A 138,967-nucleotide genomic window follows, 5' to 3' on the forward strand; every position below is an offset into this window, starting at 1 on the left:
ACTACAGTAGTTCACAAAGCAATGTATCACCAGAAAGAGAAGATATTCATGCCTGATTTGTGTGACCGATGATGCCTGTGATTTTGGTAGATGTCCCAGAATTTGTAGTTCTCCTTTCCTCGTCCTTGAAGTTGATGATCTGCAGAGCGAAGCAAATTGGCAATCAAAGACAATCGTTAGGAGTGCTGGCATTTCCAATCCTGAATCCCCATCTATTCCCCTGCACTTCTGTTCATCTCTCCCGTCAATGTTAGGTGCCATGGCTTTAACTGGAGTTAACCTGTAATATTGCAGAGGCCATGATGGAAAATCCATCCAAAATTTATTCCAGAGAAAGAAGATAAGAAAAGAAAATTGTTCAGGTGGGGCACCATGATCCTGCCCTTGCCCCATCTACTGTTGCCCCTGACAATATTTTAAAAAAATATTTTCATATTAAGATATGAATATGTAATTCTAAGAGGTAAAGATGGAACTAGATGTGGCAGGGGCAGGTGCCCCCCCCCCAATTAATTTGTTTTTCGAGTAATGAAGAGAAAAAATACAAAAGGGATAAGAAGAAAAACAGAAAAATATTGAAACAATGAGAAACTGCATAAAACAGATTTGGATTGGCCATTTAACCATAAAATATACTTATTTTTTTGTATTTAAAAAGAGACACAAAATTCACCTTTGAATTTCGCCCCAATACTCTTGCTACATTGTATGAGGGTACATTGATTTTGTTTGTTAATGAGATTCCAGTAGAATAAAAAACAACATAAAAGTGTAATGTTTTTAAAAAGGTCAAGTAATGATTTCACGTTTTATTTCATGAACTTATAAAATCTACAATTCATCCACTTTGAATTTGACTTTCATGTATAGGCCTAAGTGGTAATGACTCCTGAGAAAACCTGTATCCATGTAATCCTTACTGTGTGAGATGTGGAGTTGCCTTTAAAATCTTTCAGAGAGCTTTTTTTTCAGATACAGTAGAGCTCTACATGTACTGCATAATTAGTTATTTACATTTACTGAGGCCATGTTCAGTGTAAGATGTACATGAGTACCGGAAAGTCATTATGTGAAAACCTTTTGTTTTCTTATCTACTTTTTGTTTCCTTAAAAAATTGATATTCATCAATTACTGTAATTGTAATTTTTTTTTGTTTTAAAGGTACAATGTTGTATGACATCTTTTTCTTTTGTAGAATAGCTGTGGCTCATATGCCTTCATTCATGAGCAGAAGAGAGAGAAATAAAGTTTATTTATTTTAAGAAACAATGACATGAAGAGCAGGTGCTCTTTTTGTGCCTTGAACCACAACCAAATATTTGTGTTCGTCTTTGCTCTAACATTATTAGTGTGAATAAAAACACTGTATGTGATGTGTCTTGTACCTTGTACGTTTTCCACTTCATTTCATCCGTTTTCTCTCTCCGTCACGCCACGTTTGTGTCGACCATCCTCGCTGCTTGCAATCTTTCCTAAACTCAGACCATGGAGCGAATCTCGCAAGCGTCTTCTCGCTTCAAAGAACTCTTGCGGAGGGTAAGACAGAAACGAACGCTTGATTAACACTTCTTCTTGAGCTTAAATCAGCCTTTCTTTTTTTTTGCGGTGCGCTTTTGATTTCTAATGAACTCTCCTTTGTATTGATCATTTTGTGTACCCAGGTTTTCATCCGTATTATCACCCTCTTACTAGTCTTCTTTCCAAGCAGAAGGAAATATTTTCTTATCTATTTACTCAAGAAATATTGGGCATAGTCTGGAGCTTATATACATCAGACTTTTGTGGTTGTTTTAATTGGGCAAATTTTACAGTTGCATTATTACAAGATCATATCATTCAAAAGCCATTTCTGTTATTAAATAGGATATTGCCCAAATGGAAGCAAGAGGAATTATGAGCAACAATTTTTGGATTAGCTCTCAAAGTTTAAACAATAAAATCATACTACAATTTTATATCAGCATTTTGATGAAACTATTCATTGTCAGTTTGGTACTAGTCTGTATCTCCAGACCCGATTTAATAAATTTTTCATGAGATTGAAGAAAATGCTGTAGTCTTGCTGTCACGGATGTAATTATTCACCTGGTAATGTGAATGGTACGTGGCTATGTGCTAGTAACAACAAAAATTAACAACAAAAGCAATAACCACTTTCTATGCTCTCTCAAACTGATAGCAAATGGGAGCCACAGAGCGGATATTTTCCTATCTGTCATGCATAGCTTTACGCATTTTTAGATTTTTTTTCTATTTAGAGATGTATTTTGATGACCAGAGCATTTTCACTCCAGACGTGTGTTTCCTGAAAGTTGTCAGCTCTAAAAAATTTGAGTGAAATCCATGGTTTTGATTGACTGAGGAACACTGGTATCTCACTTTTGTTAAAGTAGCTGACAACTTTCATGATTTTTTTTTGCTTGCAAGTTGTTCATAGGTATTTCAAATCTAGTGGGGATATGCAAGAAATTTGATTATAGAGGGTAATAACATATTACAGATTTGCAGCAGTTGACTTATAATTGCAACATTTCAGCTTCTTCAATTCAAATATTGAATTATGTTTCGTATATTTCATTACATTCTATGAAATAAGTGAGTTTAAAAACCGCTCTACCAATTAACAGTTACATGTATGTCAATTATACCTATTAGCAAACACAGCACTTAATTTTTAGTTTGTGTGTTTGTTTATTTGTTACTTAAGTGTGATAAAGAGAGTGCACTCTTTTTTTATTCTAGTTCTAGCTTGATATTTGATTGTGAAGTTTTATCAATTTATTGTTCCCTTTTCTCACTTGTAGTTAGATATTTTGCTGTTGTGATGAATTTGACCTTAATTGTAACCTCTCACTGCTAGATGACCTTATCACACTATTGAAAAAAAATAAACATTCTACATTTTAGTTTTACTTTGCATGAAATAATTGATGTTTGCACGTTGGAAATTCGGTTTGATGAATTTTATGTCGCAAGAAGGGAATTTTGGTTTAATTTTGAAATTATAAATGCATTGGTGTCTCTTCTTTCTACTCTGATCTGATAATTGTAAAGAATCTGGTGAGTTTCCTTTACTTACTCCACATAAATGTACACACATGATCAAGAAATGGGGGTGTTTGTATGGAAGGTTTATTTCCAATTCATCTAATGCCATTTGGTCTGTCATGAGTTTGTCTACTCACCACATGGTCTACTTTCATTTAGTCTACCCAATAGCCATTTAATCCATAAACCATTTGGTCTAATTCAACTAAAGTGTTAATTGTGCAGAATAAATGAAAAGAAAATGGGTTTTAGATCAACTGGTTATTAGACGAAATGGTAATAGATGAAAAAGGTGATTAGACGAAGTGATGATTGGAACAAATGGTTATTGGACCAAATGGTTGTTAAACGAAATGTTGATAGACGGAATAGCATTAGACTAATGAAGGTAGACCATGTGGTGAGTGGACGAATTGGCAATTTACCGAATATAGCTATGTAGCCTACGCCATTATGTTGATGCCGCTTATGAAAGCTGTTTATTTTTCCATGCATGTTTCTTTCTTAAAAAGAGAGCGAACTGCGACACACCTGTAACATGTTGAGAACAGTTTCACACAAGCCAAGGCCTCAGACTGCCTGGAGGTGTGAACATTGAAATTGGACATTTATATTCCAATTTGTCCAAATTTGCCTTGCCAGGGCAGGACATGTTCAAACTATACATATAATTTTTTGGCGAAGGAGCATGAATTTTACTCTCTCTCTCTCTCTCTCTCTCCCCATGCTACTCCCCCCTCCCTATATCTCCCTATTAACTCTTACACTTGATGTAAGTTGTGGTCGTGAATGCTTTACTATTTGATCATGCTACTTTGGTTATGATAATATTTAATTAATTTTGCTTTTAACTCATATTTTTGATGAAGATTTGCTCTTTATCTAGTCCATGCTTCCAGTTTGCATCACTGTGTGTAGTCTCTGTATATTTTGAGCTGCAGCCTACCATTAGTTGCGCTCCTGAACTTCAAATTATCTTCAATTATGCCTCCAAGGTTTAGCCACTAATTGCCCTTCTCGAGATGATGGAGGAAATTGATTTTTGTATCATGATGATCGCCAATTAGTCTCATGTACTCCATCATGAAATGTACATAATAGCTCCATGCACATAGTGTATATACAGATGATATTTCCTCTCTAATAACATGGGCCCTACTTTGTTGGTGTTATTGCATTCAATTGCAAATTTCGGTTGCAATTTCATGATAATTGATTGATCAATTTTAGCTGTGGCAATTCAGTTTACACACTTTGCTCTAAGAAGCAGATTAGCATTCAATTGCAAATGTGTAATTAAATGCTAATATAATTGCAAGATTATCATCGATTTGGAGACCCCAAATAGATGTGCAATTAATCACAAGTTTCTTGCAATCTAGCAAGGAAAACAAATTACATTAGGGCTCAGGACAATTTTGCCCCCGAAATTCTCAAAATAGCCCAGAAAAGTCCCCATTCTCTTCAGTGTTAGAGCTTATTCAATGTTGCAGATTTAGTCGCCCCCCAAAACGAAAAACTAACATTTTGCCTGAGTTTTATGGGTAGGAAAGGGGTCGCTATTATTCAGCTGTCTAGATATTTTTGTTGGTTCCAGAAATAACTTGGAAAGGTCAGCTTCATGACTATTCCATTTAGGAGAGCAATTGACACAAAACCAATATCATTCAGTCCTTTCATTGTTTTCAAAAGGAAAGAAATCTTCCACGGCTGTCGGGTCCCGATCGATTTTAAATGCAAGCTACGAGCTAAACTACAAATTGATTCAGACAGTGGGTACATATATTTCACGTCACTCCGTTTGTATACATGCTCAGCCCGCCGAGAAGGAAAGTAATACCATTATTTGTAATGCAAATTTGATATTGGATGGATTCGTAGAGGTCGGTGAAACCTGGTAACTGACCGCACTGCCAATTGCAAGCTGGTAGCGAAATCAACTCTGAATTTTCTAGTCGGTACTCCAAGTGCATTCTTCCCTTCCCAGCGGTGGCGCCGCCAGCTGCAATCTTCTGAGTTTAGTATGGGCTATAAATAGCTCATGATGTCATGTCTTAGAAACCCATGTTTCAGTACGTCACATGGAAGGAGTCGCATTGCATCTCGTGTTTTGCCTTCATCAGGTGTCCTGGCATCTGTATCGCAATCTTATAAATGGTTCCTTCGTTAAAAGCCAAGCTGAGTTTCCTACTTCTCAGCGGTCGGTAGTTATTGTGTTATAGTGTTTCTTCCCTAAAGGCTTTTGACTTTTAATGGAAAATACCAGAGCTTTTGTTGGATTCATTAAAATGATTTACAGGTTAGCTTGTGTTCATTGACATTTTAAAATATCATTGAATGCTGGCTATGCTGCCATATGTTGGGCCTTCCTTCGTCCTCCCTCTCTCTATCTCCTTTTTTCATTTATTTTCTGGTCTTTTACTTTCTTCAACTCAAGCTCAAATTAATGAATCTATACCCAAACTTAATACTATTTTGATCGCAATCAGCACAATGCTTCTAATTTTTAGTTTTCTTTTTCTGAATGATTGACAGTTTCAGTTGAAATTACTCAATTGTGTTTTCCAGATTGTAGCGAAATTGTCCCATTTATGAATTTGCGAATACATACATGTAAATTAACTCCCTGACGATATGAATAAGGCAGATCCTGTATTCCTTTGACCAAACAGAAACAAGGAACAAACAAAAACATTAGCATCTTGTGAATAAGCATTTTTGTGCACATAGATAATGATATAAATAACAGCAATTTCGAAAATACCATGATCGTCTGCTAGTGCAAATCCTTGTTCTTTAAAAATGTATTAAAAACATCTTTTGGGGGTGGAGCTTACGTGACCTTTTTAAGCACTTCCGTAGATGATAATTGTCATGCACTCATCGTAGTTTATATTTGCGATGCAGTGCTCTGATTGACAAGTCACCAAGGATACATACCGCCTTCACTCGGTAATGCGAATTCAAATCACAGTTTTCGAGTGACGTGTGAAAGGTCCGATGATTTTAAAGACAAATTGCAATCATCATTACAATGATGATTCAAGATTCACGTGTGAAAAGGCCCTACATATATTCAGGCTCTGCAGTATCACTGATTCACTGTTTTGTTTACATCACAGAGGGGCTATATTGCTCTGTTTGACATTGCTCCTTTTACAAGTGGACAATTGGAATGTTTGACCATAGCATACTTGGATGAGGTCTGGAGGTCAATTCCATTGACCAAAATCTTAGTTAATCCTTGTATATGTTTGATATGGAGATCTTAGGAATTCCACTATCCAGCTCAAGTGCATGGGTTGGTGCCCTCCCCCTCTCTCTATTTCCATTCCCCCATCACCTACCCCAAATGTAAACCCACCCTATATTGTTGCTGAGTTGGTCTGGTATGTAAATAAGTATTCAATATGAAAGGATAGTGCTTGATACAGTGTAGAAGATGTAGTTTTTGATATAATGTAGAAGATGTAGTTTTTAGTAGGCATGAAATAAACATATTTAGGCTCAAAGGAAGATTCACCCCTCCCCCCCCCCCTATATGCAGACTGATATCACTAATATTTGTAAGTTGGGAACGAGCCCTCGTTATTATTACTGGCTTCATTACTGTATGCGTAGCGTTGTGGCCTAGTGGATCAGTCTCCGGACTTTGAAACAGAGGGTCGTGGGTTGCAAATCCCAGCCATGGCGTAGTTTCCTTCAGCAAGAAATTTATCCACATTGAGCTGCACTCGACCCAGGTGAGGTGAATGGGTACCTGGCAGGAATTTATTCCTTGAAATGCACTGAGCGCTGGAAGGCTGCTTGAGCTACAGCAGGGGTAATAATATCCAAGTCCTTTGGAAGCGCATAGAGACGTTATTTATAATGTGTTATGCGCTATACAATAACTATCTATTATCATTACTTAGCATGAACCACAGTAGAAAAAATGATCCCTATTCTGAAAATACTTATTTTTACACTCTGAGAATGATGTTCTTTGTCTATTTTAGCTTGTCATTTTATTGAAGAAAAATAGTCATGCTTTTGAAATAAACCATTTTTTTTAAAGCAACTGTCATTGATCAATAAAGACCTACATTCCAAGGTAAATATCTCACTCCCGCATTTCATCCCAACCCCAAAGAACCCCAATCCCTCCTTGTAGGTCAGGGCTAATGTCGGCCCCAATGACCCCAGAGTTCAGGCTGGCATCCTCGCCTGCCTCCCGCATCACCACCGGCATCTTGTTCACATCTGCCTAATCGCTACACCCCCGTGATATGTTACCCAGCCGACTCCCAGTCAGTACGGAGCTCTGTGTAATAGGTCTTGCATACTGTTTGCCCACTGATTAGCAGGAGGGAATCCCTGCTATGCAAAATGCCTTGCATCACTGTAGCAGTCCAGTCCATATCCTGCCTTCAGGTTGATCTTGTGTTGGCGTAAGGGACTAGGAATCCTCAAAGGTTGCTTTTAACGCAAACACCAAAGTGTTTGAAGGAAGAGAGAGGGTTAGTGTGTGGTTGTGCAGGTACCCTCCAAGTAAAGCGGGAGAGCTGGATTATACCGCTTGACTGCCTCTGAGGGAAATGCTCTTTGTAATACGAGGGATGATTTATACCTAAACCCTGAAGGAGCATTGTACGCAAGTCGGCTCGGTGTAAATCTGTGTTGGATACTCCATTTGGGACTCACCCCGCAGCCTTTGTAGAGACTGGAATAAATATGCAGGGTGCACGATTATGTATTTAGGTCTTTTAGGATGAATAGATACTGTATATCTCATCAGATTTACATGTACCGTAAGATTGGTGGACGGATGCCTGCCTAGCACACATGAAAAGTGCCTCCCTGGTTTCTGGTTTGTATGTATGGAATATAGGCCTTGTCGAAGGTAAGAATATATCTATAAATCAGGTATAGTAATTAACTTACGATGCAGTATCAATTTTGTGGTTATATAGGTCCTTAAAATAACCTACGTGTAGCCTATATGAGTTGGGTATATTGCATAGCATACAGGTCATAAACTTTGCATGGGATAGCATCTACTATTTAACAGTATATGCTAGGTTGAGTGCACGGGCATTCATTATGACTCAGTTTCTTTAATGAGCCCAATTGACATAATGAGATATGTACACTTTATACTGGAGGCAAAATAATAGGTTGATGCAGAATATCATATTTGATAGTAGGCCTATATGTATATAGAATGCTCACAAAAAATGTATAGAATGGTCACAGATTAAAAATATTGGGACAGAATAATTATTTTCAAGCTCTGCAATAAATGGTTTATTTAGGAGATTCATCTTAAAGGGGTGGTCCAGGCCAGGTTTAATTTATATCTACTAGATAGACTAAAAAAACCTTCTCTTTCCTATACTATATTTTTTTTAAGAAATAAGAGGCACAGTTATTTTTTATTGAATTTTCAATTTTGCCAAAATCATATTCTGGCACGAGTCTGTACGATCCCAGAATGCAATGCGCAGCTTTTTCTGTGACGTAGCATCTCCACTTTGGCTTCGCTGGCTGCTGCTACGAGCGCGAGCGAGCTAGCTAGCTATCGCTCGCACGTATATGCGTATAGATCATCAGCGCCGCATACGTATACGTACGGTATTAGCTACATGTAGTTTTCGACTTGCATTGATTGCGGCCACCGTCGACCCTGTAATTCACAATTTGTTTGTTTCTCGCCGTTTATTTAATAATTTGAACAATTAATATGTCGGGTCCTGCGGGATATGCATTCCAACCAAGGTGGAATGCGGAAGAGTTGGAGAACCGTCGAAGAATAGAAGAAGAAGAGGCGGAGGAAGATCCGATCGTACCGCAGCCAGCGGCCGATCGAGTGGGGAGAAATGACTGGTGTCGGTGCGGGAACTGCCCGGTGATGCCGACGGCCAGAGAGAGCATTTGGTCCTCGCAAACGACTCTACTCGCGTTATATTTGTATATTTTTATGTCAAACTTGTCAGTCCCAATATTGTGAAGCCACTGGGCACATCTCTCTCGATCTCGGATCGGATTTGGTATAGAAAACGCACTTTTATGGTTATTTTCTCCCGGCCTCGCTACATGTGCGCGAAATTTAATTCTTTTTGCCCCAAATAACCGTTACAAGAAATGCTCTTAAAAATCTCTTAAGTCGAGTAAGGAGATAATACTTTTTGAAATGGCTCCTGTAATTGTTTACTACGGGCTAAATATTTTTTGGAGCTGGCCTGGACCACCCCTTTAACAATAGAGAATTGAATAGGGATGATATATTTCTATCATGAATGCAAAATTTGCAAAAAAAAGATTTGATGGTGCATTATGTCAACATCAATGCTTTAGTAATGTTGTAGTGTTTTTTTAAATGATTAATAGGATGTAATGGATTGTTTTTACATGAGCAAAATATAAACTATGGAGACCTCCAAAAGAATAACACTATTAAAGATATCTACCAAAATCCTAATTGGATCAATCTATAAAGCATCAATTGGATACTATCTAGAACTTGAAAATATGAACATACCCAGAAAACAAGATTTACAAAACGGAAATAAACTTGATCAAGGAATCACGGTTGGCAATAATTTTGAGAGGAACGTTTTAAATCTAGGTTAATTGTTACCATACTATACTACCACAGATGCAGGTCTTGATAAAAAAATTCTGATATTGAACAAACCAATAACTGTTAATAGGTAGACATAATGTTCACTGACACATATAAGCACATATGGGCACATTCATTCCAATTGCTTTAAGACCTGGGTACCTGACATGATGTGATTTATTTTGCATATTAGTCATCAATTACTAATCCCATTACCATAATTATTTGATATCTTTTCTTAAAACATACAACCATTTGGGAATCATCCTGGTTTATTTTGTTTTCCAATTTGAAGATTCTACAATGCATACATGGATATGCGAAGAAGAAAATCATTGCGGAGGTCTTTGATATTTAGAATAGGAAATACATATGCTGTACAAACATAAGACATGAAGGCCTGTTCTACGATTCTGTGGTAATTTTAAAGAGTTGGTCTTTTTACCATTCATTCCAAACAATTTTAACCAAAGTACACCATGTATGCAGTACATTTTTAGACCTGCATTTGCAAGTATAATTTTGTCTCAATCAGGATCAACATAATACATGAATATTCTCTCTAGGCTGGAAGAAACATAATTGGATGAGAGATGCTTTTGCATAATGAATCTACCATCCTAGAGTAATGGCATTATGTTTTTACCCCAGGGTCGGGGATGGGCGGGGGGGGGGGGGGTTGTGGATGGGGGTGGGGTGGGTGAACATTCTGAGTTAGCATTGTAGAGACCCTATGCGTTCCTTTATCTACCAGCATGGTTTTATACATTCGTGGTATTGAGAATGTTTTTTTAATACTGGTATGTAATTCAATTTGTCGAAATTCACTTCTCAATATCAATACAAAACATCCTTTGACTACATAGGGATCTGTATTTGCCGCTTACTACGTTGGTATGTAATTTCAACAAAAAGACATTCCTTGAATTTGCACCTTATAAGGCAACTTTCAAAATGTCCTAGTATTTGGGATGTTTACTTCTCCGTTTGATGTATTATTTGTGCAAACTTGTGATTCTCTATCATACATCCCTTTAAGTCAGTCTATTAATTTATTCACTATTTATTTAACAATGTTTTAAGAGGAATCCCTTTCAAAAAGCTGTTTTCCGTTGAGGTCATGTAATACATTTAAAGCAGATAAAATTACAAGATAGTATCCTATAAAAAAAAATTATTATGAAATGAGTCAGAACATTTTTGTAAAACTTAAAAATAGCAACTTAAATTGATGAAATATGTTGAATTGAGGGAAAATAATTGAAAATATATATTTTTTAATATTGAGGCAAAGATTGAATATATTGACTGGGAGGTTCAAAATTGTTCCGAAGTGAAAGGGCTAATTAATGGAGAGTATATTAAAAGGAGGACTCAGTATAGCATTCAGGATAATGTAACTGATTCATTTGTGTTTGATCTGTAAAGAGTTTATTATAGATGATTGCACTTCCTTCACATTGCAGTCCGTTTTGTAGTCTTCCTTGTCAATGGGCAACGCACACAGCGACGATCATCCAGAGTATGAACTCTATTACCAGATCCTCAAAGTCAGGCACCAGGTATACATGTTACATGCCATGATGCGTTCATACATAGCCTCAATATCGTTTCAGATAACATTCTTTCTTATAGTCCATATATGGTACTTAGTAAGTTATGAAGCTAATCACTGGCATATACTTGGGGGCCTTGGGGATACTACCCTCACACCCCCCCCCCAAAAAAAAAAAGTTCCATCAAAAAAGGAAAAAAGATTGACATATGATACTATTTGATTGAATATTATCTCAGAATCTATCACAAAAATAGATTTCATTTTTGAAAGGCCAAATTTTTTTTAGCTTGTTTAATACACCAATAAAGCTAGGATATAGGTGTTTGGGAATGTATAGGAATATACACAAGTTTTTTATACCCATTATTAATAAACAAAATATTTTTTAGAAAGTGTAGAGATAATATGTTTTTTCGCTCTCCAATATTCAAGCATTTTTACCCTGTATTTGTGCATCCCTGGATTCACACTGGGTGTTTTTTTGTACTGTATCTCTTCCTTTTTAATATAATGGAAACAAAATAAATTGAAATTTTAGTCTTTTCTCCCAAGGCATGTTTTTAGAAATCTAAGAAATTGTTAAAATAACTATTTTTATTCATTAGATTCTAGAATGTGATTTATTTAAATCATGTGATTTACCTTTTTCTTATAGCTGCAGTATGATATAAAGTTGTATATGACAATTCATTTAGGTTAATAAACTATAAAATATGCCAAGATTTTGAGGTTATATGTTAAACCATGGTGTGATACTCAAATTTTAATCAATGACTACTACTAACACTCATATCATCATCATCATCATCATATGTCTCTTTGCATCCAACTGTTTGTACCTGTTTGAAACTCTCCTATACATGTAGCATGCCTGGCAGAAGGGTGTATCTACTCTGCATGGATTTCTGAATTGTATCATTGCCTGAGGGTCATATGAAGTTTATGCCGCTTTTTTTTTTAAGAACTCAGGTTATTATCTACACCTAAAGCTATGAATCAACTCTTGAACTTCAAATAGTGCAATTCAGCCTGTCTGATGTTGTGAATTACCAGTGATCTCAAATGGTTACAAAAATCTGATAATTCATATTCTTTACAATGATTGGTGAAAAGCAAAACATGTGATATAGAGTAACGAAGTGTGACGTCATCAATTTTCAAATTTTGCATTTCAGCATTTTTTATACCGTATATTGGTAGAGCATGATGAAATACCACCACTACCAAAATTTGGTGTGAATACATAATTAACCCCATTGAAGTCAATGTATCATTGGCCTGGTTCCTAACTTTTAGAACTGAAATGCAAAAAAAGTTTTTTGTGACGTCATCACTTTGGTACTCTATAAAGCACTTTTCTGCCAGGGTCACTCTATGGCTAATTCAACATGGGCCTGTTTCATAAAACTTGTTATATAATATTAGCAATAATAGTTTTGGAAAAGCTACTGAAATCATTGATCTGGTATGCTGATAGTGAATTTGTTATAGAAATTTTGCATTTGTTTTATAACAAGTCTTTATGAAATGGGAGCCAGACCCAGCACTATTTTTGATGATATAGTGATACCATACAACCGTCAGTTTGAGGTTGGGATCTTGGTGTGATGGTAGCATGTCCGCCCCCCCCTCCTCCATCAGTCACCTGGGAATCAAGTTTGTGAACTTGATGATAGTAGTACAATGTACATGAACATGCATTTACTATACATGCTCCAGTGAGCTTTTCAGTTCATTGAGATGCCAACATTTTATGATATATGACATTCTAAGGAAATTCAGGACTGGTTGTGGCCCAGGTTTCACCAATAATCTACACTAATACCCTTTTTGCTCTCAACTTAAACTACTGTATATATGCAACATTGTATTCAATTTCAAATAATCTGTTTTCCTTAGTCTGTTTCGTTCATCGGCAAACGTCGTAGAGAAGCATCTGAATACAGTGTATACTATCAGGTATGAGTGAGTGGTGGATGATAGCTGATTCAATATTTTGAATTTCAGTCATTTCTTGACGGGGAAAACTCCTTGCTACCAGACTTGAGGGTATTTTTGATTAAGTTTTTTTTTCTGCTTGTTGGCACTGTTTTAGAATGATTGTTCAGCATCAATATGCATAGGGGAGCTTTTGTACTTTGATGGGAGTTGCATGTTTTTTCTTTTCCAAAATTTGCATCCCCCCCCCCCACCTGCACACTCCCCATACTTTGTACCTCATATGCCAATGTAATTGGCATGTAAATATTATGAATATAATTCTCAGAGAATAATCAAATAGTAAACTGAGAAAAAGGCATTGGGAAACAGTGTGTCAGAATTTTGGCAAGGGTAATACATACTGTGCTAATCCTAGTTCAAAATTAATTGGAGGCTAACATTTTTTTTTGGCATTCCTTTGTTTTTTCATTTCTTTAAAAACAAATTAAATGCACCCAATGTGTTCTTGTTCTTTTTCATGGATTTTTGCACCACATTTTTCTTTCTTTCTATTCCTAACTTTGTTATGGCTTAAAAATCAGAAACTTATTACAACTCCACTATTTTCATATTTCATATCTTAATTTTGTTTCTGTTGTTTATTTTCATTGGTATTTTATGGGATGTTCTGTCTTTGTTTTGTGACCACGAGCACAGCATTTGGAACTGTCTGCTTCAGATTTCATCATATTCAGGAGGCGTTTGGCCATGATTTGGCTACTGGATGGGTTTATTACCTTCAGAAAATAATGGAATATCATTCATTTTCAAATTGAAATGGATATATATTTTTACAGAGGTTTTTTATGTGAGTGAATGGATGCAACAAAGAAGAGAGCAAAATAAGGAGGGGGGGGGGGGTAACTTTGAATTATATTTTTCCAAGGTAAAAATATTCTAATTTTATAAATAATATTAACTACATGCAATCATTACCACATATATTTCATTAAGGTTGTGTTGAAGCTTTTTTGTGTGTGGACATTTCCATAAACATCCTTTAAAATGTAAGAATCTATCAAATGCTGTAAAGAATTGTTTTGAAAAGCAATTCTGCCGATAACAATGAGCGTTAAAAAAATGATGGAATGCAACCGAGTTCTCAATTACGATTCCACTATTTGCCATCCATCAGTTTATTACAACATTCAGAGTTGACCTTTACTTGCTAGGTCATACTCACGGTCTGTGATTTGTGGTGGATGGGCTTGAAAATAGATAGAAACAGTGTGGTTGAATGCTCTCCTGAAGTAACCTTGTTTGGTGTTTACTTTTTTTATTTTGGGTTCATGTTTGTACTAAAGCGGCTGTTACATCTGGTATACGTACGGAAAGCCATTTTATCATTTATCAATTTTTCTTGATGTATTAAGAATTGATTAATTGCTGTAATAATAAGTAATAATAAACAGTCATTTTTTTGATAGCCCACATCACGTTTTGATTATAACATCTCTCTGCGCTTCCAAAGGACTTGGATATTATTTGCCCGGCTTTAGCATGGTGGCCATAATTACAGCGCAAATGCATTTCAAGGAATTCATTCTTTCCAGGTACCCATATACATGTACCTCACCTGGGTCAAGCCCAGCATAATATGAGTTGGGGCATCGTGGTCATGTGGTTATGACTCTTGTCTTTCAATGGGTTCGATTCCAAGCCATGGCGTGTTTTCCTTCAAGAAATTCATCCACATTGTGCTGCACTCAACCCAAGTGAGGTGAATGCGTAAACTGGTATGAATTCATTCATTGAAACACAGATCACGTAACAGCTCTGCTAAAGCCAGGGTAATTATGCTGTATTACTGTAGAGCATTCAAGAGATTTCAGATAAAGTGAGTGTTAGGCACTATATTTAAGCAAGTATGATTATTATAATTTCTTGCTAAAGGAAACTGCACCATGGCTGAGATTTGAGGCCACAATACTCCACAATGCTATAAGTTGAAGTTGCCAATTGTTAACAACACAAAATGATTTCTTGATAAAAAGAAATTGATCCTTGATTGTTAGAATTGGATGCTATATGTGAGCACATGCTTTGCTGAAATGTCCAGGGGCCCATAACACGAAGGTTAGCAGTTATGAGATGGCCTATCAGGATCATTGTTGCATGTGCATTTTGCTCAGTAGACTGACTATGAACCAATCAGAATTGTTCTTTCAAATCAACCTTTGTGTTTAGGGGCCAGGTAAGGCATTCCCTTTTGGAAATAGAATGTACCCAGGTCTTCTGACAGTTTTGAGGAAATCACTACAAAAACTGTGGTGATGGTTGGTGTTTATTGGAGGGTTCTGGTGTTAAATATATGGTGTTAGTTCAACACCTATGTGTACTATCACAACACCTTCAGTCGTAGCTTTTTTACCCTTTGGTGTAATGTTCACTGTCTAGGGTGTAATTTTATATGGGTTTGGTTGGTTGGAAAACCAACTGGTTCTTTCCTTTGAAGGATGATAACGATAAAATACCATTATGCTTGTGAATATGACCTCAATTCCATATTTTCTCTTTTAAGTTTTAGACTGCCAGATATCATTGGATTGACATTTTTTTAATTAAAAAAAAATCTATGGTAGACATGCTTCTAAAATCAGATCCATCTATGATCATGTATATTTATCTCGCAGCATAAGTTCTTCAAAAGTTATTTCTGGTTTTTGTCTCACCTGCATAGCAGAGTGAGACTATAGGCGCCGCTTTTCCGACGGCGGCGGCGGCGGCGGCGACGGCGGCGGCGTCAACACCAAATCTTAACCTGAGGTTAAGTTTTTGAAATGACAGCATAACTTAATATGTATATGGACCTAGTTCATGAAACTTGGCCATAAGGTTAATCAAGTATTACTGAACATCCTGCATGAGTTTCACGTCACATGACCAAGGTCAATGGTCATTTAGGGTCAATGAACTTAGACCATGTTGGGGGAATCAACATCAAAATCTTAACCTAAGGTTAAGTTTTTGAAATGTCATCATAACTTAGAAAATATATGGACCTAGTTCATGAAACTTATACATAAGGTTAATCAAGTATCACTGAACATCCTGCATGAGTTTCACGTCACATGACCAAGGTCAATGGTCATTTAGGGTCAATGAACTTTGGCCGAATTGGGGGTATCTGTAGATTTACCATCATAACTTTAAAAGTTTATGGATCTGATTCATGAAACTTGGACATAATAGTAATCAAGTATTACTGAACATCCTGTGCAAGTTTCAGGTCACATGATCAAGGTCAAAGGTCATTTAGGGTCAATGAACTTTGGTCAAATTGGGGTATTTGTTGAATTACCGCCATAACTTTGAAAGTGTGTTGGTCTAGTTCATAAAACTTGGACATAAGAGTAATCAAGTATCACTGAACATCCTTTGCGCATTTTAGGTCACATGACCAAGGTCAAAGGTCAATGAACTTTGGCTTAATGGGGGTATCTGTTGAATTACCATCATAACTTGGAAAGTTGATGGATCTTTCTCTTGAAACTTGGACATAAGAGTAATCAAGTATCACTGAACATCCTGTACGAGTTTCAGGTCACATGATCAAGGTCAAAGGTCATGTAAGGTCAATGAACTTTGGCCACGTTGGGGGTATTTGTTGAATTACCATCATATCTCTATAAGTGTATGGGTCTAGTTCATAAAACGTAGAAATAAGAGTAACCAAGTATCACTGAACATCTTGTGCGAGTTATAGTAGTTTTCAAAATCAGCACTGCTGCTATATTGAATCGCGTGATGCAGGTGAGACGGCCAGAGGCATTCATCTTGTTTATGTATAAATTTCTATTTTGTTGCTTTTATTTTTGTTAAATTAAGACTAGTATGTGCTACTGTATAGATGTTATCTTTATTGCTTTGAATAATTTACATGTTTTGCTTTGTATTTTTGATTGATTGCTTGTCTTATGCATGCTTATTATTCTTCATTCCTGTTTCTTCTTAATACAGTAGCATGTATCTGCATTTCCTATATCAATATAACATCCTTATTTATTCTTTCATTTGGTGTTTTTATCACTAATAATGCATGCATTTTTATGCAAATATTCTTAATCAATTTGAATCCCTGTTGAATGTACGGTATTGGTGTCGTTCATGTTTGGTATAAATTTGTATCTTGCATATTATAATATGACCAACACATGTTTTACAATTTTACATCCATATTCCAAATATATTTTCATGCTCACATTTCATTTCAGTATAAATTCTCTATGAGTGCAGTTAAACTTTTAATTAACGATATAAGATATAAGATAACAATGCTGTTTCAAAATTTTGCTAAGAATATCGGTTAAATGCTCCCCTGTGAAAAAGTCATGCGAAAATTGGAAAAAGAAAAGATGAAATGGAGGGTAACTGAACATCAAATTTTTATCAAGTTCTAAATAAAGCAACCCAGTTTTTCTCTATGTAAATATTAGTCAATCAAGTGCACTTTATTGGTCTTAAGCATTCCATTGGTAGAGCCTTAGTAGAAATCTTGTCAAAACCAAGTGACAAAAAATGTTTGTAGAGGCTAAACAACTATCCTTTAAATGATTGTTGACTTTTCTCTGTTATTGTCCAGTCTGGAATGCTGTTTTACAGCCCAAATTATTGAACTCAAAATGCTTAAAAATTTGAAAGGAAGAAAAAAAACCTTATGAATATTTCTCTCTTATAATTATTGTTCATAGATTCTTAGACCAAAAAATTGTCAAATTTTTGTTGGGACATGGGGGAATGTAAATTAAAATATGGTTATTTACTTATTGCAATTTCCTTCAAGACTTTAATTTTTACAAAATATAAGATAATAATGTTAACATACAGAAAACAAAGTTAAATCAGTTTTTTGTTTGATACCATGTCTTTAATTAATCATTAATATGTTGGATCGCTTTAAAAAGGTTGATTATATTATGAACATGCAATGTAAATAAACCTGGGGTAAAATCATTGTTGAACCCAATAGGAGCAAATGATATAAGAGAGATTGAAACAAAGTTGTAATGATAATCCCAATCAGTTTTCGAAACTGAAGTGGCTACCCTGGGTAAATATACCTTTATTATTATTATTATTATTAATTTGAAACTGAGTTATTAACTAATTTTAAATGTTAGCCAAACATTATAATCAATCACATCTATAGCCACTTTGAAATGCATGCTATAATAATTGCTTTCATTCTTTTCAAAACCATCCATGTAAATTCTCTATTTTATGTTGGGTTTTTATCTCATCTTTTGTTCCCCTCTTACCTTTTTTTTTTACGATGACGATCAGGCTAAGAACGAACAGCCCTCTGCATTGGACAAGGAGGTGGAATCCGTGGTGATGGAACTGCAGGAAGAATTGATCTCAGTCCGATTAAAAGAAGCCGAATCGGCGGAGTCTCTCAAAAGTTTTAGCACCAAGATTGAGAGTCTGGAAAAGGTAGTCCTATAACCAACCCCCATAGAACAGAGACTGACAAGAATTCACAAGTATATGTCAATATGTAATACCCCTTTTGAAAGGGGCTCCACATAGAATGACCACTATCTACTCATCCATTCCCCTTTATTACAGAAAAGTAGAAGAGATGAATGACAAAAATGCACAATTTACAGCAATTTTTAGTGTGTGTACCCACTTGACATAGAATTACTGCTCATTATAGAACTTTGTATTAAAGGCAGTGTCAATGAAAAGATGTAAGAAAGAAAACAAGCATGTAAATTTGTCCTAAAGGGAAAAAAAAGAGTGAAAGTTTATTTAGTTATCTAGCATTTAACCCCTTGATCAAAGAAAGAAATCATGATCAGAACGAAAGCCAAACTCTCACTTTTTGAAATATATATTGTATATATTTATTTCTTAATAGCATGGAATATCACATCTGTAACAAAACAGGATAAACTGATAGGTTGCATAATAAAGGGTACCCATAACTATCGTGATTCATTTCAAAGTCCCTATTCACCTCCACCCATGTATACAATTCTGATATACCAATACATTATTTGTTTTATTTATATTATAGCCTGGAATCGTTACTTTTCTTATGTTTTCCCTTCATTCATCATATTATTTATACACTTTATTATAATTGTTCCCATCCCATCCTTCCCTTCCACTGGGGTTTATCTCACATTAATCAAGTTGTCTTTTTTCTTTGATGATTTTGAAATGATTTGCTATTAATAAGCATGTATCACGCTTAACCTTTTTTACTGATAAACAAAAAACAAATGCTACAGTTTTTAATACTAATCAACATATCCCCACAATGTGTCCCTTAATTCTTTATATTTCAATCCACTGTTACTTGATTATTATTATGTCTAAATTATATTGTTTTATTCTGTGTAAAATATTTTTTCATTTATGACTTTATCCTCAATACAATTTATTGTACATGTACATGTCTCTGTATGGTATATCCAGCGCTTTGTCGTAATGAGTAATATATATATTTACAAATTGATTGTAAATTTCTATATATGGTTCGCCATGTACTTTATTTTACAATCAACTGCGTATGTGCATCTTTCATATTACCAACCTTACGGAATATTTATGAGATATGTGTTCTGATGTATATTCAGTGTTTACTTCCCGATTGAATTTCAGAGCGAAAAACCATTGTTTACATGTATTGTCTCGTAAGAATACATTTGGTTCAGCCGTTTGGTATTAAAATCACATTGTAATTTTTTATGTGATAAATATTCCGTAAGGGTTAGCAGCTCTGTAATTGTGAGCTTCAAAAAATGATTGCTTATTCGGTTGAAATCAGTCATTCATTCGTTCGTTCATTCATCCATCCATTACCTCTCCATCTCTTTCTCTTCCATTCTCTGCTCCAGATTAATCAGAAGTTAAGGAAAGAACCTGGACATTCCATCGCCGCCCTGCAGGATGAGCTGATAGCGGTCAAACTGAGGGAGGCCGAGGCCAACCTCTCTCTTAAAGAACTCAGGGAAAAGGTCAGCGACCTGGAGTCGCACTGGCAGGTAGGTTGGGGTCATCGCACTCTACGGGGTCATTGACCTTTGAAGGTACTTTTATAGGGGGTGTTGCAAGAAATATTTGAAATCCGTTGAAAATTTCTGTTGCTAGTTTACAATTGATTTAACAAGGGAAATTATAGCAAATTGAGCTTTACTTCTTGTTGCAAGATGTGCTCCAGCAATCGATTGCAAATTTGTAATTAATTTCCAGAATTGTGATTTATTTTGGAACACAAAATTAACTTGCAATTGGTCGCAAGTTTCTTGCAACACCCCACTAGGCTTTGCATGAGCTGCTTTAGTTTGCTCGCTCATTTAATGAAGACTTGCTTGACTAAAATTGTTGAAAGATTTTATGGAGGGTAGTATTGAGAAATTCACTCAAACTCCAAGCCTAGGTGAATCAAAAGAATAAAATCAAACAAGTGAAACAGTGATAACTGGAAAATTTTGACAAACATAGATGTAAGAATTGCATGATAAAGCACATTGCCAACAATCTAAAAAGGAAATCCTACCTGAATGTAATGCTTTTTTTATTAAAAAGATTTTTTTTAGAAGCAGGGGAGTGTTTCATGAAAGGACTTGTCAGACGTTTTATCCGACAAGTCACATTTTATCCGACAGTTACCATAGTAACAATGCCTCTCAGCCAATCAAAATCAGGGAAAGATTAAGATCTGACAACTTGTTGGATGATATTGTTGATGAAACTCTCCCCAGATTGGTGAAAAGTGAACAAAGTGCAGTGTAGAAATGAGGTTTAATTCTTTCGATCCATGCCAAGTAGCTGTGATGGAAGGTTCTAGAATCTTGGTCTTTTTTATTTTGAAGAAATACACTTTACATCTAATTGCATCTAATAAATTGCATGAACATTTGCATGATTGCCATAACTAATATCTCTGCCAATTTCTTTCTTTGTCTTCAATTTCTTTATCCTGGCATCATACTCTACATTCTTTCTCCCATCCCACCATCCATCCATCTATGCATTTATCCATCTGTCCTTCCACTATCTATCCATCTATCTATCTGTCTGAATAATGTCTGTCCTTCCATCTTTCCATCTATCTTTCCATCTATCTATCCTTCTGTCTCTCCATCCACCTTTCCATCTATCTACCCATCTATCCACCTTTCTATCCATCCATCCATCTTTCCATTCATTCATCCACCCATTCATCCATCTAACCATCTATCCATCCATCTTTCTGTCCATCCATCTACATGTACATTTTTCCATCCATCCACCTATCCATCCATCCATCCATCATTACATCCATCTATCAATCCATCCATCCATCTATCTATCCATCTATGTGTCTCTCTTTCCATCTGTCCATTCATATTTTACACACCTATAGAGACACCTGGAGAAGGTGACCGGGAAGCAGAAAGGGTCAAACTCAAGACCCACAATCCAACAGATCACGGAGGAGCTAATGTCAGTCAGGTTACGAGAAGCGGACACAGCGGCTGACCTTAAGGAGACACAACAAAGAGTCATGGAACTACAAACACAAGTACTTACAAATCATCAACCATTTAGGGGCGGAGCTTTGCCATAAATTCTTCTATCCAACAAAAATTATGATTTCTTAACCAATAAGCACAACATTGCTGAGGTGTTAAATCCCCATAGTTCAAAATTTCAACAACAAAAAATTAGGGCAGCTCAGAAAAGCTGTGTTTAAAAATTATGGAAATGGAGGTAACCTCATGATATTTGAAAACTGTATCCTAACTCCTGTTGAGAATTCTTTCTAAGCAAAGAAATGGTTGCTTCTTCAAAAGACTTTTTTGAGCTTCCCTAAAGAGAGAGAAAGATTTGACATCCCAGCAATGACATACAATTTCATATGCAAGTGGCATTTTGAATTATGAATTGTTCAGAACAAGAAGAGTGTTAGTCCTGCGTTACTTCACAAAGATGTATCCATGATTTTAGGTTCAAGAGGAAAGTAGTGAACTGGTAGAAAATACTGGATGTATTTGAATCATTTGTATGAAATGAGGGCCAGGATTTTTTTCCATTCATATTCAAACTGCATGGCTATCTCATTTCTAGTCCTTACTAATAAAGTAATCCATTTTATTATGATTTTTTCTTCATTCAGTTATACATGTACATGTATCTTTTTTTAGTCATTCATTGAGAAATACTTTCTATAGATATTTTAGTAACTGTATCTCAATTTCTTGTTTAAGTTTGATATTTTCAGGAAACTTTGTGAGTTTGGTCAAACTCTGTAGAAATGCAAAGCTCTTTTCTTCCCAAGCAATGCCATTGTTCATTTCAAGTCAAATCATGATTTGAATGTTTTTTTTATGGTTGGCATCAGTCTGATTAAAAAGTCTTTAACTTGATCAGCTGGTGAATTAAATGTCTGTCAATTTTAGCACCCTTTTTACGCTCTGTTTTGCAATTAACTTCAAAGGGCATAATTCTGAAATTTGTTCAAATTGTATGTGGTCAGGAAACATTAGTCAAACACTATATAATTGCAAACATCTTTTCTTCTTAAGTAAAGCCATTGTTCATTTCACTTCATATCAAATGATAATTTAAATCTTTAATTTTGTCAGTTGGTGAATTAAATGCCAGTCAATTGTAGTCCCACTTGAACTTCTATGCTTCAATTCGCAATTAACCTCAGCATAATTTCTATTAAACTCTGAAAACTGTATGTGTTCTGCATCTGTTCCATGCTTTTCATAATGGAACAGGTTTATAGTGCTCAATCTAACACAGCTTTATAGTACTACAATACCTTTTCACTGTCTACTGTAATAATATAACTAAGATATCCAATTATTTGACTCAATTGGGATTTCATGAACTTCCCAAGGTTGTATATATGAAAATAGCTTTTCTGCTAAAATGTAGTGAGAAAACTTTTGATTGTTCTTTTTAATTGAATTTGCCATTTTTTGAGAAGCAGACAATATTTTAACATGTTTTTGTGTAGGCATATTAAATGGCATTATAATGGCAAAGTTTGCTTGCATAAATTGTGGTTGTAATATTTCTCTTCACATCATTTTTTGTTGTTGGCATATTAATTGGCATCATCATGGCAAAGTTTGCTTGCATAAATTGTGGTTGTAATATTTCTCTTCACATCATTTTACTCTCAAGAAAGGGATCTGAAGAATATCAGTCTACAGTTTACCTTTTTGCTGTGGTGTCATATGTTTTATATCCTTTCAAAACATTGGTCATTTTTTTTCTATTTCTATTTAGTCAAATCATCCTGAAATTAATTTTTTGATTTTTGTTCATATCAAGAATATTACTGTACTTCATACCTGAGTGAGTACTTGCACCTTTAACTAGTGGCTTCTACAGACTTTGTCATAGATGGCAGTATGAGGCTGATCGTTAAAGAATGGTATCATGTGCAAGTACATACTGTCATCCATAATGCATTTCAAATGAGCCACGAGTTGGAAGTGCTGTCACTAAGGTACAAAATAACTTTCTTGATTGGGCATGACGTGGTCTAGTGGTTCTGACTCTCGCCTTTCAAACAGAGGGTCATGGTTTTGGATCCTAGCCATGTAGCGTTTTTCCTTCAGCAAGAAATTTATCCACACTGTGCTGCACTTGACCCAGGTGAGGTGAATGGGTACCTGGCAGGATTAATTCCTTGAATGCACTGAGCGCTGAAAGGCAGCTCGAGCTAAAGCCAGGATGATAATAATAACAATGCCCCTCGGAATAGATCATTTTTAGATACATGTAGATGGCGCTATTTAAATGCCTATTATTGATATTATTATTATTATTATTGATTGTGAAAATGAGCCAACTCTTATGAAATTACAAATCAGATGAATATCATTCAGAATATTCTTTCTTTTTATTTTTTTTTCTTCATTTTTTAGAACCAAATGACGAGTAACCAGATGAGAAGGATAGAGGAAGAGAGGATAGAAGTCAAACAAGATCTTGAGGCTTGTGAGAAGAGAGAACAAGAACTTCAGAGGCAATTTTACGAGGCTCAGAAAGAACTATGCAAACTAGAAGCAAGGGTAAGAATCAACAATAGTAAACAAATATACCAGGTTTAAGTTCGTCCGAGGCTGGACTGGCATTACTATTTTTCCCGAGGGGTGAAGCCCCGAGGAAAAGATAGTAATTTTGCCAGTACAACCGAGGCTGAATAATTGCCTCTATACTTTTGAAATAAAGGCCTGGTATATTTGTTTTATATCCTACTTTTAATAAGTTAGAACAATAGATCTTGGTAGTTCTTGTACTTGTAGTTCATCCTTTTTAAATCTGAAGCAATATACAGATACTGCACTGCGCTGACTGACCTACTTTTCCTGAAGCCTTTCGCACAGCGAAACGCAGATAAGTTACTGCGCTGCCGTCCCTTTACAGAAACATCTTGCTGACCGGTGCATTCGAGAGATTGCATTGTATTGACATCAATGATGGAATAGTGCACTATTCCATTGACGTCACGGAATAGCAAATTTTCTTTAATGGGCGTTTTGTTTCAATGGCATAGCTAGAATATGCCAAGTCACATGATGCTGTTTCAACCAATCACTATATAAGATTTAATTAATGTAGGATATAACACTTGATAATAATAATAGCCATTTGTATATATGCTTAATCCAATTTATGTGCTGCATACTATTGACCCAACTTTATAGCATGGCTACCCTGATTGGTACTCGAGCATTCAAGGAATTCTTTCCTACCTGGTACCCATTTACAATACTACACCTTGGTGAAAGTTGCAAATGTAGATATAGGCCTTATTCTAAATTAGATAAAAATAAAAATTTTGCAGTAAAGAATCCCTTAGTAAAGATACATGTAGGAGTTATGGTGCATCTTGGGTATTTTTCAATATTTTGGACGATGATGGTAAAGATTCACAAAGAGACCTAAAGTTCAGGGGAGTTCAGGATTATGTTCATTTGCCACTCTCCACCCAGGCGTAGAAACTGGCTACCCGGTAGGAAGGAATTCCTTGAATGCTCGAGCACCTAATCAGGGTTGCTGTGCTAAAGCCGGGGTAATAGTGTGGAGAGCTTAGAAACATTGCAAAGCCCTATATACATGTATATGTTGCATATTATTATTATAATTATTATTAATGAATACAGTGATGTCACAAATCTCCACTAGAAATTTTGATTCTTGCTTCAGAGGTTCTTAAATTTGAATCCTAGCCATGGCACTATTTCCCTCAGCAATTTTATCCACATTGTGCTGCACGCGACCCAGGTGAGGTATATGGGTACCTGGCAGGGATTCTTTCCTTAATACTTGTCCTGTAAGAGACTTGCTAAGCTAAAGCCAGGGTAATAATATCCAGTCAAAGTTCTTTGGATACAACTTAAGATGCAAGATGAGAACATGATATGTGCTATTCAAGTGCAATATATTATTCTTTTTTTATAGTGTTTTATTGATTTCATGATCAGCATAATAACAAGCAAATAAACACAAATAATACTACAAAACAAAACATATCAATAACATTATAATAGTAATTTCTAATAAATACAACTGCCTCAGTCTGTTTTCAGGCCGTGAAGCAGAAGTCTAGCCATATTAAGGTTTTTCTATACCCCTTGTGTAACGATTCTACAAGGAAGTGATATATCATTTGATGGCTTATATTTTTTACATTTTTTGTTTGTTTATTAACAGATCTAGAGTTCTTTTAATGTCTGTAAATATTTGTGTCTCGCCCACCGGAGGTGAAGGCGAGACTTAGGGATCCAAATGTCGTCCGTCCGTCACAAACCTAATGACACATAACTCCACAACTGTAAGTCGATTTCCAACCAAACTTGGATGGTAGATGGACTTGGGGGACCTGCATGTTATGCTGCAGTCAGAGGTCACATGGTAAGGTCAAAGGTCATTTTCAGGTCAACGTTAAAGTTTACATGCAAGACTCTCTTATGACACCTAACTCCGCAACCGTAAGTCGCATTTCATCCAAACTTAGTTGGTAGATGGACTTGGGGGACCTGCATGTTATGCTGCAGTCAGAGGTCACATGGTTAGGTCAAAGGTCAGTTTGAGGTCAACGTTAAAGTTTACATGCAAAACTCTTATGACACCTAACTCCGCAACCGTAAGTTACTTTTCAACAAAACTTGGATGGTAGATGTACTTAGGCGACCTGCATGTTATGCTGCAGTCAGAGGTCACCTGGTAAGGTCAAAGGTCATTTTCAGGTCAACATTAAAGTTTACGTGCAAGGCTCTTATGACAAGTGTTATTCCATCCCAGTCATTTCACAATGAAGTTTCGATATAATTCTCTTGCGTGCCCTCGCAAATCACGATATTTCTGGTCATTTTCATAAGTGGGAGAGACACAAAATTGCTTTTGCCTTGTTATAAACTTGTTTCAATATGTGTCATCATTTTCATAGTTTTTTGTGTACATTAGTGTTTACACTTTCCTTCTATCTGATAAACTCTGCCAATGACATATTTATTTTGTTTGCTATAGTACATTGTGTTCTAGGTTCTTGTTGATATTAATAAAACGACATAAATTTTGAACATTTGTAGGGTTCAGAAGGAGCTATTTATATTAATACCAATAGCATTGCCAATATAAGGCTCTTTAGTAGGCAATGATTATTTTCAATGAAAGAACAAGAGCTTCCAAGATCATGCCATGAGCCAGAGAATGAACTATGTATACACAACACCTGAAAAATGGCATGTTGTGAAATGGTGTGCTCCGTACTCAATTCAGTTCTGTATTGTGAACTAGAACTACCCCCTCTTGTGCCATGACTCAGACAATGATTTCATTTTAGACATTAAGTCAGCTTTCCACTTCATGTATTGAGTACTTAGATGAAATTGTTTTCTATGTGTATTCCTGATCCTACAAGGGATTTTGGAAATCTTCTATAACATCATTTGAAAATATTTTTTCCCTTAGATAACCAACTTTTGGAAAAGATGACATAGTGGGCCTCAGAACTTTGTTGTTATGTTTTTTACCCACTAAAAATTGAAGTAATGAGAATCAGATTCACTCTCTGTTTATATATCTTCATACATTTTTATTCCATTGTACTTGTTGGTAAATGCGTTTGCTGCCCTCTTTTGGCAGAATTCAGTATAATTCTGTACCCTACCTACATCTCCTGTGACTTTGTCAAGTGAAGTGCTCAACTTGATGTTCTCTTAGTTTTCATGAAACAACACATTCACTCGAACACATAAAGGTGTGCTTATTCTTTAATGTGCATGAAATTGAAGGTTTTTTAAAAGAAAAGTACTTGTTATGCTGCTTACATAATTATTACTGTATGAATGTATTGAGTATGGGTAGTGATTTTATGGTGTATTATCATTCAACTGGGCCTGTATTATAGAACCACACTGCTCAGAACGTTGCTGTAGGGGTATTAATCTCATGCAGTGAACTGTAATAAGAGAATCATGAGAATGCAACTGATCACCACACCAACAGATATACTAACTAGTACACAAATAGTATGAAGATTATTCAGGATTCTATGAACAGAGTATAGGCCTAGCCTAAAGAAAAATAGAAAAGGAATGGTAAAATATATTTTCCAGGATTTTCTGAATATTATATCCCTGAGTAGATAAACAAAACTCACATTAATAGAGTTGTTACATGTATGCTTAAACTATTAAAAAAAATATATTTGTACAATATTGATTGTGCCTGAATATGAAGTTACAAGCAGCTATGTAATTGGCAATTTGTCAGTTTGCGAATGTGTACCTACAGTATATTCAAACACTCCAGGTTCCCTGTAATAGCCTAAAGCAAACTTTGATCTTCAAAACGTAAAGATAATAACAATTTGCCCATAATATAAATCTATCAAAGAATCATGTTTTTTCTTCATACTGTCAAAATTTGAAGTTTTAAAGTTAAATAAAGACAAGATGAAAGAGTTTCTTGGACCCCACTTTTTTTTTTATAGTTTCACTGAGATTGTAGGCCTACAGTGTGCACATCCCATGTTTGGCTGAACCTCAAACTTCAAACCTTGACTTTAATATTCTTTGAATCTCTCACTAAATTTGCTCTACAATCAGTCAAAAACTTGTGTTTCTTAGTGTTGATCAATGATGGCAATTCATATATCATTTTATAGCTTAGGATGTCTTTAGGATGACTTATTGTTGATGTTGGTGTTCGGGTGGCAGGTCACAAATCTATCTGACAGTAGAGGGTACGATTTTCATTTTATTTTATTTTAGCTTTTTTTATGATATCAACCGGCAAATTCTAACCTTATATAAATTTCTGACATCAATCTATTGGAAAACCAGTTTCTGACTGTTTGGATGCCATCAGAATCTGGAATTACGAATTTCTGACATGACTCAGATTATTCCTAAATATATATGAAGATAATTTGCTCGTCTTCCAATCGATATGTCATAAAATCCTCCCATTGCATTGCAGTTTTTCAAAAGATTTCTGGGCCCTTTTACACTATGAGCATTTAATTGTAGGGCTGATATTTGTGCATGATTTCATTGGTCATTATGTGTAGTCGATCATTAAAATCAAAATATGATCAATCGCTGGTGTTTGTGTCACAGGGCCTAAGATTGATACTTCACACACTTTTCATCTAGTTTCATCTTGCTTTCATCTGGTGACTTCTAAATTGGAAACTTTCCAAAGATGAAATAAAACCGACAGTCACGTCTATACTTGACGTCAAGTGCCGACAAGATAATGGAGCCCATGTACCTGTTTTTGTGTTTCTTTTTACTTTCAAGTCCCAACAGCCGCTGTTTACAATGTCATTAAGCATATCAGTCTTTATCTTCTTGATACCATTATCACGCCATTGTAAACATGATTCATACTTTGAAGTTGGTTTAATTGCGATATGTGCAGGTGTCAATGTCCATGGATATAATTACTTTATTGGAAATAAATGTCACTTTAAATCAAGATGAATTATCATGGGGACACTTAAAGTAGAAAACTAATTTGAATGTTAACAAAAAGTCGCAAACCACATTCAGTAAACGTTTTACAAAAATACGTATTTAATTTATTCATATGAAGCTTGATATTTAAAGATAAAAAATGAATGAGGATTTTCAAGTATTGTTTTTAAAAATATCTATTGATTTGGCAATAAATGCTTTTTTTTTGCCTGTTACAGTTAGTTGCCTATTTCTATGATTTATTTTTACATGGAACATGTTTTATTGAGCATTGCCTGTTGTACAGTATACTTGTTTCCATTATTCATTTCAAAGATATTGATTTTCAAACAGTTTTCAACAATATTACTTACTATCATGTGGAAATTTTGAATATTTGTTAATTTTTATCAAAATTCTATAAAATGACCTCCATTTTTTCATAATCCTGTAACATGAAAAGATGCCATAAATCTTAAATCAATTTTATTTTTTTCAATATTTTATTAAATATATACATGTACTTACTGTATACATGTTTGGTTTGCCATAGACATAAATTCAATATCAATCATATGATTGATCGTATGAAGCAGAACAATTTGTTTAAAGAAATCAAGGGGGTGAGGAAGAAGCAAATACATAATTGAAAATGAAATTGTTCCGGTCATGTATAATGATTAAGGATTCCTATAATATGATAGGTTTTCATCCTTTTTAATTCAATTTCTTTCTCTTTTTTTTAGAGAGAAAAGAAGGTTTTAGAATAACATAAAGTATACACATGCTCAGTATGAAATTTGGCAATGTTGAATATTATTTGTTTTCATAGTTTGATTTTAAATTTTTGTTGCCAAGTAAAATGAAATATTGTATCATAAATCATTTTTTACATGTCTATGCTATATGATACATGTACGTGTTCCTGATAATTTCTATAAAACTTGGGAATATTTACACGTAGAATTTACATGTCTAAAATCAAAATGCTCCTTTGTATACTAGAATAATCCTTTAATTCCATCTTAGTTCAATATTCATGCCAACTTCCAATCGGCACATAGTAAAACTTATAGTCTGTGGAAGCAACACAAATTTGGAAGAGCATCTTGAATTCGTATAAAGAACATTGAATACCGTCACCTTAATTTTAATGACCTATTGTTCACTAATAAAAAGTTTACTGCTCATTGTTATTTTTCAACTTTTCATTTTTCTGTCTTTACTTCAAACACATCCGACACATGTTAAACACATTTTGTCAGTGCAAATGTACATAACGATAGTCAATCAGTAAGTGAGTCATTTTTCCCCAGGTGCTTTTATTTATTTTTCATCTGTTTGCGCCTGTGTTTTACAAGTTTGCATAAGACAAAACAATCCTTCTTATTTTGATATTTTTTCTATCGGTACTCCTCTCTTCAATAATCTCTTGAATCCAAACCATGAAGTGCATAAAAATGAAGAGATCAGCAAATATTATGGACTCACGCTTTGCTTTTAGGGAAATTGGCCAGATCAAAGCTCAAAAATAAAATCCAAAGTGATTTTTATGGTATAATGAAACCTTTGCCAGATTGTTGGCAATATACACTCAGACTAAATAATTCTGTTTTACAAAATACATTATGGCCTGTATTCTCAAAAGAGGTTTTAATTGTACCATGGTACAAAACCATGGACTATGCAGATTTGTATGTAATTATGCTTATTTCATCACGTACAATTGAGCAAATTGAGCTGAAAGGAAAGCGCGATGATACAAGAAATCTGCCTAATTCATGGTTTGTACCGTGGTACAATTCAAACCTCTTCCGATAATATGGGCCTATGTGTTTTTTTATATGATCTATCAAGTTTTTATTGAATCACTTGAATGTATTCTTTTGAAACAATAATGTAAAGCTTTTGTATTAAAGAATAGTATTTTTCATGAGTTCTGTGAAGAAATCTTGTTTCCCCCCCTGTGATTAGGTTATAAAGATATCCCTTTAATGTGTACGTGTATTTCTTTCATTATATCAGCAATAAATCATGCACATTGCAGATAGGAAGGTCTAAAAATGTAAATATGATTAACATATCTCTCGAATGTCTTTGCCTAAAACAATACAGTTCCATATTATAACTTGCCTACATTAAGAAATTGCTTGTTGAAACATAATACTTGGAACCTAAACAAATGTGTTCAAAAAATACTTTGGATCACGCACAAATGAAATATGATCGTGACATCTTTGTCCCTACATGTTCTATTCAAGTAAATATTAAACAGAGCTTACATTGCCATAAATTGATAAAATGATTGTTTGAATTACTAGTAATCCAAATCTATATGATCAGTTAATAAAAATGTTCTAGAACTGACACATTCTGCATGTACCTTTCAAAATGTGACCCAGTTTTTTATTTATGGGAGAGTAAAAAAGGAACCAGCTGGAACTTCATACAGGTTCAATTTTTTGATGTTTCGTTATTTTATTATTTGTATTTATAGATACATTTTTTTGCCTATTGTACTTTTTGCATGGAAATCCTTTCAACAATTCAAAAACTGATTGAACTAAATACAAAATCACATCTAGTCTTGCCATGATTCATCTTGTTATCTTCCTTTTTCTTTCATTCACTATTCACCATTATTTGTTTTCTCTCAGTCCATCTCCAGTTTTCCTCTTCAGTTTGTTTTTGTTCTGCTGTTTCCTTGTATCATTGATTAGGAGCCATGTCAACCATTTAGTTGAAATATTGAAACAATGATAGCAGCATCTTCATGGGTTATCTGACCTTGTTCAAGAGTGACATTGTCATGAACTTTTACTACATGAAGTTCATTAACGTCAAGTTTCTATATGATATATTTCAAATGCTTCAATCTACTCAAGTAGTGTTATTCATACTAAATAGGTTCATTATTGCGGACTGAAATAATCGCTAGAGGGTATTCATTTGTCTCGCAATCTACTATGGTCAACAAGGAAATTCGTGATCACTCTCGCGAAAAATGTTCACTAGCTTTCTAGGAAATTTGTGATCACTCTCGCAAAAAGTGTTCACTAGCTTACAAGTTCACGAGCTTTCGAGTGCCGCTGCAACTCTTTATCAAGTGACGAAAATTATCTGATAACGTAGTCTTTTTATACCAATTCCCAGGACCGTACGCACGAACGCGGGAACAATAGGTGGGCACTTATCCGTTGTGTGATTGGTCGGGCATTTCACCAATCAATGCGTCGGTGTACGGTGCGGCCGGTGATCCGTATATGCAAATAAGCCTGACCAATCACACAACGGATCAGTGCCCACCTACTGTTCCCTCGTTCGTGCGTACGGTCCTGGGGATTGGTATAAATAGACTATGTTATCAGATAATTTTCGTCACTTGATAAAGAGTTGCAGCAGCACTCGAAAGCTCGTGAACTTGTAAGCTAGTGAACACTTTTTGCGAGAGTGATCACGAATTTCCTTGTTGACCATAGTAGATTGCGAGACAAATTATTACCCTCTAGCGATTAGTGTTATTCATGTTTTGAATTTTCAATTCATTGAATATTAAAGATTGCAATCATTGTATCATTTCTAAATTGCTCTTACTTGTTTTCCATTCATTAGACGGAACTGCACCACAATACAATTGTAGCTTGATAACTCCTTACAATCCCTCTCGCAAACTTAGCTCTGCTAGTTCATCCTTACTTGCTGTACCACAATCTCATAATACATGGGGGATCAATCATTTTCAACATACTGTACTTGGCCATTCCTATGGAATAAACTTCCATAAGACATCAGCAACATTTCTTGTCTCACCACCTTCAAAAGTTTCTCTGAAAACCTGCTCATTCACACAAGTTTTTAAGAAATTATTATTCTTCCCCCTTTCTTAGTAGATTTCCATTTTCTTCTTTTCTTTATTGTGCCATGAGCATCTTTTTATGATGGATACCAGCACATTACTAATACTGAGTAGTAGTAGTAGTAGTATCTTAATTCATAATATGTCATTTTAAATTTTATTTCAATGTTATTATTTTTCTTACAGGAGGGAGTGTTGCTTTTCAGCAAATAAAAACTACATAATTGGGTATTGAGCTGCCTAAGATACATTAATATGATACCATGTCTAAAGTCTGCCTGACCTTGCGACATTCCAATTAGTTGCCTATCATCATGTAACGTTAATGGCTTTAATTATGGTACTCAATCGCAGCTCTCATCATTTTCAAGAGCAATTAATGAGATACTGGTAATGGAAATTTTGTCTACACAGAGCTCTGCAAAAAAAAATCTTTATAACTACAGTGTATACATGAACTATTGAACTATTTAGGTGTATTTGTCTTCACATTTTGTTTTTACATTATGAAGAATGCATCTATTTGTCTTTGATCATGTGCCTATCATGGTTTTTAATTAAAGCAGTGACTTTGAGATTTGGTCAATTTAGACCTCAACATGCAGTTTGATCCTGAGAGAAGAGTTATATTGATTTATACTGTAAAGATGCGCAATTCTTTCATTGCAAAATAATAATTCTCAATTGATTTGGGGTGATTTGGAAGGAAAAGATACAGCATTTACCAGTCATCTTTTCCCTGTGCAACTGTTCATTTTCAGTTTCATATCATCCTCTTGTATTAATATTGTATTATTATGTATATCACTTTCTTTTTTTTATCATAAAGTGGAAATAATTGAATTTAAAAGGATGGGATATACAGTATATTCTTCTTTTTTATTCACATTTAGTATAATTTCTGCTTGAATAAACTGTCTGTTAAAACCTGGTCCCAATACATAAAAGTTCAAAGATAGAAGTTTTTATTCAATGGTATTATTGAAACAATCCTCAACAGCCAACAAAAAACAAGGATTCCATAGGAGGTACTCTAAACCATAAGACTAATGGCAACTTTTGGTACACTGGGGTCCACATCCATGGTCGGTCGACACAAGTACATTTCTATACTGTAGCCATTAGGACTGTCCTTTTGACTTGAAATTAATATTGAGCCTGTCAATTTTTTGATCAAATGCCAAGCGTTATCTCATTCTTCCATAATTCACTACTAACATGTAATTAGTCAGGACTGACATGTGCCCTACACTTGACACAACACGATTTTGAAGCATGATTTTTGTTATTAAGTTGCTTGATAAAGTATTATGAGAGTGGGCTTGATCTTTCAGTGGGGTCGGCCAAATGGGTCAAGATGGTAAAAATCAAATGTTGATTTTTCTCAAGGGTTTGATTATGTTTGTCAATTGGTTGTAATTACTCCTGGTGGATGTTTCATAAAGCTGTTTGTAAGTTAGGAATGACTTATCACACGACTAGTGACCCTTTCTTGTGCTGTAATGATATACCTGTATGTAGCTAACTAGCGCCTAAGAACATATTCCAGTTGTGTGTTAAGTTGTGCATAGCTTTACATACAGCTTTATGAAACACTCCAAGCTTCAGTAGGTAATCCATAATAATAATTATTATTATAGTGGCATCTATTTAAAAATAATCTATTCCAAGGTACAATTTAATTATTACCATGGCTTTAGCTCAAGCCACCTTTTCCAGTGCTGTGCGTTTGAGAAATTAATCCTTTAGGGTCCCCATCACCTCACCTGGGTTGAGTGCAACACAGTGTTGGTAAATTTCTTGCCAAAGGAAAACACGCCATGGCCCGGATTTGAACCTATGACATTGTGATCGAAAGAGGAGGGTCAGAACCTCGATACCACACCATCCCCATAATCCATAACACTCAAATATAAAAGCTGATAGATATTTATGTCCAAGATTATAGGATTAATGTTTTAGATGTACATACACATGAACACATAATGAACAGTAATAATCCTTTTGTTTTCTACATGAATGTGCGTGTGCATGTACTAAAGAAGTGTATACTGTACCTATCATGCAATGTTAGTTCATCATTTGTCATGTAATCAAACCTTTTTACTGTGATTGAAAAAAAAATGATTTCCTCCTGTGAACAGATTGCAACATTGCTCTAATATTTTACTGGCATAACTACTCCTTTGAATCAAGTTAGAATACTACAATTATAGAAATTTATTTTTTTATCTTCATTGTCTGTTTTTTTTTTCTAGAGCAAAGAAGAAATGATCAACGTAAGGTTAAGAGAAGCAGAAGCCAATGCAGAATTGATTGAACTCAGGCAACGGGTTTCAGGCCTTGATATTAAGGTATGCTAATGTACAAAGTTCAAGTCCACCACAACAAAAAAGATGATTTGAATGCTTAGAGAATAAAAAACAAGCATAGTGCTGAAAATATCATAAAAATTTGATTTTTAATAAATTCAAGCCATGGATGATGCAAATGAGAGTCGAGAATGATACACACTTAAGTATATCTTTTGTATTTTATTATGCGAAATAAAGAATATTACAAATTTTTCCGATATGGCAATAAGAATGTATCTTCATTGCATCACAATAGATCACAACAATGACAATCCCAAATATTCAAGGAGGAATCAAATCTTCTTTTATATATAAAGAGGAAAAAAATAACCATATTTCATATTTCCAATGTTAATAAAATACAAAAGAAATACTGCGTGGGTGACGCTATCAGTTCTCTTGCATACCAAGATGTGCAGATAACTGTTTTGTTAAACCAAGCAAACTTTTTGAATGTCATAACGTTCTTACATCACTTCCGATTTTGATGAAATTTTCAACATGGTACTTGCTTGATCTTCTCTTTACATTCAAATTAACTTTTTGATGGGGTAGACTTGCCCTTTAAGCGTATTCTAATTTTAAAAATAGAAATAAAACTCTTAATGCATTAGATACATACAAATTGGATAAGGAGGAGGGAAGGGTGAGAAACAAAGGGAAAGTTAATGGAAGAAGATAGGAAGATAGAAAGAAAGAAAGAATGGAATGAAGACGAAGGGAAGGTTTGCATTGAAGGAGTGATGGTTGAGGGTGGAAGAAAGAGGAGTGGAGAAGGGAGGAACTTTGTAAGCATGGGCAATGAGAGTAGAAAGAGGGAAAGAAAGAAAGGAGAGAGGAAGAGAAAGAAGCTGAATGGAGGTATAACGAAGGTAGAATAAACTGGAAAGATGATACGTAAGATGAGATTAGGTAGGAGGATGTTAGGAAGGAAAAATGTAACCAGCCACCCCCAAACCAAAGTTGCAAGGGAAGATTCTCTGTAATAGTCAAAATAGTCAATTGATCTTCAAAAAGCAAAAATTTGAAAATGAGCTTATCTGAAGGAATATTTATTCTTTCTTATGCTGTAAAAAATTAATATTATGAACCCAATTAGAAAACAAGATACAAGACTTTGTTTGACACAAGTTTTTGTTGACTGTTGGAAGTTTAATTGAAATTGCACAGTGTGCACATCTTATGCTTGAGTAAATACAATCTTCAAACATTGTTTTCTCCTTATTTTCTGAAGCTCATGCTTTGTGTCTTCTGCATTCAATCAAGTATTTCAGTGGGTTATTATTTAGACAAACTATATATCATTTCAAAGCTATGGCTGTGCTTTTTCAAACTAGATTAAAGTCTTAAGATTCATTTTGGGCGACTTATTGTTGGTTTTGGGGTGGCTGTTCACAAATGGGAAAGGAGGGTAAAGATCATAGATGGAGAGGAGGAAGATCTGTTTAAGAGGAAGAGAAGAAATATTTTATGCAAAGATAGGGAGATGGGAGTGATAGAGGAGGTACTGAAAGGGATATCAGATTGAAAAGCAAAAATGAAAGTTGTGTTTGAGGAGTAGGGGAGATTTCTTTAATAGTCCGATGATAAGTTGACATACTTGTATTCTGTCATGATTCCTTACTTTTTCAGAATCAAGAGCTGATCACTAATAACTCATTAATACAAGCTGAGAGTAATCACAGGGTTGAAGAACTCAAAGATAGAATCATGGAGTTAAAGAGAGAGGTTAGTGTCTTAACATGATTCAATCTTTTTAACCCTAAGAATACCGATTCAGTACCCCTCAACATTTTTTTTTGGGGGGGTGTTAAATCTGTAACATGAAAACCTTGTGGGACTTTGTTTGATGACTTAAATATCTAGCACAGCTTAAGATAAAATTTGCGTAACCCAGGTATGTGGTTCCAATATTATACAAAACAGTTTTGGGGTTTAGATTAGTTCATCAGAATAAACATTTGATTTTATGCACGAATTAGCATACATGTATTTAATCAGTTCCTTTATTTTTCTGAGAATTTCGCTTTCCAGTTTTGTGGATTATGCTATGGGCTACGTACGCTCATGTAATTTTTTGTACCAATTACGAGGTCAGTGGCCCAAGATAATGGTGGGGGAGGGAGGGCGGTCTGTTTGGATTCAGGGTTATAAACTTATTATGTACATGTAATATAACCATAACCATAAAACATGTTTGGTAATTATAGTTCTAATGTTGAATGTTTTCATGTGGGTGTTTCCCAGAGGTCTCTTCTTTTCACATCAGTCATTTTCTTTCATCTCTTCAGAACCTTTATGATTTCATGTTAACCCGTTGGTGACTAAGCCCACATACATGTATATGTATATGTGGGCTTGAGTCTGAGGAAAGCACATGCTATAGCAAAGTCTTTTGATGTCCAACGGGTTAAATGTGTCATGTCGACCCCATACTTTTGTTTGATTATTTTGTGACTCCTGTTGCCAAAACGTTTTTCCTCACACCTCCAACACTTCACCTTCTTGATCTCTGGGTATTCAAACACAAAGATCCTATTCCTTCATGCTTACTAAACAATAGACCTGTATGTTTTCTTCATCATCATTGTGCTGCATATCATTTTGTATTTGTATTTTTATTTTGTTGATAAATGCAATTGTTCATGCTTGGTTACTAATGTTTAAGAAGCTGTTTGGTATCAAATGTGAAAAGCACTTTATTGAATATGAACTGACATGGCTATTAAACATTCTTTACCAGTACTTTATAGTAGGGCTGTCATTATAATCTTTCATGTGGTAGATTAAGAGAGGCAGTGAGTTAATTTCCGATTAAAACTTAAAAGGTATACATGTATGTTGCACAAAATAGAGAAACTGCACTTTTCCTCCCTGGAGTAGTGATCTGTTTTTGCTTAAACATTTTAGAAATACAAATCTTTCAAATTTTCATTCAATTTTACATTAGTGTAGATCTGACATGTTCACCACCTTGAATTGACTATGAGGCTGTTCTCATTATGCTTTCTAAATCTAGTTTACTGGAAACCGATTCAGGAAACCAGTTTGGAAGATCGCTTTGTTAGCGTTCCCACTTGATCACACGAAAGTGGTTTTCTAAATCACTTCACGTAAAGCGCTCTTGTTGCTATGGAAACGCTCTCAGTGGGGTGACACGTTTCGCGCGAAATTCGAAACCGCAGCATAGGCATTCTACGCCTGTTGTGTGGAGTAGCGCGCTCAAAATGTGCAAAGATCGCTTCCCGAAGAACGGTTGTGTCCTCACTTAAGCTAAAACCAGTTTAACGAGGCAAAGCGATCTTGAAAACTACATCGCGAGGTGGTTTTCCAAACTGGTTTGGAAGATCGCTTCCAAGACCGCCTCGACCGTTCTCACTACGCGTTAAAGTAGTTTCCACTAAACTAGTTTTAGGAACGTAGTGAGAACATCCTCTATTACTACACTGGATTGGATCCAGGTTGCAGGTGTACATTATTGATGGTATCACACACATACTCAAAATAAGCTAATATCCTAAATGATTTTTTTTCTGTTTAGGAATGTTAAATGTATGGTAATATCCAGCTCATTATTGCCCACCCCCCCCCCAAAAAAAAGTGGAACATTGATTAAATATTTCATTCACTCTTTCTCTTGCAAGAGGCTGTATTGTAATCGTTTGAGCTTCCACCCAGAGAGGTCTTGTTGAGGAACTGTTCATAAAATTATTATTCAATAATGATTATTTAATATAATTATTTAATATTTTTCATCCTCTGGAATGAAAAAAATAAAGGGAAAATTCATCATGAAGGACTTTTAGAAGGTGACACATTTCCAATATGATGTTATTCGCTGATGTTATTGATATACCACCCTGGTGAATTACTTTGGAAGTCGTCAGTTCTCTCTTGGAAACTTGGTAGCTTGCCAATTCTTTGTTGTTTTCTGGAGTTACATGAGTTTGGTATAAGAAGGTCGCTTATCACCCCATGCTAGCGACCTCTTAAGTACTCCCATGGGAGTGTTAATTTGATTCCAAGTAAAGCATCATGGGAGTTAACACAATGCCACCAAAAACAATGGATGGATCTTTAAAAAATATATCTATAACATTGGTAAGAAGCAAGTAATGAGAATTACATGATCATGACCTTAAATGGCAATCTTGCAATAGAAAAGAGGCCATTGGGTTTTTTCAACTGTCAATTCTTTGAAAAAAAAAGAATATTTTTTAGAAACCTAGCACCCTTATTCTGATATTTTCATTTCTATTTGGAAAGGGCAAGTTGAGCCATTACCTTACAAATTTATATCTTTGATATCTGAAAGCTGCAGACAGAGATTGCATGCTGAAAATTTCAGCCCATTCCGTGCTTGGGAAGGAGCTTTATATTGTAAAAAATGTATAGCATGCATAGAGCGAAGTTGGCTCAGTGGGTAAAGTGTTTGCCTGTGGAACCAAAGATCGTAGGTTCGAGTCCACCCCAGGCAGATGACTGAAGCCAGTGCGTTGTGTGTAAACGTCTCTCCCATGTTCCATGGATGCAGGCTATGTTACAGTGGTAAACACTCCGTCCCTCGTATAGGATGTTAAATGGAGGCCCCGTGTAAAGGAGAGTCACCACCTTTCCACGTTAAGAACCCACTGCACTATTCGTATAAGAGTAGGGGAAAACCCCGGTGTTGTGGTCCAACTTCACTCCCCCAATCAGTTATATCGGGAGGAGAGACCTGCGGGTCACAGTGATTCAGTTCACTTTTCACCTCTGGGAGGGGGTGTTTACCAAAACTTGAACATGCTTTAACACCTGCCATCCAAGTGTTAATTTGATTCTTAGAAAAGCATTGTAGGAGTTAGCTCAGAACACGGTGCCACCATGAACAATGGATGGATCACTAGAAAAATATGATTTGAATTAAAAGGATTCAGAAAGTATCCTAATGGTTGACTTCATAAATTGTTAAAGCATCTGCTTTGTTAAGTGTTTACCAAAACTTAAATATGCTTTAACACCTGCCATGCGAGTGTTAATTTGATTCTTAGAAAAGCATCGTAGGAGTTAGCTCAGAACACGGTGCCACCATGAACAATGGATGGATCCCTAGAAAAATATGATTTGAATTAAAAGGATTCAGAAAGTATCCTAATGGTTGACTTCATAAATTGTTAAAGCATCTGCTTTGTTAAATGTTGATGTGGATAATTATCCAGGCTTACCAATCTTTTGATGTCTAAAACATTTGATAAGTGGCATTTTAGTTTTCCTGAAATCCCAAGGGACTGCTTTTACATGTTATTATCTCAAATTGTGTTGATATTATGATCAGTGCTATCACTGAATGCTCTCAGACTTAATAGAAAATCAAAATTTGATTCTAAAAAAAAATGTAAATATAACCTTAACAAAAATTGTTAGAAAGAAATACATGAATAAATTGTAAAATAAATGTTGAATACTAATTAAATTGCTATACAATGCATGATCGCATTTTATGTATGCATGTATCAGGTAAGCTGCCTAAGTCATATCTCATTAGAACAACAGTAATCTGTTTATCATGGGCAAAAATTGATTTAGAAGATGTAAATAACACATGGTTTTGACTTCTGGAATTTTTTCACTAATGGAAAGTCAGTTTATGCAGATAGAGTGTAGTTAATGTCCATTTAGAAAGTACAGTTCTTTAGGCTTGATATCAGACTGTTACACTGCCTTTAAAGTTTAATGAGAACCCTCGGTTTCTCTGAAAATCACGTCATCCTGAGGAGGAGCCCTTCAACCAATTTGTGGCCTCAAACACGTTTTGTTCAAAATATTTGTATTTACCTTCTGATGAGTTTGCGGGCTAATGATTTGTTTAGGTGATGGGTCACGCTGGTTAAAGAGTGCAAAGATCACCTCTCTCTTATTTCTCCCATGCTGTGATTTCTACTAAAGGGGAGTGGGGTGAGGTGGTGGTGATTTCAAGTGCATTGTTTACGTCCCAAGGTAACAGGGTCACGAACTCCATTTCTCAGGGTTAGTTGTGAGAAAGGAGATGAGGTCATAGGATTGTTGATTCTTTTTCAGTTATGATAAATTGTTTTCATCAGAAAAATATATGAGATCATTTCTGTTAGAAAACTAACTGATGCAGTCCTTCACATTGTACACACAGTGATAGAAGGTACAATCCTTCCTTCCACTGAGTGGCTCAGTGGTTGGGTAACCGGCAGGTTTGAGGTTCAAAGCTAGGTAGATGAATTGTCACTTGGTCTAGTCCTATCCTATTTCATACTCGATCAATTTGTCTCTATTGCTGGTGATAGACAGAATGGTCATCAAATGAAATTTGACCATTAACTAAATGAAATTACAGTAAGTCCAAGTGGCTATAAATTAACCCTTACATGATGAAGCTTTTAATCTGGAGGTTGAACAGTGCTATTAAAGCATCACTATGGTCATCATCACCACCATCATCATCACCATCATCATTATCATCATCACCATCATCATCATGATCATCGTCATAGCCATCATCATCAACATCATCACTTTCATCATTAACACCATCATCATCACCATCAACATCATCATCATCACCACCATAATCACCATCATCATCAACATCATCACCATCATCTTGATCATCATCATCATCATCTTGATCATCATCATCATCAACATTGTCATCATCTTGATCATCATCATCACCATCATCATCATCATCATCTTGATCATCACCATCATCATTAACATTATCATCATCTTGATCATCATCATTACCATCATCGTTACCACCATCATGACCATCATCATCTTCTTTATCTTCATTAACATTATCATCATCTTGATCATCAACATTACCATCATCGTTACCACCATCATGACCATCATCATCTTCTTTATCTTCATCATCCTGATCCTCATCAATATCATCATAATTACCAAGTTCTTAAGAAAAAAATTCAATAAAAACAACCTTTCCCCATAATTTTCACAAAATATCACTCAGTTTGATAAGTGGATGAACAAATTCATGCAATCTACATGTATGTCATGTGAACAACAAAAAGTGTAATAACATTTTATTTGTTTCTAAGATGAAAAAATATTTTATAATTTTTCAATGAGAAATAAATGAACTGAAAGTTTAAAAGAATATTGCATTGGGTTTCCCAAGTTGGCACTACTGCCCAGGGCAGCTGTACTTTTAGCTTATTCTTGGAAGTGTTATGAATCTGTGGTTATGATCATTATTGTTCAGGTACATGTAAAAGCTGAAAACCTTGCAGGGCTTCCTTGCAGGGCTTCCAGAGGAAGAGGAATTGTTTAATTGATAACGGAATATCACTTTTAATTAATTTAAAGTGAAAATCCAGGGTATTCACTTCTGATACTTTACCAGAGCTGATTTTATCTAGACAAACTGCATATACATGTATAGCCTATTGAACTGGAAAGTATACAAAATGGTAGATGGGTCGAATAGCAGTAAAATTATGATTAGTAGACAAATTGGTCGTAGGCAAACTACAATCAGACCATTCGGGACCAATGTTGACCAAGTGGGTGTAGACCTAGTGGCCATTTACTCCCTGGAGTAAGTATCATTGCCTTAACTCCACTGTACATTCTATTCCTGAATGCCAGGGTGTAGGGAAAACCCCAAATGTGGTTTCCTCCACATCTTATTGTTTGTGGAGAAAAACAAGGTCATCATGTTAACCATGTTTGGTCACATATGCCACCCTTGCACTATAACCCATCGTATGATCATGGAGCTATTAAGAGACAGTCAAAACATCACAGTAGGAAATATTTTAGGTCATGTGATCATTAAGAACCGCTGCTAGGATACATGTAGGTGGTGCATGATATTCACATATATTCCTGCTTTTAAAGAAAACAAAGCAACTCAATCAAGGGCAGTGCCAGAGTATTTTGATACCCGGTATCAATTTTTTTTAAATTTAATTTCAGCCTGGGGTTTAATGTACACGACCCACGCACCCAAACTTCTCTACTATTCTTTCTCCTTTCTACGTTTCTTTTCTCTCTTTCCCTTTTTCTTCCTCATTTTTGTTTATCCTCTTCTTTTTATTTTTTAATGCTTAGAAATCATGGATGGGGGAAATGGTTACCCCCACCCCTAAACTCGAGGCCAATTTTTTGTATTTGTATTGGAAAGAAAAAATTAGCAAGATACAAGATATTTTATTTTGTCTTCGCAACATGATCACAAAGATTGTGAAAAATTGTTTTCCACTGGTGTAATACCAAGACGTGAATAAAAAAATAGAAACAAACAAATCAATTACATATAGGAAATTAGGTAGACATTGATAGTAATAGTACATTTACAAAATTTGTCTGTATAGTCATACAGGATACTGTCAAGATTCCCCCTTTCTTTACGATACAAAAGTGAGCTTCTTTATCGAATATAGTAATTAGTAGCAACAATATGAACACATTTATTATTTCCTTGATGATATGAAGAAATGATGAGTTTTATAATCTTAATGACATAAATGGGGAACTCTGCAATATGTACATGCCTTACTGTATACATGGGAGAAGGGTGTGTTGGCTGCTTGGTTTAACATAGAACAAAATAATTTTCATGTTGTCACCAAACTTAATTAGTGTTTTAGCTTCAATAATAGAACTATTGGGTGCTTTAAATGTTGCCCAGATGGCATTATCGTCAAAAGCAAACTCTGATATCCACAAGCAAGTAATCTTAAACAATATTCCTTGTCTAATACCGTCTTCACACTGGCCTCAAACACTGCTACAGTCCTGGGACTGTCCCGAGACTGTAGCGGTGTTGCCTTCAGTGTGAATTCTTGGTCCCGCAATAAACTTCCCTGGGTTAACCTTAAGGGTTAACCTTGCCTCGCTCTATCTCCGCAACAAACTATCGCTAGGCAAGCCATAGTAATAGTAGCGGGACAGCCCCGCAACTCTTGCGGTGTTCCTTCAGTGTGACGGCACACCACTATTGGTTTATCCTGGTGTTGTAGCGGTGTTCCTTTAGTGTGAAGGCACACCGCTACAACACCGGGATAAAGTACTTGTGATATGTTAACTATTATGTGGGGCGTCATGGTCTAGTGGTTATGATTCTCGTCTTTCAATCTGAAGGACATGGGTTCAATTCCCGACCTCAAGTATTTCCGGTGTATCAGAGTTTGGGTTACTCACAGGGTCACAAGCCTACACATGTTTTGTTATGGAGGTCATAAGAATCATCAGCTGCAGTGTGAATGGATACGTGAAATTTATCCCAGGACTGTTCCGGGATTTCTTCTGATAATGCATTTATAGCAGGTTTATAGCGTTGTCGCTGTCCCGGGATAAATTTGAAAACCAGCGTGAAGACGGTATTAGTAACTGATAGAAACTAAAGAAATCACCACCTTTCCAATTGCTGTAATCTCATACCTGTTATATCTATCTATCAATCTATCTCGTTATACGTACCTACATTATATACTGTACCTACCCATCTATCTTCCTTTACTTCAATATATTTGTTATTTGTTCATTTCTCTTTTGTTTTCCGTACATGTCTCCATGTATCTAATAACATACATGTATCTATCAATGCATAATATTGTAATGTAGAGGTGATGTGGCTGAGAGGATAAGTCTATCAAGCAAGAACCACAAGGTCCGTGGTTCGAGTCCCACCGCAGCACTCTCATCTTTTGGAGATGTGTTATCTACATTTACCATTGTCTTTACCCAGGTGTAGTAAACGGGTATCTGGTAGGAAGAAATACCTGAAATGCTTGAGCGCCTAGGCAGCCCAGGTAAAGCCAGGGTAATGATACCATTATCGTGTTAAGCAGGGCCCACTGGCAGAGCAATTTGAAATGAAGTGGCTACCCTGGGTAAATGTGAGGTTATTATCTTTCATTATTATTATTATTTTAATGTGTTCTGTATTATTTCTTTTGTGTTCCCCCAGGTGGCTGTCTTCAAAAAGCGAGAGAGGCTACGATCAGGAGAAAAGGCTGCTGACATCGAACGCGAGATCGAGCAAGATCCTGAGCTTCTACAACGCGAGCAACGAGTCCTGGAGGATGAAGCCAACCAAGAGGAGGTGATGGGCATCGATATCTCCATCATCGAGTCCGACAACGATGAGGACATCATCGCTGAGATCTCTGATGAGGAGGTCTTGCCGAAGGATGAACCACCTCACTCTCCTCTAGAAAGGAAAGAAAGCACTGTATGATGATTGCTGATCTTAGCGATGCTTTGGTCGTTCCCACCACATTCTGGAAGATCAATGATGACAGTTATACCCTGATGATGGAAGGAGTTGGAAAGTTCTTGCCATGATATTGTTCATATGATAGACTGCAGAGTGGGATGAAGTTTAGGATGTGATGTGGAACTGCTGAAAGACATCTTTAGGATTTGTAGATCAGATTTTTGTGGAATCCTCTTGAATGAAATTGCTTTTGTGATTGTAGGCCAAGGTAGAAACTCGGACCACTAAAGGATATCGGAGGACATAGGGATGTGATGCCCGTAAACATGCATTCTGTCACAGATAGGATTTTAGAAGATTTATTTTACAGGAACATCATGCATGCAATAGAGCCAAGAACATGGGGTTAGACTGAATCTCCAACATGGAATTCTTGCTCGATATTGACATACACCAATGGAGACAAGTTCTCTTGGTTAGTGCACCCTCTTGTGTCTCAAAATGGACAGTATTTATTTGCATTTCAGATCGTTCTTGGAAAAAGGGAGAAGACAAGGGACGTTCCTAGCCAGGTAAAAGAAGGAAAAGTATGCTCAAATCAAAGACTGTTCTGCAAAATCCTATGTTACATATGAAACAAGGTTTTTATTCATGTAGTATTATCACCTGTTCATAACTGAAAGAGGTAGATTTGTAAGGATGCAATAGAGTTTCCTTTCAGCTCTCAACTTAGTGTGAAACCTGAAAGGTTCATGTTTTTTTCATATGGAAGTTTTTAATTTACTTCATTGTTTATGTTTTGTCTGTATGTTAGGATTTTTACATTCAACCACAAAAAGATATTTTTTTTTTTTTTTTTAAATCAGTTTTTAAAGATGTCAAATTTTACTTATAAGGCAGTTGTTGCATTGTGTGCAGATACATTGATTCTAGCTGGGGCCCTGTTTCATCAACTTATTTATCATTGAAAATGTTCATGGTTCTATGACACATGAGCTTTTAGCCAATCAAATGCCCCCATCTCAGTAGCTTATAACAGTAAATGCCTTCAGCACAGTGGATGAAACAGGGTCCTTTGTGAGTAACCATCTTCGTCGCTTTGTTTGACAATGTTGTAAAGGTAATGTCTTTTGTATTTGTCATAAGAACTTGTGATCGTGAAAGAGGTTGTATAATTAGAAACAAGATATACATAGAGCAGGAGAAATAATTCTGACTATTTGTTATACATGTATGATATCACATTAGGTTGACTAGTTTTAAAGATATAATAGTGGTGTTTTTTTTAAGATTTAATACACTAGAATAAAAATGAAAGATGATTTGATATGTTGGACTTGATCCTATTACAAGGCAAAATAAATATTTTATTATCAAGTTCGATACACCAGGCCCCCGTCTTACATAGAATTGCGATTGATCCGGTCAATCACGAGTATGGACGGCCAGCAATGTCAACATCTAATATTCATGTTTGTTCAAAATATTTTCTAACTATGATGTAAATTCATGTATTCATTGTTTTCTTAAAAATTCACTGTGTTTACGAAAGACATTGTGCAAATTTCCTGTAGAAAAAAATCATGACACCGATGGATTTCCATAGAATTATGATTGATTGGATCAATAAAACTCTTTGTAAGACGGGGCCCTGATATATATTTAAGAATAAGAGATTGATACTGTGTATCATTTATGAAGATAGAGAATATAAAAAATCGAAGCCAAATCAAGCCTTACAAAACAGAGACTATGCATTATTAAAATTCCATCAAAGTTCATGATATGTGCACCAAGTACCATAGATACTGAGATGCTCATCTGCACTACAGTGATTTAATTAAAGATGCTTGCAGTAATCACCTGAATTAGTGAGGTGCTTGCAGGTACCAAACACATTACACTAGAACACTGGTCAGATAAATTGAGGTGCTTCTAACACCATTAGCACACATCAAAGAATTGCAGTGCATGACATTTACCGGCAACTTTTTTTTTCATTAATTGGCTGTATACAGAATAAATAAAATGTATTGTTATCAATACATGTTACATTGACATTGTGTTGCATGTCAGAAATAACTTGGCTCAATAACGTGCTTGGACATGCAGACTGCCATATACATTTACAGTTCCAAGAAAAGTGTAACATATTTTAAACTTTGACAGTAAAAAACTATATGTATGTCTTAATACCTGTGCATAAGGGTATTTTAGACTGACGTGGCTCATTATGGGATGTGGCTGTGGTTACAAAATTGCAATTTTCATGTGAAAGTGCGATATTTACCTCTCATTAAGGCAAAAATTGAAAAAAGAACAACGACCGAACAAAAAAGTAGAAAGAAAGTTATGTAAGTCTTTCTTCTCCAGATAAAAGACGATACATACTATTAGTTTGCAATCCAAATCAGTTATCAAAATTATGAATAGTATCCAGCTATTTATTGATAATATTGTCATTAACAAGAAGGGGTGAGATACGTATCCGTCTTTTGTTCTAAAATGGATTACATTATTAGATATGGATTTAAAAAATCAAGTATCCAAATCAACATGCAAGGCCATTTAACTTCTAGATTTATTCATAATTTATAAATCTCTGAATAATATATGTGATGATACAACTCTTCATATTTTCTCACTGTATTTTGCATACTGTTTTTCATGTTCTTACGTCTGTATCACAATGTTTTTTTATCTTTGAAAAGTTATCTATTAGAGCTGCATTGTGTCTTTCATGAGGCTGTGTGTTGGTGCATTTATGGGGCAGTTACAAGAAACTTGCTATTGATTGAAAATTGATTGCGTGTCTTCTTCCTGCAACAGAAAGTCTAACTGATTTTCCAGTTAACATTGGTTTATCAATGGCAAATTTACAACTGTAATTTGTAATCTGTTGCAAATTTACCATTGTAATTTTCAATCAATTGCAAATACAAATCTTGCAACTCCCCCTACATGTTTGTCTGTGAAGAGTAAACTTGATTTGTTTTTATCATTTTTCTTTTTATCTTTCTAAAAAATTTTTTTTAATAAATGTCTTCCTTGTTTCCTTATGAAATGAATTGAATGTTGCTAGTTAACACATTTTTTTCCTGTTTTTATGCACATTTAGATATTCAGTTTAAACTTTTAGTCAATTTGGGGGAAGCAAAGTTTAATTATTCAAAATCGAGTGTAATGAAAATCTGTCTTTAATATTTTTGGCTAGTAAAGTTTTCTATTCCTTTTTCAATTCTTGGATAGAGAGTTACATGAGCAACAGAAAAATAGGGAAAAAGGAGAATATTAGGAGAAAAAGAGGTTTGAATGATAGGATATTAAATGTACTTTCATTTTGTTTTTATCAAATAATTAGCTCAATATTCTATCCAGTGAGCAGTGATATCCAATTTAGCCGTGGAATACATCTGATGAATAGTGATGCGCTCTTTATCTTCAGTCTTACGAAGATATAAAATGCAAAAGGTTAAAAGACTCTTTAATTTTCTCTCTTTTCTCCCTATTCCTCTTCCTGCTTGATAATCTACTTGCTTAGATTCATTTCATTGAATGTTGTTCAGCTTTGCATTGGTAGTAATTTATTTCAAAAGTTGTACATTTGTGTGCTTTTTATTTATTTCAGCGGATTTTATTCCCTTTTAATGCATAGTATGGCATTCAAATGTGTTTTTATATGCAATTTCTGTAAAGAATAAACTCTGAAGAGTTAATGTGTTAATGTCTTTGACAGACAGGATTGATAAACCCCTCCTAAATTCTACAATTCATGTTTAAGCAGTTCTTTAATTGTTTGCATCATCATTATTATTATTATTTATATGGCCATAGAAAACAAACATACATTGATTCATTTATGTATGACAATGATACATTTATTAAAAGCCTGTCTGTATCCCTTTATCATGGAGCTATAAAACATGCCTTTATTGTCTGAATATGAGGATACGCTGAAATCATTGTTTTATAGCTGTCTGTGTTTTTAGGTAACCATTATATGCCAGAGTTTGAACTGACAAGCGATAAACTAAGTAACACCATGAATTTAACACAGGTGTAAAATGCTTAATGTGGTCCTCGCAGAACATAGCAGCAGAAGTGCTTGTGTCAGTTCAAAATAAAATAATGATAAGAACTAATTATTTCAATACGGTATTTGTTTAAAACACCTTACATCATTCAAATCCTGAACATGAACATTGATTATGTATTTTGCAACGATCGACTTTCATCTTCAAATGGGGCATTATTGAGGGGTAAAGAGGGGATTTTTAAGAACCTTGATGATATTGATTATGAAATTTGTAGTAACAAGATAGATTTAAATGCTCAAACATGAATTGTAGAAGTTTTATAGGGATTTATGTATTATATTCTCAGTAGTCACACTTATTTTTTCTGTAAATACAATTGCATTCATCAGAATACATGATTTTTATGCTGTATATTTCCACAAAACTCACCAGTAATGATTATTCTAACATCTTAGATTATTATTTTTATTTCGATTCGATTGGTATTTTAAAATGAACTGACGTGATGATTCCTTTTCTGTATTTCTCTAAACGTAGTTATGAAATGGAAGTTGCAAGTTGATCAAAAGAAATTTAAGAGGTCGGCTTTTCTCCATTCTTTACCTCAGTTTTTAAAGATTCTTCTATTATTTGCTTACTTTATTTCCCTTGAGCCTTGTATCATGTGTCTCATGAACAAATATTGAATAGTATTTTAGAGAAGGAAAAAGTAAAGATGTGCAATTAAGAATAGATATGAACTACAGATTGGGGCCTTGTTACATAAAGATATCTAATCAACATTTGCAATCAATCACAATTTTTTTCTTGTGTACTTTTTCATGGACTGATTGATAGGAAATGATTGTAAAGTTAAATTCTATGCCACAAGGCCCATAATATGCAGATTTCTTCAAACTTGACAGAACTAGTAAACACTATTGTACAGTATAGATATTCCATTACACTGTATGTTGATTTTGGTATGTATTTTATGACAACGCACACTTGCCATATACCAAAACTTATGCGATGTTTAAATTACAATCTTCAGAAAGAACCAAAAACATGTAAAAAAAAATTATATGTATTTTTTATCACTGATGAGGTATTTTTTCAATCATGTGAATGAACTTGTATGTTTATTTTCTGAATGAGTTGTACAGAAATGATTAAGATTATAGAAGGCATTGTATTGTCTCATGTCTGCTGGTGGGAGATATAGACCAATATGTAGACATAAAAGAATTTGTCAAAAAGTCCTTAATTGTGATATGTTCTAGTTACTTGATAGGCTTTGCACTGGCATTTATGGAAAAGAAGAAATTTCAAAGACCTTTTTTGTAATTGCTCTCAAAATTTATCAAATACTGTTGTGCAAATTACATTTTTTTAAATTGTTTTGTTATCAATAATCCATTTAGTTAGAAAAACTTGATATAGCCCTTTTTAGAAAGCAGCTCACAATTTTAGGGTACTGGTAAACATGATGGAAATGCTGGGAAGGATGGTTTAGGAGAAAGGGTTTATTTCACATCTATAAGGACGTATCTACCACACAACTAGCTAAGTGTAAAACAAAGCATCGCGCTCGACTGTAGGACTGATTTTTACACTTCAGTACATTGATCATTATGTGCAATCGAGCTTTACCGATGTATTTTTAATGGGAATTTTTTTTTTGGGGGGGGGGTGTTAGATCAAAATTCATAAACCAAAACTGTAGATGTGGAGTTAAGATCAAAATGCATTTAACAAACCTTTTGCTCACAGTGAACTAAAGAACTAAAGAAGGTCATAAGTATTTGATATCTGATATCTCGGACGTATGCCCTTTTGGTTCCAAGCTAATACACCCATTTTGTTCACAGGTGATGAAAGTCTTGTATGAAAATACAAAGCTTTGCACCACTGTGGGAAAGTATGATAGAGTGTTGGTGCTTGGATGGGTGGGGGAAGAAGAAGTTAAAGAGAATTTCTGTGTTTTCACCAGTATTTAAAAGGAATTGATTTCAGGAAATGCACTTGAATAAATGAACATAGAAATTAGATATCATTTGTGTAAATAAATATTTTCTTCAACATAAAACCGCACACAATTTAATATATTTTTATTATTTTCCCCAAAGTAAAGAATTCTCAGATATGAGGAAGCTCATTAATTTGATACGTGTAAAGAAGAAAAATCATTTTCTGTAAAGGATTGTGATTGTGTGAATGGGATTGAAGTAAATTTACTGTAATAATGACTCTTTCATGTTTTAAAGTATGCATAGAAAAATGTTTTCACATTTTTACCATACATGTTGGGCACTATGATTGTGCTTATTTTATTGCCCTATTGTCGAGGAAAACTATGTATCGTTCACATGACATGTAAACAATCATTTTATACTTTTCCATTTGGAAATACCTTTTGATGATTGTAACATACACTTTAGAGAGAAATACTAATAAATGCAAATGTTATATTTAAAATATAAATAGATTTAATGTTCACATTTTGTATTCTTTTCCTATAGTATTATGTGGGGTTTGCTTCATACATGTACATCGCTACTTGGTCTACATATTTGTCTACTTTAAATTTGGTCTCATCCGAAATGTGATTCGTAGTTAGCCTACAACCAGTTTTTCTACAATCCATTTTATCTTAATCTAAAAAAAAAAGACTGTGCACCGCCTCTGTTCCACAGTCCTCGCTGAACTAATTTTGAGGAGAAATATAAAAAGGGTGCATTGTGTGTTTAACTACAACTAACCGGGATGCCAAAGGGGTGCGTTAATTTGATTCCCCTCCCTCAACCCACCCTCCGAGAAAGCCCCCCTCCCTTGGTTTTCTCGAAAGGGTGCGGCCACCCCCTTTAGTCATAATAAGATAAGAGGATCGCTACTCACAATATCGGAAGAGGGTCGCCAGTCACAATATGATAGGAGGGTCGCTGGTGGAAGCAAAAAAAAAAAAATAGATTGAGACCTAAACATGGTACCTATTAATTCAGGATGTGTATCTAAGATTGCGAAGCACGAGCTGACTTTTTCTTTTTATAGATTAAGTCATTCTATACACTTTTTGCATGCATGAAAATTATGGATATCTTCCCAAATATATGAAGCGAGCTGATTTTTGTTTATATTCTAATTTGTTTGCCTTAGTACTTCTTAATATCTAAATGATTCAGTTTTTCACAATTTTTAATAAAAAAATCAGGAAAATCCAGGAAAATACATGGCTCAAATACTAAGTGAACAACTAAAAGGTTTACATTATATAAAACCCCAAAATGGTAAATCAAATTCGACATGTTGGAAAAAAGGCAAAAAAATTACTTTTTTCATGGTCTCTGTATCGGTCTCAGATATCCATGTCTCGGCTGAGCCTGCCTTGGATACAACACTGTTAGTGACCCCTTTCCCTTTTATTACTATAGCGAACCTTTTTGGTATAGGAACTTACACATTATGAATTCATGGCGATCCTTGTTATTATTACTAGCGGGTATTTTGACTAGTGGTTCCTATGACAAGGGGGCTTACCCCTTTGGCACTCGTGTCCATACAACCATGGCCGTACGCAGACATTTTCTCGCCGAGAGGCAGCATGCGTAAGCTTTTTCGAAAAAATTCAAAGCGAGTGAGCAAAGCAACCAAGCTTGTAATTGGGGTGTTTTTCATTTTGTCAAGTGAAAATAAAGGATTTTCGTGTATACTTTTGGTGAATTTGTGAAAATTTTCAGTAAAAATATGCCCGTAAGTTTTCAAAATTTCAGGCGTGGGGCAACTGCCCCCCCCCCCCCTGCTGCATACGGCCATGCATACAACAAGAAGACTTTTATGTATATTAACAATGCCCTACAATAAATTCAGTCGGAGAGGTACAAATTACGTTAACACAGAAAAAACAAATGGTATACCACATCATACAGGGAAAAAGTCGTAGCAAAATTGCATGTTAGGTAATTTTCCATCGTCGTATAATCATGATAATAAATTATGCTATATAGACTCACGTTTGGGGATTTCATATCATATTTTTTCTTCGAAATGGTATATATAATAATGGGGTTATTTGGTTATCCCAATAATCTCCATAACCTTGAACGATATAATAAATACAAACAAAGGAGATTATCAATGTTGGTCCCACTTTGTTAGAAAGGCACGACTTCGATTTTGACGTGCAGTCATACTTCTAATAAAATTTACAAGTCTATGTGGAGGTTTAAACAAAAATAATCTTAAATTGTTCTTGCCTTATGACCGAGGTGTGATTAATGTGTTTTACGACCAAGAAATACTAATTTTTGTTATTTGCTCAAAGACATTGGACCATAAAAGTCAGTCTCCATGTCAGTATCTATAAAACCAGGGACTCCCTGATGAAACCATGGAAATAGAGGACTAGCTAGGATTGTGTTTCGAGGGATGGGGGGCGGAGGCTGTGCGGCACTGCTCTACTGTAGGCCTATACTATATTCCAAGTGGTATATGAATACACAACAATACATCTTACTTTAATGGTCCGGGCTGAAAATATTTATATCTTAATAGAATTCACTGAGCAAAATGCCGAAAATTTCATCAAAATCGGATAACAAATAATAAAGTTATTGAAGTTTAAAGTTTAGCAATATTTTATGAAAACAGTCATGAATATTCATTAGGTGGGCTGATGATGTCAAATCCCCACTTTCCGTTTTGTTATGTTATTACATAAAATCATATTTTTTCATTGTTTCATACTTGTGTGAATAATATGTCTCCCTTATAATGAAATAAGTTGCAGCAATAAATATCTAATGCACTAGATCAGTTGTCAATCCAATTTTTCTAGTTCTTGGAAGGAAAAATTTTGAATAAACCTAATTTCATATAATAAAATACAAAAGAACAATTGGAGATGTGACATCATCAGCCCACCTAATGAATATTCATGACGACCGTTTTCACAAAATATTGCTAAACTTTAAAATTCAATAACTTTGTTATTTGTTATCCGATTTTGATGAAATTTTCGGCATTTTGCTCAGTGAATTCTACTCTATTCATTAAGCTATAAATACTTACAGCCCGGACCATCCCTTTAATACTCACAAACACACAATGAGCATGGCCCTGGGAAGCGGAGGCGCTGAAGCACCCCCATATGAAGCACCCCCATTAGGTTCATAATTATAACTCTATGAGCACCCCCAAGATTTTCTCAGGGGGTATTGCGTATTATTTTCCATAGGCAGTACCCCCTGGAATTCTGGTAGGTGTGTAAAATCTGAGGCATGTATGGAAACTGACCAACATTTGTGCTTAAACCCCCTTTTTTTTTTTTGCTTGTCAATATTTTTGGGAACCGAAACGACCTTCAGTTTGGATTGAGCACCTTTTTTGGACAATTTCACTTCAACACCCCCACCAAAAAATCGTTCCCAGGGCCCTGACAAAGAGCGTCTTGAACACAGGGTAAAACAATTATTACAAATTAAGAGAAACCACCATTATCGTGTAAAAAAATTAGAAAGAAAGAAAGAGTAAGAAAGAGAAACAAAGAAAGATAGAGAGAGAGTGAGATCGAGTTCATGTTCTTATTTCAATTCTTACCGTGTTATTTTTTTCCAGAAGCAACCACAAATGTAAAAAAATATATTTTAAAAATCAACAATAGAGGAAGAAACTAACCTTTGACAATAACACATCACGCCACATTCCCGAAGTTGATCAAACTTCTAAGGCATCAAGGTTTATAACCAGCCTCCATTCTATGTACATCTCCTCTCCTGTGATTGGTCAATCGGTCCTTGCCCACGCCCCGCCTTCTAATAGCTGGCCAATCGGAGCAGCGCAGGTGCCGAAGCCGCGATCGCTTCGCTTGAACTTTGAGCAAATTGCAGCTATAGGATGGAGCTAGCGGTGAAGTCTCCTGCCCATGCCTATAAAAACAGGACAACCATCTTGCGATTCTTCATCTTGCTCGCTGACAGGCTTTGGCGTTGTCAGGTTCAAAACATCACTCTTTGGGAGTTTGTTATCGACTCATTTTAGTTCGGGGTATTTTGCACCATGAGGGCTGTAATTCTCTTCTGCCTGGTGGCCGGTTCGATGGCCGTGCCCGGTTTATGGCTGAGTGGTAAGTTGTGTTCCCTTTTCCACCGGCTTTTCCATTAAAATATTATGTTAATATCATCATTTATTTTCTTTAGATACCTTTGGCAAAATATCATGAGACGGCTGTTGAAATTTTGTCATGACACTCCATGGCTCTCATACTCTGTATACAACAGTCTTTCCAAACACTCGATTCTATCTAGTTTCATTTTATCCTTTTGATGTCAAGAAAAATACCCAGGTAACAATATTGTTAGGCCTATTTGTGTGTGGGGGTGTGTGGGTGTGTGTGTGTTTTACAGACTGTAAATTGAATCATATTGATGGGTTGCAACTTTGAAATGTGTCTCAATATTATTTCGGTTTCTATTAATGTATTCAATTTTTGGTTCATTATTTTTTTCATAAAAAGGTCACAGACAAAAATTTCCATTTTGTTCATTTATTTGACAAAATTAAGGAGTATTTTTTTTCCAAACGAACGGAATAGACAAGAAAATTTGATCTAAAATTATATACTGTCTGCCCATTATATTTATCTTTCTTTAGTGGTTGCAAAAATACCTTGTCAACAATTACCATTTAATCATAATGATAATGTTAATAATTGTTGTTGGGCATTTGAGGCGTTCATTAAAAAGGAATATTTACGTCATAACATATTTTAAAACACTTGTTCTTTATAAAAATATAATACTTATCAGTATTAACAATTTTCATAATTTTGATTTTAATTTGTTTTTGTCCCCCCCCCCCCCAACTTCATTTTGGGGGATAACCTCTAATCTACTGGACCAAGTCGCAAAACTGCGAACACCTTCATGCCATATCATTATAATCATAGTTTTTTATGGAGTGTAGGGCCTACAAATAAATGAAGATATAGGCATATTCAGACCTGAAAGGGGGAGTGTTGAATGATAAGAATGATAAGAATTTTAAACCGTATGAGGGCAGCATAACTCATTGCGCGAGCGACTCAGTGTGATGTCGGCTGCTTTGTCCCACATGCATTTGTGCAGGCCAGTCAGGTTAGGATTTTGAAGAGGTTTTTTTTGTATTTACGTATTTACTGATCTGTGATTGATTTGATTTTGTAATATTTCTACAATGCTGCATGATTGCCTGTGGAAGTGAATGTGTTCAAGTATTTCCATTTCCCTGTTTCTGCCCTGGCCTTTGTTTCACCAGTTCACCTTTTTTTTTCAAATGTAAGCCCCACCTATTTAAGATAGTGTTATGTTTTTTTTTAAATTATTTAGGGGCCTATTAATAGGCCCTACGCAATTATACGGTGCGTCCTACAGTTTTCAGAGATAAATTTCACAATTTTTAAATATGTTTTTACTATAAATTTGATACTTATAGCAAGAGTGGAATCTTATCTTTAATTTGAGACCAACAGGCAACACTCTGCTTAAGTACTGCGTTAGCCTTAGGCTTAGCAAATTTCTCTGTTTTAATTTGATCCTCCGCTAGCTCTTCGGAGATTAGCGATAAGTCGCGGTCAAGTTTTAGCATAGAGTCTGAGATGACCATGTACTGGGATGAAATCATTCATGCATCACGCATGGCAGGTTACAAACAATAAATATTAAGTCCTATCGGAAATGATTTGCGCAGGAACTCGCGTAAAAATCTGAATAGACTCTCACCATGCTCATTTTCAGTGACAGAGAAACTTCACAAAGAATACAAAAGAAATGCTAATGAGTCAATCGTCTAACAAGCATGGCGCGGTTGTCATGTCACAAACAAATTTTGTCCAATTTTTCTGCGCAACCTGATTTTGACATTAGAATTTGAGACGCGTCTTGCTCATTGCTGCGTGAAGTGTTTTCCACTCGTTAGGTATCAAAATGTAGAGGAATAATTGAATTGTATGATGATATAAATGGAATGTCTTGCCTTTGAAGAGAAAAGATGTGGGAATTCTGGTTTCCTTTTTTCTGGGATGCACTGTATAATGTAGTAGCTACGAATTCCCCAAGTTTACTGTTTTAATATTGTTCCAAAATGTGGTTTTCAAAACCACCCATGGATTTGTGAAATAATAAGGAACGATCAATTGCAACTCTTTGTAAGACGGGGCCCTGTATTAACTTAAGCCTCTACCCAGGACCAAAATCCAGTTGAAACCAATTAGAGCAAAACCAATTGAAACCAGTTGGCCAACTGGTTTCAATAGGGAAATTGGAACAACTGGAACCAATTAAAACCAGTTGCCAACTGGTTCCAGTTAAAACCAATTGGGCAACTCGAACCAGTTGGCAATTGGTTTCAATTGGTTCCAGTTGAAACCAATTAAGCAACCAGTTGGCAACTGGTTTCAATTGGTTCCAGTTGTTCCAATTTCCCTATTAAAACCAGTTGAACCAATTGGAGGCAACTGGTTTCAATTGGTTCCAGTTGAAACCAATTAGAGGCAACTGGTTTCAACTGGAACCAGTTGAAACTAATTGGTTTCCAACTGGATCCAATTGGAAATTCCAGTTGGAATGACTTAATAAGTTACAAATTAATTAGAATTTGCACTAACTATATTGCTCATGCCAACAAAGAAGCAGTGCTATATGTTTATTAATACCAATGTAAAGGGCATTGGTAAAATAGACTTTCTTCATGTATATATATTTATATGAAAGATCTTCAAATATATGTATTTGTATTTGATGTAATTTGGTAACAGTTAGTGGTGTACTAATTATCTTATAATCTGTTTTAATTATAATCTATAACATTTATCAACATGGTTTTCACTGCTAAGCATTCTAAACACTTATCTGAAACAAGTATGGTACTTGAATTAGAAAAGAATTAAATAGATACATTTTAAATGATGATGAATCACATAAAACATTAATCTGTGCACACTGGCAGATAATATGCAAATTAACTGGTTTCAATTGGAACCAGTTGGGTAACTGGAAAATTTCCAATTGGAAACCAATTGGCCCATTTGGAAGTCATTTCCAGTTACCCAACTGGATCCAGTTAGGATTTCCAGTTACCCAACAGGTTCCAATTAGAATTAATTTCCAGTTAATCACCTTTCCAGTTAGAAGTCATCTCCAGTTACCCAATTGGTTCCAGTCAGGATTTCCAGTTACCCAACTGGTTCCAGTTAGAAATCATTTCCAGTTGGAAGTCATTTCCAGTTGGAAGTCATTTCCAGTTACCCAACTGGTTCCAGTTAGGATTTCCAGTTACCCAACTGGTTCCAGTTAGAAATAATTTCCAGTTGGAAGTCATTTCCAGTTACCCAACTGGTTCCAGTTAGAAATCATTTCCAGTTAGAAGTCATTTCCAGTAACCCGACTGGTTCCAGTTAGGATTTCCAGTTACCCAACTGGTTCCAGTTAGGATTTCCAGTTAATCACCTTTCCAGTTAGAAGTCATCTCCATTACCCAATTGGTTCCAGTTAGGATTTCCAGTTACCCAACTGGTTCCAGTTAGAAATCATTTCCAGTTGGAAGTCATTTCCAGTTACCCAACTGGTTCCATTTAGGATTTCCAGTTACCCAACTGGTTCCAGTTAGAAATCATTTCCAGTTAGAAGTCATTTTCAGTTACCCAACTGCATGGTTCCAGTTAGGATTTGCAGTTACCCAACTGGTTCCAGTTAGAAATCATTTCCAGTTGGAAGTCATTTCCAATTACCCAACTGGTTCCAGTTAGGATTTCCATTTACCCAACTGGTTCCAGTTAGAAGTCATTTCCAGTTACCCAACTGGTTCCAGTTAGGATTTCCAGTTACCCAACTGGTTCCAGTTAGGATTTCCAGTTACCCAACTGGTTCCAGTTAGAAATCATTTCCAGTTGGAAGTCATTTCCAGTTACCCAACTGGTTCCAGTTAGGATTTCCAGTTGCCCAACTGGTTTCAATTGGTTTCAACTGGAAACTGTTATATTCCAGTTAAAACCAATTGAAACCAGTTGAAACCAATTGAAACCAGTTGGAAATCCAACTGGTTTCAATTGGATTTTGGTCCTGGGTAGACTAGCCTTGAATAATGGAATTATAACTGGCTGATATCATGAATGATGCATGCAGAGCAAGAACCTGATAATGGGGCACAATGGCGAAGGGGTATTATGCAATCAAGGGATCAAAGTCACACAAATAATAAATAGAGTCTGCAAGTATATTATTAATATTATTATTGTTATTATTATTATTATTATTATTATTATTGTTATTATTATTATTAATTATATCATCATTATTATTATTGTTGTTATTATTATTATTATTAATTATTATCATTATTATTAGTATTATTATTTTTAATATTGTTGTTAAGTAAATGTTATTTATGGTGTTTTTTCTTTTAGAGAGGGAAGGAAGATGCCCAACCCAACTTGATGAGCAGATCATTCGTGATGCAGATCGTTGCTCTTACATCAATGGAGTTGAACCCTGGGACTACAACTGTGACCGACAAGGACAAGAGACTTACAAGTGTTGTCAGTATGGCAGTAGGAAAGTCTGTGTGGCCCCTGTTCTTGGTGAGAATCTATAAAAATTATAGGATATCCGATATTGGTCATTAAAGGGAATAAAAGATCTTGCTTGTTATTCGTAAAAGCAGGAAGAACATGTTTTTGTAATGTGGAACAGAAATTCTAGATGATTTTTTTTAAATGATGCCATCAGTTGATTACTACTGTAAATGTCATGTTTTTACCGTGTGCTTGTACCTTATGAGCCCTGTTCCACTAGCTTACCTTACTACATAGATTCCCATGAATTTGATTTTCTATATTGTAGATGATGAATATATATTTTTTTACAAGTATTGTTTATGGTTATTACATTCAGGCCACATAAGTGCTCAAGTGTGAAAAAAACACTTACTAATTACTATTAAATGATAGCATTTAGTAATGCTTATCACCTGAGCCAATCAGAGAGGGCAGTATACATTAGGAGTCACTAAATTGTCATTTTCTTAATCATCAAAACTTGCTGAGGTTTTGAATGAAATCTACAGTCTCTCATACTCTTGTATAAAGACTTTGCTTTTATAGATGGTAAGACTTGATTCTCTTTCAAACAATAGACAAACCTCTTTTTGCGATAGAAATTTCAGTGGAAAAACATGTTGGTACAGTGAAACAGAGGTCAGACTTTAAGCAGGCTTTTGAGTATGAGAAATTTAAATTTGCTTAAAAAAAATAAAAATAAAATAAGTGTATGATACTCAACAAACTAAACTGAATTTTTCTTTTCTAAAATGCCCCACTCTGTTAAATTGTAGAGTGTTACATTGTGATTGCTGTAGTACCATATTTTTGGAAAGTGAAACAAAATGCCTGATTTTTAAATTCAGTTATTTACGCTGACCGTTATTCCCACAGATGATGAACCAGTTGTGCAGGGACAAGTGCCAATGAAGACCCAGGACGAGATCAAGGAAGCTCTTGAGAAGACCAAGGACTTCATCCGCAAGGTTGACCTGTACTCCGCCCCAAAGCAACGTCTCCGAACCACCATCAGCCCTGACACGATCAGATGGTGCGTCTCCAGCCCCTGCCAGAAGACCAAGTGCCGGAGGATGGTCAACGAGCTCACCTACAACCCCAACATGGTGCCCAGGAAGGAATGGAGGTGCATTGAGGCGACTTCTCAGGAGCAGTGTATGTTCTGGTGAGTTCTTGATGACCTAAACTGGTGGCGAATCCGTTGGCTCCTGAGAATGAGTGATCCCTGTACAAAGTCTATGGGGATTGGAAAATCCTGTGTTCAAAGGGTTAAGAGATATCCTGTGTCTGAAAATGGGACAAGCCTGCAAAATGTTCCTGATAGAAGAGAAGCGAGCAAAAAATAAAGAGGAAAGAAGGGATAAAGAATAAGAGAGAGAGAGAGAATGGACAATGAAGAAGAGATATATGATCAGACACATGGACAGAAAGGAAACAATACTTTCTAGGCAGTGGTTTCTGCATTCAATGAAAAGTCAAATTCAAATTCATAGTATTAATCATAAAACAATCAATAATGAAACAATACAGTTCTTTGAATAATGTGACAAAGGCAATGGAATGATAAAGACAACAGCATATCCACATAATTTGTACTACTATAAAAATATGTTCTATAATTTTATTTTATAGTTCTGTTTAAACGGAACGAGTGAAAATTCATAGAATTGAACTATGATAACTTTGACATTATAGTATCTAGCATGGAATCCTTATATGTTGACTGCTGGGCCATGATACTAAGGTATTTTCAAAGTTAAAATAGTTATGACTCATGAAATGAGCCCTGGAACATTGTTGGATATCAAAGGAGTGTATCTATATAATACAAACCCGTGACTGGTTTCATAATTCTGATCTCTGTAGGATTGAGCAAGGATGGGCTGATATCATGACCACACGTGAGGAGCAGGTCTACTCCGCTAATACGACTTTCAATCTGAAACCCATCGCTTACGAGACTACCATCAATGATCAACAGCCTGAGGTAAGATGGTGTACATAAAAGTGAATAAATGTCAGAGTATTTAAGTGCTGACAAGCTTCATGAACAGCTGTTCCCTGGGTTACATAATCATGGGTTGATTTAAACTTGAGCATTCAAAGAATCGATGCAATCAGTCATAGAGGTCAGCCCTATGGACAGTCGCTTAGCTTTGTATGTTACAGGACCAGGGTCTCATAACACAAAGGTTAGCGATTGATTGTACGCTTGATTTTCACAATTAATTGTACATTGTAGTCAATGCAGCAATAAATTATAGAAAAATATTCTACGATCATTGCTAAAGTTTGTGTTACGGGCCTCAGATGTGGGTTTAATATGTAGGTGACACAACATTTGCTCCTGCGACAGTTGCTCCAGGCTTAATTACGTCTAAGATGTAGGGTTAGGGTTGGGGTTGCAATAGGGTTTAATATTAGGTTTAGGGTAGGGTATAGTGTTAAACCCAGGGTTGAAGTTGGTTATTCGATAAGTATGTGGAATTTAGAGCCGAGCAATTGTCGCCAGAGCAAATGTCTTGGAACCAATATTTATTGCCGTTTATTTTTATCCGTCAATTATCCAGGGGCTTTGGTTGATAGAGTTGAAGAAAATTTAGCGCAACATTGGTCATCTTATATTGGAGATATGCATGTAAGGAAGCGCTATAAAAATATGTTTTAGATGAAATGATATTTTTTCAGTCTAGGAAATTCAGACAGTTATCACATTACTCATCATGTCATCATATATTCCTTATGTCTCATTTTTTTCTTCTCTCATTATCTGTTACTATAATAGAATGAAATGTCGAAGTATTACCAGAACGTGACCTTTGTCCTCAAGTCCTCCCGCCTTGTCAGCCCCAATACCTATTCCGAGCTCCGCGACAAGACAACATGCCATGCTGGTATCGACATGCCAGCCAGTTTTGCCGACCCTGTCTGCAATCTAATCACAGAGGGCGTCATTCCTGTCACCGGAAACTACATCGAGAGCTTTTCAGACTTTGTCCAGGAGAGCTGCCTTCCAGGTGAGTGTACAGGTTGATTCATTGCAGTAATCAATTCTTTAAGCACTTAACAGCTGCTCTCAAAAATTCACTCTATAGTAGAATGCCTGAAGATCTCTGATAAGGTAAATGATAAGCACTACATAACCAAGTATTATTTTTATGATTATTATTCTTAATATTTGCTGTGATTTAATCAAAATGTAATTATCTGTTTGACTTACACTCATTTTCTTCCTATTTTTTGAAGTTTAAGCTCCCAAAGATACACAATCTTTTTAAACAGCCACACTTTTACCAAAATATATTTCAGGAGAAAGTCTGATCAGTCCTTCTTTCATTATCGAAATAAATAGGAAAAAATGATAGAAGGGTCTTTCAAAATAGATATCAATGTCTTTGCAAATGTGCTATTGGTTATAAAATGTGGAACCCAGAACCCAAATGTATCGGCAGCTCTCTAATTATGGTATCCGATACTGTTCTTTCAACAAATCTTTCAGGTGTTCTGAACAAGACCTTCGACAAGAATGGCACTTACCCACACACCCTTGTCTCCCTGTGTGAGGATCAACAGAGAGAGTACTCTGGCATCCAGGGCGCCCTCAAGTGTCTCAATTCTGGCAAAGGACAGGTCACCTTCGTAGACCAGAAGGTTATCAAGAGGATTATGGATGACCAAAATGGTAAGTATCTTTGAGAGTGATGGTTACATGTAGTGATGTCTTTCATTTCATAGAAGATGGATCATATTGGTTGCTGGGGAAACCTTTTATTTGTGCATCCTTTCTTAGGAAGGCTCTCCCTGAACACATTCAAGACAGGTGCGTGTGTGTATTAAGTTTTACAGACATCAGGGGCCCGTTTCATAAAGAGTTGCAACTGTTGTAACTTTGCCATTATGGTAACTACCATGGAAACCTTGATTCTGATTGGCTGCTGAGCCCTGTTACCATGGTAGTTGCCATTATGGCAAAGTTACAACAGTTGCAAGTCCTTTATGAAACAGGCCCCAGATATCATTACTTACGTCTGGAGTCAACCTTTAACGTCACCATTTGGAAAATGTAACCAGGGCTCAAACCTCTGCCTCAATTTGTAACTTTCCAAATGTAGCTTGGACTGCAGTCACAGGTCACAATTCCCAGTTACAGATACCTTCAAGGAGAGACTCGAGACTCGCTTTTTACACATTCATCACCGGAACCATGGCAATGGATATTTTCTCTTGTAGTTCCATGTATTCTTTAATTGTTATGTATATATATTATTCTATTCATTTGAGTATTTTGTATCAATGATATACTAGTGAATGTATTTTTATTGATATGCATTATGTATTGATGATTCCAATGTAATAATTACTTTTTCATCTGTATAGTGCTTTGAACTTGTAATCGCTGTTACCATTATTATTGTCATTTGATTTCCTTATTGCAGTGCAAATCTTCAAACATTTGGCTATTAAAAACAACATTGATATTTCATAACTGTGCACTTGCAGGAATTATGCTCTGAATACAATTATTTTCTTTGATTATTTTATTTATGTCATGGATACGCAAATCGGAATGGAGTCTGCGTTGCAATCTAGTTGAACTGATTGAATTAAAGCTGAGAAAAATAAATCTCCAGAACAAATGCTACCCCAGTATTACAAACAGTTACAATCACTTTCCCGAGATAACCCAGCTTAGTTGCTTCTTGGATGATTTTTAAAAATCTTTTAAATTTAGCGTTCAGCTTTTAACTTAATTAATTTCTATCTTTGGTTTTTCAGTGAGAGACAACTACATGGTCGTTTGCCGCGATGAGAGCAGGCCTCTCGATGAGGACATCTTTGATGACGCTTCATGCCATGTTGGCCACACTGCTCGCCCTGCCCTCGTCATCAGCAAGAATAACACCCTACAAAAGGAGACAGATATCAAGACCCTTGTCAGAAAATTGATGGAGGTAATTGAAGGATCACAGATTTCTTTAAAAATTTGCATTTGGGGATCAGAGGAGGGGGGGGGGTTACAATTAAATTATTATGTCTAAATGGTCAAATGGATACTAAAACAAGTCTTTCTGTCTATTTCTAGCTCTGTCTCTTTTCCATGCGTTTTCTCTATATCATAAAAATTATATTCTCCCAATGTAGTCTTAGCAGATTGTGTTTGGAAAGGAAAGAATTAACATATAGAAAGTATATTGAGCATTAGTGTGTTGAGGATGTAACATTAGCATTCCATTTATTATGATATTTCAATTTCCATTTCCAGATTTATGGCAACACTGACCGATCTGTCAAGTTTAACATCTTTGACTCATCTGTCTACGACTGCGGTAGGTGCCAGAGGTCCGGAAAGCCACTCAACAAGAACCTCATCTTCCTTGAAGAGTCCAACAGAATTGAAATCCTTGATGATGAAAAGGTCTTCGCTGGCCACGTCTTTACAGCCTACAACACCTGCTCCAGCTTGGTCCCCAAGCCCCGTGCCAAGATCTGTGTCACCAACGAGACTGAGTACGAAGCTTGCCGTCGCTTCAAGGGCATTGCCGAGAACGTCGCACAGGTAAAACTCGATCCTGGTAGAGACAAAGTAGAGAAGGTACCATAGAAATCAGTATAGATAGCTTTAACTTTGAAGGTGGCAGTGAAGAGGTTACCATAGTAAATTGTAAACTTGGTAAACACTTTCTAGAAGGTACCAAAGTAACTTGATGGACACCAGATTTCTTAAGTGAAGCAGTCTCTGAGTAGAAGAGGCCCTTACGGCAAATACCGTTTGGATAGTGCCTACCTTGAAGTGGGCAGGACACCATAATGAAGGTTATTTAATCACTTAATATATACTGAAGAGTTGATTCCTTGAGTTTAGCTACATTTCAAGTGACAAAAATAGTAACCATCTCAACATCTAACATTTGCCATTGAATTGTTATTTACTTTTGTCTTCAAAGAGAGTAAACTGAGAGAGCAAAGATGGATATTTCGTTTTATGGAAAAAAATTACATGTTCTGTTTTTCATGCATATACTTCCAGGTTAAGGATATCGCCTGGGGCTGTGTCTTGGCCAATTCTAACATGGAATGTATGAAGGCCGTTCACAACAACTCTGCTGACCTCTTCAAGGCTGACCCCCAGGAAACCTTCATCGCTGGCAAAGAGTTTCTCCTTGACCCTCTTATGTCAGTCCACCGCAATGTAAGTTCTCAATGATGCTTATTTGATATTTTGGTATATCCAGGTGTATGTGACAATGAACCATGCCTATATCAGGTCACACACTTATTACTATCAAATAAATACCATTTACATTTGCTTTCTTGATTCTAAGATGATATTATCTCAGCATAAGATCAAGTTATCAAACTCTTTATTCTGTTTCATTTTCCTTTCATACTTTGATATATTTGAGGAATCATATTACCATGGTCATAGTAACTACAATACCAAGACCTCAAGATCGGTACTAGCATATAATTCTTCCTTTCATTCCTGCTTAAGGAACCAAGCTTACGCCAGGACCATTTTCATTTAGTTTCGTTGTAGTGCTCAAGACAATATTGCCTTGGCAATGTCATCAAGATCAAGATCTCAAAGTCATAAGCAAATCATTTTCCCTTGGTTTACTCAAGGAACCATATAAAAAAGAGGACCATTTTCATTTGTTTCTTTGTATTCTGAAGATTGTATCATCTTGCCCATCCCTACAAGACCTCCAGATACTAGCTTGTTTATTAGCAAATCAGATTTCCTATCATTTCTTGGTGGTATGCTTTCCTCTCTTCTTTACTGCCAAGACAGTATTACCCACTCAATATAACCAAGACCAACTTCTTAGCAGCATATAATTTTCCTTTTACTTCTTGGTATACTCAAGGAAGTTGAATGAACTTCCAAGACTGCAATATTTTAGCCATAATACCTCCAAGACCAAGACCTCTCAATAATTACTAGCATATCATGATCCCTAATTTCTTGGTATATTTTCCTTCCTTGTACTTCCAAGAGAATATTACCTTGGCCATACAATCAAGACCTTAAACTCCTTACTAGCATATGATTGTTTTCCTTTTATTTCTTGGTAAACCCAGGACAGCGTGACAAGGAACCATACCTTCACCAGGACTCTTGCCGTCATTAAGAGTTCATCCCTCACCAAATTCCCTGACCTCCTCACCGTGCCAGAAGGACAACCCAAGTACATCAAAGACCTCTTCAAACTCAAGATCTGCTCTGCAGGATTGAAGAATGTAAGTCAGTACTGTCAATAGATTCTATCAATAAATCATAATGGAGAGATTTTTCTTTTTTTTGTGTGTATATTAAGGATGGATGATCCTTAGTTGCTGTGTATTTCTCCACTGATGTGCTCTGAAGCCTGCATGTGTTATCTTGTTCATGAAAATCATCTCTCTATAAAGAAATTTCAAGGATGCCTTTATTCTGCTCTGTATAGACTTACAGGTTAAACAGGTGGGTGTTTAATGAAAGTTGTCAGCACTGACTAAATTGTCAGTGCTGACAATTTCAGTGAAATCCTTGGTTTTGATTGGCTGAAAGGCACTAGCCTCTGACTGTTACTATGGTAACTGTCGGAGAAAGGCAATATGTCAGTGCTGACAACTTTCATGAAACGGTCCCCTGATCTACCTTTTTAATATCATTTCTTTCTACTTGTATGAACGTATGTGATTCCTTCACTTCGCAGTTCTCGGCCTTCAGCAACCCCATTGGATATCTCCTCGCTAATGGCACCATCCCTCGCATTGGATCTGTCTTCGAATCTGTCAACCGATACTTCCAGTCCTCTTGTATCCCAGGTAAACAACCATCTTCCTTGCAAACATTTTTTGACAAGCAGATATTGTTGCTTTAAACGGCTCCAAGGTCACCATCTCTTCTGAAAACACTTCTCCATTGAAAATTTTCTGACAAGCAAAAAAAAAGCAAAAGCAAAAGAGTCATGAAATAAGGGATGTACCATTTGCCCCCAGTGGATCCTCGTCTGTCACTGCCAGTCTTGTTTACCCACGCAGCATCGACATAAATAGTATTCCAGTATCATAATCGCTATCTGCGTGATAGGCTGCAAATCCCTTTGAAGATTATTGAAGAACAAGAATGAAAAGACAAGTTTTTAGATTTTTATTTTATTCTGACCACAATTTCTCACGTGTGGCCTGTTGTATATATAATCTACCATTTTGACAGGTTCTCTACTCTCTATTCTGTTGATAAACGTCGTCTAATCATTTGCTTTCAGGAAAATGTTGGGAATCATGTATTAAAGCATGAAAAAAATTATTCTCATTGGTAGATATTGAACCCGAGAGGTTCCGCTTGGACTCGGACCTCCTCATTGGCCATGAGCTGAACTGGGGATTCTCCACCCTCAACATGTACAACTTCACTGGACAGGAATGGCTCCTATGGAATACACCTGCCACCTGGAACTTCCTCACCTACAACAGGAAGGTCTCTATAGGGTAAGTTGGGCATGGGGGTAGAGAGAGGGATAGACAGAAGGACAGAGGGCAAGGGAGAAGGAAAGAGATCAAGAGAGAAGGAAAGAGATAGTGGGGGAGGGAGAGAGCTAGCAATAAGAAATGGAAATAATTTATTCTTTCCTCTCCTCTGTAACAAACCAGCTACTTGAAAGTTGATCACCTGTAAAAGGAAGATCTCTACTGGGTAAATTAGGCTTGGATATGGAGAGAGAGAGATAGATAATAATTATAATAATAATGGTACATGTGCCCTATGTGGCCACTCTGTTGAATGCTCAAGGTGCATAAAGAAATTAAGAAGTGAAAAGAAGTTTTAAGAACATTTTTGAAGGAATCAACAGAGAGCAAGAAGCACCTGTCCTTGGCCATAAGCTTTTTAACTATGGCAAGTTACTGTAAGTACAAGCCACCAGTATAAGCATCGGATACAGGACAATTTACTTCGCCAAGAATTGATTTGTCACCAATTGTTTTTTTTTTTTTTTTCAAATGGTATAAAGCGGTATGCACCATTTTGATTTCCTCCAACTTCCTCAAATCTTGTGTCCCATTTATTGCAGATATACCAGTGTACAAAAAATTCAATTTCTCCTGCATGAGAATTTCTTGGTTGTATGTCCTGTTAAAGGATGTTCTGTCTGGCTGGAAAGGCAGAGAACCAGTTATTGGGGTTAAAGTAAAGAGGACAGTGTGAGTAAATGAATATAAAGAGAAAACTGATTGAGAATAATCATCAAACAAAAAAAAAAAAACTGAGACATTCAGATAAGTTCTACTATCATTGCCACAAATCTGAATTTGATGATTAAGTAATGTTTCTCTTTAATCCTCCCTGTTACCAGCTTGGACATCAAGAAGCTCCTTGAGCTTAAAAGACAGAACCTCACATCTCATATCCTCAACAAAAACCTTACCGCATCCAAGGTTGAGCTTCTTGATGACCTCATTGGCGTTGAAGGACTGTCTGACCTCGTCAAGGGACTCCAGGACGACATCAGACCAGAAGGCAAGGAGAGGCTTAGCGTGATCCGTGAACGGTAAGATTTTATTACTTTGTCAGAATGAAATGATAAAAAAGGTAAAGTGTATGAAATGGATACCAAAGATTCTTTGGTATGTTACTGTTGTCATGAACATTCTGAAGATAACCCAAGCATTAGAACTTTAAAAGTGTGGATTAGAATTGTCATTGAGTATTGACGTGAACCAGGTGTGTGTTTCATAAAGTTCTAAAGTTATGAGTGACTTTACAAGCGACTGGTGGCAATTTCTTTGGAGTTAATCCAACACCAATGATACTTTGGGGGATATCATTTACAACAAGATAGGGTGACCAGTCATGCGTTAAGTAATTCTTAACTTACAAACAACTATAAGAAACACCTGCCTGGGTTGAGAATACCGCCCATAGTGTTTACACTCTTTTGAATTTTTGTTGAAGCTTGGATCTATTCATTGGTATAGATATACAACTAGCTTCAAATTTCATGAGATATGCAAATATGAATGAGACATGCAAATCTTGTGTAGTATTTCTATTGGCCCTTTATAGTGATGATTCACACATTATTCTTAATCATTTCTGTTTGCTAGATAATAACTGAATAAGTTCTTTCTCACTGAATAAACCCTTTTATTGATTTTGTTTTGACCAGTCTGAGCAATTCCTTCCCCAACTTTGAGGGAGTTCGCACCTTGTCTGATAAGGTTGATATGATGAACAAGATGCAGGAGAATCGTCAGAACAGGATCCAAAACAAAGATACACCATTTGCAGACTTCATCCAAGGGTATATATCTTTTTCTCATACCCTTTTTATAAAATAGAGTCCATATTCTATGGTTAATTTTGATGCTGAAGAATTGAATAAACAGTCACTAAGTCTTATCGATTATCGATTATTTAAATGAATTACAGTTGCACAATAATGATTCAGTTGAACAATATTTAATAGCACAAAGATATTTAATTGAACAATCATTGATATCATAACCATGGTGCACATATATATATATATATATATATATATATATACATAGACTAATTGAAGATTGTAGACTAATATATATATTAGTATCATTCATTTAATGTTGATTTATTTCAAAGGATAGCAAGCACCACCTTCTTTGAATTGGCATTGTAATGGAATCATGACAATGACAATTTTTCCATTCTCTTATTTCACTTGAAATAATATTATCAAGTAAAATAAGACTTTAATGTATAATAGGATGGTTGGTCCAATGTCAAATGCTTTAGCCATGATCATATACAACCCCCAAACCAACAAATCTATTTTGGTTTAATTCTGTAGAAAATTCAGAGGTGAGCTGATGGTGGATGTCTTTAGCAAGCTTCTTGAGCTCCGCGGTGACAAGATTGCTACCCTTGAGGAGATCATCTCTCATGTTAAGACCATCCCATACCTGACTGACTTCAAAGACAAAGAGATCACCTCTGTTATTAAGCACCCTGCCATCATGGTAAGATCATAATGATGATGATGATGATGATGATAATATATCCATTTTTATAGCTCTGTTACTATGTGCATATACTCAACTGTGCTTTGATATGTGGGATCATATTATTACCCTGGCCATAGCTGAGCCGCCATATTGGCGCTAAAGCATCAAGGAATAAATCCTACCGGCTACCCATTCACCTCACCTGGGTTGAGTGCAGCACAATGTGGGTCAATATCTTGCTGAAGGAAAACACTACATGGCTGGGATTCGAACCCACGTACCTCTGATTGAAAGACGAGGGCCGTAAGCACTAGACCACAATGCCCCCTACGATCATAGTAGTAATCATCATCTCATCATCAATGACAAGAGCTCACTCCTTATATTACGACGATTGTTCATATGACACCTATTTGTTTAGATCTAACTTTTGAGCAATGCTAATGTAGCATGTGACCTATTCTTGGATCTGCATTCACTCATATTCTCATTGGTTTTTAGTCACGAACTACCGCAGTTGGAATCAGGTCTTTGTAGATTGAAATTTTTTACAAGAATCTGTATGCAAAGTTTATCATTTGTCAAATTTTGATAAATGTTCTGGAAAATCAATCAGAAAATTTTGAATATCTCATCTGGCACATTCACAACTCCACAGTTGTACATAAAGACACACGTAACTTACAAATAATTGTATAAAGCACCACTCTAGTGATTGCTAGCTTAGGGTTATTAAAAGATGCTGTTTGGTGTTCAGTAATACCATAAAGCAACCATAATACTGAACTTGAAATAAACTGGTGTTTGCTGTATGTGATTAAGATGTGGCATTCTTCTTGTCATTCATGGTTATAGAAAATAACAAAATTATGAAACACCATTTGTTCCTAATTTTTTAATCTTCTACCCTGTTTTTCTCTTTCCCTCTCCTCGTTATACCCAACTCTAATATCCTGTGATTGTTCTCTATATTTTATGCAAACTTACAGAGCTACGTCGAAGTCTACTTCCCCCGCCTTTCCCAGACCTTCGTTGAGCCCTTCGACAACGTTGAGCTCCGTGAGCGTGAATTCAACCGCTACACTAACCCACTCTGGCTCTCTCCCATGATTGACACCTACCTCGAAATCGTCAGGGTTAGTTGAAACAATTATTTCAGTCATAAACATTTTTATTGAAATTTGGAACTGATATAACTTGAATTAATTTAAAGATCTTGATAATTACTTGACAAGATCTAGATTATACTGTATAATGATAAGGATAGTAATATTGAAATACTTAGAAGTGATTTAAAATTACAATTACCATAGCATGTTCAATACATGAGTTAACTTTAACAATCTGTTGCTGGGAGAATAAATTTCTTATGTTTACACTAGCAAACTATGAAGATATGTTGCAAATTATCCGCCTGTATTAAATCACCCACGAATTTCAAATCGTCATTTTACTTTCATTACATTACACTTTGAAAAAATAAGAATTATTAAAAGGAAAATAAAAATTCATTCAAATATTCACCATTTATTCTGTTTACTGAAATCAACAGAAGCACATGACCGAGATCACCAAAACTTGCAACTCCAACCTCCCACTCAAATTCAACGGCTACGAGGGCAGTCTCCGATGCCTCAAGAGCGGTGTTGCTGACTTGGCATTCTTTGATGAGCAGACCCTCCGTAATCAGGACCTCCTCTCAAGGGTTGGTTTCACTTACAATGACCTCCGTCTTCTTTGCCCCAACGGCCAGGTGGTTGAGATTGATGCCAACCTCGATGTCGCCAAGGTCTGCAACTTTGGTGAGGTGCAGAACCCTGTCCTGGTGACTGCCTACAATACCTCAGGTAGGTCCCAGATACAGCAGTCCTTTCTGGGATTAGCGTAGATATCAGTCTTGCAGTCTAGAAATGAAATGGGTGTTTTCTTACTACAAAGTCCTTTAAAAAATTGAGTAAGTGGCATTTTATGGAAAGAAAATATAATGTCGTCAGTTCTGTGATAAGTAGGGCTAATAGATTTGCCAAACTGTTCTGTTGCTTCCTGTCCTGCCACGTGTAGCTCCTGTATAAAATCCATAGTGATTTTATAGAGAGAATAGTATTAAAGAAAACTCAACAAGACTTCTATCTATTTCTTGTGGGAGACACCAAACATGGCCACTATTGAAAACCTTCCTTTATAGACTGGTGGTCTATAAATTAAAATAGGACATTGTTGTCACTACAATGATCGCCGCTGGTCAGAACTTCCCACCACTTCAAACTTCTTTCCAGCAGTCAATCCAATAACACACCTTCCTGCCCTGCACTAAATTCCCAATTGCAAAAAAAATGATAAATTCTTATTTCATATGCTTAAGTCTTAAAATGACAATGTTGTTATCCCCCTGAAATCCCATTGCAAGGGGGGTCAGGCAATAACATATCCACCACGTAAAGGTCTCTGGTGGCAACCCTGATCTTGGGTTTAACTGTTTCATCAATAATTTTTTGGCCCATATTCTGAAGTCAGGTTTAACTAGACCATGGTCTAAGTCTGTGCTAAAATTATAGGGAGCCAAAAATTCAAAAATGCTGTTTATATTGTATATTTCTTATGTTTACTATTTTGTTTCCTTTTGCTTTCATAAAGATGAAAAATACTTCAAAATACTTCCGTTATCATTCCCAGACAATATGGGTGTCATAGGAGTTAATAAATTGGATGTGTACTGTTAGGGATTTGTCCCCCAATCGGCTATCCATAGTTAAACCACAACTTTAAACCATGGTTTAATTTAAACCCGAGTTCAGAATACGGGCCTTTGTATTTTTATTGCTTTCTTGATTGTTTTTGTCAATAGGAAGCTGGCGATGGAGGATCACCAAGGCTTTGATGAATGCCCACCATTCTGTTGCCCTCCCAGCCCTCTTTGGAGAAGGTACCCTCATGGGCAAGGATTACGACATGCTCCTCCCTATCGCTCCTCTCAATCAATCCTACCAGCCCTACCTTGGACCCAAGCCACTCCGCTCTATGGAAGCCATGATCAAGCCTTCATCATGTAAGTACAGTACTTGGTCCTAGTTTGGGTCTAGGAATATCTATCAACAATAAATAATTTGTAGCTCAAGGTAAATAGGTTCCTAATGAAGTGGTCACCGTCTGCACTTAAGTTGTATAACATTGAATAATTGCCCATCTTCACAGTAGGACCTTTTCCAATCCTTTTTAAAAATGAAATAAATCAGGACCCTATTTGACAACCTGGTCCTGTTTTTTGTTTGATTGTAAACCCGGGTACAGACATTTATATTCATCTGATACTTTTAGTTTTTATACAAAGACCTAGCACTGTAATTCCATTTCATACCAAATGTATTGAAAAATATGAAAACTTATCTTAGGAGCAGTTCTTATAGTCTTATGTAAAGAATCTTGAAATAAATCACCTTGGAAATGGACTTGCAGTGATATTTCAAAACTGAAGTTGATGAAAAGCATATATTCACATCTGCATTCAGATGACTGGTTTAAGGATCAGCCAGGCATCTGCTACGGCGAAACCTATACCAACATCGTCAAGCAGCGCAACGGAACCTGCCAGGCTATCGTGAAGGACGTGACCTGCGTCGGCACACCAAGGATGAAGAAGATCAGTGTTGGTCGCTTCGGAGCCAAGCAGTACAAGCTGATCAAGATGTGCAGGTAGGTGTTAGGAACAGAATGAGTAGAGATTATAAGGGGGAACTTCACCAATATTTTTTCATCATTTTTTTCTGCTTTTTTTACAATAAACATTTCGTCAGGGTAAACTTCCCCTTCAATTAGAAGGTATACCGCTGGATTAGATCACTGAGGATGTCACTATCGTTGATATTAAGAAAAGGTCATCCATTATTTGAATCCTCAGTTTTCCTTAGTAAATACTGTGCTATGGTATAATGCTTGAATTTTCAGTAAAAAATATTGTATCTTACATGTATATGGCCAACAGTGTTTAGCCCATTGAGGGCCATTAGTCCTTCTGACTGTCAGCTAGGATATGTGTCAGAATAATAGTATGCAGCAATAACATTGTATTTATTCCTGTATAAGCATTTGTATCTTTTAAGTTCAAATAATCATACAGATACCTCTTTGTTCTTTTGTAGCCGCCCAAGCAAGTTTGTTCGCAAGATGGCCGACTTCCAGTGCGACAATGGATATGGCTTCCTGAAACCAGTCGTGACTGCCATTGCCTGTGAGTGCATGCCATGTGAGGAGATATTGGAATACAATGCATCCTTTACCCAAGACAAGATCTGGAAGCAGGAATCTAACAAATACCATTTGAAGGGAGACCAAGACATCTATAGCCAGGTTCCAATCTGGGGTAAGTTTATAATTCCTAATCCACATGTTCAGAGTTAAACTGAGGATAGCTTGAAAGACCAAGTGGTATTTTGACTGCATGGAGTTTTTGGAGACAGATTGGCAATCAACCTAAGTGAATTACAGACAAAGGGACTTTTGTACCATGAGATCCTACTGTGGGGTAGGTTGTGGCTCAAATAATTCCCAATTGATTTTTTAATTCTTGTTTTGTCTGACACAGCTATGATTCAACAAAGCTCATACTGTTGTAAAATAAATTTGTAATAGTCCAAATACTTAGAGATGAATTGGGGACAACCGGAAGACCCAAGTGTCATTTTGACCACTTGGTTTTGAGACAAAAATGGTAGGTAGCATAAGTGGATAAAAAGAATCAAAGCCCAATTCAACCAAATTGATTGTAATTTTTCTCTGTTGTCGAATTGCCTTGGATAAACTTTCATTGTCAAATTTTAGTCATCTCATCCTTCACCATCAAATGGATTTTCTTCCTCTTCAAACTTATTTCCAACTTTGTTCTTGCAATATTTTTCCTCAGGAAACTATTCTTACTTCTATAACCACTCCCTCAACAAGAACTTTGAGCTTGGAAACCACTCCATCGTCGTTGAGCATGTCCGCGAGGTCGTTGTGGAGAACCCAACGTAAGTATCATCTATTTCTATACTTGGACAATTCTTTGAAATAATCAACTTTATTGTATATCTGAGCCCCATTTCTACTTCACTTAATGAACCATTGAAGCTATGATAATTTACACATTTTTGTATATGAAGCACAAAGCAGAGATGAATTATTTCAGGAATGTCTAGCATATACTGGTATGGTGTCGCATGTACATATTAATATGGAATCACCTATCTGTAATATGTCTAAGGATGTGTCTCCATAAGGTCTAGTTTTATACCACCAAAATGAAATCTTTTAAGGTTGTGGTGATTTTCTTTAATTAACCTATGATTTAAGGTACAGTTTCTTTATACCAGAGTATGAAAATGCATGAAAAATTATGATTGTTGCCAATTTTAGGATCTAGTGTTGATCAGTATTTACCTTTTGAAAGTGTATTACCCTTGAGGGTTAAATACAGTTGGGCGTTTCATAAAGCTGTATGTAACTTATGAGCGACTGTATGAACAACTGGTGACTTTTTTTAGGAACTAATTAATCAACACCAGTGAAAAACTTGTATGTATCATTTACCAGATAAAGTCGCTCGTAACTTACGAACAGCTTTATGAAACACCTATTAAGTGCATTAAACATCTGGGTTGTCAAAGAGTGTAAAATGGAGTATCAAATTCATTTGATAAGCATGAAGTGTTTTTCGCAATATAACTTTTATTTCCTTCCTATCATTAGAAATTTTGATTCTGTTACGGGTTAGGTGTGTTCCAGATGTCTCTTCATTGTTTGCAAAGCAAATCTAGGTTGAATTATACCAAGATTCTGTGCTCTTACCCAAAGGCCCAATTGATATAGAACAATTATAGTTACTTTCTCACAATGGTAACTACCAACAGGGCTCTTGGTTTTATATTGCTCAATTTGAATATGGAAATAAATGAAATGAATGAATGAAATGAAAAAAGGATTTCCTGGTTACTAGTTACCATGATTGCCGTTACCATAATTGTAGGTCTTTGTGTCACATCGGCTCTTGGGGTGTTTTATGGAGGGTAAAATTCTCATTCTTTGGTTTTTTTCTGCAGCCCTGGAGTTATATCTCAGATCAACACAGAGGTAGATCCCGAGACCCGAGTACAAATGGACATCAGTGACATCACCAAGACCTGCGAGTCCATCTGGACTGGCCAGAGCTGGCTCCCCGAGAGGTTTGCTAACTCCAAGACCACCGGCTCCTGCGTCATACCCGAGCGCGGCCGCACCCTTCGATCTCGTGTGGACCGATTCCGTGAGATCATGCAACGCCAGCGTGAGCAAGAAATGTATGATCAATGGAATTAAATGTAAACCTCAGCTTGTTATGTTAAACATGACTTTGATTTATAAATCTGAAGGCTCGTTATTTTTCCCCATGTGAACATTTATCAGATTGGTAGGCTGACTAAATTCTACCTTTTGTTACTTTCATATTACTTTGATAGCAGTATAATTGTCAGAACTTATTTGACCTCTTTAGCTTTTATATTTTTGTATGATTACAGAAATTTTCATGTATTTTCTTGTACCGCAAACAATTATGAATTCTTTCATGTCTTTGACATTATAATGAAGAAAATATGATATTTTCCAATCTAATTGGATAACATTACCAGTGGAGTGAAATTTTACTCTTTTCACCTTTCTCTGAAATATGAAATAAAATATATATGTTTCAATACATTTAGTCTCCAATTTAAAGAGAATTTCTAATTTTCATAAGGGAATTTAGATTTTTCTTTATGTCGTTGTAGAAAAGAATCCAAGCAATCATATCCCTCAGTATTAGAGAACCATGCAATAAAATTTATCATAGAAGTTAAAAAGAACTTTTTTGGCTTATATATGTAATTGAAGTGTACTACATTTGGTGTAATTTGAATAAAAATTATTTGCTATATTGATATAAAAAATATACTCTGTGGTACTCTTTTCCTTGCTTTCTGTGTTACAAAAGGTATAGATAATAAGAATCATACATGTATAAAATAATCAATAGGGTTTCATTATAAGTCACATGAACATCAGCTTTCATGATGAGTGGATAAACATTTTCTGATCCCAGAATTTGTGAAAAGCATCGGAAATACCTGTAATAGACCCATGTTTGGGGGAAAGCAAATTTGGTGTACCAGTGAGAAATCCATAGGCTAAGATTGCTTAGCCTTGGGAACGCTGGGCCAGGTAAAGTGAGATAATGACTTTACCATATTAGGCAATGGATGGAATTTCCAGTGGCATTAAATGTCTGCGGTCTCACGACAGCTTTGGAGATTGATATTGAGTGTACAGATTAAGCTTCCGAATGGTGTTGTATTTTCCATGGAAACTGATATGTGCCTTTAAACTTTCTTATTATCCACTCACTTGTATTTTTATAAGACTGAATGACTATTAAGAAAATTTATATAATTTTCATCATTTTTAGCTGTAAATTTATCAAAAAGGAGAAAGATTGTAAAACTTGCATTGATGTTAGAGATTCCAGTAAGAGATGACAGGAGAGCTAATAATGATCACATAGAGAAGCTATTTTGTAACACCTCCCTCCCCCCAATAAAAAAAAAGAAATGGGTTTAGCCTATGGTCTCACCCAGGCCCGCGAATACAGGCTCTTCCTCGAGAGAGAGATTGAGAGAAAGGCAGAGGGTTAGAAGAGGGGTAAAGGGGGCAGAAGATTAAGTGAGAGAGAGAAGGGGGATGGAGAAATGGAAGGGTAGAGTCAGGATGAGTGGGGGGTGAGATTAATACAAAGACAAGGGGTTCTAAATCATGATTTTGCATATATTAATAAAGTGGTTGATTCACAATAGAGAGTTTTCACTTTTTGACAAGGAAACTCTACAACTCATCAATTCCTTTGAAAATGCAATTAAAATCACAATGGACAGCCGAGCGGCTTAAGTTGTCGAAAGTTGGTGGACTGGGACAGATCATCCAAAGATTTGCCGCAGAAGAACAATTGCAATTATATCGTTGTCCGGAGTCGATAGATTCCGATGCTGTCCCAATCCATCAACTTTTGACAAAAGCCTCTCGGCTCTCCATTGTGATTTGACTTCCATTTTCAAAGTGCATTGTAGAGAGCTTCCTCCCAGAAAATGCGAAAAGTCTGGAATGATAGTGCATGTCCTCAGTTGCATGAAAAATTTCATATGAGCCTCAGTTGACCAAATTCCTAGTGACAACAGTCCTCATTTAAGTAGTGAAATACTTTCTAAAAAACACATCTCTGATTTCCACCATCTTAAAGGGGAATCCAGCCTTGGCCATAAAATGTTGTGTTGTGGAGGAGAAAAATAAATTAAACAGAATGGTAAAAGTTTGAAATAAATCGGACAAGCAATAAGAAAGTTCTAGCTGCTTTAAAATTGAGATCACTAATACTATGTAGATTTCAAATTGGCAACTGGGTAAGTAAATTATGACAAGGGGCAAGGACAACTTTCCCATAGGCCATGTACTTAATTATCAGGGATTTGTGGTTTTCCATTCCCCTGGGGCAGTAATCTAAATATAACCCAGGTATTATATTGTTTTATGTCTTCATGAATGAAAAATATAATTTGAAATTAAACTTTGGGGAAAAATGACATTTTAGCCATTATATGTATTGGAGTACATGGAAGAGTAGTCCTTGCCTTACATCACTATGACATCTCATATGCGGCCAATTTGAAGTCTCCATGGGTATAGTGATTACCAATATTTACAACTTTTAAAAAAATCATAACTTTCTTGTTGTTTGTCCAATATTGTTCAAACTTTCACCTATCAACTTGTCTGATTTTTCTTTTTCTTATAATTTTCTTTTTCTTACAAAAACAAGTTTTTATTTGGGTTGGATTCCCCTTTAATGACATGCGTGTGTTTCAGTTGTCTCCTCACCCCCCCCCCTCTCTTCCTGTCGCTATTTCTCCCACCCCTCTCTCTCTCTGTCTTCATTGGCCATCTTTACTGATACATCAATCAATCAATCCAATGACCAGAATAACAAATTTAATGTATATCAATGAAAATGCAAATAGTTTTCTTTAATACAACTCATACATATAAATGAGTTCTAGTTGACATGTGATTTTGTTACATAACGTTGATACAGATATAAGTGAACACACGTATTCATGAGGAGAAAACCAGATTTAAATACAATAACTTTTATAAATTAATTGATAATTAACATGGAGATTACCGGTATTCATACAACCCTGTGTTCCCATTCATTTAAAGTAGATAAAAAATTAGGAATTCAATATAATTTTCATATAATTATAATTTTGTTCATTAAAAAAAAATCTACATCTTCAATACTGGGGAATGGGTAATTGGTGAAAACAATCAAATAAATGTAATCTAGATTGAAAAACAAAGGGGAGGTGTAGGGGTCCATTATGGAAAAAAAAATCATTTTGAAAACCTTAAAACATTTCTAGTGATCTCGCTAATGTTCATTAAAATTTCTGAGAAAGAACATAATATAACATCTTCTGATATATTCCACTAGGACTAGGAAGTATATAGTATAATAAATGCTATATTTTAGCTTGTTTGAATGCATGTGTCTGAAATACATAGAAGCCCCATTCATGAGTGAAATGTTTGGGACTTGGTGACACATTAATAGAAAGAAAAATGGGAGATTCATAACATCTCACAGTTTTTTTCACATTAAACAGAATATAAACATCATCATACATTAGTACTTGTAGTAAATTAAACCTGAATATTATTTCAAATAATAGTTGGTATATGTACCAATATGCCATTGCCCAATTTACTTTTGTTCACAAAGTATATACAAAGTATAAACACAGAATATTGCATAGACAGAAAAAAGAGATTTTTTTTGGGGGGGGGGAGGGGGTGCAACAATATTACAAAACAAAACATTCTGTAACTAATAATGTATATTTAAATGATTCAAACCAGAAAATTGGTCCATTTGTGTTTCCCCTAATAATGAAATTTGATGGAAACTTAGTATAACTAAAATGTATTTATATATTCATCATACTATGAACAGCACACTCTACTCTTGTATCTACTTAAAACAGCATTATTATCCCTCAACATGGGTATAAAAACACTCCCCTAATTAAATTAACAAAATCTAAATTTGAAAATATGTTCTTGATTACAAAACACAAATCTACCAGTTGAAACTGATAACCCCAAAATGCTTGGGGGGTTTGTTGATAAACAAAATCAATAGTATTTGGCCAAAGAGATTATTTCAAATTTGACACTTCTCTTTGACCCTTCTGGGGAAAAATATATCATAAAAAGATGTCTAGTTCAAATTCAATGTGTGACCTTTGGAAAGAGATTGATCCGAAGAAATTTTGAAGAAAACTATGTACACATTACATCAAAAGTACATTAATGAATAATTCATAGTTTCAAAATTTCCAAGATTTAAAAAATACAGCAGTAATGAAGATTACTGCATGATTGAATTCTGTAGATCAAACATGCACTGTTCAATTACCAGCCCATTACAAACCATAAAATGGATTTGCAATATTGACTAGCAATCAAAAGGCAACAATGACTGGCAATTAACAAATTTGATGAAACCATGCAAAAATTAAAACACAGAATTTGTTTTTACACAGAAGGAATTATATCCTCAATGCTGAAAGCTACAAGAAATATATGACACATGTACATGTATTGCATGTTCAGATACAATAATCTGTCTCCATTATGCCATTTGAAAAAAGAAAATAATTACTTAAAACGAGTTTCACCCCCTGCTACCCTTATCCTACCTTCTCTCTCTCTCTCTCACATTCCCATTCCTCCACTCTTTAATCTTTACTATTCTCTCACCTTTTGAATGATAAATAAGGATATTCAAGGAATATTCAATCAACATTGAAACATATATATGTCAAACATGTCACACAGATAGTGATTTAAATATCACAAGTTTTAAGTATTGGTCAGACAAATTTCAAATGATTTTACCACATATATACTATTTGCCGTCAGAAAAAGAAATAGACATAATAATTGTAATATATATATATCTCTTTCCTATGTACATGTACTTTTAGCATCACACTCAAATAACATTAAGTTACAGCTTAAATGACTTTATGCAACATTATCTTACTATCACTTTTCTATACAATTTATCTATTTATTCATAATTCTTCCTCTTATATCAAACTATAAATAAATAGATAAATCAATTTAACAAAACATCATATTCTAACTAGACTGTACCATCCTATAGGTAATAAAATAGAGAAAATAAAAAAGGGATATACAAATTACAGGAATTAGATTCCGCATACTTATCAACATGTACTACAACCTGCAAATATATTTTGAATTACAATATATATGTAAATGTTTCACATGCATGTATGTAGGTCTCACAATTACCCAAATACAACGCTTAGAAAGAATTCAAAAACGCGCCTTAAGAATTATCTTTAGAAATGATTATGATTGTTACACTACTGCTCTTACTCTGTCAAAATTACAACAATTAGAAAAACGTCGAAATGATCTTAGTGTCGCCTTCTTTAAAAAGACTTTATTATTTACAGTTCAGTTTGAACAGTTCATTCCCCAACGATTGCAAATAACCTATGAAAGACAAGAAAGATACACGAACCCAGATGTAAAACTAAGCATATGTGGAACAGCCCAATCCCTGATTTGATCCGTTTGTACAACAAAAACCCTTGAATGATTAGGCTTTTTGTATTGTATATTACTGTTAGGATTATTTGTCATGTTCATTGCCATAACTTGCCCTTTCTTTTTTTATGTATTTGTTACATGTTCTTGTCATGATCAATCTTACCCTTCCTAATGGTTTTTCTTCTTTTTTTTTCTACCTAAATTCTCTAACCCTGTACTCTTTCCTTGCCCTTTCCAAAAATCTTTCTTGATCCTGACAATACAGTTATGCATGAATGTAATGTTAATAGTTTTAATTGTATCATAAGATCAATGGTATACAGTATACTGTATTTTATTTACTTACACACTTGAACATCGTATTGTAAAATGTATTCAATGAAATGTATACTTGTATATTTAGCTGTGTGTAATTCACATGCGATTCAGTTTGTTAACTGCAATATGTGGAGAATTTTAATAAATACCATTTATCTATCTATCTATCCATCTATCTATTTTCATCTGCCAATAGAAATAAGATCAATCAGTTCAACGAATGCTTTTAGCAGGAAATTATATTTAATCAAGTGTGTGAAAGCAATGATTTTTACTGCCTTGTATGTTTTACGTGATGGGTTTGTCCGGTTAAACGTGTTTTAACTTACATATTTATCGTATAACATGTAATATCAAATGTTTTCAATTATTGAATTTTATTTCAAATTAGTATTTTTACTACATTTGTAATTCTAATGTGACTTATTTCATTTAAATAAGAGTGGTTTTCTTGACAACCTTGAAAGGTTTTTATGACCACCCAATTCCAACATTGCATCTTTTTATTGTCATTTGTATCAGCTTATGCTTTTGTTTTATCTTACATTTTCTTGCCTTATTACTGTATATTGTATTTGTTATTACTGTATTCTATACTATAATTGATTTTTATTGGGATGGAATAAAACATTTGAATGCTTTTCCAATGTTAAGGAGAGATCTAAGCATATCAATCAATATTTTTTCCTTCAAAATTGCCGACAGTTTTTGCCTCTCCATACTTGAAAAAAAAAACAAATACAGCCACTTTTTTCATCTTTTAAATAATAGACTAGCCAAGCAAAGCTTTGAAAATAAAAGGAAAAGAAAAACAGGGAATTGTGATTAAAAGTAAAACTAACAATTATACATGACTATAACTACAAGTCAAAATTTACAGAAATATGTACATGTACTGTATTTTATAAATCCTCATCAACATGCCCTTGAATATTGAACTCTCACATTTGACCCCTGCAACATACCGGGTAATCATAATACTCACAAAATAATATCTTTTTTCACCCCTTTTCAGTTCCTCTTCATTCCTTTTCTCCTTTATTGTTTTTGTCAAGCCCCATCCCCCCCCCCCCCATCTGAACGCCAGTCAATTTGAGTTAGATTTTTTTTTTAATTCTTTGCTAATTGTATTTTCTGCCATGAAACAATAAAAGCAACTTTTAAAAATCAGAACATACATACAATCTTACATTCTGTATGAGATATCATTTAAGTGAAAAAAAATACACTTTAGTATGAAACATAATGTATGTACCAGGAACTGAAAACAGGCTTTCTGTTTTAAAACTAATAACAATAATAATAATAAAAGGTATTTATCTAGCACTATCTAGTAAGGTGTATTGTTATTATCATTACCCCACCTGTAGCTCGAGTTGCCTTCCAGCTCTAAGTGCCTTCAAGGAATTAATCCTGCTTGGTACCCATTCACCTCACATGGGTAGGCAGCACAATGTGGGAAAATTTCTTGCTAAAGGAAAATACGCCATGGCTGGGATTTGAACCCACGTCCCTCTGATTGAAAGACAAGAGTTGTAACCACGAAACCACGATGTCCCCAAATAGCACCTCCAAATAAGCCTACTGGTGTAATGCACTCTGTTACTCCACATTCATCGTACATAGAGATAGCAAAAAGGCCAAGTGAAGAAGTAAAATATGAAATATAGAAATATCATAAATTCTCTCCTTTTGAGGGGGATATGCACGTAAAGCTGACAAAGGAAAGAAATACGGCTGAGAGGAAACCCCAAGTCATGAAAATGTTACGTAGTATAATACAAATATCGATCCTCTGCACTGTTTATATTGTGTGTGCAAATATGTAAATATATACATGCATCACTATTGCTATATAAAAAAATGCATGTCCAGTAGATGTATACCACTGAAATTCAATTAAATTGTAATAAAAAAAAATATTCATACATGAAACGTATGATTTGTGTAGATTAATAAGTATTTTTAACATAGAGATGAGACTTGTACTGACTAGTGAAGGCTTCCATATGTCTGGCATAACTCAAAGTAATGATGACTTTCAATTTGTCGAGTAAAAACAAATTACGTACACAGTTGTATATAAAATGCATGTAGACATAATTTATAGAATATAAAAAAAACAAGTCATAATACAATGTATATGAGCAATCTGATGACTCGCATTTTGATATGACAATTTGTTCAAAGTCACATAAATATGAAATATGAATTCATATACATAAAAATGACTTGACAATATTTTCAAAACAGAGATGAAAAATATATAAATATGATTTGCTATAACCAGAATCCAACCAATTTCATCCAACTGGCGAGTTTCCTACGATGATCTTCGAGGTGATGTCTCCACGACACAGGGGGCACTTGAACAGTGGTTGGGAGCATTTGACACAGCAGCAAATATGACCACACATCAAAAACAGCATATCAGACTAAGGATTAAAAGTGATGGGAAAATGAGAGGAAATAATAATAATAAAAATTGATTTATGAAGTGCATAATAGACAAACCTCTCTCTTTACAAGACCATTTCATATAAATTTATGTACTATAAAACTAATTGTTTACAAGAATTACCTATAGGTCAAAGTAAGTTAAAAAGAATGCGTTCCCTTTTGTCTTCTAAAAGCTACATCTATGATCTATTCCTTGAAAGCATATTTACTACCATTTGATGATATATCAAAATTATGAACACAGAACTTTTTTTCAAATTCATCATTTACTGACCATAAAAAAGACATGCAATTTTAACATGTTTAATTGCTGCAAAATGTAGAATTTATCATGTTTTTGTTTTGTCCAGAGATAAATAATTCACCCCAAAACTAAGACATAAATGTGTCTGAAACAACTTATTTATTCCATTTTCAAAAGAAACATTCATATTCCACACAAGTAGAATGATTGTCCTGAATAGGTCCCATCCATTCACCTCAGATATTGAAATATACAAACTATACTCACGTCTTTCTCCATGCAGATAACACACTCTGTTGTGACCCTAACGGTGACATCAGGGGTGTACCCTTCCGGTGCTTCCATCGCCTCTACCGGTCTCGATGATGCAGCAGCACCCATCTCCTCCTCCTCCTTGCCCTTCTTACCCTTACTGCTACCGTCCTCCATGGGTGGGGCGGAGGGTTCTGTCGGTCTCTCGATGGCGGCTGCTTTCTCCATCGCTCTGGTCTGGGCTTGGACGTAGCCTTGGACGGCAGTCAAGATGGCCTTGCGGAGACCGACCTCGTGGACTCCAATCTGAAAGGAAAAATATTGATGTATTGTTTTTAAAGGAGAATGAAACTCTTGGAGCAAGTTAGCTTTTGTGAAAGCAGAAAAATCAAAGAATAAGATCAACAAAAGTTTGAGTAAAATAGAACTAGCAATAGAAGAGTTATGAGCATTTGAATGTCGAGATCACTAATGCTATGGAGATCCTCCCATTGGCAATGCGACCAAGATCTATGTCACAGATGAACAACTCTCCCCTTTTGGACACCGAAAATATACCCCAAAACATCTCTTTTTGCTCATTCTAATCATATAACAAACGATTCATCAATAAAATAATGTTGTGAAACCTCTGTACTTGTCCTCTCATAAAGAGAACACCTCACCTTGTGATAGACTCTATAAAAGTGAGAATATAAGTGAAATAAGTACTAAGTAATGAGGGAATTGTACGTGTGTGACATCACAGATCTTGGTCGCATTGCCAATGAGAGGAACTACATGGCATTAGTGATCTCAATATTCAAATGCTCATAACTTTCTTATTATTCATTCAATCTTCCTCAAACTTTCAACAATATGTTTCTTTGATTTTTCTCTTTGATATGGATTCAGCTGGTTTCAAGGGTTTCATTCTCCTTTAAAGACCATTTGCGATTTTGTGGTACATAAATCATGGATCATTATTATTTCATTACTATCATTATTATCCTCTTACTACTCTTTATTATTGTGACTATTATTGTTATTATCGTAATTGTTATTATTTCATTACTATCCTCCTTCAACTTCTTCTCCTCCTTCTGCTTCTCGTTCTCCTCTTCCTCCTTCTTCTGATTGCAAACAGACATTTAATGTTTATTGGCAATTTTATGTAAGTCATATCTGAAATCATTAAGAAATAATGCACATGAAATACACTCAAATTCTATACTCCCATTTTGTCTGCCATATGAAATGTGAAATTCTTATAATTCTGCATTTCCGGTTGTAAAATAGCTGAATTATGATGAATGCTGAATTGTCAATAAAAGGAGAAAGGTGCTTGTATGTGTATTGTAAATGCAGATTTCTACAGATATTCTATCGATGCAGCATACAAGCTAAAGTAGACTAGAAACATTATTAATAATGCATGAATAGTCTCTATCAAATTATTCATTACCTCTCTCAGCTCTTCCATACCCATCTGCATCATGGTTTCTATGGAAACACGATGCCTGGCAAATTTAGGGATGTAGTCTTCTGCACCAGCCTCTTGTAAGATATCAACCACAGCAAGTTCAAGTTTGTGTTCCTAGAAGAGAATATGAATGAAGAAAATGATGAATTTATTTCTAGATTTGAAAGAAGATTTTGCAGAATAATAAAGAAAGACAGATACCAGCAACAATAACATAAGAGGAAAGGGGTGAAATATATGACAAACATTAATTTTCTGATAATTTCCATTAAAGTTATTTCAAGGGAAATCCACAATTCTTTTCAAGAGGGGCCATGGAATTTTTCGCAATAGTATCAATCACTTTTCTGGGAAAGACAGTTAGTGACCACTAATTAAATATCCATTACTATGTTGTATAATGGGCAATATCTTCCTGATCTAATTTGATATCATCACACAAAGAAAATCTATGCAGCCGACTTCTATGGGTTTACCCTAATCTTTTAACCTTTTTATGTCTTCCAAAACTGCTTTTCATTCATATAGAATGAACAAATCAAAATCAAATTGAATCTGTTTGTTATAATGAAGACAAAATCATTAAACTTACATCAACAAAACCTGGCACAAACAAAATGACTTGGTTCAAATAGCATGCGTCCAAATGTATGCACTAATGCATGACACATGAATCGATCTTCATAATGGGCATGCTGGATCACAAGCTTTCTCTACAGACATATTTTCTTTTGTTTCTATGCTGTTCAGCCTATTAACTGCACAATATTGAAAAAAGGGTTCAGTTTATTTTTACAAATAAGCTTGAAATATTAAAGGGTATCAAAATTTTTGAGCATACAGTTTATATGAGTTAGGCTTCATGATCACACAGTGATGACAGTAAGTATTAACGCTGGTAGCACCAACATGCAATGTATGTACTGTTTGTATGACAATACATGCAGTAAACTCTGCACTAGATGATATAGGATATTGTATCTATATTTATGTCGAAAATCTAACATATTAGAAATTTTGTGTAATGAGAATATGGAAGGGAGAGTCTTTACCAGACCCTACATCATAAAAACATTACCTTTGCCCCAAATTTGAAATCCCCATTGGTTACTGAATACAACCTTTTATAAAACTGCTTTTTTATTACTTGCCATCATCATTACTTTGTTTGCATTGTGATCTATTTTCTCCTCTGATTTGTCCTCTTTTCTTAAAAACAAACTATCAATTTGTGTTGGATTCCGGATATATGCCCCCCCCCCCATTTTGTCCCGTAACACACAATATACAACCAGCATAAATGTGATTAAGCTGAGGCTAGAACAGAAGAAATGTATGACACAGTTGTAAACCTTTTAAAAAAATGAGCTGGCTTTAACTCATCAAGAATACAAAAATAAATTTGTTGGTGAGAAAAGAAAGATGAACATGATTTATACTGTCTGAACTCAAAGCACTAAGTCACAAATCTGCAGTACAATTCACAGCACCTTCAATAAAATACTTTTTAACGGTACCTTATTTAACCCCCTGAATGCTCGGGAAAAGGTTCTATTTTTCTGTTGGAAAGCCTAGAATATCACAAACGAAAAGGAAGAAAACCTGCACACACCTACAAAACACTATTACAGATGTAAGAGGTATCATTAAGAGTACACACACCATCATCATTATCATCAATATCATGTTCATCATCATCCTCATCACCATCATCATCATCAATGTTATTATCATTGCCATCATTATAAAAAAAATTATGGTCATTGTTATCATTGTCTTCATCATCATTACAGTCATAAATATCATCGTAATCATCATCACTGTCATCAACGTCATTATAATCAACAATGCTGCCAACACCACCATCACCACCATGATCACCATTCCCAACACCACCACCATCATCATCATCATCATCATCGCCATCATAATCATCACCACCATCATCATCATCATCATCACCATCATCATCATCATCATCATCATTGTCACTGTCATCATCATCATCATCATCACCATCACCAACACATCCACCACCACCATCATCATCATCATCGTCATCATCATCATCATCATCACTAACCTGATCGATGAGTGATTGTGGTTTCTTATCCAAAAGCCTCTGATATTGCACCAACCAGTAATCCTGTTCTGTCCTTTCTCTCAGCTCCTCCATCTCCAGCTGATCAACAAAATAAATTCAACAATGATTATTTTTCTCAGTTTATTACAGTGCATTCGGTTATAAAAAATGAAATTCAAATATGCTATCAAGATGACACAAAGAACTTACATCAACCAAAGGTCAAGCCCACCAAAACAATAAAGATGATTTGAACAGGTAGAGAACAATCAAACAAACATAGCACTGATTTTTTTCAATCGAATTCGGATGTAAAATATGAAACTAATGGCATTTTAAAGTTTGACAAATATTCAAAAAGAGTTAAATGCATGACCTACATGTAGTTAGTATGGAAATGAGGGAGTTGATGATGTCTAACACTCACCAATTCTTTTGTAATTTATGATATCAAATATCAAGTACTTCTATCTTCAGAGATACATATATGAAAGGATTTTTTCAGGATCCCTAAGAAGCAAAGCTTGTGAGTGGGGCCCTACACTATTACATCCAACAAAACATAAAAGTCATAATGATCGGCATTTTCAAATAAAGTTGTATAGTAATGGAGGTAAGATAAAGAAGACATTTAGACCAAGCAAGAATTATATAGAATTGGTAGTAAGCTAAATAGGTATAGTTATCATAATGTCACACAATCTGAGAATAGAACCATCTATTTATGTTGTAGATCAGGTTCTTACCATTCTTTGTTTGAGGGCTTCCTCTCTCTCCTCCCTCTGCATCATGAGCTGTTTGAGCAAGGCCGCAAGGTCTTCTCGTTTCTGCTCCAAGGCCAACGAGGCTGAATCGGCCTTCATGTTACGCTTCTCGATCTCGGCCATTGTGACTTCGGCAAGCTGCTGCTGGATCATGTAGATCTATGAGAGAGAGAGAGATAATGGGTAAGATGAGAACAATATCATCTAAAAGTTTGGACTTTTGACTAATTGGCACATACTTGCCACCTTTTAGACATGCACAATCTCAACAACCAATGGCCTGTGGTTTAGGAGGCCCACTAAGCCCATGGCGGTGTCCAGGAGCAGAGCCCCAAGCAGGGGGGGGGGGGGGGGGGGTAAAGAAGACAGTTCCCCTGAAGCTCCTGGAATTTAGCAATTTTAACCCCAAAAGGACTGGGCTTTTTTAGATGTACTGAGAAATGCGGGGCATGAATGGATCAATGGCAATTTTTCCAACATTTTTTTTCTCTTACATGAAATTTTAGAAATCAGGGCATCCTGAATTTTGGCCACTTGAAAGTTGAAAATCAGGACAACCCTCAATAAAATCAGGACATGTGGCAGGTCTGTTGACTGACTGACTGACTAGGGAGAGTTTCATGAAGCCTGTTGCCAGTGATTTTCACTGAAAATATGTTATCTGAGCCAATCAGATGCAAGGATTTCAGTAGCTTATCACAAATAGTCAGTGGAAATCAATGACTTTTTGTTTCATGAAATGCTCCCCTCGGTGACCTGGTAATGTACTCAATGAGATCCTCCAGAATTTCCGTTACCATAGTGGGACCGAGTTTGCAACAACTCTCATCAAAATATAAAAGATAAAAAATTTTCATCCACATGTTTGTAAAAAAACAAGAATGCTAATATATAAAGATTGGATATCGAATTCAGCTGATGAATCAAAATCACTGAGAAACTGATTGGTACCCAAGAATACGTCACCAATTGTGCATTAAGTCAATGGTAACTAATAAACAGCTATATGATATTCAACCCAGGTTATTTACTTGTACGTATCTGTTGTAAGAAGCATACCAGTAATCAATGGCACATTCACAATTATTAGCAAGACTTATCATTGAATCTAAAGCCTAAGAGTGGCTTGCAATCAATTACAAGTTTGTTGCAATTTCCCTGTACCGTTTTGGTCAATCTCTCATGCAGGGCTCCACACTAAACCTTTTTTCTACTGAATTAACCTGTTCATGTTGGACCAAGTAGATCCCCAATTTTTCAATTTTTTACTGGTCAGAACCTAAAATTTACTGGTCCCCCAAAATGAAGAAAAATATAAAATGAGACTTGAGTTTATTTTGCTGACTTTAATTGCTTTTATTGCCCCCCACAACATAATTCATGAGAGCCATTTTACAATTTACAAAAGAGAACATATCATTTGTATCAGTTTGATATATTTTTTACTGGTCATGTCGGACCAGTAAAATCTGGCTATTTCTGAAAAACTACTAAGCCTGACAGCAATTGTTACTGGTCTGGGACCGTCGGACCGCTGCCAGTGTCGCACCCTGTCTTATGCCGACATTTCTTTGTTGATAAGGGTTGAAAAAAGGAAACTGACTTGCAGCCAATTGCAAGTTTCTAGCAACACAATCCCTTACCGTTTCTGAAAGTCTCTTATGCCTGGTATCTTTGTTGATAAGGAGAGTCTGAAAGGCTTGCCGTTGAAATTCTTCTTCTTGCATAAGTTCTTTGAAGATCTCGTCTCGGTTATGCTTGATGGAGCTGAGTTGGTCTCCTAGCTTGTTCATTTCTAATTCATCCCTGGGGTGGTAAACATTGAGGAAGCATTGCTTATTATTCATGTTATAATAATAATTTAATATGGCAATCCTTAAACATCATATGTTAAAGTACAATGTACAAAATGTGTAAAGTCGATAACGAATGAAAGGTCATGATTAAAATCACTTACTGTCAATGTAACTCTCACATGTTCATTATAAATTGTGATGGAATCATCTGAAGGAGCAATAGAACATCTTCATCATCTTAACCATCCACCTCCATCATCGTCATATTTATCACAATCATTATCAGCCTCCTGTCCCTGATCCACATCATCATCAACAACACCCCACCATTATTACATACAGAATTATCTTCATTATCCCAATCATCACCATCACCATCCTCCTCCTATCATCATCATCATCACTACCACCATCACAACCACCACAACCATCACCATCACACCCACCCCAATCATCACTTACAATTCCATTGCTTGTTTGGTAACGCTGTCCCTATGCTCTTCATATTTCAATCTCTTTGATTCTAGGGCATGTCTTTCCCTTAGGATTCCTTCCATCGATATGAGTACATCATGTTCTCTGACTAACTTCCTCTCCTCCTCCTGAATCTTGAACATCTCCTCATCTTCCATCCTGTCAAGATGTTACAAAATTATAAATTAATAACAATTGCATGAATTGTACCATTATCGGTGAAAGAGTACAGGTAGTTGAAGAAATGATGGATAACTACTTTATACATGTCATCTAATATTGCAGGCCTTTTGAAATGTTTAGGGCGAGGCCATTCTTCTGTAGGGAACTTATTTATATCACAGCACTAAGAGGGATACACAAAAGGGCACAGAAATTTATCAAAGGCCAGTCGGTAGAATACTTACAAAAATATTTTTTTACACCCTTTTTTCCTTTCCTTTTCTTTCTACTTCTCTTTTTTTTTTGAGTCGTGAAATTTTAATGGCTTCCCAATCTGTATGCCAGTGGAGCCAGTCAAACTGAGCATGCACAGTCATGGCCTTTGATGGCCTAAGGTGAATTTGAACCCTGAGCTACACATATAGGCCCGTATTCTGAAGTCGGGTTTAACTTAAACTCGGGTTTAAAAGTTGTGGTTTAAGTATGGATAGCCAATTGTTACATAAATCACTAACAGTAGAGATATCATATTTCAGCCCATTTGGCTCTCAAATTGTCTACGAAGTATAAATAGATGATTGTCTTCACCATCGATGAATCAGGAAAGAGCACAGTAAACATAAGAAACATACAACTTAATAACAATTTTGACACTTTTGGCTTCCCATAATTTTAGCACAGAGTTAGACCATGGTCTAATTTCTTCAGAATACTGGCCTTAGACTTATAAATGTGGGCTTTGATACTGACTGAGTTAGTCTCATATTGTCTAAATTCTGTCAAAACATCCATATGACATAATTTGATATCCACTCACATAATCTGGTGACTTTCTAGGAATTTTTTTTCTTCAAATTTCACATATCAATCATCCACATTCTATATGCAACATCTAACTGTTTATGAGGGGGGGGGGGGGTTCCAGCATAGAATGTGCACATGGATCTCACTCATAATTGCAGGAAGGGAAATCTCATTGGTTCTATACACTAGTGGTTTTGTATGCATTTAGATTGGAGAAGGGTAATAATAATACATGTTATGTACGGACTGCTGGTAGAGCAGTTTCATAACTATAGTGGTTACTATGGTGCCTTCGTTGCAACAAGCAAACAAATAAGTGTTTTCTTCTCAGTTTAGTGTGTTTTGAGGTATCGTGGGGGGTTTCAACAAATTTCTACTACACATTCATACTATCATCCATGTTATAAAACAAATAAGGCACAGGCTTAAATCTTGTGATATAAATGGCAATGCAGGCATCTGGAGTACATGGATAGTACATGTACTACACTTGTCAAATGATATATATACCATTGAAACATGGGAATTGCCACCAACACACACTCACAATTCTATATGCAACATCTAACTGTTTATGAGGGGGGGGGGGGGGTTCCAGCATAGAATGTGCACATGGATCTCACTCATAATCACAGGAAGGGAAATCTCATTGGTTCTATACACTAGTGGTTTTGTATGCATTTATATTGGAGAAGGGTAATAATAATACATGTTATGTACGGACTGCTGGTAGAGCAGTTTCATAACTATAGTGGTTACTATGGTAAATAAAACATTATTATATAACACCTAGATAGATCCTTGTGAATTGATTGGTTGTTTGATATCGTTCATTTAGCCCATTGTGCAATGACGTCATCAACCGTGCAATTTTGGATCCATACGATTTTGTCCATTGCACTCACGCACCGAGACTGCAGCTCAGCATGCACCAGCAGTGTGCATGTTGTAATGATGTAACAATCAACAGATCGAACTCGCACTGCATGAGCATGTTTTGCATCAAAATTCATGAACTTCATATGAACCAAATAATGAATGTTTTTTCATTCGTGCAATGGACAGAATACTTCATTCAGTGAAAGATGAAATAATGATCCATTCAACTCGGCTACGCCTCGTTTAATGGGTCATTTAATCTTTCACCTCATGAAGTATTCTGTCCATTGCACTCATAAAAATTCATTATTTGTATATAATTATTATCATCATCATCACTATAATTATTGTTCTTATTATCATTATCATTACTATTGTTAGTATTATCACTATTATTATTATCATCATCATCTTTACTCTTAATATGGTAAAATCAGAACTCACATTTTCCTCTCCATCTCATCTAGGAATGCTTCTTTCTTTTTGGCCCTGGATTAAAAACAAATCATAGCCAAAAGTTATTGATCTTGCAATGAGTGGGATGCACTAGCATACCTACGGGGGGGGGGGGGGGGGGGGGCAGGGGGGGCACTCTGCCCCCCCCTGACGAGCCACAACCCATACAAAATACATATCCCTGCCCCCCCTGACGAGCTTGAAAGACCTTTTATGCCCCCCTAACGAGCTTGAAGACATTATTGTCCCCCCCCCCCCCCCTGACGAGCTTGAAGACCTTTTTTTTTTTTTTTTTTTTTTTTTTTTTGCTTGTCAATTTTTTCTCTGGTCGGCCGATTTTGCCCCCCCTGTGGAAAATCCTAGGTACGCCACTGGTGGGATGTGATAATTCAAAGTTATAAACTAGTTCTTCAAGAAACTATTGACATATTTACACATTCCTTTTGTTGTTTGATAATCTGGCATATTTCAAACTGATTGTGAAACAGGTGGGTGTTTCATATTTACGCATGACTGAAACATGTTCTTAGGTTATAACTCAATTACAAAGGGATATCACATAGCATAAGAAAGGATCACCAGTCGTGCGTAAAGTCATTCGTATCTTACGAACAGCTTTATAAAACACCCACCTGATTTGTCCCTTTCCTAGTTGGTAATTGCCAATAATGGCATTATCAAATATGTTGTACTCATTCTTAAATAATGCATAGTAATATATAGATAAAGATCTAACATGTGTTTCAATGGACATCTAAAACGAAAGGATAAAAAGTCAAGCATTGTTTTTTTTACTCAACAAGCATGCTTCTACAAACTGCAGCTAGCAATAAAACTAAAGCTTTTTTTTGGCAAAAAATGAAAATTTTAGTTTCACATGTTTTTTTTTCCTTCACTTTATAGATACTTAGTAGGATAATATCTACTTTAAATTGCATATGGAATCTAAAACTTTAAAAAAAAAATCATAATTACTTTTCATTCATTTCCAACAGTTGTTGGATGAGGTCTGCTGATCTGTGTTCAACTGGAATGACAAAGAAACAAAATGCACATAACAAATCAACTCGTACATTTAAACAACGGTACATAGAAAGTTTCATTTACCATGAACTGCCCCTGGGGTGGGGAAATTTGACCCCCCAACTCCCTGCCCCGCAAGTGCCTTCGTTGCAACAAGCAAACAAATAAGCTTCTCAGTTTAGTGCGTTTTGAGGTATCATGGGGGTTTAAACAAATTTCTACTACAAATTCATACTATCATCCATGTTATAAAACAAATAAGGCACAGGCTGAAATCTTATTTAAATGGCAATGCAGGCATCTGGAGTACATGTTCACTACTATGCTTGTCAAATGATATAAATGCTATTGAAAAAAGGGAATCGCCACCAACAAACACTTACAATTGTGTATTCTATGTTACATAAAAACAAATTTAATTCAAATTTTCTTATGGCTACTTTGCGCTATGACATGTGACCTAAGCAAACCGAACCTGGGGGTGTTTCACAAAGATTCAATGATGACTTTAAGCCTCACAAGTGTCAATGCACACATGGTATTTAGCATGTAATTTCATTCATTACTATACAGCAAAAGGGTGTCGGGATAACTGCGATCAGACCAATACAAAGATGCATTTTATACCAAACTCAACCAGGAATTTACAAGCGATATCTAGCCAGACTTATACATGCAAATCTCTGTGAAACACACCCATAGTAGTGGTTTATAAATGAGGGCGCTATATCTAATGGAATAGATGACTTACCTTCCTGTAATGATGATATCATCTGTCTTCTTTCACATTCTGACTTCTCCTGTATATTCCTGATGTTCGAGTCACTCTCTGCTTGTTCCTAGAATTGAAAAAATCATGAGAATTATAGGTATTAATACAATTGGGCGGAGGGACCATCAGGTCACAGTGATTAAGTTTGCTCTCCTCTTCCCTGGCCACCAACTGATGCACTGGGCAAACTGTTATTAAATACTGCACATACCTGTATAATATTTTATGTCATTGTATGTAATGATTGATATTGCTTTGTAATCTTGAATATGTTTGAAGTGCCGAATAAATAATAAATAAATCAATCAATCGAGCAGTTCAAAACATTGAAAAATTTTACTTTATTTTGCTTTAACTATACCTGACTTAATAACATGTTTAAAGTCCTATTGGAATTAAATCTGAATATTTTGGTGTGGAGATTGACATTCAAAAGAAATAAGGAGTCATTTAAGCATGATATTTTTTCAGTGCATTATACACCATATCACATGGCCCATGCACTTTATGTGTTAAGCTCAAGCACACAAATTCAGTGCCAGCAGAAGAAATGATCCTGTCAATGCTTTCACAGGCACTGGAACGTTCTGTTAAATCAGTGTTTAGGGTCAAGCCATTGTGATTACATAATGGTCCATCATTCTTAGCTTTGCCTCATCACAACTTAATAATGGCCATTGAAAGTTCTTATATCTGACCCCTCCAAGTTGACGATAATCAGGTGATAACATCAAAATAGTATGAAGTGATGAATGACTGCTTACCCTTGCTAATGATTGTAGTAAGAGAGCCCTGTTCCTGTTTGAGGACTCAGCAATTTGGGCCTGCTGGGCCTCCAACTGGGCTAGTTCCTGTTCCAACCTGGCAAAGTCATTCTGCTTCTGGTTCTGTGCAGGAATACAAACAGAGAAAAGTAGATGTAGAGCTGGAGGAGCAAGGCAATTCATATATTCCAAAGATCTGTAGAAAATCTTGGTTATTTTACTTGAGATAATAATAATAATAGCTGGATTTATAAAGTGTTTTTTGCCTGAGGATACAAAGCGCTGCTACTATTACCCCGGCTTTAGCTCGAGCTACCATCACCGGCGCTCAGTGCATGCAATGAATTAATCCTGCCGGGTACCCATTCACCTCACCTGGGTCGAGTGCAGCAGTGTGGATAAATTTCTTGCTAAGGAAAACACGCCATGGCTAGGATTCGAATCCACGACCCTTTGTTTCAAAGGTGAGAGTCAGAACCACTAGACCACGACGCACCCACAAAAACAACGAAAGTAGTTGCAATAAACACTGATTTCATGAGAAAGTCTGTAAAACCAAGATTCATTGTCACTATACTATATCATCTTAGATTTAGGTCTGGAACAGTTACATCAACTTTGTGAAATCCTGAACTCTAAGCAGACAAAATGGTCATGCTGAAGATCACCAACACAGATAATCACATGTGGGACAGTGTATTATTACTGCTCAGAAAAAGACGAGACATCTTGGTGAAATGTCATGTTCTCTGATTTTGCACATTTCTCAGAAATCACACAATTTCTTCCAGAATCCTTTGGCACATATTTGTTATTCATACATGAAGACAATAAGGTGGTCATTTCATTGGAAACTGGATGAACTCATTTTGAAATCAATACTACATCTGGCATTCATGTTGGTGACACGACATTTGCTCCTGCGACATTTGCTCTGGTCTTAATATATCAGAGGGCATAGTGGCAGTGTTAGGATTGGAATAGAGTTTTTGGTTCAGAATTATTTAAACATAATGATTAGGGTTTATTCAATTTTGGATGTTAAATCTTATGTTTGGCTTAACATGCATATTTTTCATCGGAGCAAATTTCATGGAACCTTCATTTTAAAATGAATCAATGAGTACATGAAGCAGGCCACAGAATATAATTTTTGAAGGGCAAGGTCACTTTGGTGAGGTTAAGTTCTTAATCAGGCCAACTAGCAGAGGGCACCCAGGCCAGACAAAGGAGCACCAAGGCCATTTATATAAAGGCATGTTCTGAATTATTCAAAATCACAATTATGATAAAAGGGCACAATGACCAAATAAAAGAAGCGCATTTACAACGGACTTAATTTTGATCAAAAGGAAGAGGGCATAGTGGCCAGTATTACGTCAAGTTCTGTGAGTGACCAATGGACAAATGGCTTCTCTAAGTCCATTCAAAGTAATCAATGACACATTGGTGCCTCAACATAGGGCAAAGGTGCTTTGATTTGACTTCAAACTGAGGTTACCTAGTATCTAGGCAATCATTCTACTTCTAAGCTACTGTTCCTTAAAAAGAATTCATAGTTCAGACCATACAAACTACGGGCTTGCACGGCCACCCTTTGAAAAATAAAAACAAAATGTAGCAAAATATTGACCGTTTTGGATTTGATAACCTCTTTTTTTCTGTCATATTCTCAAGAAGGAAAATGTTGATGCATTCTATGTACATGTACCTCCATGGTCTACCATTTTTGTTGACAAGAGCCAAATTTCTTATAAAATATTTGACAAATATTTATCATAGAAAATAATATAAACAAGTGGAATGCCTCTGGCCGTCTCACCTGCATCACGCGATTCAATATAGCAGCAGTGCTGATTTTGAAAACTACTATAACTCGCACAAGATGTTCAGTGATACTTGGTTACTCTTATTTCCACGTTTTATGAACTAGACCAATACACTTATAGAGATATGATGGCGATTCAACAAATACCCCCAACGTGGCCAAAGTTCTTTGACCTTACATGACCTTTGACCTTGATCATGTGACCTGAAACTCGCACAGGATGTTCAGTGATACTTGATTACTATTATGTCCAAGTTTTATGAACTAGACCAACACACTTTCAAATTTATGGCTGTAATTCAACAAATACCCCAATTTGGCCAAAGTTCATTGACCCTAAATGACCTTTGACCTTGTTCATGTGACCTGAAACTTGCACAGGATGTTCAGTAATACTTGATAACTATTATGTCCAAGTTTCATGAATCAGATCCATAAACTTTCAAAGTTATGATGGTAATTCAACAGATACCCCCCAATTCGGCCAAAGTTCATTGACCCTAAATGACCTTTGATCTTGGTCATGTGATGTGAAACTCATGCAGGATGTTCAGTGATACTTGATTAACCTTATGTATAAGTTTCATGAACTAGGTCCATATATTTTCTAAGTTATGATGACATTTCAAAAACTTAACCTTAGGTTAAGATTTTGATGTTGATTCCCCCAACATGGTCTAAGTTCATTGACCCTAAATGACCTTTGACCTTGGTCATGTGACATGAAACTCAGGCAGGATGTTCAGTAATACTTGATTAACCTTCTGGCCAAGTTTCATGAACTAGGTCCATATACTTTCTAAGTTATGCTGTCATTTCAAAAACTTAACCTCAGGTTAAGATTTGGTGTTGACGCCGCCGCCGCCGCCGCCGCCGTCGGAAAAGCGGCGCCTATAGTCTCACTCTGCTATGCAGGTGAGACAAAAATAAGATAGCAAATCGACTACCCAAACAATGCTGTGGTTATTTTTTTATTTAGGTTACGTGGCGACTTGGTTCAGAGAATTTCATTATATTGATATTCCAGTCGTCATTTGCAATATACTTACTTTCTTGGTCTCGTATTTAAGAACAGAGCTGTTCAGTTGATCCTCTTCACGCTGCAAGGCTTGTAGAGCGGAAACTGATGTTTCTGATGCACTTGAGTATGTGTTCAACACCGGTAAGAGGTGTTTAGACGGTGGGGAGTACTCAATACCATTTTCTATATCAGGATACAGATAAGAAAACTATATTACAAGCAAAAGCAAATAGGGAAAAATTGCTACATGTCTTTATAGACAGTGGGGAATGTGCAAAACCATTTGGGTGTTTTGATACTTACAAGAAAGTTACATTACCTGGAGGACATTTTATAAAGCGCTTTGTATGGTGATCCCTTCTTGAGCTCAAGTGAACTTTCTATAATTCTTATCAAATCCTGACAAATTAATATGACTTGATTACCCTTATGTCCACATTTCATTAACTATATAATAATAATAGTAAATACAATTCTATAGCACCTATTCTTTCAAAGTTATGATGGCAATTCAACAATTACCCCCAACATGGCCAAAGTTCATTGACCTTAAGTGACCTTTGAACTTGGACATGTGACCTGAAACTCGCACAGGATGTTCAGTGATATGTGATTACTCTTATATCTAAGTTTTATGAACTAGATCCATAAACTTTCAAAGTTATGATGGTAATACAACAGATACCCCCAACATGGCCAAAGTTCATTGACCTAAATGACCTTTGACCTTGGTCATGTGACCTGAAACTCAGGCAGAATGTTAAATAATAACTGAATAACCTTATGTCTAAGTTTTATGAACTAGGTCCATACTATTTCTAAGTTATGATGTCATTTAAAAAACTTGACCTTTGGTTTAAGATTTCAATGTCGACGCCCCGCCGCACGGAGACCCGGGGCGAAAGGAAAGTGCGCCAAAAGTCATTTAGGCGCACTTTCATTTTTTATTTGTTGTCATGCCCAGCTGAAAGACAACACTTTGAAGAATACTTCAGCAAAATATTTCATTCCGGAATTGCATAAAGGTTGTTAATTTACTACCTCAAATCGTAAAATGTGACATTTTGCGAAATGCCGCGTAAATGACAACCTAGTTGAAAAACAGGCCATTTCACAGGTTTTTCATGAAGGAATCTGAAGTGGCTCCCACATAATCCTGATATATTCTATTTTCATGTGAAAGGTTTCAAAGTAGATAAAAGACACCTTTCAGGAGGTTTATAGGATAATTATTTCTCGAAATAGGCTGATAATCCATGTTTTTTCCATTTACATTAGAAACGTTTGTATTTCCGTCTAAATTCTATCAGCATCATTTTCCCTGATGTCTAAGCTGTGAGTCGATACCAAATTTAGCTGCCCGTTTTTATGTTAGAGCCAATTTTACTTGACAAATCACCCCCAAAACGGTCATTTTTATACGGCGTAGTCATCGCAGCACACCATACGGGGTGTGCATTGCAGTTCATTTTTGCACGGCGAGCTGGGATGGCAAGGAAGATTCTCCTTCCATTCCATGAAAATGACATGAATCTCGGGCATAATGTAAACAAAATGAAGGTTGATAACAAATATTAGGGCTACCCACCCCTCTTCCAGAGATAAAAGTTACTTGCAGGATAATTTCAGCCAAAAACCCTCCTCATAGTGATACATTCGTGGTGTTATACTCTGCGTTTTACCCAAGTCTACAGTTTTATAAAGCAAGGTTAATATTTTTCAGATTTTAAAGTATTTTTTTTAAATCTAATGATCATTTTGATGCCAAAAAATTATTTTCAGGATCTTATACACACTTTTTAGGCATGTGAGAAGCATAAACCAACATTCACTCTGGTCAATCTTAAAGTAACACATAATACAAGTTTATATACTACACATTGTTTAGCGTAATTTGTCTATTCACAGATAGGTTTTGAGTAGCCAATCAAAATTTTGTATCAAGGTGATGTCATATCAGCTTTAAATTATGTTCAGTCGATTCTACGCCCAAATTACCCTTAATCAACATGTTAAAGTAAAAATATAACACGGAACATAATTTTGCGCACTTTCAACTCATTCTGGCCCACTGTGCGCCGCCATCAGAAAAGTGGTGCTTTACTCGCATTACTCACCTGCACACATATATTTCATAATATTTTCTGTTCCATCTTGACATATATCAGGTGACGGGTAGGTCATGTGAACTACATCCAGTGTTAAGCTCTGTAAAGGAAGGGATTTGAAAAACATATGGTAAACATGTGGTATATAAGCAAATAAAATAGTAATGTTTACACAAATATCATTTCTAGAGAATTAAAACTAAATAGTTTTCTATTCTGCGGAACAAGTTTGAATACCATCCTTGGAATATTAATTTATAACTTGATATGCACACATATGAAAAGGGCTGTTTCAGGATATAAGTTGAAATCATTAAAAAATCAAAAGCAATATTATGCAACATTATAGACCATTCAATACTACATTCTGACAAGTAAAAAATTAGCAAACTTAGCATAGTTATGAATAGAGGACATATGAATAGTAATGTCACCATAATATTTTCATATTTGTAAGGAAGGATGAACATTGAAATATCTGTCAAAATTGAATGACTTATAAGAGATAATATATGCAATCTTAAAACAAGCACACTTGCTTGACAATACAAAATGTTTATCACTGGCATTGTGACCATCTACAAAACTCAATTTCTCATATATTTCTTTAGAAGTTATAGACTAAATTACACTTTAACTATATCAAATGAAACTAATCTGAACTTCAGTTCACCTCACCTCACCCAACACGACCAAACTCAAATCTACTTGACTTAAACTCAACTAATCTCCACTCAACTCAATGTCTAGACTATTAAAAGATATCAAAGAGTAACACTGACCTCTAGTGTCTTGATATTGCAGAATTTCCTTGGTAATGATCTAACTTGATTATGTGAAATATCTAGGGTTCTTAATGATTTCATCTGGCACAAGCTCTCCGGAAGCTCCTTCAAAGAATTACCTTTCAATAAAAGAAAGAAAAAAGTATAATAACAATAATAATAATACACTGGTGCTTACACAGCAAAAAATCAATTAAACTGCTTTATGCGCTTTACATACAGCTCTCCAGATTTACACTCCAACAAAAATAGAGATGTTTTAGGATTTCTTTCAAATGATTCGAGTGATGTACTAGACCGTAGATGGCTGGCAAAATGTTCCACAATTTGGAACCACAAAAGTCAAAGCATCGTATATCAATTAAGAATAAAATGGATAGTATATGGGATGAAATTGAGACAATGTTTCTGATCATTTGCACATTTTCTTTATTTTAATTTCAAGCAATAAATAATGATTAATTGTTTTTATAAAGGCCTCATTTTTACAATATATTACAGACAATTGGGACGTTACAGCTCAGAGTCAAAGTCAAATCAATACAAGCTGTTAGGCAGTGTTTATAATCAAATCCACCTGCAGATTGGAATATCTGGAGAAAACTAGAAATATTTGATCAATACCCTGACAACGGTTTATCTTTACCTCTTGCGTTGAGTGTCTGTAGCGCCTGTAGCTTGCCAATATTCTTTGGTAGCTGTTTGAGTTTATTATCAGTGACATCCAGGACTTGTAGTTGTCCTAGCTCAGTTAGTCCATCGGGAAACTGAGGGAATCGATTGTTCCTCAAATCAAGAACCTGAGAATGAAAGGAATTTCATCAAAACGTGCAGAAGTGATTATTATAATAATGCAAAATATTCCTTAAATAGGTGTGAACACTATGGTCAAAATTCACAACTGTAGTGTTGACTTTGTGGTCTGTAAATCTATATGCAGATTTCATGCATTATCTATACATAATTCAATGCGTTTTCTGAGAAAGAATCTGAGAAAGAATCTGACAATGAATGCTTGCTTTTGTCACCGAGTTTCTAAATTCTACTATGGCTACAGCATTAATCCATGAGCCTTCTCTTTTTAAAATCTTTTATTTTTTTTCTTCATTATTCATCAACCATTCTCATGCAGCAAGAATGCATAACTATTTTGCTCTAGAAGCTATATGTTAATAGCAGCATACTTCTCTGACCTTAATAGATTCTTTGTGTACATGTAGGCCTGCAGGTTTACATACAATATCACACATGCTCCTAAAATCTCTTTAACCCCTCTTTTATTCTTTTCTGCATTTTCCCACAAATCCATACTTTTTAATGCTTTATAGTAGATCACATTCCTGCCATCTTTTTGTAGCAAATACTCATTTTTTCATAACCATTGGCAGCTTTGCTATTGGATGGGGCACTTGAATGTGCTCCAAGAAGCACAGCCAAGCAATGAGGTTAAATTGGGAAATTAAATATGATAAAGCATATCTACCCTGAGTAATGATAGATCTTTGATGTTGCCTCCGCCATTCAATGATGAAAGTAGATTATCACTCATGATCAAAACCTAAAAGAGATAAAAGAAAAGAACAAATGGTTAACTCCTATTGTTCTCTGACAATGCCGGGGATAACGTCCTGATATTCATAGCAATTCATACTAACACAATTCATTTCATGTTGCAAAAGAGGAGTCCAGGGGCCCGTTTCATAAAGAGTTACAACTGTTGTAACTTTGCCATTACGGCAACTACCGTGGCAACATGGCTCAACAGCCAATCAAAATCAAGGTTACCAAGGTACATGTAGTTGCCATAATGGTAAAGCTACAACAGTTGTAAATCTTTATGAAATGGGCCCCAGATCTTGCTGAAAAGAACATATACAACTGGTTTGTATCCACTTGGTCTACTAACAGATGGTCTAATCCTCTGATTGTCACCATCATGGCTAAGCACACTTGGTCTACTAACAGATGGTCTAATCCTCTGATCGTCACCATCATGGCTAAACCCACTTGGTCTACTAACAGATGGTCTAATCCTCTGATTGTCACCATCATGGCTAAGCACACTTGGTCTACTAACAGATGGTCTAATCCTCTGATCGTCACCATCATGGCCAAACCCACTTGGTCTACTAACAGATGGTCTAATCCTCTGATCGTCACCATCATGGCTAAACCCACTTGGTCTACTAACAGATGGTCTAATCCTCTGATCGTCACCATCATGGCCAAACCCACTTGGTCTACTAACAGATGGTCTAATCCTCTGATTGTCACCATCATGGCTAAGCACACTTGGTCTACTAACAGATGGTCTAATCCTCTGATCGTCACCATCATGGCTAAACCCACTTGGTCTACTAACAGATGGTCTAATCCTCTGATTGTCACCATCATGGCTAAGCACACTTGGTCTACTAACAGATGGTCTAATCCTCTGATCGTCACCATCATGGCCAAACCCACTTGGTCTACTAACAGATGGTCTAATCCTCTGATCGTCACCATCATGGCTAAACCCACTTGGTCTACTAACAGATGGTCTAATCCTCTGATCGTCACCATCATGGCCAAACCCACTTGGTCTACTAACAGATGGTCTAATCCTCTGATCGTCACCATCATGGCTAAGCACACTTGGTTACTATCAAGATAGACTATGGTCCAACATTGGTCCAACCATCATTTGATCTCCCTGATATTTGGTCTAGTACTCAAATAGTATAATTTTTCCTCCCCTTTCTACATATCATTTTGCACTTTCTCAAATACAAATTTGGTTCACAAACAGCATTCATGTACACTAGAGGCCCTTGCTTTCCATTTTCTAATATATATTGGATATCAAATGAAATAGGTATAGCTCAAATGAAAATTAGACCAAATGGTTTTTTAGACCAACTGGTTGTAGACACACTGGGATTAAACCACGTGGTATATGAGACCAAATAGAAATCAGACAAAGTGGCCGTGTAGAACAATTGGCCATTTCGTCAGTGATTTTACGGACTGGCTCCAACCTAAGCTAGTCTCCAGAACATGATTTCAAGATAATCGCATTTAAAGTTTGGATGTTTTACAGATACTCATAAGCAGGTCAATTATTTAGACCAATTTAAAGAATACATTCTATTCTCTTATAATATACAATTTTTTTTCTGCAATTCGTATTCATTCTTTCAATATTTGAAATGAAGTGCATGTATGCATTTCAGAAGCTTCTAATTTTTACCAAAAACAGGGGGTTTGAGTCACTTCGTAAAATCACGCGCACCATGCGCACTGTTTTTTAGTCGCACAAACCATGGTTTGAGCCAGTTCTAAAAGGAGGGGGTTGAGCCAGTTCGTAAGAAATTTGAATATGCTCTAATTCTTTAAATGATACAAATTTTGATATGGAATTTGGCAAATCAATAGAGTGAATCACGGGCTTCAAGAATATGTAAAAAATTAAATTTAGAAAATTTGACTGAAAATTAGGTTTGAGCCGGTTCGTAAAATCACTGACGATTTTGTGCTAGAAATGACCAAAAAAGCTGTATGTGAAGGTAGAAATCTTTGACCATCAATGGCTGGAACAGAAAATACACCTAGCAAACATGAAGTGTACCAATGTGAGTACAGTGTATAACATGTAATGAAAACCAATACATTCCAATATTTATTGAGAGGGGTCATAAATCCTGAAGGAATTTATGACATAGATCAAATAAGTCTGTTGCAGTCATCCTTGCCCTGGATCAGACATTGAAATCATACCTCGTCTCTAAGACCATAAATTTCTAATGGAATGGCAAGTATGATTTAAGTGAGTAATGGTACATGTAGAAGAATCAAAAGTGAACTTTTTATGCATGTATACGCAAATTGATAATTGACATTCCAAAAACTTATTTATTCAAGCATCAATGGCATTACATTGGGCAGTTCAATAAACTTTTTGTATTTTCAAGCCAAATTCAAAAAAGTTTTTGTATTTTCAAGCCAAATTTTTCTCCTTTTTAGAACTTTATAGAACTATCTGAATAGCCAATCAGTTTGCCTTAGAACTTTGCATTTATGTACAATTCAAATTTCATGGGGCCAGTTGGATCCTGCTCTTAATTGCTTTAAAAAATCAAATGCAAAAACTTGTCTCTGATCTGATGGAGAAAATTGTTCATAGACAGTGTAGTTCTCGCATTTCAATTAAAAACTTGGAGGACCAATAGTACAAGTAAATGCTCCCATTAAGGGTATTGGCCAAATCTTCATCAATAAATGTATTTTATTTCTTAATTTTCTGCTTTTATTAAAACCATCTTGATGCCAGGATGTACTTCCCCTATGATTCCTAACTCTAGGAAGGAATTCCTTGAGCGCTTGAGCACCTAATCAGCGTAGCCATGCTAAAGCTGGGGGTAATACATGTAGTATGCAGCGTTTAGAAATACAGCAAAAGTGCTTTGTGAATGTTGTATAATAATTATCATTATTACCCGGTAATATGAAATGACAAAATGCTAAAGAATCCAATACAGACTACTCACCTCTTTTCTAAAAACCTTGCACTGAGAAAATGTCCCTGCTGGCACCTATATGCGATGACAAATATAATCCAGACTATCAAATAAATTCGTTCTCTAAACATTATGTGACCACCAACAATGATATATTTGTCAGATCTAGTTCACCGGTTAGGGCTGAAGACTCATTTGGATACCATAACTAACATCACACAGGATCATTCCATTTTCAGCAAAGGGGACAGGAAGAGGTCATTCATGACATCCTTCTCATTATAATCAAAAGAATCATGACTGAAATGTAATCTAAAAAATTATTGCACTTGCAAGTAATTTATGGCTTTGTGTAATATTATGGTTTCATCACCAATTTTGGTAATTTGTGAATCATTCAATGTTTCCATACTCTCGCTCCTCCCCGGATATGTAAATGGAGTCTTCCTAAAACAGGGTATCCAGTAGAGAGATGATGGAGGGAGGAAGATACATCCCAACTCAAATTGCAGTCTAGATTCTAGAATGCTAAGCATGTCACACGTCAGTCTAAACAATGAGCAACGTCTCTCTGGTTTATTCATATACAATGAAATACTTGATATCAATGCGTTCACATCCAGCACAAACGAGGTCAGAAAACGTAAGCACAAGGAATTAGGAATTATCATTCCATTTGAATAATATACTATTTTGATTGAATAGAATACATGTTGGTTACATTATTTACTCTAAATAATGAGTAACACTAACAGGAAAAAAGATATTAATCAAATGTTGGATAAATTATCTCTCTAATTCATTCAGGCTAACATCATTCTTGATTATTCACCTTGAAGACAATTGATAAATCTGTTGCTAAAAAGTAGAAACTTTATGTGCACTTATATCCCTTTCCCCTAGTGAAGCCATTAAAACATTGAATGTTATTTCTAAAAATAAGAGAAAATATCCAAATTTCTCTCAACAAAGAACCTACACATATCCTAGTAATCTTATTTTCCCCATTTTCTATCAACCTATAAAATGTATTCATTCATAATGAAATTGCAATCAGACGTTTCCAAATCCTAATGTGAACACACCTACATGATGCATTATGTCAGTCATTAATCAACAAAGAGCACTAATGGATTACAGATGACCCATGTACAAGTAGGAAATAAACGTAATTGAGCTCCTTAAAGTTCATTTGACATGATGAATGTGAACTTGACTTGCACTGTTTCTAAATTAGTCTTGCATCCGAGACCATTCAATGTTTTTATCCATTATGTTTTTGGTTGGGTCGTATAGTAGAAATTGCCACTGACTCTAATGACTCTATAAACTAAGGAGTATGTGTATTGGAAGTAATATTGAAGCCAAAGTTGTCTAATTCTGTTATTAGGGGGGGGGGTTCAGGAGCTTTTATGCTATAATCCTTCAACCAATTGAAATATTATTTGCACAACAATTGGGACAGGTCTAATATGTGTTTGTCTACATAACACTAAATGACCAGGCTCAAGAGTATAATTCTGAATTTAGAAACATTCATCAACCTATTTACATGTACATGTAGGTCATTCAGTGGCTCTCTCCATCTCACATATACACCGCATACATTACGTGGTAATATAATCCATCCTTTAACAGCAATTTGCAGTTTTTAGATCCTAAAGAACATAAGTCAAATCATTGTAATCAATTTTGGCCAAATGGAAAAAGTGAAGATTTACAAGTAATAACAACAACTATAATAATAATAACAACTCTGACTTACCTCTGTAAGTTCACATTTTGATAAATCATAGTCAGGTTCCGGGGAAGCTTGAGCCTGTAACAATATAACAAATCAAAGAAATGGTAAAATAACCTTAAAGGTCAAGTCCACCCCAGGAAAATGCTGACTTGAATGAATAGAGAAAAATCAAACTAGCGTAGTGCTGAAAATTGCATCAAAATCTGATATACATGTAAAATAAGAAAGTTATGACATTTTAAAGTTTTGCTTATTTTTCACAAAACAGTGATATGCACAACTTGGTGAGTCAGTCGATGATTTCCATCACTCACTATTTCTTTTGTTTATTGTTTGAATTATACAATATTTCATTTTTAAGATATTTGACAATAAGGACCAACTTGACTGAACCATATAGTATTAAACAATGCTAATTCCACATGTTCAGGGAGGAATTAATTGTTGTATCACTTGACAATGTGGAGAAAATTAGAATATTTCATATAATAAAATACAAAAGAAATAGCGAGTGGATGACGTCATAGTCTCCTCATTTGCATACCAGCCAGGATGTGCATATAACTGTTTTGTGTAATTAAGCGAAACTTTAAAATGTCATAACTTTCTTCTTTTACATCCTATTTTGATGAAATTTTCATTGTTGTGCTTGTTGGATTTTTCTCTCTTTATTCAAATCAACTTTTTGTTGGGGTGGACTTGTCCTTTAAAAACAGACATACTTAAGCTTTTCGACATATGCACTCATTCTAGTATAATCGCATGAATAAACAGAATGCTACAACGAAACAATATATAATAGAACCGAAAGAGAAAATGGAAGCTTAACGACGAGCTGTGATTTGCAGTCGAGGTGAACAAATTAGGCTTAAACTGCTGGTAACTGAAACAAAGCAACTAAAATAATGCAAGAAAAGATATTTATGACTCCATAAAGCATATACTTCCACCACCCTCCCATCTCTGGGAGCTTCCTGAAACGTTATGTCTCTGTAAACTTTCCAGTTCATATGAAACATTGTTATGCTCTCAGATCACCAAAGCTTGAGCAATTTACAGCAAGGGAGAAAAAAGGAAGCCAGATGTACAAAAATATGGATTAGGTTATTGAATTGCACAAGTAAAAAAATAAGAAGTTCAGAAATTGGTGGACCAAGACCTATATGTAGGATATGGGGGGTGTATAGGTAACAGCTAAAATGATATATTCTAGGATTGCTATGCTCCAAGTGAAGTTTCATTTTTGTGGGTTAATTTTCTGCCCCTGAAAACTTAAATGTACTGTTAATAGTACTTACCATGAAAATCTTAAATTTTAATTGGCTACTAGGCCCAGTTACCACGGCATTTACCATTATAATATGACAAAAATCAATTCAATAACAAGATTTTATGCCACTGAACCTAGATCCCAAAATTGGCAACATGTTACTAATCAAGAAGTAACAATGCTCAATATACTTTCTTTCTACATGTAGTTTCATCATATTGTTTGTGCATCACCATCACCTCCTCCTTCAGAACGTATTTGTGTCTGTCTGATTCTGGTGGATTGAAAATAAACAAGCAACAAAAGGAAGATCCCCAAATTGGCAACTATATACTCACCAAGAACTGGCAGTGCTCCATTCGCTTTCTAGCTTCATCACTCTGTTTGTGCATCATCACCTCCACCTCCCAAACATCTTTGTTTTGTTTTGGTTCTGTAGGCTTTTTCTTGAAGAAAGGCATCTTGGTTGGTGTGGAGTGGGTCTCACTCCTCCTTGGTGATTCTTCCTCAGCCTCCTCCTCCTCCTCCCTGTAAGTCTTGCGGGGTTTCTTAGACTGGAAAAACAGTAAAGGATTATGATTAATAGGTGAATAAAACTTAACTTTCTTGGTAGGCACTTCCATAGGAGTGAAATTCTGATACAATTAGTGTTAAGTGTTTTTATGCCTTGTTTTCTAGCTGTTTAATGGTATGAAAATATGGTGATATTATCACTTTTTAGAGGTAAATGCAAGAACAAAAAAAATCTAACATTGTTTCATGATTTCTTGTTTAAATTAACATTCTTAAATTGAACAAACTGAATGCCATTATCTTATTCACAAAATTTTCGAAGCATCTTGAGAAATACAGAAAAACAAAACAATAAAACCACTACTTACTTATCCTAAGCGACTTGATGTCAACAAGTTTAATGATCAAAGCTGGTCTGGAATTACAAGGGTGGGATCAGGGATTAGTGGGGGACCTATGGTACAAAGAAAAACATGCATGATCTTGAAACACAATGCCAAATCAATCCAACAATAAATTGATTTGAATGGAAAGGGGAGAATTAAACAACCAAAGTACTGAAAATATCAAAATCAGATGTAACATATCAACATATGATCTACAAAGGTCTGTAATTAATCTCACACAATCACTAATTGTTTTAATGTTATAAAATTTCTTATTTTGTATCATATTGTGAAATTTGGAATCTGTTTTAACTGTTCTTTTTTTTTCATTTCAAATCAATCGTTTGGAAGGACTTGAACTTTGACAAATGGTAACACATGAAAGGCTTAATGCTGTAAAAACAAACACACAGTTATCTCATTGCAGCTCTACATGCAAAAAAAGGTTTAAGGTACACAATATCCTACATTTTCATCTAGTGAAAAAAGCCATTAGGTAGAACATGAGAGGCTGAAAGGAATCAGCTGTTCCAATGGCTGACTCTAACTTAAATTTTTTTTTTAAATGCATCCAACATGCATAATTCTAGTCGCTTAACTACAGTCTATATCAAGATTTGTAATTTTGACATTGACGGAAGTTAGCGACTAAAATCATGCGAACAAATGGGTAAGCTGCCACGGGCAGATCTTTTGATCACTAAATTTTGTAAGAATCACGCATGCGATCATACATGTAGGTATTGGTTGGCCATTTCGTGTGCATTTTTTAAAGGTAGAGAACAGACACCAGTGCTATTTTGATTTTTTTTCATGGTCTAGCTACTGCATCTATCTTAAGAGCCTGTAACACATTAGACAAACATCGATAGAAGCAAGGTGGGAGAATGATTTCTTTTTTTTCCTTTAATTTGGGGGTGTTCCCAATACGTACATTAGGCCAAGTAAAAAAAAAAGTAGTTGATCGTCCTCGCGCGCATCTATTTTGGCTATTATTTAAAAAAATTGGCTAAAAAAAAAATTGTGATGTTTCTCGTCCGCGCCCGCTTCCCTTTTTTATTGCAGCATCAATTTTCTTGATATTTACTATTTTTATGGGCGCTGAATAGCAAAAAAAATTCACAAGATTGGCGAGCGATTTGCTCTCATGTGCTCTGGGATCTCTCTCGCAACTTCATAAAACAATTGCAAAGTCCGATATCGCCGTAACTGCAAGAAAGAAAAAAATTCTGATTTGGTTTTTTATTGGAAATTTGAAGATACGATCAAAAATTATCGAGAAAAGCTTGCAAACTCGGAAAAGATCACAAATTTCTTCATTTTTAGTGCATTTTCGGGGACCCCGCTTCCTGAATCTGAACTAATCCGTCACGTGCTTTGGAAATATGGCACAGATAAATCAATTTTAATGACGTAATTTGTATTTCGGCTGGGTTTTTTGGTGAGTAATACGGGAGTGATAGCGCCTATACTTCCATGAGTGTTGCGGTGATTGACTGTGCTTGTGACTGTGTTAGGTGATGTGATTGACTGTGCTGGCGCGACATGTGAATTTGTGAAATAAATTGAATTTTCTGGCGAGTTTTCTAACGTCCGCAGGCAATGCATTGAATATTCAAAAAATAATTTCAAGTGAGTTATTCATTATCAAGATTGAAAATCATTAATGGGATTCCAGTAAGTGCCAATTCTGTTCAAATTGATAAACTTCATTCTTCCTTGAGCTATTCAATTTGATGGACAACTGTAAAAATTAGTTAGTAAATAGACTAACACTAACAGTTACAAATATTGAAATAATAAACATTATGTGAACAATTAACAATTAATTCAATAATCATTTAACATTTGATATAAATTAAGAAAATGAATAACAATTGAATTAACAGTATTAAACAATAAATAACCGAATATACAAGCAGCTGGAAACTGCGATGTGAAACCATGCCCAGAGCTGAAAAAGAGATTGGCTCTGGAAAACTGAACATGGCTCCATAGTAATAAAAATGACCCCCCCCCCCAATGCATTTTTTACCCATACATATATATTAATATAGAATAATGTTTAAATCATTCACTTGACATAAACATTTTGTTTTTGAACAATACAGTACTGGTATACATCAGTAATACATCAATAGATTTTTATCGCATAATACATATTCCATTGATTTCCAATCAATTGTGTATTATATATGTTTCTACTCATTTATTATTAATATTGGGCATGCATCGATCACATAATTCGAGCTTCACATGGCCCGACAATCATTTGAATAAAAAATAGCAAAAAAAATAGTAAATAGTATGGACCTCTCTCATCACTGATGTCAAAAAACGGGCCGAGAAAAAGCCTCCTTGTCTTTAAAAAGAATAGTAAGATAGCAAATAGTAAGGACCTCCCTCATCACTGCTCTCAAAAAACCCGGACGATCAACTCCTATCTTTTTTTACTTGGCCTTATACGTATGGTTCGGCTTTGGGCGCCCGTGTACCAACATTGTTATAAAGGCAAATATAATTCCATTAATGAACTAAATCAATTTACTTAGTAATTAAACATTAAACAATTATTCGAACAAAAGTTCATGAACTTAGTAGTATTATTAATTAATTAGAAAACCTAAGTAAAAGTAAAAAAAACACAAAATCCAACAAGGCAACATCAGGGTTACTACTAGGCCTACTAGATTTCCATTTAAAATATAAAAAATAATCAATAGATAACATATCTTTATCTTTATGAGGTTTGATTTTTCTTTCGAAAGTCAAATGAACGATGGTACACAAAATAAAAAGGGGAAACACTAAAACACATAAGTCAGGGCTCGACATTTAATAGCAGTGGCCCGGGGCAACCTAAATTGAGAGTCGGGCCACCAAATTTCTGTAAAAGCTCACACTTGGTGGGCCGGTCGGCCGTCGGGCTACCATAATTTTGATAATTTGTAATGACTGTTTTCTATTGTTTGCGGGCCACCAAATTTGCTTTGCGGGCCACCAAAAATATGAAATTGATGATTTGGGTGAACCGATCGGGCCACCAAGCAAAAAAGTTTGTGTGGAACCTTGCATAATAAGTCATTCAAGTTTCAACATTATTTTGCATTTGGTACATCATCATGTACTCATTTCTCCCTAACGTCGAAACCTATACATGGGACACACGTAATGCATTCGACCATTCAACACTAGGCCTACACTTCACTGCGATTTATGTCAAACAAACATATATTAGTAAATATCAACATTATTGGATTAAATTCTATCTAGGCCTACCTTAGGTTTCACAGTTTCACATTCAGCCATCTGATACTCTGAAAATTGTGTCAGTTTTTATAGATTCATTAGGCCTATGGTTTTAATATCGTTACAAAATGTCAATTGCGATTTTTCACTTGTTATTGTTGTAGTGTTTATAATTACCCATGATTTTTACGTTCGATGCGATGATGTCATCTCTATTTTCCGAGCCGATTTCATCTCGCCGATATTACGTAAACGATAAATTCTGGGAGATGAATTGAGGTAACGATGGTGACGCATGATTGATGGGCGAATCATGAATGATGGGGGAGGGGGGGGGGGTTAGAGGATCTGGTTTTTTCCCCCGTAGATCCGCCACTGGGGGGGGGGGCGACTCTTCAGATCGATAATTATGTAGATCCTACTTTACTGATTTTGAAAGGATCATTGTCAATTTGACAAAAAGTTGGTTTTTTTTTAATATAATATGTATGAATAATTTGATTCCACGTGCTGACTCAGAATATTCAAATTCGTCAAATGGAGACAAAATAGACAACAGTTTATTAAAAAAAACCTGACAATATGCATTACAATATAAACAAAGGGGGCAATAACAAAAATAAATAAATAAAAAAAAAAGAAAATAAAATTCGCAAGAAACAAAACAAAATATTGCAAGGGACGATATGGAGCGAAGTTGAAAGTGGGTGGGGGCAATAATGTAAAAAAGCTAGGACACCCCTCTTTAGGAAAGGGAACTATCTTGAAACAAAGAAAAGTAACTACGCCCATTCTAAATGACATAGCGCATAAGTAGGCCTCCTCTTGTAGTATCTCCTATTCAAATTTTGTGAAAAAATAGGCCCTTGCATTTCGTATTTTCGTGCGGGCCGCGGGGGGGGGGGGCGCCAAAAAGACACTTTTTCTCTCAAAAGAATGTCAAAAGGGGAATTGTATGCCACGTTTTCACCATCAAATTTATAAGTTTCTGTCAGAAGTGTGTTCGTGGCGGGTTCGTGGTAATGGGAAATGTTCAAAAGTCGATAGGGCCTATTTACATGTAAAGTAATGCTTTAGGAAAGTTTAGGTTAACCGAGGAAAGATTAAGAAATTTTAAATCGTGAATCTTTCTTTGTGGTTTGTTCTGGAGTTAATTAGAACTTATAAAATTACAGTTTTGTAGTATGTTAAAAAAAGGTATAACAAGGCGGGCCTCAGTGGCGGATCTAGCTTTTTTCCGGGGGGTGACCACAAAAATATTCACCCGTTTTTGACCCCCCTTAATCGATGTTTCCGGCCATCTATACTCACGCAATGGAGACCAGGCAGTTCATGCTAACGTCTTTTCAAATCAGGCAGTTTAATACAAAGTTATATCCGGATCGCTATCATTGTGTTCGTTTATTAACTTAAAAGGATGGTCCGGGCTCAAAATATTTATATTTAAATAAATAGAGTAAAATTCACAAAGTAAAATACTAAAAAATTTCATCGAAATCGGATAACAAATAACGAAGTTATTGAATTTTAAAGTTTATCAATATTTTGTGAAAACAGTAATATGCACATCATGAATATTCATTAGGTGGGCTGATGATGTCACATCCCCACTTTCCTTTTCTTATGTTATTACATGAAATCATAAATGTTTCATTTTTTGATACATGTGTAAATGATCTGTCTCCATTGTGATGAAATATAAGTTGCGGCAATAAATACTGATGCACTTTATCAGTTGTCAAACCAATTGTTTAAGTTCTTGGTAGAAAAATTTCATATAATAAAATACAAAGAACAAGTGGGGATATGACATCATCAGCCCACCTAATGAATATTCATAAAGACATGCCTAGAACAGTAGAACTATTTCACCTTAATAATGCAAATCTTTAAAATTCAATATGAAATAGCCCTTTTGAAGTAAAACATAACGCAATACAGGTTAAAGTCACAAAATTTTTGGCTCACGCTTCACGCTCGCATAGTCGCATCAGTTTTGGATAAGTTATGGTACTCATTCTGTTCTAGATTACAAAAATTGCTTAGAATGTCCAGTTTTCAGGTTGGAATATCAACAATTTTCGGCTCACGCTTCGCACTCGCATTGTTCGATTAATTGGTGCGATATGTATCCAATTCATGAGTCACTAAATGCACTCCTTGCCAGGTACCTTTTCAGGTCAGTATATTAAAAATTTCAAAGCGCGCTTCGCTCTCGCGTTAATTAAAGTTAGATACACATCTATTTATGATAACAAAAACTGCTCGGAATGTTTAATTTTCATGTCTTATTGCATGAAATGTTAAAAGTATGAGCTCGCGAATCGCAACATCTCGCAAACCCTTTTAACGTACAGTAATTAGCGCCATGATTGACCCGAGTTTCACAACTTCAGATTTGCAAAATTTTCAAAACGCTCGCTCGCTACGCTAGCTCTCGGAAGAAAATAAAGTTTAAATATAATTATATCTCATCAATCAGAAATCATTTCAAAACGGCTGTGCTCAACTAATTAATTGCTACAAAACACACTCTACTTCACGCAGAAGGTAATCTTAAGGTGAAAATACCCGTTTGCACCAAAATGCCCTTTTTTGGCTTTGCCCCCCCCCCCAACGAAAATACGTTCCGCGAAGCGCGAGCTACAATTTTTTATTAACCGACCTGAAAATTGGACACTCATAAGCATCTTTGGTAAGCATGCACATTATTCGTTTTACTAGGCAGCCCAAGGGGGAGGGTTTAACCCCCCCCCCCGTAGATCCGCAACTGGGCCTAGAAATTCTCCCCATTTCAATAATTTTGTTTGTTCAAGAGAAAGTGATCGTAGGAAAATTCCGCCACGAATCACTTAGGTCAAGGCATGGGGGAATTTTGAGTCACCGACTTACTGAGCAATGGCCAGGTATACCTGAAAAGAGAAAGTTTAAAATATCTCACTAATCAAATAACATGAATAAGGCGTGCCCGAAGAGCGAACTGATTTTTTTTAATTCAGACGTGAAAACAAGACTACCCCACCCAATAGACTCATGAAAATTAAGGCGAGTTTTTTCCTTCAGTAGTAACATAAAAAAAGGATATTGTTTTCTTGTTTCAAAGGGGCCACTCATTGAAACATATAAAGGGTCCTTCTCACTCAGGTGAAAGGGGCACAGAACACATTCGCGAGTGGCACTTTTCTTGGGTAAAAAGGGGCACTGAAACGAGCAAGGGCACTAACAAGAAGGCAAGGGGGCACTTGCTCACATATAAAACGGGTCCTCAGATGAAAGGGGCACAGAACACGTTCGTGAGGGGGCATTTTTGGGTAAAACTTGGCACTTTTATACGACAAAGGGCAAAACACATAAAATGTGTCCTCCTCAGGCGAAAGGGGTACAGAACACGTTCGAGGGGGGCGTTCTTTAGTAAAAATTGGCACTCACGAGAAAGGGCACTCGGTAACACCTAAAGCGGGTCCTCCTCAGTTGCAAGAGATATACGTTCGCCGTGAGGGGGCATTTTTCTTGCATAAAAGGACATTTTTTTCAGTGTTTCAAAGAGTGGGGGCACTGTGCCCACGGCCCTCAGGATCTCCGTCCCTGAATTGCCCCCCCCCCCAATTATTCATATTCATATTTTCTATGCCCACTATGTCTCTCTTTCTTTCTCCCTTTTTCCCCCATTTCCCGACTGACTTACATGCCCCTTCAGGAAACAGATTTATAAAAAAATAAAAAACAGAAGGAAATGGTAATATTTTGAAATGTAAAATACATAACAAATAAATATCATCAACTTCAGGTATGAAAATGTGCAGATTAGAAATAAATTACCTCAAAATAAAAAGAACAAATTTCATTTTCAAAAGAGAGCATTTTCCTTGTGGAAATTTTGGTAGCAAGTTTACTACCCCCTAGCCTATCCCCTTCCTCATTTCCGCTGCCCTGCGTAAAGAAAAGGGCACGCTTATAGTACTTATTTTTCTTTGTCATTTCCTGTTATCATGATACCCCACCCTATAGATTTTTCATGCTTCACTCTCATACTTGGCAATATTAATTTAATACCCCCCCCCCCCCAGGACCAAAATTCAATTGAAACCAGTTGGATTTCCAACTGGTTTCAATTGGTTTCAACTGGTTTCAATTGGTTTTAACTGGAATATAACAATTTCCAATTGAAACCGATTGGAACGTACCAGTTGGGCAACTGGAAATGACTTCTAAGTGGAACCAGCTGGGTAACTGGAAATCCTAACTGGAAACAGTTGGGTAAATGGAAATGACTCCTAACTGGAAAGTTGGGTAACTGGAAATGACTTCTAATTGGAACCAGTTGGGTAACTGGAAATCCTAACTGGAACCATTTTGGTAACTGGAAATCCTAACTTGATCCAGTTGAGTAACTGGAAATGACTTCCAATTGGTTTCCAATTGGAAATTTTTCCAGTTATCCAACTGGATCCAGTTGAAACCAGTTGATTTGCATATTATCTGCCAATGTGTACAGATTAATGTTTTATGTGATTTATCATCATTTACATTGTATCTCTTCATTTCTTTTCATTCTCAAGTGCCACACTTTTTAAAGATAAATGTTTAGAATACTTAGCAGTGAAAACCATGCTCATAAATATTATAAATTATAATTACAATAGATTAACAGATAATTAGTACACCACTAACTGTTACCAAATTACATCAAATACAAATATTCGAAGCTCCTCCATATAACTATATGTGTATGAGAATCTATATTTTATCAATGCCATTTACATTGGTATTAATAGACATATAACAATGCTTCTGTGTTGGCATGAGCAATAGTAAGTACAAATGTTAATTAATTTGTAACTAATTAAGTTCAATCCAACTGGAAGTCCCAATTGGATCCAGTTGAAACCAATTGATTTCAACTGGAACCAGTTGCCTCCAATTGGATTCAACTGGTTTTGTAGGGAAATTGGATCAACTGGAACGTACAACTGAGGTGCAGTTGCCTAATTGGAACCGATTGAAACCAATTGGCAACTGGTTCCAGTTGCCCAATTGGTTTTAACTGGAACCAATTGGCAACTGGTTTCAATTGGAACCAGTTGTTTCAATTTCCCTATTGAAACCAGTTGGCCAACTGGTTTCAATTGGTTTTGCTCTAATTGGTTTCAACTGGATTTTGGTCTTGGGCCAGTAACACTTGGCGGTACCTGCTTTAAATTTCATAACAAGTGGAATGCCTCTGGCGGTCTCACCTGCACCACGCGATTCAATATAGCAGCAGTGCTGACTTTGAAAACTACTATAACTCGCACAAGATGTTCAGTGATACTTGGTTACTCTTATGTCCATGTTTTATGAACTAGACCAATACACTTGCAGAGATATGATGGTAATTCAACAAATACCCCCAACATGGCCAAAGTTCATTGACCCTAAATGACCTTTTGACCTTGGTCATGTGACATGAAACTCGGGCAGGATGTTCAGTAATACTTGATTAACCTTATGGCCAAGTTTAATAAACTAGGTCCATATACTTTCTAAGTTATGCTGTCATTTCAAAAACTTAACCTTCGGTTAAGATTTGGTGTTGACGCCGCCGCCGCCGTCGGAAAAGCGGCCCCGATAGTCTCACATGCAGGTGAGACAAAAATTAATATCCGGGAACAATATTGGTTATCACTATTCACCCAACTTTCAATGAACATGATTTGTTTTACTTCATCTCTCTCTCTCTCTTTATTTTTTACCTGTGTTTATAAATGAGAAAATTCAGTGCTGTTGTTGAAGTTCCAGTCTGATATCTGAAACATACATTATAGGTCTCCTGCTAAACTGGTCATAGCTTCAAACCTCCCCCTCCCAAGTCTTCTACCTTTTGGATTTACTTCAGGGGGGGGGGCATTAAATCTAGATTTACAATCATGGTAATATTTTGCCATCAAGGTAGCTTCCATGGAAACCTAGATTTTGAGTGGCTGCTGTGTCATGTTACCATGGTAAATTGTAAGTCCTTTTATGACATTTTGGATTTACTTCAGGGGGGGGGGCATTAAATCTAGATTTACAATCATGGTAATATTTTGCCATCAAGGTAGCATCCATGGAAACCTAGATTTTGATTGGCTGCTGTGTCATGTTACCATGGTAAATTGTAAGTCCTTTTATGAAACAGCCTCATTTTTTTCTACCCCCATTTTTTTTAACACAAAACTCCATTCAACTCATTCCATATTTCCTCACCTCCAATCATTACAAGTCCTCAAAAATCATGACGAAAAATACAGAAAACGTGTTTTTACAGATTTTAATACCTCTATAATTCCACTGCACAGTACAATAATACCAATTATTGCAACATTTGTAGAAATTTGATAGCACAGTATAAAATGTACATATTTGTAGATAAACTTGATATGCAAGGTGGAAAAGATACTTCAATATTTTGTCATTAATATTGAAAGATAAAGCAATCAAAATATTGATGTTGGCTCATAGACAGACATCTTAAGACAGAAATTAGCTCTTGAACATAACCCAGACCTCCTTCTTGATCAAACATCTGTGGAGTGGTTAGTTAAATTGTGTTTTACTGCCTTTGAGCAGAAACATTTCTTTAAAAAATACAAAAATTTGTATTATCTGCTAAAAGTGACTCAATAATGATAATACTTGGTTCCTTGATAGTGCATAATGAGTTCCATCATATTGGACAAATATAATTGTAATTGATTACATGGAATTATCATCTGTTTATTCATATATATATATATATTTGCATCATGGATCTCTTGTAAAGAACATTTGCATAGTTAAAATTAAGAAATGGATGTAATATTCTGATGTTAATTTTTTCACCTTTTCCATGATTTCTAAATATTGTTAGTTATTGATGTTAATAATATTCAATTTGCAAGAAAAGTCAATCTTCACTGCTGTGATAATTTTTTTCTCTCTTCACATGACATTCCAAGTCATTTAAGGGCAGCAATCAGACAAATGATCTGCAATCCACTTCATCCGAAAGTGGCCATATTTTACCTGCCTTGGGTCTGATAATTCACATGATATTCCATAGATACCATATTTCAAATTTGTTTGGAACATAATATTCTCCATACCCTCTCCACACATGCATAATCAATAAAGATAATTGATCTACATAATTCATGTTTAATACTTGATATATATATCTATTGGTACGATTGCATAGTTACAGATAGAGAAAGCACTCATTAATTCATCTCATGCATAGAATATAAATTTGTTTCATAGAATTATTATGAATTTATAATACAGCGCAGCTTCTGAAGAAAGCAAAGAGATTGGACGGAAGAGAAAATTAGCACAAACCTCGTTGATTAACAGCATTGATGATGTACAATTGTGCATATTATTTACAAATATATAAGGCAGCTATACACAATATATTTACTGTAGAATCAGTACAATAATATTTTCTACGATATAATCAGATAACAATCCTGACCTAGTCAGGAACCATTTCTCATCTTATAATTTTGCAAGGCACAGAGACAGAATTGGCATTTTCTCCCTAAATCTAGACTTATCTGAAGGTTTTGCGTCTCATACCCTCTCCTTCGGGTCAAATCTCACAAAAAGAAAATACATGCATTTCTAGTCTACATTGGCAATTATAAGATTCGTTGCATGAAAAAGTGATAAATAGCAATTATCCTAATGATCAAAGAAGATATACATATGTAGGTACGTATGATGTTTTCGCTTTCTCCCCATGGGTGTAATAAGTTAATTGATGATCATTTACTTGACAACTCTGCCTCTGCTAGCTGAAAAAACTGCAACATTTTGTGCTGGACATAAATAGAATACACCATTTACAGTAAATTTGAATTTGCATTAAAATCGTGAACATAAACAGCTTCTAGATTTATGGAGTGCATGGAGCTTCAGAATCCTTATATAGCATCAAATTTAAAAGACAGAAAAAAGCAAGTACATGGAGCTTATTAATAAAGCAAACGTGGGAAATTGATTACCCTGTTTTAAAATAACGCCCATTCTTTCAGGTTAAAGCCTCTTCCTTTACATTAACAAGGTGATCCCTCTTTTGTGCTTGGTCTGTCTATGGGTATGCTCCAGCATTTTTGAAGTAAAAACTGTAAAAGAACCCACTATGATTTTTATATTTTCATTATTTTCAGATGTACAAGTAAGCATGATGAGAAGATAACTCCACTTTACCCCACAATATGAAGACATTTGGAATGAGCCGACAACAGAGATGACGGGACAATCTTCAAAGAGCTGCCATTTTGAACCTGTCCTTCCATTCAATAAAATTCCCATATACTCACTTCATACCATTCCATTCACAGCATATTTTGAACTAGAGTGAACAAATAAAACTTGGGTGCATTGCAGATATACAGTTCCCAGCTGATTAAGCCATCACACATTCATTCCATTTTCATGCAAATTTATTCACAAATATCTCTATTTTTTATTCTATGATCCAATTAATAAGGTTGTATTATCACAACTACGTACCTTATTATTACATTTAATAACTCTGTTATGTATGGGATTGATTTATTCTTTCAGATTTAGATAAGACAGGTCTGCATTATTCAAACTGAAAAGCCCAGCAATTGGAAATTTAGTATGCACTAAATGTTAAATTATGGAAATGTCAATTTGGATTGGACTGGTGGTTGAGATTCATATACTATTAAAGTGACAAGTAAATAAATAAAAATAAAATGCATTAAAAAATATCATGAATAAACTGATGACTGATTGGTCTATAATAAGCATTGTTTACCAACCCTTTACCTATAATAACTAGCCCTTTATCAACATGATACCTAATGGGATAATATATTTCTTCAGGTATTTTTTCATTATTTTGAAAGGAATGGAGTAGACTATATTGCATTTTTTTCTTCATTTTTCTGCAATCAAACATGCCTTATGGCAACACCTCGAGAAAAGAGGCAATCAAACGCTTCCCATCACCCATCTGTGGTTGGCAAGGCGACGTCGCATCCGGACGATTGAGGAGTCGACACTGGCACCGGCGTGCTTGTGCCTAATATCGCCTTGGAGACGACCCTGTGCCATTTGAAGGAGACCGATATTACGACTTGTCTTGAGTAGTGATTCGTCTAGGCCGGCAGCACCCTGAAGAATCGGTAGGAAACAGCGAGGAACAAATTAATATCAAATGCAACCTTAGAGTTTTGTAGATCAAGGAGGGAGGGTGCTTCTGTATAAAGTTTCTCAAGGACTATACAATTAGGAATGTGTTTTGAGAGGGGTTTGGTGTTGACATGTGATGATAAGAATTGGGGCTTGTGTTAGGTTGAGATATTAAGGTTAATATGTGGCTGAATAGGCAAGTTTTCTATCAATGGGACCAATGGTCATACTGGAGCAAAGATCAGCTTTTACATACAAGCTGATTTCAAGTATGGTGTCTGTGTCAGAGTTGTAAATCTGACTGCTGAACAGTGCACTGATTTTTGGATTTTAATGACAACATTTACTTCATTAGTGTAACTCCAGGTGATACCCATCCAAACACAAGGTTCATTCAATGTTGGGAGTTGTGGTTGGTGCATGCTTTAACCCAAATACCAAAATCAGATCACCCATTGACTTATCACACGTACTTACCTTGATAATATCTTGTGCTTCTGGTAGGTTGGTGCCCGGATGTCGCTGGTAGACCCGGACCAGAGGACGGGTTAGTTTCTCCCTGGTCTCCAAGTCAGACTGCATCTCAGGTCCAATGGTGTAGCCTAGGGCCTTCTCTGTAGAGTCATACCAACGCTGGGCACGATGGATGGAATGACGGTTCTCACCAGCCGCTACAGTCAGATGTTGCTAAAATTGGAAAGAAGACAGAAAAAAAATGTTGAACGTTCGAAAGTTTGGATCGGCAAGGTAGTACTCTCGATAATGTCAAAACATAACATCAATGTAAGATTAGAAATAAAGTATATCCCGAGGTCCGAATTGTCCCGACCCCATATCAATGTATCTTATTTCATTCTCTTGAAAGTATATTAGGATGTGACAAACATTGACAAAACAAAAGAATTCAAGGTAGGTATTTTATTGAATGATAAACCAATGTACCTTCAGTGTGACAGTTTCGGCAACCTTCTGATTAAGACTACCATTAACAGCCCTGTGTGCAGCCTGCTGCAACTGCTGAGTATTCTCAATGGCATCACGGATTTCCTTGCGGAGGACTTGTGAGCGCTGGCGTGCTTCCCTGGCCTGAGCAATAGAAGCAGCTGCTTCTGGGGTGAACGGGCCTAAGGGATCTGGAGGGGGTGTATTGGAGCCGTTTCGTTCCTCTCCATCAGGAGGCGACGTTCTCGCACCAAGCAACTCTGAAACATTCAGGTTGATCTGACGAGTGTAGCCTGTCCCATTGCCACCAAAGGTCATAGTCTTCTCTTGACGGGAGATGCGTCCACTGTTACGAGAAGCACGCCCGTTGACAGAGGAGACGGCATGGCAAAGTAGGTCTAGGACCCTGTTTCTTTCTTGGATGACAGCACTAAGTCGCTTCCTGCACTGATCTAGGACCTGAAATAGAAATACATATATCACAATGTAAACATTGTTTTCAAATATTTTGCTAAGAAAAGAATAGCATTTCTAAAGTTTTGAATTAAATAAAAAATTTGGTGTGCCACTATTTGCAGATGCTGAGATCAAGTGCAAAATAATAGATGCAAATAGTTGTTCAACCAACCATGAAATCCGCTTAATTCAGAATTCTGAACTATGCCACTCCTAAATGAATAATAACCCTAAAAGATTTCAGAAGAGAAGGGTTTCATAAAAATATTCATAAATAAATAAAAATAATGATTTATTAAAGATTCACCACATACCTGAAGTTGTTTTTGAACTGAGCGTAGTTGCAATTCTAGAGCCTTTTTAAGTTGATGGAGATGTCGGAATTCTTTCTCCACTACGTCATCTGCACCATCTCTTCCCTGTAAATTTGAAATGGAGACAGAAAAGGAAAAAATAGACAAATACATATTTAGGACTTTTTCCAAAAAATATTATGAAAGAGAAAGTTTACAACAAAAATACTAAGGGGGAAACACATGTAAAGCCTTTTTGTATGGTCTTTGCTAAAAAATTAGTAATCTACTGTGGATAAATCTATGTTTTAGGACATCTTTATGTTAATCAGTAATAAGAGCTGAGGTAAGTTAACTTCTCAAAAGAAAAAAAAATTACCATTGTTAGCAGGTTCCATTTAAGACATATTGCAAATAGAAGAAAAAAAAAGAAAATAAATTTTCATGTGTGCACTTCATTCATTATTATGAAACTGCAAAGTTGCTAACAATCTTGTGGCAAAGAATTAATCATTGTATGCTTATGGTATATTTTGGTTTACCATCCTTTACTGTTATGTTTTCGCTGTTACTGAATATACATGATAATCACTAAATGTGCAATTAGCAACTACACAAGTTACTTAGAGGTTGCCATGCCAAAGACCCATGTCTATTTGCTTTTCTTTACAGAATGCAAGCCAACTCCTTTGTTTATTTAAAAAGAAACCCCATGAAGTCAGTATAACGAACAAACAATAGGGAGTTGGTACACCAAGAAAAGCTCTCCTTACACACTTTAGGGTCCAAACAATGGCCAAGCTTTTTGCATACAATTACTATGTAACCAAAGGTAGTTTTACACACACAAAAATATTTAAGAAAAAAAAGGTAATTTAAAGAAGAAGTCCAGTAAGATGTTCAGATACAGAGTCCTCCCCTAATGATGTATCATAAATGGGGTGTGTGAGCTGGAAGAATATATTGAAAAATATATTGACTGAGGGTGATATTGACTTAGGTCTACATTATTTACATTCATTTCTAAATAAAATGAAGAAACATTGCTTGCAAAATAAAATGCAAAGCTCTTAAAATTGCAGACTTGTCCAGTTATCAAAATGAACTGTACTACAGTACGACAATACGCCAGACGGTGGCCTGTACTTATAGAGAAGAAGAAGAACTGGGTATACCAGGACAAGAACACGATTTTAAGAGGTCAATAGTAAACAATTAACCCATACGGTATACAAGTAACTTCGAAATTTACTATTAAATTATAGTGGATTTAGTGCTATTTGTAATGTTATTGAAACAGAACATTAAGCAAAATGTGATGTTTTTAACTTGGACGTCTGGATGACTTCATTTATTTCTTATTTCAGATTTATTTCATCCCAGTACCTGATCAACACATCAATCCTTATTGACTGCAACTTATCGCTAACCTCCAAAGAGTGGAGGATCAAAACAGAGAGAGATTAGACAACATAGACTACATTTAGATTTACAAATGAAACTAAAAAGATTGAACTCATTTGGCCTTGAACTTGGGACGAGAGAGTCTCTAGAGTCTAGTTACAAAAAAAGGTATAAGTTAGTAGTTAGGACTGTTACTAGACCTCCTGACCCTAGTTGAGTTTTATCATCATTTTTATTTAAAACAATACGTTCTTAATAGATTACCCTTTCTCTTGACGGTCTTGTGCTTCTGATTTCTGTGCTCATCTTATTGAGTGCAATGTCTTTTCGAATGTGTTCCAGTTTCTTTTCCAGCGCCTCCTTCCCGCGTAATAAACTTTTGACTTCCTCATTGGTTTCAAGAAAACTGTCCCGAAGTTTGACAAGTGATATTCTGCATTCCCTGACATACTGGTGAACGACTGTATTACTTTGCTGAGCACAATTATCTCGAAGGGATGGCAAGGCATCGAAAGAACGTCCGGCTTCTTGGCCCGTGTCTGTTTTTTCCACAGCCGCTTGTGAAATTTTAATCTCATTCACCGTAGCATCGCTCCAGCTTTGTGGGCCGACCGTCGCCGTGGCAAGGGGCATTTGGGTACGAGTGCGAGTGGACATCATCTTGAAAAATACGTGTATTTACACCTCCATTTCATAAATAAATACTCCTTTATAATACACCAAGTATCCAGTTATTTGACGATGATATTCTCTTTTTTTCTGATGATGGGTTGTCGCAGGAGTGGGTGTTCTTCTCCCGCGTGTAGGTAGCTAGAACAATCACAGGTGCTTGGTTGCGTGAACATGCATGGGGCGATGGTCAATAGCAGCCGGCGTCTGTTGCTAGATTGTGTTGTCATGGGATCCCCTCGAACCGGTTATGCGTGTCCGATGTCAATAGAAAACGTCACTGGACTCTTTTGAGAGCGCTATTGTGATTGGTGTACTGACAACAAGTTCTCGCAACAGGTGCACTGTCGCCCCGCCCCTCAAATCCTAAATTACCTCGATCTGTTTTGGTAATAATTGTTCAATTACACATAATTTATAATTCCTCAAGATATTGAATAACCAACCTTGATTACAATCATGGATATTTAATCCATCATGATTGTAACGAGGATGTATAAAACAATAACAACAACATGAAAAATGATTGAGAAACCTTCGAGTCATGCGAATAGCAGCTATTCAATGTATATCAAGGTCACATTTCTGAACTGTAAGGACAGGCATAGATACATTGCGAACTAACTAAGTAGTTAGTAAAATACATTGTATTTATGGACATTTGAATGAATATACTAAATAAACAAATTGAAAAAAAATGTTGAATTAATGTTTGAAAATAAGAAAGGAAGAGATGAATGAAAGAAATATATATAATTATATATACAGTATATACATTACATGTATTAGAAAGAAAGTGGTTCGGGAATAAAAAAAAAAAAAAAAAAAAATTATAGTCTTTTTAGAGACATGAAAAATAATTGAAAGAACTTACGAACGAACGCAAGAAAGAATAGATGAGTGTATAAAGAAAAAACCTCATGAAAATAAAACAAAATGTGAGAAAGAAGAATAAGGGAAAGAAGAAATGGAGACATCGACGATGAATAAAAAGAGGCGACACAAAGATTTGTTTAACAAAGATATATTTCGATGATATTAAGAAATAATGAGAGGAACAGTAGGCCCACTTGGTAACCTCGTGAGGACTAGCAAAACAAATCATAATAAACAAATCAAAGAACAAGAAAAAAAATGCTCATCAGAATTGCCGGAATCACTTTCCCGTCTAAAATGTTGACAACTAAAAAAAGGGGGAAAATAAAAAAAAAAGGTTAGAGGAAGAAGAGGTCGAAGCCGCCATCAAAATTCTGACACCCCCAAGAATCTTTATCAAAATTATGTCGGGGGGGGGGGGACTTTACCCCCGTATTGTGTGCTAGTGGGAGGCACTGTGTGGACGGCATACGAATGTTTTTATGATTTTCCAATAGTGATAGAAGTGGGCAAAAGAGAAGGAAAATGAAAAGAAAGGGCATAGGAGTGATAAGAAGAGACACTCTTTGTATAACTCCATGAATCCATGAGACTCTATAATTCAATTGAGAAATTGCGTCTTTAAAGGTCAAGTCCATCCCAGAAATTTTTTTATTTGAATAAATAAAGAAAAGTGTGGAGCGTTGTGGCCCAGTGAATCAGTCTCCGGACTTTGAAACAGAGGGTCGTGGGTTCGAATCCCAGCCATGGCGTAATTTCCTTCAGCAAGAAACTGATCCACAATGTGCTGCACTCAACCCAGGTGAGGTAAATGGGTACCGGTAGGAAGTAATTCCTTAAAAAGCTGTGTGCGCTATGAACGCCTAGCTTAGCCGGGTAATATAGGAGCGCCTTGAGCACCTAACAAGGTGGATATGTGCGCAATATAAATACCCTATATTATTATTATTATTATTAAATATAGCATTATAAATTTCACCAAAACATGTTAAATAAGAAAGTTATGGCATTTAAAGTTTCGCTTATTTTTCACAAAACAGTTATATGCACAGCTCAGTAACATGCAAATGAGTCAATCACTCACTATTTATTTTGTTTTTTTATTGTTTGAATTATACAATAGGCTTATTTCATTTTTACACATTTGACAAAATAAGGACCAACTTTACTGAAACATATCCCGAAACATATAGTATCAAGCAATGCTAGTTCCACATGTCCAGGGAGGAATTAATCGTTGTTTCACTTGGCAATGAGGAGATTATAATATTTCATGTTTCATATAATAAAATACAAAATAAATAGTGAGTGGATGATGTCATCAGTCTCCTCATTTGCATACTGACCAGGATGTGCAATAAACTGTTTTGTGAAATTTACTTTCTTATTTTTCATCCGATTTTGATGAAATTGTCAGTGCTATACTTGTTGGATTTTTGTTTCTTCATAGTGTTCAAATCAACTTTTTCTTGGGGTGGACTTTCCTCTATCTAAACGGCTAATCCCCAGTCCTCGCCGCCGGTTTATGTTCATCGAGTCCATAACAGACCAGACAAGCTGAAGTTATCTCCTGTTTTCGTATATTCGTCACGCCCTATTGCCCTCGGTTCACCGCTCCGCCTCACGGCAGATATACATGTACACTCCCATTTCCAGTTTTTCGGTTTCCCTCCGGGGCAGGGGCCGCGGAACGGTTTTCAAAGTGGGGGGGGGGGGGCTGACCATGCAAAAAATCACAATCATATGGTAATTTTTACGTTTTCGTACACGGTTTTGGAAAAAAAGTGGGGGGGGGGGGGGGCTGAAGCCCCCCGCTTCCGCGGCCCCTGCGGGGATCTCATCATACCTAGATAATGTTTATAAAGAAGACAAATTACAACAACCAAAACAAAAATAAATCGTTATAGTGTCTTTAAATTAAATTAAATGTCTTTGCCATCCTCCCACTCAAGGAGTTGAAATCAATCTGGAGAATAAATTTCGTCGCTGGATATCGTTGACGATCGCGCCTCTGACTATATAGTGTTACAATAAATGACTTAGCGCCGACCCTGTCAATGCAAACAGTGATCATTGCAGTGATCAAGAGAAAATGGGTTGCTGCTGTTGTTATTGATAATGATGATGACGATGAATGATGATGATGACAAATGTTAAATTGATGAAGATGATGATGATGGTGTTGTTGATGATGACGATGATGGTGATGATGATGGTAATGACGATGATGATGATGATGATGATAATTGATGATGACGAGGATGATGATGATAATGATGCCAGATGATGGTGGTGACGGTGGCGATGAATATGATGAATTGAAATGACGACGATGATGATGATAATGATGATGATGCCAGATGATGGTGGTGACGGTGGCGATGAATATGATGAATTGAAATGACGACGATGATGATGATAATGATGATGCTAGATGATGGTGGTGATGGTGATGATGAATTGATTATGACGATGATGATACTATGATTATTTTGATGATGATGATGATGATCATCATCATCATCATGATTGTGATTGTGGTGAATTGATTTACGATTATAATGACTACGATGGTGATGGATAATGTAATGATACTGATCAAAATAATATTGATGATAATGGCGCTACAATTATGGTGATGATTGATGTTGATTTTCATGATGATGGAATTGGCGGTGATGCTCCTGGTACTGACATTACTTCTAATGATGATGACATATTCATTTTGGTCTATAAGCAGATGGTCCAATTAACACACCGCCAAACACATCATGGCTCGTCGTAAGCAAACTTGGTCTAGCTATATTGTTTTGGTCTTATTACGGTTCGATCCAAGGCTCGATCCAAGGCTTGGTCTAATCACTGGCGTAAATCCGTGTTGATGGGTGGGGGGATGACTGAAATATTTTGGCATTTTTTTTGCAATCATGTTTTTAGATATGCAAGGAATTGCCATTGACATGTCCACAGTGGCGTACCGTGGGTCACGGCATTGGGGGGGGGGGGCACCAGCAAAAATTTTGAATCACTGAGTGAGTGCGCTAGTGAGCGCGCGAAGCGCGCTCAGTTGCCAGTTATACTGACCTAATAGAGACATTTTAAGGACAATGTCATTAAACTGATATGTATCTCACTGATCAAATAATGCGAGCGCGAAGCGCGAGCTGAATTTTTTTTATATTCACACCTAAAAAGGGACATTATAATCAAATTTGTGTAATCATGATAGGTACCTGTCTCGCTAAACAATGCGAGCGCGAAGCGCGAGCTGAAAATTTGGATAATTCAGACCTGAAGTGGGGCATTCTAAGGTTTTTTTGTAAGAATTAACTAGGACCATACGTATTTCATTAACCAAATGATGCGAGCGCGAAGCGCGAGCTGAAAATTTTTGATATTCAGATCAGAAGGGACATTTTAAGGACTGATTTTAGGAATTTATGAAAAGCAGACATATCTCACCAATCCACTAATGCGAACGTAACCACGGACAGGAAATGTTTCATATATACGAAGACCTTAACATGGGGCAATCACTTTTTGAGTCGTGAAAAACAAGCATATGTCACTACATAAAACAATGATAACTCAAGTGCTAGGAAATATATTTGGTTTATATTGACTTGAAAACGGGATGTTTTAGTACAACAGGATTATATATCACGTTAAACAGACAATGCGAGCACCAGGAACAATGAAGACGTAGGCCCTGAGCAAATTATGTTTCATAAAGTTATGATAAATATGTTTCTTATGTAATGTAACATAACATAATTATAATATAATATAACATTATAATGAATAATATTTTCTTCTTTCCCACTACGTTTCTCTTCCTTTCTCCCTCTTTTCTCCTTTTCCCCTTTCCCCGTTTTTTTTTTGTCAGCCGATGGGGGGGGGGGATGTGCCCCCCACGCCCCCCGTAGTTACGCCACTGTATGTCCATATGGCAAATACCCCTCCAATATTATTATCTTTTTTACCCCATGATGGTTTGATGGTTTTATTAGAGATTACATTCAAAATTTGTTGACATTCCATCTTAATCCCTTCCCAAAGACCCCAACATTGATGAATTGGAAGAAACGGGGGTTTCTCTTCAATGTTATAATAAGAACATAAGTATTTCGTTTGGAAATGGTGAACTGGCTCTTTATTTGCATTTTATGATTCAATAATATTGTTTTATTTGTTAAGCGGTATTTTAGGAAGAATTTTTACCAATAAAACAATTATCTCTTGTGATTTTTTTCATTTCTTTCGTAAAAAGTGGGGGGATGTTTGTACAGGCCATCCCCCCCCCCCTCCTCGAAAAGTGGGGGGATATATCCCCCCATCCCCCCGGGTTTACGCCAGTGGGTCTAATACTCTAAGGATTAGCCTTATGCCTGGATGATCCAATTCCACTTCATCTACTTGGGCCTATTATTTTGTACTTTTTCAAATGAAAATTTGGTTCATAAATAATTCGCCTAATCATAATAAATGTATACTAATCGGTGTTTGAAAATGTGGACATTGGAAGGGATTGGAAGAAGTCTTATTACCTGAAATAAGACAAAGTACTGTATATTAATTGGTGTTTGAAAAGGTGGACTTTGGAAGAAGCCTTACTTGAAAGAAGACAAAATATGGACTTAGACCGAACTTGGGTTTGGAGATCGACTGGTTGTCAAGCGTCAAGCGAATTATTCCAAGAAGGATGTGATCGAATAGAAATAAGCAAAATGGTCACTGTATAAACCAAGTGGCAAGTTGGTTTTGCATCATAAGTTTGATCGGAATGAAGTATATAGCCCCGGTAATATATAGCACAGCACCATTGCTGAAGAGAAGGTTGACAGACCATTAAAATGATGGAATGAACATTTAGGGTCTTGGTGGTTTTAAGAAATTGAAATTGGACGCTTATTTCAGTTTCCCAGTACCAACGTGCTACCACTGACCACCTGTACAGTGCAAAGTCGTTTCGACGCACTCAAGCGGGTACCACTTGTGCGCTGTGTGTGCCGCTCTTCTCCTCCGTAACATTTGAATGAATGTAGAAGAACTGGATAGTGAATATAGTCAATCAATATTTTGTATGTGTTTGCATCGCTTGTCTCATCACAGAGCAGTATACCATTACAACTGGTAATACCAGTGCAGGTTGAACGTCGTTTGAATTACTCTTAATCATTCTTAGCCATGTTTACCGGCAAAAGACAGAGATGACAATTGTTTCATGGATTGAAAGTATTTTTTGTGAGTTTCGGTGACACACTTTGCGAATATATAGATGAAATTCACCGACAATATGTCTGTGCCGTTGTGGAAAATCAGTTTGCTCGAGAAAAAGCAAAAGAAAAAGGATGATGAGAAACGGAAAGAACGGGAGGCGGAAGAGGAGAGATTGAAAAAGCTACCGCCGTGGAAGAGGCAAGCTGAGCAACCGAAAAAGGTCATAATCATCGACAAAAACAAGAGTCCAAATCCAGTGGATTTGGTGGAACTTTCAAAGCAGGCAGGTTCTAGTTCTTCCAGTAAATCGAGTGCTAAACAAACTCCTGGCCCGTTGGTTAATGGCACCGCCCAGAAAGCAGATACTGGTGAGTCACAGCCACAGGGAAGCCGGGGGAGAGATGAACCGGACAGTGGACCCGGGGTGTCGGAAGAACATTGTACAAATGTGCATGATAACGTCTTCTTGACCTTGGAAAGGAAGAAACGAAGAGCCCCTCCACCTCCCAAATCAGGGGCCCAGATAAATGTGATAGCCTCAAATGTTTCTAGCTCCAATAACGTGACTGTTAATGATCAAGCAAAACCTGCAAGTTCACCTAAAATAGGTAAAAAGACACTGTCAGCTGAATCCACGGTTTCTGCAAGCAATAAGACAGCTGGTTCGGAATCTGTGAATGGAAATCATATACAGCAATCAAGTAAGATAAATGGACCATCAGTTATAGGGAACCAGACAAAGAGCAGTACTACTAAACAAAATGATGACAAGAAGAATTTAAAAGAGGATGTGCCAAAGTCCAAGACTAAAGATTCTGCTCCATTGATAAAAGTTGGAAAAATTGTTCATGTGTCTACAACAAACTCAAGATCAGCTTCGGCTGGTACTTCCGCTGCAAGTTTATCAAATGATTCTTCAACTTCTCAAGGGAATAAGAGTGGAGGTAATAAGAGCGGGGAGCCCAGCCACCCATCTACTACAGATAGTAGTAAAGGACCAGAGTTAAGGCGGAGAAAGAAAAGTATATCGGAACTTAGAGGTTTATTCGGGGATACAGTAACACCTAGTAATGCAAATTCACTACCTACGGGTCAATCTACTGCTTCTGGAACTTCAGATAAAGTGAAATCTCAGAAAACTTCAAACGATACAAAACCTGCGGTGACTGTTGCTTCCCTATCCAAATCAAACAACTCGACTGTCTCAAAATCATCAAACCAAAACAGTGTTTCCGCAAGTGGACATAGCTTGAAAAAGGAAGATATTAAGAAAACAGAAGAGGGTAAGAAAGATGTGAAGAATGGTACTAGCAAAAGTGAGAGCAAAAGTCCTGCTGCCACAAAGTCACCCTCACCGTCACGCCACAAACCTTCTTCACAACTACCTGCAAGTGCAATCATAAGTCTGACCAATGAAGGGCCTCTGAAGAGTCGAGAAGGAAAACTGGTAAGATCATCCTCTGTCATCGATGATGAGGACGAGGTGACGATATCACTAGAGAGCCCTCGATCTCCGCAAAACAGGAGAATTTCAAGAGCAATTGATTCTGAGGATGATACCTTCAACACAAACACTTCAATACTAAGCAATGGGTCACCAGCAAGAAGAAAAGCACAGAATGTTTCCCAATCAGGAATGGTTAATGGATCTTTAGATAGAACTGAATCTGTTGTTACAAATGACACAAGCAAGGATGTGCCATCTGAGAGTATAAAACCATCAATTACTCCCGTCAAGAAGGTTGAGGATGTGAAGATTGAATATCCAAATAACTTCAGAGATCCAAACTTTGTTTCAAAGAAAGAGGAACCATCGAAGAAAGAGAAGACATCAAAGAAAGAAGAAATTCCTTACCCTGCTGATTTCAGGAGGCCGGTCAGTCCGGTTTCAGTCAGTACCAAAAGCCAGGATCCTGTCAAAACTGTATCTCCCAAAGTATCCTCTAATAAGGATAGAGAGCAAGATGCTGTCACAGTCAGCAAGAAGACTAGTCAAATAAAATCTGATACCACTGCCATTGTGACAGATAAGAGAGTTAGTGAGCCGAAAAAGAATGATGTCAAAGCGAAAGAATCACCATCAAAATCACCAGTGAAATCAGATGGCCACATCCCTTATCCTGATGACTTCCGGAAGCCAAAGACGCAACAAACGGTCAGCAAGTCAAACATAAAGGATATTGTGAAACCATCAGATCTGATCAAAGCATCAGTATCCACATCTAGTATTGAGAAAAAGGATGACAATGACAATGTTACGGTTACAAATGTCTTTGGAGCTAAACTTCGCAGAACAAAGAAGCCAGAATCAAATGGAATCAGCATCATTAGCCAGAACAATGACAGTTCCAAGCCGACGGTGGATAACTCTCCAAAGGCTCCACCCTCTGGTCTGATGCAGGTAGGATCTGGTGGTGCCACATCTACTGGAAAGAAGAAAAATGTGGTGAAGAAGTTTGAGAAGGTGGAATTTATTGGGTACAACTCTCCTGCTGGCAAACCCTCTGCATTGAAGACTGAAGGGAAGACTAGAACTAGAAAGGTGAGTCCCATTTCTTCTCCACCCTTTATATGTACAAAACATAATTTTTTATTTGATTGCACGTGAAGGAAATTTTCTTTTGGAGGGGGTTGGCAAATTGTTATCATTTTGGAGGCAAGGGTTTTCATACTTAATGTCAGTACACTAAAGCCACCAATTTACTTATGGGATGGGTAGGTACATGTTAATTGATAAGTAGATTGAGAGGGGGGATAATGAGCAGACAAAAGACAAAAAGGGATTCCTGATTCCTTAATCACATCTTTCATAGAATACGTCTTTCATTTTATCTGAAAGTGAAACTTTGATAAACTATTTTTTGATTTAGTACAGACTTCAGGTTTTGATATGCGTGTGAAAATTGGCCTAGTGCTTCTGCTGAATATTCATCATCATCATATCTATCACCCGCTCCTTTGCCTAAAAAGAATTTCTTCATCTTTGTAACCCTGTGACCTGGCAAACAGATTTATATCATTAAAGTTCACTTTTTATTTCTCCACTTCATAGATTGGAAACAACAAACAGAAGCTTATAATTTTTTTCTCTGTGTAGTACATGTATTTTTTATTTTCATTTAGGAAAATATCAAATTATAAATGTGATACCATAATTGAAAAGATGGATTAACTTTAATAAATATATATGAAGAAAAAAATCATGTGCAGCAAACAGTTTTAATTTAACAATAATTCAATTTCTTGAGTAATATTTCAAGATTTTTTTCACCAAAAATGTAATTGTTGCTGGATATGACTTAAGGATGTAATACCCCTTTCATAAACCCAATTATGCGGCTAATAGCAGCATAATTTGGTCGTAAAATCGGAGGAGGACCAGAGTTATCCGCATTATTTTGATGCTGCAATTATCCGCATAATAGCAGCATGGGGACAAGATTTTGAGTTTATGAACGTATTTCCAAATAATGCGGATAATTGCCATGGTGCGGTCACAAGGTCACCCTTTTCCAACACAATCGCATCGGAGGGGGCGTGTCCAGTTGTCATGACGATTATCCACCTTTTTCAGGACAGGCGCTCGTAAAAATAATGCGGATAATTTTCAGAATTTGTGAACGCAATTTTTATTGAATTATCCGCATTACTATTAGGCGGCTAATTGGAGGATAGGTTTATGAAAGGGGTATTAGTCACCAATGAAATTATTTTTTTTTACAATGGTGTATTTTTAGACTGTAAAAGGAAAATCTACACGTATTTCACCCTTCTGTGATTGAGGGGATTTCCCCTTTTCACTTTACCCTTGTATGGATTTTAAAACAATGAATTAATGAAAAGAAATCCATCAGATGCCTAAATGATATGTACATGTCTTTTGTCATAATTTTGCATGATTCCAGACTTTGAACCATATTAACTTGATGGAAATATTAACATTTTAAAATGATATTAGACTTCCTTGTTGAAAATAATGAATAAAATGGATTATTTTTTAAGGTTTATCTTCTGGACAAAATGTTTCGTGTTCTGCATACAGTTTCATGAAGTGTGAGCCTGTGAGGATTAATTTCTCTGCTCTTCCCTTTCTTATAACCTGCTTAATACTTGTATTACTCAAAATGATTTAATTGACAGGCAGAGTTCTCAAGCAATTATCAGAGGTCAGGGATTGGTTTAACGGATGTTGTAGATTCTGTGGCAAGTTAGCCTGAGACAGTGCTGTAAAAATCACTTGTTGCCCAAATTTGATGAATGATTTGAGTAGGGAATTCCTGATTTGAGGTCAAGAATAAAAAATGCTAAATCTATACTAGCTGGACTTGGTTGTCTGTTAAGAATTGCTAATTGACCTCATATCGAATTAGGCCTATTTATTTTTTAAGGTACTTGATTTCCAAAGTTTTATTTCTTCATTTCATTTGTATGTATTTCTAACTTGAAGATGTTACTTAAACTCTTCCCACTTTCTCTTAAGAAATAGTCCTGATTTAAGGAAAATCTATCTTAATACTTTTTGGTGTGGGATAGACATATGTCTATCAGTTTTTTAATTGTTAGTCTGTTCATTCTGTTGAGTGATCAAAATAAATTAATTGACTCCCCTGTGATATTCCAAAGAGGTTCTGACATGTATATACATGTATGATGCCAGTGTTTGATTTGTTGGAAGTCCAGGGTTTAATTAATTCATTTTAGAACTGAAAAAAGAGATAATTGTGTTTGATATGGAGGAGATTTTAGATAGTGGTTATAAACTCTGCATTCCTTACACTAATTTTGTTATTTGTTTTAACCTGCACTTAATGCCGGTGCAGTCACATTTCCCCTACGGCAACCATACTGCTAGTAGAAAACACATTTCTATTCAAACCACCCAGATGTTAAAAAGAGGGGAAATGTGACTGCACCACTAGGAACCTTCTACACAGACAAAGCCTTGCCTGAATGATTTTCAGTACCAATCATAAAAGACCTTAGAAGCAAAATATATTTTTGGGGGTGAAATTATGATGGATGGAGGAAGAGGGTGGGATTTGTGCCGTTATTCCAA

At 35.9% G+C, this 138,967-nt stretch overlaps 6 protein-coding genes across 9 annotated transcripts; 4 read left to right on the forward strand and 2 right to left on the reverse strand.

Moving 5' to 3' along the window:
• The first annotated feature begins 7,716 nt into the window (after nucleotides 1-7,716).
• Nucleotides 7,717-25,872, forward strand: LOC129277607 (ecotropic viral integration site 5 protein homolog). The gene is made up of 7 exons (XM_064110046.1): nucleotides 7,717-7,931; nucleotides 11,120-11,215; nucleotides 18,475-18,624; nucleotides 20,040-20,186; nucleotides 21,551-21,709; nucleotides 24,075-24,221; nucleotides 25,867-25,872. The coding sequence occupies exons 2-7, from the start codon at nucleotides 11,144-11,146 to the stop codon at nucleotides 25,870-25,872; spliced, it is 681 nt and encodes a 226-aa protein (XP_063966116.1). The 5' UTR covers nucleotides 7,717-7,931; nucleotides 11,120-11,143.
• A 9,364-nt stretch (nucleotides 25,873-35,236) lies between these two features.
• LOC129277965 (uncharacterized) lies at nucleotides 35,237-52,029 on the forward strand. The gene is made up of 3 exons (XM_064109960.1): nucleotides 35,237-35,327; nucleotides 36,960-37,055; nucleotides 45,277-52,029. Exons 1-3 carry the CDS (start codon nucleotides 35,244-35,246, stop codon nucleotides 45,544-45,546), a joined length of 450 nt encoding a protein of 149 aa, XP_063966030.1. The 5' UTR covers nucleotides 35,237-35,243; the 3' UTR covers nucleotides 45,547-52,029.
• Nucleotides 52,030-55,429: 3,400 nt separating this feature from the next.
• On the forward strand, nucleotides 55,430-78,031 carry LOC129277966 (major yolk protein-like). The gene is made up of 22 exons (XM_054914157.2): nucleotides 55,430-55,662; nucleotides 59,977-60,150; nucleotides 61,003-61,291; nucleotides 61,993-62,113; nucleotides 62,912-63,143; nucleotides 63,626-63,808; nucleotides 64,903-65,078; nucleotides 65,390-65,683; nucleotides 66,155-66,316; nucleotides 67,210-67,368; nucleotides 67,827-67,938; nucleotides 68,436-68,604; nucleotides 69,468-69,662; nucleotides 70,281-70,415; nucleotides 70,941-71,109; nucleotides 72,084-72,230; nucleotides 72,647-72,941; nucleotides 73,940-74,140; nucleotides 74,601-74,784; nucleotides 75,231-75,451; nucleotides 75,992-76,097; nucleotides 77,166-78,031. The coding sequence occupies exons 1-22, from the start codon at nucleotides 55,596-55,598 to the stop codon at nucleotides 77,419-77,421; spliced, it is 4,047 nt and encodes a 1,348-aa protein (XP_054770132.2). The 5' UTR covers nucleotides 55,430-55,595; the 3' UTR covers nucleotides 77,422-78,031.
• A 2,938-nt stretch (nucleotides 78,032-80,969) lies between these two features.
• Nucleotides 80,970-115,205, reverse strand: LOC129277967 (E3 ubiquitin-protein ligase LRSAM1-like). Of its 4 annotated transcripts, none has more exons than XM_064110567.1 (21): nucleotides 115,064-115,205; nucleotides 111,620-111,705; nucleotides 111,077-111,292; nucleotides 109,490-109,543; nucleotides 107,755-107,799; nucleotides 104,712-104,786; nucleotides 103,875-104,028; nucleotides 103,226-103,347; nucleotides 102,453-102,543; nucleotides 100,364-100,518; nucleotides 97,487-97,609; nucleotides 96,702-96,789; nucleotides 95,903-95,954; nucleotides 94,916-94,960; nucleotides 92,615-92,785; nucleotides 92,000-92,162; nucleotides 90,339-90,515; nucleotides 89,593-89,691; nucleotides 87,492-87,623; nucleotides 86,063-86,353; nucleotides 80,970-85,526 (listed from the first exon to the last, which is right to left on the reverse strand). In XM_064110567.1, the coding sequence occupies exons 3-21, from the start codon at nucleotides 111,197-111,199 to the stop codon at nucleotides 85,395-85,397; spliced, it is 2,292 nt and encodes a 763-aa protein (XP_063966637.1). In that variant the 5' UTR covers nucleotides 111,200-111,292; nucleotides 111,620-111,705; nucleotides 115,064-115,205; the 3' UTR covers nucleotides 80,970-85,394. The 4 variants fall into 4 exon arrangements, with proteins under 4 accessions (XP_063966637.1, XP_063966636.1, XP_063966634.1 ...); XM_064110566.1 differs by having other exon boundaries at nucleotides 111,620-111,666; nucleotides 114,917-115,067; XM_064110564.1 differs by lacking the exon at nucleotides 115,064-115,205 and adding an exon at nucleotides 114,917-115,051.
• Nucleotides 115,206-121,161: 5,956 nt separating this feature from the next.
• LOC129277968 (tektin-like protein 1) lies at nucleotides 121,162-128,045 on the reverse strand. Its single transcript, XM_054914159.2, has 5 exons — nucleotides 127,411-128,045; nucleotides 125,764-125,868; nucleotides 124,994-125,452; nucleotides 124,529-124,738; nucleotides 121,162-124,033 (listed from the first exon to the last, which is right to left on the reverse strand). Exons 1-5 carry the CDS (start codon nucleotides 127,804-127,806, stop codon nucleotides 123,851-123,853), a joined length of 1,353 nt encoding a protein of 450 aa, XP_054770134.2. The 5' UTR covers nucleotides 127,807-128,045; the 3' UTR covers nucleotides 121,162-123,850.
• A 5,605-nt stretch (nucleotides 128,046-133,650) lies between these two features.
• LOC129277969 (nucleolar protein dao-5-like) lies at nucleotides 133,651-138,123 on the forward strand. The gene is made up of 2 exons (XM_054914160.2): nucleotides 133,651-136,453; nucleotides 138,052-138,123. Exons 1-2 carry the CDS (start codon nucleotides 133,970-133,972, stop codon nucleotides 138,121-138,123), a joined length of 2,556 nt encoding a protein of 851 aa, XP_054770135.2. The 5' UTR covers nucleotides 133,651-133,969.
• The last annotated feature ends 844 nt before the right edge of the window (nucleotides 138,124-138,967 follow it).

Source organism: Lytechinus pictus, chromosome 15 (genome assembly GCF_037042905.1).
Source record: "Lytechinus pictus isolate F3 Inbred chromosome 15, Lp3.0, whole genome shotgun sequence".
NCBI classification, from domain to species: Eukaryota; Metazoa; Echinodermata; class Echinoidea; order Temnopleuroida; family Toxopneustidae; genus Lytechinus; species Lytechinus pictus.

Coding starts and splice junctions, on each gene's coding strand:
- LOC129277607 (XM_064110046.1), top strand. CDS start 11,144: ATGGGCAACGCACACAGCGACGATCATCCAGAGTATGAACTCTATTAC. Junction 11,216..18,474: donor TCCTCAAAGTCAGGCACCAG/GTATACATGTTA, acceptor GATGACGATCAG/GCTAAGAACGAACAGCCCTC. Junction 18,625..20,039: donor AGATTGAGAGTCTGGAAAAG/GTAGTCCTATAA, acceptor TCTCTGCTCCAG/ATTAATCAGAAGTTAAGGAA.
- LOC129277965 (XM_064109960.1), top strand. CDS start 35,244: ATGATCAACGTAAGGTTAAGAGAAGCAGAAGCCAATGCAGAATTGATT. Junction 35,328..36,959: donor TTTCAGGCCTTGATATTAAG/GTATGCTAATGT, acceptor TTACTTTTTCAG/AATCAAGAGCTGATCACTAA. Junction 37,056..45,276: donor TCATGGAGTTAAAGAGAGAG/GTTAGTGTCTTA, acceptor GTGTTCCCCCAG/GTGGCTGTCTTCAAAAAGCG.
- LOC129277966 (XM_054914157.2), top strand. CDS start 55,596: ATGAGGGCTGTAATTCTCTTCTGCCTGGTGGCCGGTTCGATGGCCGTG. Junction 68,605..69,467: donor AACAGGAAGGTCTCTATAGG/GTAAGTTGGGCA, acceptor CCCTGTTACCAG/CTTGGACATCAAGAAGCTCC. Junction 76,098..77,165: donor GTCGTTGTGGAGAACCCAAC/GTAAGTATCATC, acceptor TTTTTTCTGCAG/CCCTGGAGTTATATCTCAGA.
- LOC129277967 (XM_054914158.2), bottom strand. CDS start 114,946: ATGGCTGAATGTGAAACTGTGAAACCTAAG. Junction 107,800..109,489: donor CAAAATGTGAACTTACAGAG/GTAAGTCAGAGT, acceptor CATCGCATATAG/GTGCCAGCAGGGACATTTTC. Junction 95,955..96,701: donor GATATCATCATTACAGGAAG/GTAAGTCATCTA, acceptor TTGTCATTCCAG/TTGAACACAGATCAGCAGAC.
- LOC129277968 (XM_054914159.2), bottom strand. CDS start 127,806: ATGATGTCCACTCGCACTCGTACCCAAATGCCCCTTGCCACGGCGACG. Junction 125,453..125,763: donor CAGTTCAAAAACAACTTCAG/GTATGTGGTGAA, acceptor TTTCTATTTCAG/GTCCTAGATCAGTGCAGGAA. Junction 124,034..124,528: donor AAGCACAAGATATTATCAAG/GTAAGTACGTGT, acceptor CCGATTCTTCAG/GGTGCTGCCGGCCTAGACGA.
- LOC129277969 (XM_054914160.2), top strand. CDS start 133,970: ATGAAATTCACCGACAATATGTCTGTGCCGTTGTGGAAAATCAGTTTG. Junction 136,454..138,051: donor GGAAGACTAGAACTAGAAAG/GTGAGTCCCATT, acceptor TTTAATTGACAG/GCAGAGTTCTCAAGCAATTA.